We start from the raw sequence: 144,179 nt of genomic DNA on the forward strand, positions 1-144,179 counted from the left end.
AGATAGATAGATAGATAGATAGATAGATAGATAGATAGATAGATAGGTAGATAGACAGACAGATAGACAGACAGGTAGATAGACAGGCAGACAAACAGATGGATAGAGAGATAGGTAGGTAAATAGAAACATAGAAAGAAATAATGGCAGATTTCTCAGGTCAAAATTATTTTCTGTTGTACTTAATAAATAACAAATCAATTTTATTCTCATCTTTGAGGTCCTTGGACTACATGTATTATCTGGTGATAAGTTTCCTCTGTTTGAAAGTCTAAGCTCTGGAGTAAGTTTGAGAAAACTTGCTCTGTTTGGATCTGTTAGAAAGGTCTTTGCTTCAAAACTAACTGGACAAATGCAAGCAGATATGGTAGAATATGCTTTCAGTCATTATACAGACCAGTATGTGGTGTAATAGTGCACCTTCTACATTATATAGGAAGAGTAGGAAAATGTATTATACTTGACTATTATCTATTAGTTTTAAGGTAATTAAATAATTTGCCTGTGTGTTTCAGTTCTGCGCCAAAGTGGAAAGAAATAAAAACCACCTGAACAGTTCTTCAGAATACAAATCGAGAATGGTAACAATAAAAAATAGCTACCACATGTCAATATAGCAGAGCCATGGCAGACTTCTCTTTTAATTGAAAAGCACTGCAACCATTGCTAGATGTGTGTAGTAAAAGGGGAAGGAAAACATTAGTCATCTAGAATATGTAAACTAGGGAATATGCTGTATTTAGAGCTGCTGCTTCTCAGAGGAAATACCTAACTCAAACATCAAAAGAATCACAATATTATGGTGAAAGATGTATGTGTCCCATTGACCTTTGATCTGAAGTAGAAATTTTAGATTGTAAATAAGGCTCACTGATGCTTAATATTGGAAAGAAATTGTATGGTTCTGAACATACCTAAAATCCACTGTGCTCTACAAAAGTTGCCTTTTGAATTTGCTGATGTCTTAAAAGTAATTTGTTACATATTTAAGAAGTGTGCGATGACAAAAAAAGCATGGCCTAGCCATGTTGTCATTTGTATTAACTGACCAATGAGATCATGGCTATAGACTAACATCGTTCTTAGTGATAGTAAAGAAGAAAATTATACAAAGTCTCTGATGTGTTCGAGGGGAAGAATATTTATTAATTACCCTCACAACAATAAATAATAAACGACATGGCAAACGGGTATTAATAAAAATAATAACCCTTTATTAATATGAAATGTGCCAAAACTAGTTAAAAGGATCATTGTATGGTTGGAAGATATATTTACAATGGGAATTATGCAGTTTTAGGGAAAAATACAAACTATTCTATGCAAATTAGGAGGCAACAACTTGGAAAGTCCCTGAGAGCAGGTAGCACTCAGTTACAGTGGGGAGAGACTCGGTATAAGAACCTTTAAACCCATAGGGCAATGAATTGATTACTCATAGCTAGTTTCACCCACATAGGGATGCTGCTGCTGCTGCTGCTGTTGTGTTAGCTTTGGGGCACTCTCGTAAGGCACAGCATAGCAGATTGATGGCAAGAAAGGTTTACTGTGTGGTCCCAGGCTGATCTGGCTTCATTGAATGACGGGCAGTTAAAGACACTTCTTGCGAAGGGCGTTTGCTTGATTTCTGGATAAACTGAGGCACGGCACAATTCTGGTGGCAAGGGGAAGCAGGCTAGGCGGATCTGGCTTCTAGACTTGTGGCTTCTCCAGTTTGCATGTGTATGGCTTGTGACTTTATCCCAGGGTCTGGACCAGGCACTTGAGGCAGGGCAGTGCAACTCGAGGCAGCTTCTATAAGATGGGTCCAAGTACGCGTGAAGCGAGGTTTGAAGCAAGGCAAGGCAAGGGTGACTACCAAGTCACTTGTACGTATACAAAATGCCAGAAGTCAGTTAGTCCAATGGGGCAATGAAACTAACGATAGTTGCCCAATGGAAAGGCATTCTGCCAGGCTGTAATCATTAAAGGCAGAAGCAAAGCCCTTGTATCTGGGGGAGCAGTGGTCAGCTTATGTGCTCTCACCCCAGATAAACATCTTGTTTACCGGACAGGCAGGAGTCCTGTCCCCTTTGTTCCTTTTCCCGCGTTGCCCTGTTTTTCTGCAGGAAGGAGAGAAAGGGACTGTCTAGATATCTTAAGGCTGGGTTTGTACTGGGCCATGTCATGACCCTACCAGGACAATCTCCAGCCCAAAGAGACTGAGGTTTTTTAAACAACATGCACATATACAGGGTTAAGAGCTTTCCTTCATTATCTCATTAATATCATATCTTTTTCCTACCCTTAAAAACAAACTGCCAAGCAATAACCTTGGAATAATACTTGTTTAACATAGAGCAGAAACTTTACAGAATTCCATATGAATACTTTCCAAACATTTAATTTCTGTAGTACTGCAGTAAACTCTTACAAGAACGGAATGCAAGGTAATTCAACAGCATACAATATAAACCCCACATTAATCTTTTTCTTCATATTTGTATGTCTCCAAGAACACCCCCAAACACAACCCTAATATTTATACAAAATAATCATAAGTATCTGAAAGTAGTGAGAAGGGTCATTTTCTCTCAGGTTATCAGGAAGTTTGTTCTGTCAAAGATTGATATTTCTCTTGTGAGCCCTTGATTCAAAGACTTGAATTTACTGAAATGTGCATGTGGTATTTCACCAAAGCTCCCTTCTTCTGGCTGTTTCCAAGTTTCATAATAGAATATAATTTGAACAATGAAACCTTTATTTCAACAGACTCAAGCTTCTTATTCAAGGACTTTAGAGATTTGTGTTACAACGTCTTCCGGTTAAAAAACTGTGTAATTTGCTAAAATTATGTGGGGCTTTTGTTGGTTTTGTGTTTGTTTGTTTGTTTTAGATTTTTGTTTGTTTTTCATTTAAAAAGAACATATTTTTTAATTGGCTATCTCTTGGAGAGTTTGTCTACACTCCATCTTGCACTTTATGTCCACAGGAGCCTTGTCTGTGATATAGTGATGATGTTGCTTGGACTGTTTAGGTTAAGGATTTCACTGTGCTGCATTGAGTATTTTGAAACTGCATGCATAATTATTTATTCAGTGTGAGAAGAACAGTTTCTAAAATCAACAGAATGAATTTGTCCATTGAAAACAAGTAGTGCAAGCCATAACAGAAACTGTTAGCCTACATTCAAAATATACATACCATACTGGTAAGTTATTAACAGTAATATGGAAATTAACTATATTTATTTTTCTGGAATAGAATATATAAGTCTCTGATGAACAAGTGAACTCAATATTGAAGGGATGTTTAACAACATTCATTAGCACTATTTGCATGGACAAATACAATAAATCATTGTGTCTTCAGTTAACACAGCCTGATCTTGTAAGTCCCCCTAACACCACAGAGATGGAAGCGAAAGTAACACACAAAAAACTTCTGGGTAGAGATAATGAATTTACTAAGATAATACAATACACCTTATCCTATTTGTAGTGTAGGAACATGCAGAAGCTGTAGCAGAAGCCTGCAATAAAACGGTTCTCCCCATGCAAGCATGTAGAAGCCAGTCCAGCAGAAAAGACCAGCACCTGAAAACCAGAAACCAGAAGCAGCAATCAGAACAGGAAGGTTCTCATATTGCAATCTAAACTTTAAGCCCTATGATACCTTACTCCAGCCAGCACTTTCATTTTGACGCTTGCATTACACAACATGGTATTAAATCCAATCCATTAAAGCAGCAATTAACATCAAAAAATACACATCATATATCAGTCACTGTCCTTTTTCACTCAAAATGAGATTGCTTGGTGGTACACAGAAGACTTCATACTGCAGATGCTCTGGAGCTCCACTCAGTTCTGGTACACACCATTGGATCTACACAGTCCAATAAATCCAGTTGCTCTCTCTTTCATCTGGTTGGAGGCAGGGCCTCTCTAATTCTGGCTTTTGAAGATGCTTTGGAAGTCTGTTCAGCAGAATCAGAAGCACTATCAGTTCTGCTTATTTTGGGTGACTTGGCAGTGGAAACTGGTACAGCATGCTTCTGGGCATAATTTCCTTGTAATTCACATACTCATGCAGCTAGGAACTGAAGTGGGTTTTCCACTCCACTTCCTCATGTACTCCCCATGGTCATGCAAGTAAAACCACAAGGTGCACCATGGTATGTAGCTCCCAGATTCTCTTTCCCTTGGACAGTGAAGCACCTGCTCTTCATGGCTGAAACACGAGACCATACCAGTGGAAAACAGAACATGTTTTCTTGGATTTGCTTGACCTTCCAGCACAGTTCCTTCACAGCTGAAACACAGGCCTGTACAGAGCAAGAGAGACTTCCCTTGCATTGCTAGGGCCTGCAAATAATTTCATCCAATGTTTGTCCTTGGTCATCTTCCAAGGCCAGAGATAAAGACCAAGTGGTTACTCCTGGCTCTTCCTCATGTCCCCGTGATGGCCCTGGTTTGTCCTTATCTTTTACAGGATGAGCTGCTTTCCTTGTATGCCTCTTTTTCCATATGGGGGCAGCAGATACTGCCACAGGTTGATTCTGTGGTGAGGCTGTGTTCCTGCTGTTGGCATCTCAGTAGCCACAATGCCTGCCAGTCTGCCTGTAGGTCCAGAGACCATTTCTTGCCCCTGCTTGCGCTGAATAGTAATGAAAAGGGCTCAATAGGCATGAGCCAGGCCCCAACACATCACAGTGATTTCTGTCTCTCAGGAACTTCCTGGCAGACAACAGACTTTTCCCAAATATTTTACCAGCTTGTCAAGATTTTGCACTTGCTCAGGGGTTAAATTCCAAAACTCTAGAGGTGATCACAGGCCTAAGAATTTGCTCATACCCTCCCACACACCCTGCTACTTACAATTATCCAGCCTCAGTGCAGATATCCGGGTGGCATTCTTGGGAGAGGCCCACATTGCTCTCAACAAAACCTGGCTTATCAGTTGGGTGAGATTACATTTTAACCAAGTGACTAGCGGAATAATCATGTAATAACAGGCTAGTAACCAGCACAGTGACGGCACATGTTTAGGCCATTTCCCTGAGGTGACACACAACACCACAGAGAGAACATACAGGACCCCAGCACATCAGCCCCATCTGTCCCGAGAAAGCAAATACATCAACAGAATGGAGATATCACAAAGAAAAAAAAAAGCACCTTTATATAAAGCTTTCTTAACAAGCCTCAAGCCTTAATTGCATCTTCTCATTATCTCACTTGTTATCTCAACCCTTTCATCTTCTACCAAAATCAATTGTCTTGGTTAAGACAGCCTACTTTTCATGCCCCAACATTGTATGCCAAACTGTCCTGGGTATACACAGTCTGTTCTCACAAGCCCCTTTCCCCCACAAATGCTGGAGAGAAAGTATCACATAGAAAACTCCTCTGGGTTGAGATAACAAATTTACTGAGATAATGCAATGAACAACAGCACAGCAAAAGCAGAAGCACTACAAGCCAGTGATAAAACAGTTCCTCCCACCCAAGTATGCAGCAGCCAGCCCATTGGAAAAGATCAACAGCCCAAAACTGAAAAAGAGAAGCAGCAACTGGAACAGGAAACCTCTCATGTTACAATCTGAACTTCAAACCCCATGATACTTTGCTCCAGCTGGCACTTTCATTTTGAAGCTGGCATGACAGAAGCATGGTATTGAGTATGCATCATCAGATTCAACTCAACCCGTGACACACTAAAAAATGAAAAATAAAAGTTAACTTTTACAGATATGTTAATGCAATTAAATTGTAATTTGTTAAGACTACTTGACGTATTTATTGTTTCAAAATATGACAGAAAATGAATCAAGATACTTCTCATGTCTAAACTAAATCTGCCTCAGGAACTTTCATTAACCAGTGCAAGTGTGTGATTGATAAGTTGGTAACTTTTGATTCTGTCTCCTGAGCATGTATTTTCACACTAATTTCCTTCAGATTTCATCAGAAGATGAACTTATTGTGTTCTCTCATCCTGTCAGTGTTGGGATTCACAAAAGTAGATCACTTTATTTAGCACAGTGAACTTAGATGCTCACCCAATATATTTGTACATTTGGGCACTCTATCTATACTTCTTAAAATCAACAGGATATAAGATCTCAGACTATAAAAAAAACTTTCAGGTACTGAGTTTCTAAACCAATTTTGACAGGATAATTGTAAATTTTATTGCCACAGATATTGGGATATAACAAAAACTAGAAGCCCGAGGCATTACCTGGAATATGGTGATTATCACAGTATTGAAAATTTCCTTGGGGTTTATGTGATTTATGTTTGGAATTTCATTGCAATAAATCAGTTGTGTCTTGCATTTATCTGCATCATGGTGTAAGGACACCTAGGGTTAATCACACTTTGCAACTTAGTTTGCTTAGTTCCTGAATGTCTCAACCTACTATCCTCTGCCAATAGGAATTTGATCTGAGCAATGTTTTAGGCAGATAGCTGTACTTCAGCCAAAAAACGTTTCTGAAGCTTCTTCATAATGTCTCATTCATGTGAAGTCTCTCAGTTTTGCATTTAAAACTTCCTTCACAGTATAGGAAACAGCAAGCAACACTTTAAGGTGGTAGGCTGGAAACACACAAAAAGGATGACCCTTTCTGACAGGAAGCATGCTATAGACTTCATTATAGACTTCACTGTCCAAGCGTATTGTGTCAGTGTGAGCTGAAATTCACCCCCCACCGAGAATAACCAGGCTAGCTCAGTCTGGAAGCGAATGAAAGCTGTATTTACAAAGCAGAATCTACAACCTATGATGAAATGCAATGAATATGTACAAATATACAAAATTCACAACATTTAAAAATATATACAATCAACAGAAAAGCACAACTGATCTCCCTTTGCTTCCCCCTAAAGGGGACCCTTCCCAAAGGGGCCTCCCTCTCCCAGGAGCTTCCCCCCCAGACCCTCCTTGGACAGAGAGCAGAGTTAGTTAAGCAGAAAGTGGTCAACTTAGCTGCCAAGGTCAGTGTGTGTTATCTTCAGCCAGAAGAGAAGAAGAAGAAAACAGCAGCCAGACAGCCCAGCAACTGCCCTGACTACAGAATGCAGAATGTGCAGAGTGCCCCTCTTTGTTTTGGGCAATAGTTCTTAAACATTTCTATCTATCCAATGGAAGTGTTTAAAACAATCAGTATTTTGCTTTCTTACACCCTATAGTATAGACTTATTTACACTCTTTCACTTTCTCTGTTCTGAACTTTGGAGGAAAAATTAAAAAGACAGTTTCAAACCATCACAGTCCACCCCTTCTAAACAATTCCATTGGCTGCTGCTACCATTTATCTAATCTAAAATAATATCTACAACAATGAGTCAATAAAGATCATAGTCCATTCTGGCTATCTCAGATGTAGATGATTCAAAAGAGTCAAATCACAGGAAAAACAGCAAACAGCTTGTTTCCTCACAGATGGAGCGAAGAAAGGAACTGGGACTCTCAGGTGACTCAGGGCTCTCAGGGTTCATGCACTGTAGATCTCATGGACTCTCCTCTTGGGCACGATGCTATATCTGTGCAACACTCTGAATTTAACCTCTCTCAGCCAAAGTTAGATTTCTTTGTGGAATACACTGAACTTCACCATTTTCTTGCATCACCCAATAGGTGTGACCAGGACCTTCAGCAGAAACCAAACTTCAGACAAATTTGGCCTCTCCTGAAGGAGAAAATACCCAAACAGTTTTGCCTAATGGATTCTTTTCTCTGATAACAGGATCTTCCTCCTTTTGCAACAAATCTGATTGGGCAGGCCCAGCTCGATTCACTGAACCTCTACTTTTCACTAACCAGGTTGCTTGTGCTAAATGTTTCTCCCAGTTTTTCAAAGATAAACCCCCCATGGCTTTGAGAGTGGTTTTCAGTAAACCGTTGTAGCGTTTGATCTTCCCTGCAGCTGGTGCATAGTAGGGAATGTGGAATATCCACTCGATGCCGTGCTCTTTGGCCCAGTTTTTCACAAGATTGTTCTTGAAATGAGTTCCATTGTCTGACTCAATCCTCTCTGGATTTCCGTGTCTCCACAGGATTTGTCTTTCCAGACCAAGAATGGTGTTACGTGCAGTTGCATGAGGAACTGGATAAGTTTCCAGCCATCCAATGCTTGCCTCTACCATAGTCAGCACATACTGCTTACCAGATGGAGAACGAGGTAGAGTGATGTAGTCAATGTGCCAGGCTTCACCATACTTGTACTTGGACCATCGGTCATCTTACCACAAGGGCTTGATCCGCTTTTCCTGCTTAATAGCAGCACAAATGTCACAGTCATGGATGACTTGTGTGATAGCATCCATGGAAATGTCAATGGATCTGTCATGAGCCCATCGGTAGGTTGCATCTCTGCCTTGATGTCCTGACGAGTCATGGGCCCACCAAGCTAAGAACAGTTCACCTCGGTGTTTCCAGTCAAGATCAGGATCAGGATCAGAGTTTGTGCCCACCTGGGAAACTCTTGCAGCTAGATCTGCCTGATGGTTGTGTTGTTGTTCCTCAGTAGCTTTGCTCTTAGGAATGTGAACATCGATGTGTCTCACTTTCACTGGGATTCTCTCAATACAAGCAGCAATGTCTTGCCACAGATCTGCAGCCCAGATTGGCTTTCCTTTCCTCTGCCAGCCATTCTTTTTCCAGTCTTTCAGCCAACCCCACAAGGCATTGGCCGCCATCCACGAGTCAGTGTAGAGATAAAGCTTTGGCCATTTCTCACGTTCAGCTACGTTAAGAGCTAGCTGGACAGCTTTTACCTCTGCAAATTGACTGGATTCTCCTTCTCCATCTCTCGCTTCTCCAACTCTGCTCGTTGGACTCCACACTGCAGATTTCCACCTTCACTTGTTTCCAACTAGACAACAGGAACCGTCTGTGAACAAAGCATATCTCTTTCCATCATCAGACAGATCACTGTAAGGAGGAGCTTCCTCAGCACGAGTTACTCTCTCCTCTGGAGGTTTTGCACAGCTTGTGCCTTCTGGCCAGTTTGTGATCACCTCCACCAAACCAGACCTTTCAAGATTTCCCATTCGAACTCTCTGTGTTATCAGAACCATCCACTTAGACCATGTATTATCTGTTGCATGATGTGGTGAAGAACCTTTACCTTTGAACATCCAATTCAGAACTGGCAATCTAGGAGCTAGAAGAAGTTGTGACTCAGTTCCAATCACTTCAGAAGCAGCTTTCACTCCTTCATAAGCAGCTAAAATCTCTTTCTCTGTTGGAGTGTAGTTTGCCTCTGAGCCTCTGTAGCCACGATCCCAGAAACCAAGAGGACGTCCTCATGTCTCCCCTGGAGCTCTTTGCCATAAGCACCAGGTTGGACCATTGTCACTCGCTGCTGTGTACAGAATGTTCTTAATGTCTGGACCAGTTTGGACAGGTCCCAGACCCATCGCTTGGACTACCTCTCGCTTGATCTGGTCAAAGGCTGCTTGTTGCTCAGGACCCCATTGGAAACTGTTTCTCTTTCGAGTCACATCATAGAGAGGTTTCACAATCTGACTGTATCCAGGAATGTGCAGTCTCCAAAATCCCACTATGCCTAAGAAACACAGAGTTTCTTTCTTGTTGATGGGATTTGCGATGGTGGAGACTCTGTTTATCACATCCATTGGGATGTGACGGCGACCATCTTGCCACCGCACTCCCAGAAACTGGATTTCTCTGGCAGGTCCTTCCACCTTGTCTCGCTTGATAGCGAAACCAGCTTGCAAGAGAATGTCAATGATTTTGTTACCTTTCTCGAAGACTTCTTCAGCAGTCTCACCCCAGACGATGATGTCATCGATGAACTGAATATGTTCTGGAGCTCCACCTTTCTCCAAAGCATCATGGATCACTGCATGGCAGATGGTTAAACTGTGAATCCACCCCTGGGGCAAACGATTGAATGTGTACTGAATGCCTCTCCAGGTGAAAGCAAGCTGAGGCCTGCATTCCTCTGCTATGGGAATAGAGAAGAAAGCATTAGCAATGTCTATGGTAGCATACCATTTGGCCTGCTTGGATTCCAGCTCATATTGGAGTTCCACCATGTCTGGTACAGCTGCACTCATGGGTGGAGTTACTTCATTCAAGGCACGGAAATCAACTGTCAGATGCCACTCTCCATTCTGCTTTCTCACAGGCCAGATTGGACTGTTGAAAGGTGAATGAGTTTTGCTGATGGCCTTCTGACTCTCCAACTGATGAATCAAGTTTTGGATGGGCACCAAAGAGTCACGGTTGGTTCTGTATTGTCTGTGATGCACAGTTTGAGAAGCAACCGGCAGCTTTACATCCTCTATCTCATGTTGTCCCACAACTGCAGATTCATCTGAAAGCTCAGGTCTAATGGACAACTTCAATTTTCCTCCATCAATTTCTACAGTTGCTATTCCAAAAGCCCATTTGTAACCCTTAGGGTCTTTAAAATGCCCTTCTCTCAGAAAATCAATTCCCAAAATACAAGGTGCATTAGGACCTGTTACAATAGTATGTTTCTTCCACTGCTTCCCAGTTAAATTTATATCAACCTCTATCTTAAACAACTCTTGAGATCCACCAGTGACTCCCTGAATAGTTATAGATTCTCCCCCTTGATAATTTGATGGTATTATGGTGCACTGAGCTCCTGTGTCAACCAAGGCCCTGTACTTCTGAAATTATGAAGTGCCAGGCCACTGGATGTACACATCCCAATAGATTCTGTTATCCCCATTATCCCTTACCTCCCCCTGGTGGAAGGCAGGGCACACCTAGTTGTTGGGATTACCTCCATATGTACAGGTGGCACAATGTCCAGCACCAGAATTAGGATCACTGTTGGAGCTACTGGAGTTGTTCTGGGAAACTGAGGAAGTGATAGCTACCCTTCGGGTATTGCTACTTCAGGATCTGCCTTTCTGCAGCTCCCGTAACCTCTTGAAAAGATCAGAAGTTGGTTGGCCATCCCATCTGTTCATGTCCTCACCAAAGAAATCACGTAGAGTTATCCAGATACTGCCACGTGATTGCTTCTGCTGTCTGTTTTGGTTTGACCTGTTTTGGAATGGCCGTCTTGGACAACGTGTTTTTGACAGCTGAAACTTGTATCCATCTGGAGGAAGAGGAATCAGAATCATCCCCCTTCATCAAGTTGGATATGGAGGTTTTAAGTTCCTCCTTCAGCTCTTTCATGCAATTCTTTATTTCTCCAGACAAAGTTTCAATGGCTGAAACCAAAGAAGTACGTGCAAGACTATCCTCAAATTGCCTCATTTGGTCAGTGAAATGGCCAACAGTAGGAGGCACTCCACCATAATTTCTTGCCACAATCCTGCTTGCCAGAATAGTAGCATAATTAGGAGGAGCAAGCTTAATGAGCTTTTTGGCAAGGCCTGTTCCAACAGGAATTTCATTAGGATTCAGAGTCTCATGATCTCCATACATTACTTCTCTCACAGCAAATTCTCTCAGATGCTTGATTCCCTCATCTATTGTGGTCCAAGGCTTAGGGGTTTCATGGTAAATCATCTCTGCTAGGGTACGTCAGCAAGACTGCCAGTAGGAGGCGTGCCCACAGAGAAACTTTACCAATGCACTTGCCTAGGTGCCTGTCTATGCCGGTATCCTTCTAGAGAATCCCCAAATCAGAGTCCGACTTGTCACCTACCACGAATGCTGAGGGTCCCATATCAAAACACCTGGCTAGCCAAGACAGAACTGGCTCATTATCTTCTCTGATGTAATCCTTCCTCACATGTCTAATTTCTTTTCTGGGTGCATCAGCTGACTGTATGTCATCCTCATCATCATCATTATCATCATCTTAAGGTCGCTGTTCCCATACTCCTACTGTAATCCTCTGTGCAATTTCCTGAAGTTCAGAGGCACTGCCTGCAGTTGCTAATTTAGCAGGGTCTACATCTCTATCATCCATGTGGGGTCTCAAGAGGTCTGCCAGAGTTTTAAGGCTGACCTTCTCTTTCTCACCAGAAGGATCTTTCTTAACTGAGGGACCCTGAGTAGAAGGACCCTCATCTCCATCTGCACCATCTCCTGCAGCATCTGCATCTCCTCCTGTAGCTCCTCTACGCTTTCTGCTTACAGTGGCCACCAAATTTACTGGATTGGTTTTCACATTCACAGCAGAGTTGGAAGGAGTAGAGGAATTTTGTGCAGGGTTAGCAGGAGCAGAGGGAGTCTGTGCAGGGTTGGCAGGAGGTGTGCTTTGAGATCCTGCAGCCACTGCTCCATCCGTCTGGGCAGCAGAGGGAGGAGGAGGAGTCTGTGCCTCGTTAATGGCGTCTGCCTGCACAGCTATGTCTGTCTGCGCAACCATTTCTCTCTGTGTAACTATGTCTGTCTGCACAGCCATTTCTCTCTGCGCAACTGTGTCTGTTTGTGTACCCCTGTCTGCCCGTGTACCCCTGTCTGCCTGTGGAATCGAGTCTGTCTGTGTAGCCGAGTCTGTCTTTGTAACTATGTCTGCCTGCGCAGCCATTTCTGTTATCTCAGATTCTGGCAAAGGTCCTGCAGCTACTGCTGCTGGCTCTGAGTCAAGGCTGTCGGCATCTTTCTCACAAACCTGAACTGTGATTTCCTGGTCACCGTAATCAGTATCAGAAACCAATTCCGAACCTCTCTGAGCTATTCTGTATTTCCTCTTACATCTACACAGGTTGGAAGAGCAAGTAGCCTTATGTCTTTCTTGACACAGTGCTATCAGTAGCCATATGATTATTCCAAGAAACAACAAAATTAAGGCTAGCACAAGATATCTAGGGTACCACTGGTTCCAAAGACCCTCTCTAGTTATAAGAGGAGTAACAAACTCAAATGTGTCTGCTAGCAGATTCGTAGTTGAGTTACCATATCTTCTTAGCCCAATAAGACCACAACAGAATTCACCAACATTTAGTAACTTGTTCTTAACCCAAAGAAAAGATTTATATGCCACATATCTCACAATCTTGTCTATCATGCAGGAAATGGCCCAACTGTAGATAATCACACTGATAACAGAGGAAACAAAATGACTCAGAATCCAAAACAGCTTCAGTTTGCTTCCTAATCTGAGCAGAAATAAATCATACAAGCAATCGAGCCCCACGTTGGGCGCCAAAAATAAAAAGTGTGTCAGTATGAGCTGAAATTCACCCCCCACTGATAATAACCAGGCTAGCTCAGTCTTGAAGCGAATGAAAGCTGTATTTACAAAGCAGAATCTGACGACCTATTATGAAATGCAATGAATATGTACAAATATACAAAATTCACGACATTTACAAATATATACAATCAACAGAAAAGCACAACCAATCTCCCTTTGCTTCCCTCCAAAGGGGACCCTTCCCAAAGGGGCCTCCCTCTCCCAGGAGCTTCCCCCCCAGACCCCCCTTGGACAGAGAGCAGAGTTAGTTAGAGCAGAAATTTGTCAACTTAGCTGCCAAGGTCAGTGTGTGTTATCTTCAGCCAGAAGAGAAGAAGAAGAAAACAGCAGCCAGACAGCCCAGCAACTGCCCCCACTGCAGAACGCAGAATGTGCAGAGTGCCCCTCTTTGTTTTGGGTGATAGTTCTTAAACATTTCTATCTATCCAATGGAAGTGTTTAGAACAATCAGTATTTTGCTTTCTTCCACCCAGTAGTGACTTATTTACCCTCTTTCACTTTCTCTGTTCTGAACTTTGCAAGGAAAAATTAAAAAGACAGTTTCAAACCATCACAGGTATTAAGGTTGCTCAAGGATTTATAGGTGTAAAAAATCCTTTACACAAATTTCCAACTAAAAATGCCTCCATGACAAGTACCATGACCAGCACCATGACATTTCTGCCTCAAAAGACTCTCTGTTACAGTATACCAGAAGATGGGTAGTGTTACTGGGGCACAGACCCCAGCTCTCTCATTAGTCTTTAAGCGTATGCTATTACCCAGTGTCAGAAACAGAATACTTTGTTAAGACCACATCTCCTGTCCGAGATAAGCTATTTGGCTCTGGAAATTTAAAAAAGTAACTCTCACTACCTTTTTTGTTATCCTGATTTGTCCACCTCAACACAGGCACCTCTTTTGACTTGCTTTCACTTTGTCCTGAACTGGATCTTTCCTAGCCAGGTCTTCATAGTATTTGTCTTCAAAAGTAGTTTTATTTTTCTTTATCATAAAACTACTAGTACATTTCATTAATGCACAAAGTTTTATCCCACTGATTTGCAGCTCACATATTAGTGGTGATTTTAATGTCAACGCATGCAATATTCCATTACAAGCAAGTGGATTGCTGTTGATAAGACACTGCAGTCGTTTCAGACTTCCTTCATTTTCAGAGGATATTCACTGGGAAAACAAATTAGAATGAATCTGTGATTAGAGATGATAAATATGTCTCTGCTGGGCCTTTTTTTCACTTTAGGTACTTGTCAAGCATTCAGTCTGGGCCAGTCACTAAATGGATGACAGATGCTCTCTATTAACCCCTCTTCCATTACAAATGGAGAGAGGACTAGAATAAGGTAGAAAGAATTATCTATTGGAAAAGAAAATTAAACCGGATTTAATGAAAATAATATAAAACCAATATGGAATCCACCCCTGTCAACACTGATGCTGTGGCAAGCACTGGGAAAGTCCCAGACTGGACTTGGAAGTAGACAGGAACTAGATTCAGGATCTGGACTCTGGAACTACATTCAGGAATTCATGGATTGAGATCAAAGGCAGAACACCAGCCATTGAAGAAGAAAGCTTGACTCTTGTGATCCCTCAGCATTACACTGAACCTGATGCTGTAGTGGTTCGAACCACATGATACTCCTCACTATCAGAATCATGAATTTATGACTACTGCATTTATGACCGTACTGCATTATGACATTAAAAAAAACGAGTCTCAACCTCTCTCTTATCTCTCCAGTCCCACCTGGAGACACAAGGCTAACCTCTGGGATTTTGGAGTTGGAGCTACAAGGGAGCTGAGGCTAACTACACTCCAACTGGAAAAGAGATACTAGCAGCGTATGAGGGAGTTCAAGCTGCCTTGGAGGCAATCGATACTAAACCAGCTTCTCCTGGCACCTTGGCTACCAGTGTTGGGCTGGATGTTCAAAGGGAAAGTCTCCTCCACCTATCATGCAACTGATGCCACATGGAGCAAATGGATCACATTAATAATGCAACAGGCTCAAATAGAGAGCCCGAATTACCCAGGAATCTTAGAAGTCATCACAAACTGTCCAGTAGGCAGAGATTTTGGGATGTCACCAGAAGAGATTGAAGTGACACGTGCAGAAGAGGCTCCACCATACAATAAACTGCCAGATAATGAAAAGTGATACGTCCTGTTCACTGACGGGTCATGTCTTGTTGTGGGAAAACACCGAAAGTGGAAGGCTGCTGTATGGACTCCCACCCAGCACGCTGCAGAGGCTGCTGTGGGGGGCAGTGAATAAAATCAGTTCACAGAGGTGAAAGCCATGCAACTGGTTTTGGATACTGCTGAGAAAAACAGCCAGTGCTTTATATCTATACAGACTCCTGGATGGCGGCAAATGCTTTAAGGGGTTCGCTGCAGCAGTGGAAGAGAAACAACTGGAAGTGCAGAGGTAAACCCATGTGGGCAGCTGAATAGTGGCATGATATTGCCTCTTGGGCGGAGAACTTGGTGGTCAAAGCATGTCATGTGGATGCATATATGCCCAAGAGTCAAGCCACTGAAGAACATCAGAACAACCATCATGTAGATCAAGCTGCTAAGATTAAAGCGGCTTGAATAGATCTGGACTGTCAACAAGAAGGTGAATTATTTCCAGCCCAATTGCCCACAATGACACAGGCCATCAAGGAAGAGGTGCAATACAGAGATGGTATTGAGATCAAGGGGTGTGCTTAACTGTGGACACTAACACAGGTTTTCCATGAATATGAAATGTGTGCTGTAATCAAACAGGCCAAGCAGATAGAGACTTTATGGTATGGCTGAATTATAAATATGGGAAACCTGGCAAACTGATTACATCACACTACCACAAACCTATTTCTACCACACTCTGGTAGAAATGATGGTAGAAACAACCACTGGATGGCTGGAGACATATTCAATGCCCCATGCCACCACTCAAAACACCATCCTAGGCCTTGAAAAACAAGTGTTGTGGTGACATGGCACCCCAGAAATAATTGAATTGGGTAATAGAACTAATTTTTGAAACAGCATCATAGACACTTGGGCCAAGGAGCATGGCATCAAGTGGGTGTATCACATCCCTTACCATGATCCAGCTGCAAGGAAAGTTGAATGTCACAATGGTCTGCTAAAACTCATTCTGAAAGCAATGGGAGAAGGGACCTTCAAAAACTGGGATGCACATTGAGCACAGGATACTTGGCTGGTCAACACCAAAGGATCTACTAACCAGACCGATCCTGCCCGATACAAGCTGCCATGTGCTGTAGAAGGTGATAAAGTTCCTGTGATATGCATAAAGAATATCTTAAGGAAGAAGGTTTGTGTTAGTCCTGCCCCAGGTAAAAGCAAACCCATTCATAGAATTGCCTTTGCCCAAGGGCCAGTGTTATAAATAAACTAGCCAAAAAAATCTGTTTTAAAATTGTATTGAGAATAAAAGCAAGCAAACAGCATGCTAGGCTGAGGGGACAAATCACAGCAGCAGCTACAATAGCTTCTCCAATTTTATATAGCTACCTTATCTACATATCAAACTTATGTTAAATGGAAGGCATGGATATGATAATGAGTTCTCGGAATGGGGTGCTCATGCGAATTCTGCTTGGCAGGGGTCTTCTGGGGGGGTGTTGAAGGATGAAGTAAGAAATCTTCCTCACAGTGTCTGCTGAATAACCTCCCCCTTAAGCATGTGCCATTCCACAGGTTTCTTATCTGAAATCCTCACATTCCAAGACAAAGCTGGCAAAGATGGTACAGCTTTTATCTCTGGTCTGATACCTCTGGAGCTCGATTTGTCTGGTTTAAAAGTCTTTGTCTGAGCTTTTCGAAAACAGCTTCTTGCAATCTTTCAAAACAAGCTCCTTGAACTTTACTCCTAACTCACCGTTTAACACAGCCAGGATGCACCTGGTGGGCAATTGTCTCAGTACGAAAGTGTGGTGGTAGGACCAATCGAGCCCAGCACAAACCCAGACAGGTCCTGATGTGTCTAGACATGGTCTTCCTCTCCCCCTTTCCTCCTGCAGGAGTTGGGGTAATGTGGGAAAAGGGACAAAAGGATAAGCCCCAACAGTCTCACCTCTGTGCCTGGTAAGATCAGGGAGCAGATCCTCCTGCAGACACTGCTGAGACAGAAGAATAGTGAAGAGGTGATTTGGTACAGTCAGCATGGGTTTACCAAGGGCAAATCCTGCCTGACAAACTTGGTGGCCTTCTACAACAAGGTCACAACATTAATAGATGAAGGTCGAGCAATCAATATCGTTTACCTGGACCTGAGCAAAGCCTTTGACACTGTCCCGCATGACATTCTGGTCTTCAGTTTGGTAAAGTCTAGGTTTGATGGATAGACCATTCAATGGATAAAGAACTGACTTGATGGCTGCACCCAAAGAGTGGCTGTCAATGGGTCCATGTCCAAGTGGAGGCCAGTGACAAGTGGAGTTCCACAGGGATCAGTACTGGGATGTTGCTCAGTCTTGTTCCAAATCTTTGTTGACAACATGGACAGTGGCATTGAGTGCACCCTCAGCAAATTTGCTGATGACACCAAGCTGTGTGGTGCAGCAGACATGCTGGAGGGAAGGGATGGCATCCAGAGGGACCTTGACAGGCTGAGAAGGTGGGCCCAAGCCAACCTCATGAAGTTCAACAAGACCAAATGCAAGGTCCTACATATGGGTCAGTATAATTCCAAGCAGTGATATAGGCTGGGAAGTGACTGGTTTGAGAACAGCCCTGAAGAAGAGGCTTTGGGGTTGCTGGTGGATGAGAAAATCAACATGAGCCACCAGTGTGCGCTTGCAGCCCAGAAAGCAAATCACATCCTGGGCTACATCAAGAGGAGCATAGCCAGCAGGTCAAGTGAGGTGATTCTCTCTCTCTACTCTGCTCTGGTGAAACCCCACCTAGAGTATTGCATCCAGTTCTGGAGTCCCTGTTACAAGAAGGATCTGGATGTACTGGAACATGTCCAGAGAAGGACCATGAGGAGGATCAGAAGGATGAAGCACCTCTTCTATGAGAACAGACTGATAGAGTTGAGGCTGTTCAGTCTGGAGAAGAAAAGGCTCCAAGGAGACCTTATTGTGACCTTCCAGTATCTGAAGGAGGTCTACAAGAAAGCTGGTGAGGGACTTTTTAGGATGTCAGGTAGTGATAGGACTAGGGGGAATGGAACAAAACTAGGAGTGTGTAGATTTAGATTGGATGTTAGGAAGAAGTTTTTCACCATGAGGATGGTGAGACATTGGAACAGGTTGCCCAAGGAGGTGGTAGAAGCCCCATCCCTGGAGGTTTTTGCAGCCAGGCCGGATGTGGCTCTGAGCAACCTGATGTAGTGTGAGGTGTCCCTCTCCATGGCAGGGGACTTGGAACTAGATGATCTTTGAGGTCCCTTGCAACCCTAACAATTCTATGTTTCTACAATTCTATGAAACAAGTCTCTTTTTGGGGTAAGAGCATGTGTACTGGCCACTGCTTCTCCCAGACCAGGCCTATGTTTCTACCTTTTACGGCCACAGCCTGACAGAGTCCCATTTCACTGGGTAACTGTTTGCTAGCTTCAGTTGCCCTATTGGCCCAACTGAATCTTGGGAAAGTAATAAATACAGGCTGATTTGTATTTGCCTTGCCTTTCTTGTTTGGACCTGCCTTGCTTGAATCTGCCTTGCATGGAATGCCTTGCCTCAAGTTGCCTTGCCTCGAGTTGCGTGGTCCAAGACCTGGGATAGAAGCCCTACTCACTGCAAGCTAGAGAAGCCACAAGCCTTAGGATCCACACCTCACTTGTAAGTAGAATTCTACTTGTAAGTAGAATTTGTGCTGTGCCTCAGTTTACCCTGGAAGATGCAAAAGCACTTCGTGAAATCCACTGTAAAACAGCCCACTGTCTGGCTGAAGCCAGATCAGCCCTGAGATTGCGTTGCCACCCTTACAGCATCAACAACCGTAACATACAGCAGCACCACCCCCCTATTTGGTGGAACTCTTTGTGAGTAATCAATTCATTGCCTCCTTGGCTTAACAGTTCTTGTTGAGTCTCCCCCTCCACTGTGGTTGAGCACCATTTTGTGCCAGAGGATTCTCTCTTTCTCTGTTATTCATTCTGGTATGCTTAAAATAGTTAAAATAGTCATATTGCCTGAATATTGTACATTCTCACTGTAAATATATATTCCAGCTGTACATCAAACCTATTTGATAAGTTTTGGGCAATTTTCCATATTAATAAGAAGTTATTAATATTTTTATTAATGTTCATAAATCCATACATTCTATAACAGAAAGTTAGGAAGGAGATACAGCTCTTTTAAATATTCCTGTGAGTGAAATTAAGGCACAAATGAGGACAGATATCAAGATGAGGTTATTTATTAAAGAATAGAGTAAATGAAAGAGAGACAGGGACAAAAGGGAGAGAGAGAGAGGAAGAAAGAGAGGGAGAGAAAAAGAGAGGGCATGAGAGGTGGAGAGAAATAATTACCACCCCAGGGTTCCTTTCTGTATTCTCTGGGAGGAGGGAAGAGACGTCTGAGGATGCTACCAAGTCCCTTCAACTTGTGATGTCTCCCAGGTGTAGTGTTTTCAGTGATGCTCTTCTGTCTTCAAGCAGGCATAACTTGGGACTTTTTATACAGTTCATTTTCTGCAGCTCCACCTGGCTCACATTAGTATAAGTGGATTTTCAGGGGGTCTTCCATGTGCCTGCAGGGTCTGGCACTAGAACAGCCTCCACCCCTCTTTGTCTCCCACTGTCCACTACACCCCCTTGACAGTTGCTGACATTGCTCTCAGTAATGCAGGAAGATGGAAAAAATTATTGTATGTCACAGAATAATCTCACTTTAGGTGAGAATGCACAGTAAATTGTATATATATTATGTTAACTGATGTTGAGAATGATACAGAATAGTGTGGAATAAGGGGTAGGGAATGTACTGGTTTGAACAACGTAATATTCTCTACTATCAGAATCATGAATTTATGACTAGTGCATTTATGGCTGTACTGTGTTATGACCCTGTAAAGGAGAGTCTTGCTCTCTTGTTTTTCCATTCCTTCAGCAGGCAGCTGAGTTTTTTCCTGGTTTGGGATTTGAATGGGTATTTCTTTCCCTTTTCCTTCTGTTCTTTCTCTTTACTGATGTAATCTGCTGTATTTGTAGCAGCGGAGTGAAATATTCTGTGTAAATCAACTGAAAAGTCTCTCTCTGCTTTTTATTTTCCTCCCTGTCTTACCTCCTGTTAAGGAGAGAGAGGAAAGAGCAGACAGTGATGGTGGGGGGGAGCGGGGGAAGTGGGAAAATTTAGCCCTCACACTAAAACCATTACAGATGCACATGTATATGTTAATGAGAAAAGGAAAGTTAAATAAAACATTCTTCAGTCTTCACTGACAACCTCTATCCTCGTACCTCCTGAGATGAAGGGCCACAAGCTGAGGACAGAAGAACAAAGTCCCTCTCTCTGTGAGTGAAGACAAGGTTTGGGACTACCTGAGCAAGCTGAGCATACACAAGTCTAGCAGACCTGATGAGATGCATCCCAGAGTCCCAAAGGAATTGTCTGGGAAAGAAACCACAGCAGAGTCTCACAGAATTATGGAGGCTGGAAAAGAGCTCTGAGATCATGAAATCCAACCTATGACCTAATTCCACAGCATCAGCTAAACCATGCCACCAGGTGCCACATCCAATCTTTTCTTAAAGACCTCCAGAGATGGCAACTACACCACTTCCCTGGGCAGTCCATCCCAGTGCCTAATAACCCATTCTGTGAGGAAGTGCTTCCCAATATCTAACCTAAACCTCCCCTGGTGCAGCTTCATACCATGCCCTCTTGTCCTGTCACTAGTTGCCTGGGAAAAGAGCCCAATCCCCACCTGACTACAACTTCCTTTAAAGTAGTTGTAGAGAGTATAAGGTCCCATCTAAGTCTCCTCTTCTCCAGGCTGAACAAGCCTAGCTCCCTCAGCCTTTCCTCATATGACTTTCCCTCCAGCCCCCATCACCAGTCTCATCAACCTCCTCTGGGCCTACTCCAGCACCTCAATATCCTTCCTGAAGTGAGGGGCCCAGAGCTGCACACAGTACGCCAGGTGAAGCCTCACTAGTGCTGAGTACAAGGGTAGAATTACATCCCTAGTCCTGCTGGCCACACTGTTCCTGAAACAAGCCACAATGACATTGGCTTTCCGTGCCACCTGTAGATTTGCATACACCTAACTGGGTGGGAGTTTTGATCTGCTTGATAAGAAGGCTCTGCAGAGGATTATGGACAGGCTGGTTCAGTGGGTTGACGTCAAATGTATGTGGTTTTACAAGGCTAAGTGCCAGGTCTTGCACTTGGGTCACAACAACCTCATACAATGATGAAGACTTGGGGGAGAGTGGCTGGAAAGCTGCCCAGCAGAAAAGAACCTAGGGCTGTTGGTTGACAGCCATCTGAACATGAGGTAGCAGTGTGATCAGGAGGCCAGAAAGGCCAACAGCATCCTGGCCTGTAACAAGAATAGCTTGAACACTCAGGAAGGGAAGCCATGGGAAAAAGAGGAGCTTTTATCTGAGGATAAAATGAACACTACATTTATTTACACCTGGTTAGGCAGAAGGAATGGATATGCTTTGAAAATAGTGAAACTAAAGAGTAATTCTTAATAGGACAGTCCTGTACAAAGCCCATTCACATCTATCAGTATGATAAATTCAGCCCCAACCAGCACTAAGGATTTAGGGAAGTCAGTCCTAACCCTGATACTCCTGAACTCATGCATTGCTTCAGGCTTGCAGTCAGGCTTCCATGTGGTGTGGGGCACCACGGATCTGTTACCCTGCACCACTGTCTTCCATAATTTTTTTCTTTCTAATTTAGTTAATCTGCATGAGTCACCAAAGGCCACAGAGATTACATCATACTGGGCCAACCTCTTTGATTTTCTGCATTACTAAAGTGAATTAGAGCTTGTTAATTTCATCATTAATTGTTCCAATGATGTCAGTTCTTGCATAAATGTAAAGCTGTTAATATCAAACTGTACTTTTTTGCTTCTCCTCATATCATATCTAACCACTACAGTAGGGCAAGTGGAATTCAGAGCTTTTAGGTAACCCTTCCCCATGACAGTTTGTCTTCTGTTGTTTTTGTCGTGCATATCAAAACCTTATAAAGTGAGAACTAGCAGACGCTAGCAAAGTCTCACTTTATCTAAGCAGAGCTTTTGGGTAGACTTCTCTTAGGGACAGTTACGTACAACCTCTTCAAAACTGTCATCATGCCCATCTATAAATACCTCACATTACGAGCTCCTCATCTTCTAAGATTATTTCATCATTCTAGTAGTGATTCAGATTACTCAGTATTTGGAGGGATGGTGAACTGGCAGTTGGCAATTGCCCATAGAGCGCTGGCCCAGACTCAATTTTCCATATCTGAGAGAGACAAGATGGTATCTGATTGAAACTGCAGGCACTCAGTCAAGATTGAGTGCTGCACCCATGACACAAGATGATGTGTAAGGGTAAACCTGTAGAGTAATTAAAGCATAAATCCATCTAAGAAGTGTCTTTAGAGCTAGATAGACATCCAGTTTGAACTAACAAAGTATTGGAGAGCAAAAGGATCAGATTGCTTAGTGTGTGTATGCAATGAAAGCACCAGTTCAACACTCTCAATTCTTTCTACCCTGGATAGATGTCTCTACTTCTTCTAAAAAAATGTTTGGTGTACCCCTATTTATCAACCAAAGCAGCAGAACTTCAGCTTTCAGTCTTCACCAGCACTGTAACTGAAGCATTGCTGTATACACACTTAGAGACCAACTCCTTAGGTCTCAGAAATCGGGCATTTAGAATTGTTCTTCATTTGTAAAACATGTTCTTTCTCTTCAGACTAAGACATTTCAGGACTTTAGAATGGCTGCAGATGTGTGGGTTCTCTGGGATTGTAAAAGACACTGAAAGATTGGTGCTCATCTCATAACTTCCTTTCTTTGGCAGTTTGTTCTTGTGATCTGACCTACTTAGGAAGTTTCATTGCAATGTTTAAATATAGATCTTACTGACAAATGCTTGAAGAGCCTTTATCCAAATGGATCATAATGCACTTGTCAACATACAACCACTAGGGAAGAAGTGAAACTTTAGTTTCTCAGTTCTGGCATCTGCTCTTGCCAAGGACACATTTAAGCATCAGGTGCAAAAGGTAGCATTGTTTTCTGATGTATTGCATAGCCACAAGTGGTGTTCTGGTTTGAGTTAGAATAGAAATGACTCAGTTCAGTGATTTTGCTTTTCAGCTCAGTTTCTTCTAAGTAACTGCACTTTCTGAAATTGATGGCATGTTTGTGCAGTGTCTGCTTCTAGAAGTGATGATGCTTGATGTTTGTAGTTACTACCAAGGATTGGTATGTAGACCAAGGTCCCTGCTAAATTTTTGTGTACTATATCGAGGGTGCAGAAAATAAAAGGCCACACTTCTGTGGAGGAGCAGACAAGACAGGTAACCTTAACCTGAAAAACACTGGCACAAGTCCAGAAAAGAGCAAGAAAGCTGGAGAAGGGTCTAGAGAGCAAGTCTTACAATGAATGGCCAAGGGAACTTGTGGGAAACTGCAGCAGGTCTGCAAGTTCCTTGCCTTCTGGGAAAGAAGAACTTAACTTTAGGCAGATTATTGTGTGTCAATAAAGATATGGAAGGTCCCAGAGATGCAGGTGGTTTGTAAGGACAAAGTGTGCCTGGGAAACTGTGAGATAGAAGGTTTGAATCCTCCCATGTGTAACATAAATACCTATGACCATAGTGAGATGGCAATAACCAATAAGAATATTAAAAACAGCCTGTTTACCAATTAGAAGTAGCCACAATACTATAGAAAACATATAAATGTGTGTTGTTAAAAATAATAAAGGCTCTACTCTCTTGATGACTACAAGTGTGTATGTGTCACTCTGTCCACCACAACAGCGACAGGAACTTGGATTATTTGCTTTGGAGAAGAGGAGGTTGAGAGGAGACCTTATTGCTCTCTACGATAACCTCAAAGAAGGTTGTAGTGAGGTGGGAGTCGGTCTCTTCTCCCTAGTATCAGGTGATAGCATGAGAGGAAATGGCCTGACACTGTGCCAGGCGAGATTTAGATTAGATATTAGGAAAAATTTCTTTACACAAGGAGTGGTCAGGCATTGGACTAGGTTGCCCAGGAAGGTGGTAGAATCCTGGAGGTATCCAAGAAACGAGTGGACATGGCACTTCAGGACATGATCTTAAAAATCTCTTCCAACTGAAACAATTCTATTATTCTAAGACAGGCATTTAGTATTCAAGCATCACCTCCTCCAAGCTCAAGATTATTACATCCCCATGAGTAAGAAATCATGCCACTTGGGAGGAATGCAGGAACATTGCCAGAGTATGCAGGGACGCCTTTCTTGGAAATAAAACTGGAAAAGGATGTAAAAAATAACAAGAAGCTCTTTGTCAAATATATTATCAGGAAAAAGAACACCAGGAAGAATGTGGGCCCACTGCTGAATGATGTGTGACCTGGTGACAGAGGATACAGAGAAGGCAAAGTAAGTGAATGCCGCCTTTGCTTTGTTCAGTATCTTTGGGTCTATACCACCCAGCCTATAGACTTGTGCATGTCTAACCTGTGCAGAAAGTCTCTAATCATCTCCTCTTGAAGATTACAGGGGCTTCATTGGGCTCCCCATCCTCCTTATCTTCCAGTTCAGGTTACTGGTTCTGTTAATAAGACTGAGGCAAAGAAGATACTAAGTACCTCAGCCTTTTCCTCACCCTTGACCACTGTGTTTCCTCCTGTATCCCGTAAAGAATGGAGGTTCTCCTTAGTCTTCCTTTTGTTTTTAGTGTATTTGTAGAACTGTTTCTTGTTGAAGACAAGGCAGCTGAAACCAGATTAAATAACATCTGAAGCCACATTAATCTGTAGTTGGGCTTTGGCCCTTCCAATCTTCTCCCTGCATATTCTCACAATTGCTTCATAGTCCTCCTAAGTGGTCTGTCCCTTCTTCCAAGAACAATGAACTGGGTTTTTTTCCTGTGTTGCAACTAAATCTCTCGCTTGCTGACTTGTCTTTCAATACATGGGGATGTCCTGCTCCTTTAATACTTCCTTCTCCAAGAATGTGCAACTTTCCTGGATTTCTTGGCCCTTCAGGACTGCCTCCCAAGGGACTCTGTCCACCTGTCTTTGAACTAGGCCTAAGCCTGTCCACTGGAACTGGAAGGTGGGGCAGTTCTCTTGGCTCTCTTCTTTGATTCTGTAACACTTATAACTCCATCATTTCATGGCTTCACAAAGATCAAGCTGTACCTAATGGATCTGGTCACCTTATTCATCAGAGTTACAATTCTGGTGGATCTTCTCTTTCCAAAGATGATTTTCTTGCTTTACTTGCTGACTCTGCCTTTTGACCATCTACTATCTACTTTTAGCCTGAGGAGAGCTGTAATTACACCAAATTTTGTAAATGTAGGTGGTGAAAAAAATCGCTTGCACAAAATGTCAAACGGTTCATACACTGCTGCAGGACAGTAATTTTGAATTCTGATGTAAAAAATACTGCCATATTTATAGTTAATCTAATTGAAACATGAAGTAAAATAAAAGTTTTAGAGATAACAAAGATTTCTAGGGAAATCAAAAGTGAGCAGCAGTAGAAGAAAATATTTAGAACATAAAAACTTACACATCAGCAGTTAAAATATGTGATGTAACATGTAAGAAAGTAGAAAACAGTCCATGAAACACGATTGAATCCCATCCTTGTGAGAGATGTCCTTTCCAGATCTTGTGAACCTTCAACTTTATTTTCTTAAGAAAAGGACAGGAGGAATGACACCTTTTTCCAAGCAGTCATACTGAAAGCATTCTATACCACATAAAGCAGCAATTCATTTTTGCTACTACTCTCATATTCCCTTTTTTTATGTCTTATTGCCTTGCTTAAACTTGAAGAAAGAGGAAAGTTCACCTATGTGGTTTGCTGGCAGCTGAAATTCTTTCTCACTTTCTTAATGGAGGAGAGAATATCTCCCAGGATTAAGCACTAGGTGTCCTGATGCTTTCTTGGTTAGTAAAAGGAGATGACAAGACTGGAATGTATTAAATCTGCTGCTGTCTCTTGGGCATCATTTATAGATTCTCTGTCAACCCATAAGATCCTCTATTGCTATAAATGGTATACTTAGTTTATAATTAGAAGTTAATCACAAATCTATAGAAGAAGCTTCCAAATATTGACAATGGTTAAGAAAGGGAAATTACCATATATAGCTAATTAATTGCTGGTTTGAAATTTGTGAAAGAAAATTAATTCCTAAAGCATTTTATAATTCCAGTAGCAGAAATTGCTCTTTCACTTGTGAAGTGCTAAGTAGTGGTATGGCCTGCCATACAATTATTCAGAGGGCTTTCTAGAAAGCTGGTCAAAATTAGGAAATGAAAGTTAGTCCTTTTATTCCAGTAAGCAATGTAGCAAAGAAATTCTGAAACTGTTTGAACATGAATGCAACTTGGTAAGTAGCTCTGCACATTGCCTTTTCATTGCAATTCCAGATGTTGTACCAGGTTAGGCACATCTACCTAAGAAAGCAATTGTTAAAAAACTAGGCAGAGGATAACATCCAAATGAGGGCCCCCACATTCTCTGTGGGAATAGGTGTTCACCAGATGACATCAAATCTGATCTCTGGATGTTAGAGAAGGTCCTGCTGAAAGACTATACGTCTTCCAAGGAATCCAGTGTGGTGGCTTTGTCTACTGTAACATGGGAGGCAGAAACAAATCCTCAGTTCACTGTAGGCCCACGAGGCCTAATTGAACATGAGCATAAACTCTTCTATAAGCACTCCAGGGCCCAGACAAGGAGTGCAATCCTTCATCTATCTTCCTGGGATTTCTGAAAGAAGACTGGAATTTACCTTGATTGGACCTAAAGCAATTTAGTTAAGTCATGAATCTTAATCACATCTGATCAATGCGACTTCCAAGAAGATGTTAGTAGCAATAGGAAATAAGAAAATTGTCAGTGCCAATATTTGGAGCTCATTAACTGCTTGTCCAAAGTTAATTCTAGGTCTGCTTGATGTCTAATAATTAGTTTAGGGGTTTTATTTTGTAGGCTGAAATAGTCATAGCTAAGCCACTCTCCATAATATCAAAAGATATGTCAGTCTGAGGAAGTCCCCAATAACTGGGAAATGGCATTTCATACCTACTTAAAAATATATATATAAATGGAGAGCCCTGTGAATTATGAACTACCCAGCCTCCCCTCAGTGTCTGGTACAATTACAGAACAAATCCTACTGGAAGCTATGTCAAAGCACATGTCAGCTAAAAAGATGATTAGAGACAACCAGTGTTGCTTCACCAAGGACAAATTGTGCCTGACTAATCTAGTGGCCTTGTATATGATGGATTGAATACATCAGTGGGAAGGGAAGGGCAACTAATGTCTTCTACCTGGAATTCAGTAAGGCCTTTGATATGGTTCTGCAAAGCGCTCTTCCCTCTCAACTGAAAATAGATGGTTTTAATGAACAGACTATTAGATGGATGAGGAATTTTCTGGATGACCACATTTAAAGAGTTGGCTCAATGTCCAAGAGGAAACTGGTAACAAATAGTGTCCCTGAAGGGTCTATACTGCAACTGATACTGTTTAATATCTTCATTAATGACATAGATAGTGACATTGAGTGCACCCTCAACAAGTTTATGTATGACACCAAGCTCAATGTTGTAGCTGATATGCTTAAGGGACGCAACATTATGCAGAGGGATCTTTACAGGCTTGAGCAATAAGTTGATGTGAATCCCATGAAGTTCAACAAGAACAAGTGTAAGGTCTTGTATCTGGGTGGGGACAGTCTCTAATATCAGTGAAGACTAGGGAATGAATAGATTTAGAATAGCCCTTCAGCAAAGGCCTTGGGGTTACCAGTAGACAAAAAAACAGACATGAGTTGGCACTGTGCTTGTAGCCTGGAAAGCCAACTGTATTCTGGGTTGCATATAACGAAGTGTGGCCAGGAGTTTGAGTTCTCCCCTTCAACAAAGCCAAGTGCAAAGTCCTACACCTGGGTTGGGACAATCCCAAACACAAATACAGGCTGGAGTCTTGAGAAGAAGGACTTGGGGGTGTCAGCTGACGAAAAACTCAGCATGATCTGGCAACGCACGCTTGCAACCCATAAGACCAACTGTATCCTGGGCTGCATCTAAAGAAGTGTAACCAGATAGATGAGGAAGGTGATTCTTCCCCTCAACTCTGCTTTCATGACACCCCACCTTCAGTACTGTGTCCAGTTCTGGTGCACTCAGCATAAGAGAGGCATTGAACTGCTGGAGTGGCTCCAGAGGAGAGCCACCAATACAACGAGAAGGCTGGAGCACCTCCTCTGTGGTGACAGGCTGTGAGTTGGGGCTGTTCATCCTGGAGAAAAGAAGGTTCCAGGGAGACCTTATAGTAGTTTTCCATTCCCTGAAGAGGGCCTACGAGAAAGCTGGGAAGGAAACTTTTTGCAAGTGCTTGTAGTGGACAAAAGGGAATGGACTGAAGCTTAAGGAGGGCAGATTTAGACTCGATATTGGGAATAAATTCTGTGCAGCGACAGTGGTGAGACACTTGAACAGATTGCCCAGAGAGGTCATGGATGTCACCTCCCTGGAGGTGTTAATAGCAAGGTTGTATGAAGCGTTGAGCAGCTTGGTCTAGTGGAAGGTGTCCCTGCCCATGGTTGGGGTTTATTAGAACAAGGTGATCTTTAAGGTTCCTTCCAACCCAAACTATTGTATGAATCTATGAATCTCTGGTATCCCTGTTACAAGGCAGACATGAAACTGCTACAGCAAGTCTAGAGGATGGCCATTAAAAAGATCAAAGGGTTGGATCACCTCTCCTGTGAATAAAAGCTGAGAGAGCTGAGGAGTTGCTTAGATTGGAGAAGACAAGGATCCAAGGAGATCTTATTGTGGCCTTTCAATACTTAAAGGGGGCTTATAAGAAAGAAGCAAAATGACAAGGGATTGTGGTGACAGGACAAGGGACAGCAGTTTTAAACTGAAATAGGGTAATTTAGAGTAGATAAAAGGAAGGAATGTTTTTTATGGTGATGTGTGGTGGCTTGGCCCTGGCTGAGGGCCAGATGTCTAATAAAGCTCTGCTCTATCTCTTCCCTTCTTATGTGGACAGGGGAGAGGAAAAATATCACAAGAGGTCAAGAAAGGAGAAGTTTATACAGCAAAAGTAAACACAAAGGCTGCACAGGGAATCAAAAGCAAACAGAAATATTATTTTGTACTTTGTGTCAGCAGACAATGTCTGGCTGCTCCCCAGGAAACAGGGCTTTGATATGTGTAGTGGTTGCTTTGGAGGATGAACACTGTAAATGAATGCCCCCCACTTCTTTCTTTCCCTTAGTTTTTATGTCTGAGCTGACTTCCTATGGTATGGAACACCTTTTTGGTCAGTTTGGGTCAGCCGGCCCAGCCACGTCCCCTCCCAAGACCTTGTCCATCTCTCAGCCTACCGTTGGTGGGTAGTGAGAGAATGATGGAAAAACAGTCTTGGTGCTGAGCAAGCATTGCTCAACAGTAGCCAAAACACTGGTGTGTTATCAACACTCTTCCACCTACCACTACAAAACACAGTACTATGGAAGATGCTGTGGGGAGAACTAACACCATCTCAGCCAAACTCAATATGTGAGGGTGGTAAGACAAAGGAACTGGTTGTCCAGAGAAGCTGAGTATGCCTCATACCTGGAAGGTCACATTGGATAAAGTTTTGAGCAAGCTGATCCAGTGAAAGATATTTCTGTCCATGGCAGAAGGTGGGTCCAAACCAAAATATTCTGATTCTGTCATTAACATAGCAGGATATATTCAGTGCCTCACAGCAAGGCCAGCTCCCTAGTAGTGTACTTCTGTCCAATGAGTACAGGTTTTTATGTTAGCGTATTAGGTGCCAAGATTTAGCTGAGGTATCTAAATTGGCTGTACAGAGTATTCTTTCTCTCACTCTTGCTTATATCTCTTCCTCCGTTCATCACTTTTCCTTAACTTTTGAGGATTCTCACTAGGCTCAGTTTATTGGCATGGATGTACTAACTCCCTGTGGCTCTTTATAGTCAAATTTCACTAATACATCTTTAGCCCTCCTTGCTTTTGGGAAGCTAAAGGGTTGCTAGAGGGCTAAATATGTAAGTGACCATCTTCACGAATCTAATAGGTACTAGGAAGGACATGCCTGTTTTGATAGATCAGGCCAAATATTCTTACTAAGCCAGCCTAATTCACTCCCTCCTGCCCAGGCTTACACAGTGAATTTACTGCCTCTTAAGTCCTAAGAAAAATCTATTCAACCATTCTGCCTTACTATACATTCCTGCTTCCTTCAAACAAAGTTTCCTGACCCAAATGGCAGATGAAGGCAGACTGCCTCTTCAATCACTGATGTAGATATATAGCTACAATAATACGCATGAGAAATGTTTTCTTTCCACCTTCCCAATAATTCTTTCTCAAAGCTTTTCTGCAGAGCAGGGAACTAGGCTGATTTTGAAACTGGCTTAGTATAACGCATTTTTAAAATGGATTAAAACATTCTTCACCCTTTCCCCAGTACCATGCAGATTGGGCATGACATTCCATAATTCAGATTTCTCTCTACAGTAGTAGCACGGATGAAGCCAGAATCACACAAAATGGTAGGGGCTAGAAGGGACTTCTGGGGATCTAGTTCAACCCCTGCTAAAGTATGTTTGCCTAGAGCAGATTGCAAAGGAATGCGTCCACGGGGGTTTTGAAAGTCTCCAGAAAAGGACTACTAGATTCGCCAAAAATGAAGGTTTTAATAAAGGATTTAATGGGTGAAGGAAGTGAGAAGCTTGAGGGAGAGAGTTTTCTCTGTGCTTGCTTTTCCCCAGAAGGTGCCCTGGATTTGCCCTTGTTTTGACTGATAATGTCTTCCTCCAGCAGTACAACCCACCCTTCTGTTTCTCTTCATCACACAGCTGCACATTTTGCTGATGGCTTGGGGACCTTTCCTCATATTATTGCAAAAGGGCTTTTGTTCAGTATGCTGAAGATTGTCTCCATTTGACAAATATTTCTTCCTTTTATCCTTTCCCCTAAAATACACTGTGCTATTTATCAGCATTAAACTGCATGTGCTTTCTCGGGTTTGCTGTGCCTGACTGCTCTGCTACTTTATTTATGCTAGTACTGATTAGTCAAATTGGAAGGCTAGAGCTTTGTTTTAAGGCCTTTGCTAATAAAGCTTTGTTTTAAGGCCTTTGGTAATAACATTTTCTAAGTCTGAAATAAGTGTTTAGGTAGATGTGGAAGGAAGACAAATCATCACTAGCATGTTCTTCCTCTGCTTGCAGATGTGCTGGCTTGCTGTCGTCTGATCTCATATACAGAGAATGATTGCACCCGGTAATAAGTTGGACAGGAAATGGCATTATGCATGAAAATTCAGGAAGTGAAAGCAATGTTAGAATCTGGTGATATGCTTGATCGCCTGAACCTTTACTGAACAGGTGCTTCAGCATTGTCTCAGGGTCCTGAGGGAAGTGTTAAATTTAATTCAGGAATAAAACCAAGCTCCCAGCTGCTTGAGATGATTAAAAATCCCAAGACTCTTTTTGTAAGAATACAAGCATGACCCTGATATCTTGGCCAAATTCCAGACAGTGAAATTGCATTCTGCCAATGTGAAATATACCTGTCATTTGAATTGCAAAGCTATTCCGAATTCCTGCTGAGAATTCCTGTTGAGTTTTGCATGCTCTATATGGTTGCCATGTCCACCACTTAGATATAGCATTTTTGGAGTGGGACCTTTAAGTATGTCTCTTTCCAAAGCACATTGGAAGAGAAGAAACAAATTAAAGACAAAATACTTTTGTATGTATGGTAGCACTTACATTTTCTCAAAATCTGTCAAGACAAAGATTAATGCTTATTATTCTTCTTAGTGCTGTTGGATTTAGATGACTTATAGGAAAGGACACAATTGAAAGGTAGATTTAAAAAAAAGCAAGAATTTGGGATGTAACTTGACCAGAATATGGCATGCATGTTAGGCATGGCATGCTGGCACTTTAAAAGATTGGTCTCACAAAGAAGATGGGTATTGAATAAGAAATTCTTTTTTTTTGAACGGATTCTTTTTAATGAGCTAAAATAATGAAACAGGCACAAGCAACCACACCGAAATATTTATGACAACTTTACTACTGTTGAGTGTGAATTGGAAAGAAAGATTCATCTGAATCTGTGGTGCCGCATTTCAGCTGTCCAAGTCCACTAGGTGTGTTTTTGCAGCCTCTTCAGGAACCTATGGAACAAGAAACTTCTAGGTGGAGTTAAACCCAAAATGACAGTTAATATAGTCTGAACTAACCAAGAAAAATGTAATTTTTCTACCATGGCAGGGGTGTTATTTACACAGCCTAGGGAAAAAATACAGCATTCACATTGTCCAATCTATTAAACAAATGACCCTTTTCAAGAGAATTGGAGCTTAAGACTTTTATATTCTACTGCTAAAGATGATTATGGAATCAATGATTTTGCCTCCTTTCTTTCTAGTCTTAAATCCTAACTAGACTTCAGATATTGTTTGAGGGTCTTCACTGTAGTAGATTACCATTTACCAGACCCTTCACATGCTGCTGAAACCATATAAATGGGCAAGTATCATTAAAACCGTAGTCTAAGGAACCTTGGGTTTAAGTACTTTGTTGGGAGCACACAGAGGAACTGCTAAGCCCTAAATTAATAAATATTTCATATGCTCTCTCCTTCCAGCAGTGTTTTGGTCACTACCGTCTGTTACTAGCAGACTTTCTGCCTTTGGGCTCATTTCTGGCAGCTGCTGTCTTCTCATTTCTTCTCATTCAAGCCCAAGTTTTTTATTTCCTTCTTCCTTCTTTTATGCTAGGGGCTGAAAGCCTCCTTGCTCTATGATGGAGTGCCATAGGGACAATATTCTTAATCTTCTGCTCCTCTTCTTCCTTAGAAACTGTGAAAATGAGCAGATCCCCAGGGCTTCAGAAAACAAACCCATATGGCCTTACTCTACTTTTCTTCTGTGTGTGGATTCAAGGCTAAAGACAACACTGGGTTTAGGCATTAACTTGCCTGAGAGACAACAGGGCTAGTATGGGCACAAGAAATAGTAGGTAAGTGCCAGCTATATTGCAACTCATCTACCGTGCCTATGTGTGTACTAAATAGTCTAACTGCTTCCGGAGCCAGAGCTGCCATATTGGGAACACAGCACTTTGAGGAACGTGCTGTGCTTAACTCTGCATGTATTCCTTTCGACTGGAGGCTGCACCATCCTGAGAGTCTTTTCTGAGAGATAGCTATTGTTATTCAGTCTCCTAAATCTGCTTTTGTAATGCCTCTAACAACTGCTCTTTAAAAAGACCTCTGTGGGCCTGCTGAAATTGGGAGAAAAGGAAAATGAGCTTATTTCACACAACTGTTGAAAGACAGGGGTTGGAAGGGGCCTCTGGGATTCATCTAGTCCAACCCCTTCTGCTAAAGCAGTTATGCCTAGATCAGGCTGCACAGGAACACATGCATGCAGGCTTTAAAGTCTTTCAGAGAAGGAGATTCCACAACCTGAGTAGCCTTTTTCAGTATTGTGTCACCCTCAAAATAAAGATTTTTTTTCCTTACATTTAGGAATTTTCTCCTGTGTTCCAGTTTGAGCCTGTTGTCCCTTGTCCTGTTGCTGCAAGCACTGAACAGAAATTGGTCTCATCCTCTGGATACTTGTTTAGATATTTACAAACATTGATAAGATCCTCTCTAAGTCTTTTCTTCTCACAGATTCACAAGGTGCATCAGGTTGGGGTGGACCCTCCAAGGTCGTCTTGACTAACTGCCTGTCAGTAAACTGGGACACCTCCAATTAGATCAGACTGTCCAGGGCCACATCACATCTGATCTAGAATGTCTCCAGGGATTGGGCCTCAACCACATCCCTGGGTAACCTGTTCCAGTATTTTACCCCTCTTTACCTACTGACCATGCTTCTTTTGATGCAGCCCAGGATGTGATTATCCTTCTCAGCTGCAAGTGTGCATTGTTGACTCATGCCCAGCTTCTCATCCACCAGTAGCCCTAAGTTCTTTTCTGCAAGGCTGCTCTCAATTTCATCATCCCCCAGCCTGTATTGATACTGAGGATTGCACCAACCTAGGTGCATGTCTTTCCACTTTGCCTTATTGAACCTTATGAGATTCTTCTCTGCCTGCCTCTCCAGCTTACCCAAGTCCTTCTGGATGGTATCCCATACTTAGTCTTATCAACCACACCACTCAGCTTGGTATCATCTACAAGCTTCCTGAAAGTGCACTCAGTCTTGCTCTTTGTATTGTTGACGAAGATATTGAATGGCATTGGTCCCAACACAGACCCTTGAGGGACACCACTTGTCACTCGCCTCCGTCTGGATATTGAGCTGTTGACCACTACTATTCATATGTGATCACCCAACCTGTTCCTTCTGTTGGACAGCCCACCCATTAAATCTGGATCTTTCCAGTTTAGAGAGAAGGATGCTCTGGGGAACCATGTCAAAAGCTTTACAAAAGTCCATATAGATGACCTCTGTTGGTTTTCCCTTGTCCACTGATGTAGTTACATTACCACAGAAAGCCACCAGGTTGATGAGCCATGCTGGCTGCCTCAAATCACCTCCCTGTCCTGCATGTGTTCCAGGAGCTTTCAGGAGGATCTGTTCCATGATCTTCCCAGGCACAGAGGTGAGACTGACAGGTTGGCAATTTCCAGAGTCCTCTTACCTATTTTAAAAATGGGTACCATGTTTTCCTTCTTCCAGATTCCAGGGACTTCTCCTGATTGCCAGAAATTTATCAAATATTATGGAGAGTGGCATTACAGCTACATCAGACAATTCCTTCAGAACTCTGGGATGCATCTCATCAGGTCCATAGATTTATGTATGTTCACGTTCCTCAGATGGCCCTGATCTTGATCTTCCCTTATGGTGGGAGGGACTTTAACCAGCTGGTCCCAGTGGTCCATCAACTCTCTACAGGAATGGAGCAAGATTGCCCGTAAAGATGAAGGAAAAGTATTACCTCAGCCTTCTCCTTGTCTGTTGACACCAGCTCTTCATTCTCATTTCTCAGAGGAGGAACACTTTCTTTAACTCTTTTTTGCTGGTTAACATACCTGTAGAAGCCCTTCTTGTTATTCTTTGTGTCCTTTGGCTAAAGAGTCCCAGGTTTCTTAGTCTTTCCTTTTTAAGAGAGATGATCCAGTTCTCTATCATCTTTGTAGTCCTCCTTTAACCCTATAGTTCTTCCTTTGAAATTAATGTGACTTTTTGATTGGGCCAGCTTAAAGTGTTAGCCTGGTAAAGAATAAAGAGTTTTGAATTATGGGGACCCACTCTTGTACAGAATCTACAGAAGTTCATTGCTTTAGACAATGACTTGCAAAAAGCTGTATTATTTTTTTTTTTTTGAGATTTACAAAGCATTCATTTTAAATGCAATCCTAATTTTTCTCTGTAAACCTAGCTCCCTTGCCTGCTTTGTCTTCCATTCTCAGTCTCTGCTGATAATTTTTTTAAAAGCTGGGCTACCACCACAATTATTTAATGTAATATGAAGTACATGTAGGACTAGACACGGTAAAATTGATTGTGTTCATAATTTAATCTGAATGATGTGGTTGGAATCACACCTCGAAGGCATAACGTGATTTTGTCTTCTGATTACACGTATTTGGGAAGGGAAATTGATAGTAAGTGTTTAGAACTCATGGGTTCTTCACAGTCAGTGAAGCTCTGTATTTCTTCCTAGTGCAGTAGCTACATTCAATGCAGTATGTTTTATGTGAATATTCATTCCTTCTGAATGAAGATATTTAAACCTGGAGAATTCTTGGTGTTTTTTAAGCTAACTTAACATGAAACTATTCTTTCAGTTACATGTAAAGAGATGGCGTCAGTCATTTCACTAGTTTGATTTCCCACATCAGAAGAGACACTGTTTTCCCCAGCACACAGACCAGAAAATGGAAACAAGCAATATGAAATGCAACATAATGCAACAGGCAGGGAATTTAGGAGGGGAAGCAGTCTTTTTATGTCACTTGAAAACTCTAGAAACAAATGTCATGTTGTCATCTGAGACTTGCATTTATAGAGAAAAAGGAGCTTTGACAAATGGTTTAACAGTTATCCTACATTTTTGGTGCAAATAAACCCGTGGGTCAAAAATTGGTTGTGCAGCAGTGAAACCTTGCTGACAAGATGTTTTCGTGGTTGTTTTTTGTTTGTTTGTTTTTTCGTGTTTTATTTTTGGGGGGGAATGTGTTGTTTTTATTTTTGTTTGGTTTGGGGGTGGGGATTGTTTTTTTTTGTTGTTGGTTCGGTTGGTTGTTTTTTTTTTCTTAATGACCAGAAGACCCTCTCTGAGGATGGGATCATTCTAATCAATCAGAACAGAAATAATCTTTGCCAGCATAGGATGCATCCCTGAATGAAGAAGTCTTCAGAAGAGCTGATTGATTTTGAAGGATCTCCTTCTCCAAGCTCAAGAAAGGTCCATTCTGACAAGCAGTTTGCCTTCATGAATGAACAACAAGCTTCTAACAGAACTCAGACATGAAGGAGTTATGCAAGAGGTAGAAGCAGAGAGAAAAGGGCCTGGGAGGAATGAAGAGACATTGTATGTGCACGCAGGGATGAAGTTAGGAAAGCCAAAGCACTTCTGGAGCTAAATCTGGTAAAACATGGGAAAGGCAATAAAGAAGGTTTCTAAAGACAAGTAAGTAGAAGAAGGAAGTTGAGGGAAAATACAGGCTTGTTACTGAATGGAACAGGGAATCTGATCACAAAGGCCATAGAAAAGGACAGGGTACTCTTTGCCAGTTTCTCTTTGGTCTTTACTGGTACTGCCTTCAGGAATCCCAGGACGTGGAACATTGGTTAATGAACATTTAAACAAACTAGAAAAATGTAAACTGCTTGGACCTGATGGATCTCACCCACAAGTAGAGCTGACCCGTACCATTGCAAGAACAATCTTGATCAGATTTAAAAGTCTGTGGCAATTGAAGGAGGAAGTACTGGAAGAAAGCAATTGCCACTCCTGTCTTGACAAAGGCCAGGAAAAAGAATCCTAGGAGACACAAGACAGTCAGCCTCACCTTTATTATGTGGAGAGAGATATGGATGGAATTCTCTTGGAAAAAAGCATTTCCAAACACATGAAGGACAAGAAAGTAATTTGAAGTATTCATCAAAGCTTTGAGAAGGGGAAAGCATGCCTGACAAACCTCATAGACTTCCATGATGAGGCAACTGTCATGGTGGATGAAGGGAGAGCAGTGGATGTTGTTCAACTTACCTTTTAGTAAGGTTTTCAACTCCATCTCTCACAACATTCTCACTATATATGGACAGTGTGCTGGATTGAAAACTGGCTATGGGCCAGGCTTATATGTTTGGGATGAGGACTAAAGGTTCATCTAGAGGCCAAATACTAGTGATGTATGACAAGGACAAAATTTGGGGTCAATACAGCTTAACATTTTCACAGAACGTTCTCTTTCTCAAGAAGTGAGAGGAGTAGCTGACAGACCAGAAGCATGTGTTGCCACTCAGAGGGGCCTGGACAAGCTGTAGAAATGGGCTAGAAGCAACCTCGTGAAGTTCAGCAAAGGTAAGTCAAAAGATTAGTATTTGGGCAAGATTAATCCAATACATCAAAGCAGGCTGGGAGATGACCAACTGGACAGTAGTGTAGAAGGAAAGGATCTTGTCCTGGTGGACACTAAGTTCACCATGTGCCAACAATATGCTTTTGTTACAAAAAAAACCAAGGTCATTGAGAACCATGTGGGCCAGAGCATGGACAGAAGGTTGAGGGAGGCCATACTCCCCTTGTACTTACCTGGAGCACTGTGCCCTATGCTGAGCTTCCCAGAACAAGAGAAACATCAAAAGACTGGAACAATTCCAGCAAAGGACCACAGAGATAATGAAGGGATGGGAGTAGAAGAAGAGGTAATTAGAATAGGTTATGAAAAAAAAAAAATTAAACATAACAAAAAAGTGGAGTTTTATTTGCTTGTTTGTATGGTTTTTGTTGTTTTGGTAGGTTGGATTATTTTGTTTTGTGTGGGTTTTTTTCGTAGTTTTATTTGGTTTGGTTTGGTTTGGTTTGGTTCGGTTTGGTTTGGTTTGGTTTGGTTTGGTTTGGTTTAGACTGTTGCAAAATAAGAGGTTGCACCTGTGGGAGAAGCAAACAGGACAGGTGACCATCATGGTATTCCATTCCATGTACATCATAGATTGTAAAAAGCTGAAGAATCACAAGAGTTAAACTCTCTTCTTCAGTGGCCAGCTTGTGAACTCCCTGTTTTGCCTTCAATCTCAGTCCGAGTACTACTGAACCCAGTTACAGAATCCAGCTCCTGAATCCAGTTCCCATCTGCTGCTGAGCTCTGAGAATTTCCCAGTGCCTGCTCACAGCATCAGTGGTGATAGTGAGATAATTGCCACTGGAAGAGGGGCTTGATATATTATATCAATGATGTATATAGTTAATTTTATTGCCATTGTTTCTTATCGGTGAATGGAGGTAAATCCAGCTGGCATCCAGTCATGAGTGGTTGTTCCCCAGGGCTCAGTTAGTGAGGCTGGTTCTGTTTAATATTTTTATTAATGACCTGGATGAGGGGATTGAGTGCACCCTTAGTAAGTATGGGGATATCATCAGGATGGGTGGAACTGTTGATCTGCTGAGGGCAGAGAGAGTCTGCCAAGGCATCGATGAGCTAAGATGGACTAAGACTGTGTGAGTTTCAACAAGACCAAATGCTGGGTTCTACACTTTGGCCACAACAACCCCTTCAATATCAGAGTCTGGGGAGGAGTGGATGGAAAGCTGCCCAGCAGAGAGGAACCTGAGGATGTTGAATGATAGCTGGCTGAACTTGAGCCAGCAGTGTGCCCAGATGGCCAAGAGGCCAAGATAGCATCCTGTACCGGGAATGCTGTGCCCAGCAAGAGTAGGGATGTGATCTTACCCCTGTGCTCAGCACTGGTGAGGCCACACCTCAGATACTGCTCTCAGTTTTAAGTCACTCACTGTGGTGAATGATGTTTGTGCCCAAGACTACATCCCAAACAGCAGCAGGACATGTCCCTACATGTTCATCTTGAACCCCCTCTTCCCTCTCCCTTCTGGAGTGGGGGGGGAAGTCTTGGCGCCACTTAGTCTGGGTAAACAATCTCCCTGGGCCCATTGGGGTAAACAAAGCTCAGGCACAATGATCATGATGGCTTTGTTTAAGGGTCGTGCTCACACTACATTTGGTGAAACATCATTTCATTGATTAATTGCTCTCTTTACCAAGGATACACACTGGACCAATATTCATGTGGCAAATGTTAAATAGGGATTGCTTTGAGTTCCGTGTTCCGTGCTCTCTGCTTGTACCTGTGCCTATTCCCATGTGCGTGCCCGTGTTTGCCTCGTGCCTTGCACTGCAGAGAGATTCGCTTTTGCCTGGGACTCGAACTGGCGTGCCCGAGTGCATTGCTGCAGATCGCCACCGTGGCCTGACTGACCACCAAGCACACCGCCCATCCTGGATCTCTACAGCCACCCTGAGGTGGGGACATCACTTCGGCAGGACTGGCACCCTCACTGGCTGATCCCCACAAATCGCAGAAAAGGTCGTCCCAGCCTTGCAGAGAAGCCGCTTTTGCTGTGCCCTGCAACCACAGTGACAAGGCTTTTCCCCTGGAGCGGCAAGCTTGTTTTACACAGCGCACCCCATGAACTGACTTGCAAAAGCCTCTGAAGCTCATTGGCAAACTTCCAGGACCCTTTTGTTCCAAGAGATGCTACAACCACGTGGCACAGCGCCATGTGGTCAGTGCCATTTCAATTTCTTTATTACGGTACATCTGTGCTACAATTTCTGGAAATACAAAACAGTATTAAGAAAAGACCTCTCGAAGTTCTTCAGTTAGTGAGTAAGCTAAATATTTCTTCATAGAGTTTCTGTAGTAGTTTCTGCAAACTGCCTGTTCGTAGGCTTGCCGATCTGTGACAAGCACTCACCCCCACTCTCTATCTCTTTCTGAATTAGTTTCACTTTCTAAACTTCTAGGTTTCCTCAAACTGTTTAAAGTGCACATGTGTATATACATTCTGCAGAACTGATTCTTTCCAACTGACTATTAGGACCTGTAAATATCAATTGTAAATAAGTTGTAATATAGTGTAAATAAATATTTATAAAACCTCTATAAATATCCCCGCCTCTTATTTTCTGCGAGAATTTAGATTTTCACATCACTCGCTACAAGGTGATGGACCATGTCCAAAGAACAACAACAAAGCTGGTGAAGAGCATAAGGATCTTATGAGGAATGGCTGAGAGAGATGGCATTGTTTAGTGGAGAAATAGAGGCCCAGGGGAGATGTCTTATCACTTTTTTCAACTACCTGAAAGAAGGTTGTTGAGAGGTGGGCTTGGTCTGTTCACCCAAGTAACAAGTGATAGGACAAGAGAAAATGTCCTCAAGATGTGCCAGGGGAAGTTTAAGCTGGATATTAGAAAGAATTTCTTCACTGAAAACGTTATCACACATTGGAACAGCTTGCCCAGGGAGATGGTGGATTCCTTATCTCTGGGAGTATTCAAGAGTAGCATAGATGTAGTGCTTAGGGATATGGTGGAGTCAAGGACGTGTCAGAGTTAGGCTAATGATTTGGCCTGATGATCTTGAAGGTCTTTTCCAGTCTAGGCAATTCTATGATTCTGTGATTTTTGTTAAAATTATTTTATTTTTCTTTTCCTGTCTATAACTCTCTCTTATTCCCTTTCCCTTCTGTTTTGGGAAAAGAGGGGGGTTAATAGAGAGTGTCTGTCATTTGTCTAGTTGTCAGCTGAGTCCCAACCCTTGACACTTTGTGGAAAGGTAATTTTAAATAAACTGCAGGATTTCTCATCAAAATATTTGTCATGTGAAATAGGAAAAAATTGAGGCTGGGACTAATATATTAGGCAGGGCTGATACCTGTTTGAAATCTGGCAGTTTCATTCTAAACAGACTGCTCCAAATAGAGCTGACTTCATTAAGCCTTGGAAGTCAAATTAGTTACAATATTTACAATAGTTACAATAGTTACAATCTGTGAAATAAACATGAATGCCAGGATTTCCATATCTCATCTTGTCCCCCCTTCATTTTTACCTGCTCCTTCCCTTTGGGACATTCAATCAGCTGCAGTTTTTAACCCGCCAAGAATTTGTAAACGATAAAATGGAACTTTGTCAAAAATAATATCGGGGCAGTAGTACTTTGGCACTCACAGTACATTAAAATGAAATAAAAGCAACATTAAATGAAAGTGCCTGCAGGGAAGGGAGTGGATTTGTAACGATGCAACATAGAAAAGGACCTTCAATTTAATGAGATTTAATTTCATAAAAGTGTCAATCATTAAATGGGAATTTCATTGAAGCAATCAGACAGTCCTGCAACTTCCATCCTATTGTTGCAGGAGACAGCTAATTAAGTGTTTGATTCTATCCCAAATAGTAATGGAAAGCACAACCTAATCTGATCATGATCAAAACTCGCCCTAGTACTGAGCCATAAGTCTATTGCTCTGCTTGCTGCTGAACACACAGAGCAATGTTTATACGGTCATACTGAACACAGGTCTGTGCTTATTGCTAAAAGCTGTGAAGTAAAACTTGCTGTTGATACTTGTTTTGAATTATAGATGATTCTTGTAACATAGATGAAGTTTTTGACTAGAGTAGGAATGAGACAATTAATATACACCATCCATATAAGTCATACTAAAACTAATAATTTGTGCCTTTCCTCTTATTTAAAGACCTGCCATTCTCTGAAACTTGCTTTAATTTCTTCATCTCTGTTAGCACTAAAACACAGGAAAAAAGTTAAATGCCTTTTCTGTCCCTACATGACAAATGGAACAGTGAGATGAAGAAAATTAGTAAAGGGGAAAGAATCCTTTGCAAAAGGCTCCTTTTTGACAGTGGCATCAAGGAAAATGACTGAAAGGGAAGTGTAGTTGTTGCAGGTTTCTAAATAGCAAGTGAAAGGTAGAAGATGCTGGTAGGACTGTGTAATGCACAGCCCTGTGCAGCAAGGATGTTTCAGGAAGAAAATTAAGAAGCTACTGCTGCACTGACTGACTGTCTGGCATAGAGGATGTTTTCATGCACTGAAACTTCTTCCCCACATACAGTTGGCTCAAGCAATTTTAGCTCCTAGTGTTATTTGAAGTCAAGGTATTTCTGTAAAGTGCAGTTAGCATGTCTTTTCCTCAATTCTCTGTCCTTCTTACGTTTTCCAAAATTATATAAGGGATTTTGGAACCTATATACAGTTTCTTCCACAGCCTTTTCTCTCAAAAATCTGCTTATTAAATGCTTACTTTCTAAACATCCAAGATGTATCTTGTTTCTCAGTAAACTTTTTTCCATGTCATTTAATTTCAAGCAAAAGCAAGGCCCAGGAAACAGATTTTCCTACAACTCCAGAGCATTGAACAACCAGTAGGTGAATGCCTCCTCAAAATGTGACTAAATTCAGCAGGATTTTCCTTGAGGAAAAATGTGCCTTTTTTGACTTTTTGGATGTTACATAGAACTTCTTTCTCGTGATGATGAGTTTTGAGTTTGTTGGTTTGAATTAGACAGCTTTTCAACACTGATTTACACGAATTTCTTTATAATGGTTCCAAAGCTCCCTGAAGTCAGTGAGGACGAAATCACTATCAGAAGAGTTTGTGTTTTGGCATTTATTCTTAGCCAAATCTAAGTGTAGACACACAAAAACCACAAAACAAAACCCAACAATCAACAACAAAAAAAAACAACAACCACCAAACCAAATCAATCAAACAAAAAACCCCAAACAAAACTAAAGTTAACCTTGCATAAACTGGCTTGCATAACGAAGTGCTAAATCCACCATGTGGTCTTATCGTATATCCTATAATATTCAGAGTTGATTTTACAGGGGAAAAAAAAAACACGGAAAAGGAAAGTAATTTGTTCATTGTTCAAGAGGGAGACAGTGGAATATCTATGAAGAGCAACCTGGTTTTGAATTGCTGTCCAACTCTGTAACTACAAAGCTATGCTTTCAAAATAGAAATAATAGCCATTGTTGTGGGATGAAGAGGGATGTAACATTTTCATCAGCTGGGTCTCTACATAGATCTGAGCAGCCCCTGAGGTGAACAAGTCAGGACTTTTTCCTTGAATTCAGAAGTTTTATTGTGTTCTGCTCTGCTCAAAAGTGTGCATACTGTGTAAACCCCTTCACAAATTACATTAGGTTTTCATGGGTGATCTGTTAGTGACTAAGATTCTTGCATGTGATTGTTGCAAATGACTAAGCTCTTATGTAGTTTAAGTAAAACATGATTAATAAGAATATATAAGGAGCAAAGTTTAAGTGTCTTTCATTTGTGTCATGACTTTCCTGCTGGATATAGAGAGTTTTCTGATAAAAACTCGTATTTTGCTTGGCAATGCAACTTCTTGGTGTGACCAAAGTGTGACAAAAAAGACAATGAGGTGAGTTTGAGAAGCTGTTGAAAGGAGAGCAGGATTTTCACTTGTGATGGAAAGATTGTTGAAATAATTTTTGCGAAAATTCTGACAATAGTTGCACTAAGAAGTCAGTAAAGGTTTTCTAAGGAAAGAACTCATTTTTGCTACACCTGGCTGTGGTGGGATAGCTTATTTGGTCAAGTAAAAGAACAAATGGGGTTTAGTAAGACAGTGTGAATGCCCAATGGATAGGAGGCAGCAGTGGGATCAGCATTGAGAAGAATTACTGCAAAACCTGGAGGGTTGTAAAAACAAATCTAAAACGTAGGAGTAGAAGACAGTAATGAAGCCTGTGTCAGAACCTCTTTTACATAAATTAGGGAAGAACAGGAAAAAGTGTGAATAAAAGAAATTTAAAACTAGTATGAGAGGAGATCATAGGGCATCATAGGGCAAAAAATGTAATATCAAGAGGAAGATTCTTTTCACTGAAAGACAGCCCACACTCTTGCAGTGATACCAAGACAAATTCTACTCAGTGCAATTGGTGCAAAACCTGACTAATTCCATCTGTCACTTAGAGTGGTACAAATCCAAAGCAACTTGAAGAAAACACTGAAATTAATTGGGATTTACTTGGATCTATCTAAAAAGCACGACTTCACTCTATTGTATATCTGGAATTCTCTTCTCTTTTACCTTCCATTTTAGAGCAGTAAACTGCCATTAACTGCATTTATTTCATTTTCTTTGCTTTGTTTTTACTTCCATACCCCAATTTTTCTTTTTCTGTGTTGCAGTGGCAGCTTACTGAAGCTTGAGGAAAAGAAACCAGGCTCCTCCCTCATCTAGACTCTCTCTTTAAAACTTCATGTGAAATTTTCCTGCAGCACTCTCCTAAGATCCTGATAGCTGTTGTTTATGTTGTTTTATCTACCCTGTAATAGGAGTTTAATACAAGAGCGCCCTTATGTTATGCTTCAAATCACACAGGTTTCAATTCATGCTCCCCCAAAACCCAAATATTAGATTAGCATCCAAATTGAAATTGAAGCTAAAGAAATCTGGAAAAAGAAGTCTAAGAGAAGACCTAAATATTAGTTCCAAGTTTCTTTTTACTCTGTATCTTGACTATTCCCCAGAAAATAATCTCTTAGTAATAATTACTATGTGTCTGGACGTCTCTATGTCTCTATGGTGTCTGGACGTGCACAGGTCTGTTCGGAGATGAAAAAGGAAGTTTAACCTGTTGTAGTTAATGCCATTAACTTCAATTAGTATGTCTATCGTGGTTTACTCCCAGCTGGCAACTGAGCATTGCACAGCCACTTGGTTACAAGTGAGAAAACATGAGCACTGAGATAAAGACAGTTTAATAGATAAAGCAAAAGTCATGCATGGGCAAGAAAACCAAACCAAAGAATTCATTCACCAATACCCATTGACAGACAGGTGTTCAGCCATATTGATGAAAGGAGGGCTCCATTACATGTAATAGTGCATTGAGAAGACAAATGCCATCATTTGATTTCAAACATCTTTCCTTCCTCCTTCGCCCATATTTTGCTGCAGAGTATGACATATGATATGAGATACTCACTGTCAAGGAGATGTGAGGAACAGAAAAGGTCTTGAAGCTGTGTAAACACTGCTCAGCAATAACATTTATTATCAACACCTTTCAACCCAAATCCAAAAGACAGCCCCATACCAGCTATTAATTCTATGTCAGCCAAAATCAGTGCAATATGTCTCCACCAAGAAAAACTCAACTCAGCCTAAGAGAGGATGTGAGAGCTGCATCTACACCAGCTTTCCCTAGCTGGAGGTGCAGGCAAAATTTAATCCTTGGGCAGACACTCTTTTCATGGTCAGTGGTAGACCCCTCCATGTTTCTCAGACCTTCAGAAGCAATTTGGATATTCAGATGTTTTCTTTCATCACTCTACTACCTTGGGAGTCTGCTGACACAGCAATGGCAAGCAATTTGAAGAAAGGGGAACTCTTTTGAAGTATAGTTGTGTATTCTTAATTTACCACTAGTTCTCAGGTATATTCTTAAGACAGTGTTCAGAGTAAAGCCAAAGGAAAAAAACCATAACATGCTACACCACCTACTAATTAAGGAGTCAGTTAGAATACATGTGAGAAATTCTAGTCTAATGGCTGTCGTGGAGAGGGGGAATAGGGATGGAGGATGGTGATTATTAATTATGGATTATGAAAATATGAGTTATGAATTATTGTTTATTATTATTATTAATATTAGATTAATCACTTTATATATATGGATTCAGATGCACGGTTGTAATAATATAGACCATACCTGATTTAGTATTTACAATCATACCCAATTATAATATTTACAGTCAATTTCTAATTAAGGGAAAGGAAGGGTGCAGTTCCGCCGCTTGTCCATTAGATGGAGACTCGACGAGGCGCTTGCGGCTGCTAACTATGTATAGAGATACTTATAATGTTGTCACGAGGCAGGTTAAGCTGGAAATATCACGCGGCTATGCGTGGGCGCTTTGAATAGAACATTACTAAATGTTATACACATGAAAGACACATGCAGCGAGACAAATTGCCGGATCATGCGGGCTCGCTGGGTATCTGCTTCTGCCCGAGATTGGCCCCGTTTGGGCGGCACTTTCTTTCTCCCTCCCGGCTCTGGGCAGGGGGGTGGGGGGAAGGTTGGCTTTCTCCTCCCGCGGTCTGCGGGAAAGGCAGTTCGCTTCTTTGTTCTCCTGCGGTCTACGGGGAGGGGCTGGCTTCCTGACGGGAGGACGGCTCAGGAGGGCCAGGTCTTTTTGGTGCTCGGCCCTATGATCAAGGACGGTTTTCCCATAGGCAGGTCTCCGGTGGGGGGTGCGGTGACGCGATGCTTCCCCCCCTCGGCTTGGCTCAAGGTGAGCTGACTGCCACTTTTCTGGGCGACTGCTTCCATTTAAATTATAATGGTACAGTCATTGCCTTGACTTCAATGGAGAGGCTAATCTTTTGCTTTCTCTTTTCCCTCAGGGAAAAATCCTGGGTGTTTCGCCCTGATACGGGCTGCGGAGCGGCTACAGGAGGTGGCTCCCTTTCTCTCCCATGGTCTGCGGGGGCCACGCAAGATGCGTTTCTGCTTATTTGGCTTGCAGCGTTTCTGGACAGCCAGGCTTGGGCTAGTCCTTCCCCCTTTGGGGCTTCCCTCAGTCCCTTTCAACTGGGTCTATGGCGCCCCTGGCGACGGGGTCATCCTTTGAGGGTCCTTGATGCACACTCCATGGGCTGGCTTCCATGTTCTCAGAGGTTTCCAAGTATGCTTGCGTGGAAAGTCTTATAGCTTACACAATCGTGAGTTGCATGATGGGTGAAAGCAAAAGAGAGAGCAACGTGGCACCAAAATGGAGCAATACTTATAGACATTCAAGGCTGGACTTAACCAATGGGCACACTTGCCAACAACCTGCTTCCACCTATAGAAAGGCAAACTAGAATTATGCCCTTAGATGGACAGAGTATAGGCATCCCATTGAGATGGGTGCCCACAGTTGTTTGTTCCCTTAGGAGACAGGCTGGCGCCTGAACGTTTTGTTCCTCCTTTCCTGAAAGGAGGGTGGGACGGGGGGCTTCCCAGAACATGTTAGGACAAGTTAGCTGGTATCTGGGGGCATAATTCTGGGCATGTGATGCCTTCACGACAATGGCCAAAAAAGGAATGAAAATAAAAGATGGTGAAAGGAAAGGAGATTGGGATGAGGAATTATAATGGCGTCATCACTTTTTTTCACAATTTTGAGCACAGGCATCCTGTGGTAGGAATTTCAGCATTGCATAGTAATTCATTTTAACATCAATGGGACTATTTCCAATGTACTCTAATGTCTTTCTAAGGAATAATGCATGGTACTTGAAAGCAAACTCAGCATGAGAATGAGGAAGGGAAGAGACACACTCTGCTTTGGTAGCCCCTCACATACTTCTAATTGAGAAACAACTTGAGCATTTCAAAGAGCTGTTGTTTATTTCATTCATGACAAATAGTTAGCTATTGTGTTTCTGGATGGTCAGGAACTGTTAATGAGACATTGATCTTTGTAACAGCATAGCAAAACCCAAGCAGTATGCAAAAAACCAACCAACAAACCTCTAGATTCTTGAACGATGTTGATTCAGCCACTTCCTCCACATAGTCCAGCCATCATTGAGCCAAATTCACATTAATTTCTTCAGGGTTTCACTTGGACAGAAATGAAATAAGTAATATCATCAGGATCTGGTCCAGGAATCTATAAATCTGCTATTTTCGGATTTAGTTACTGTTTTCAATTTAAACCAGCAGATTAACTGAGACAATTTGGGGAACCTGATCCCGCCCTTCTTGTCTAAAATATCATGATAGACCTTTACAGGCAGGACAAAATAAGTTTGAAGTTTGAATTCCCATGAGCTGCAATTGCTGCAGATCAAGTATATTTTAATTTCACTTACAAAGGACCAGATTTTCATAAATCTGTGAATATATTTTACAGATAGCATGACTTTATACCAAATCACAGCAACTGCACTAGCAGAATTTTAAAACGTACATTTATATCAGCTTATTAAATTCTGGGTGGACAACTTGATGGATAAGAGATTGTATGGATGATCACATCACAAATGTAGTGGCCAATGGCTCAATGTCGAGATGAAGATCACTGACAAGTGATAACCCTCAGGGATTGATATTGGAACCAGTGCTGTTTAACATCTTTGTCAACGACACAGATAATGGAATCAAGAGGACTCTCAGCAATTTGCAGACAACACCTAGATGAGTGAAGTGGCTGATATATCAGAGAAATGGGATGCTATCCAGAGGGACCCATCCAAGCCCAAGAAGTAGTTCTGTGTGAGCTTCATGAAATTCAACAAGGTCAGGTACAAGATCTTTCACTTGGACAGGGCAACCCCTGGTACCATTACAAGCTTAGCAGATGAAGGGATTGACAGCAGCTCTGTATAGAAGGACTTCAGGGCACGGGTGGGTGAAAAGCTGGACATGACCCAGCAACACGTGCTTGTAGGCCAGAAGGCCAGCTGTATCCTGTGCCAGAACAAATTAAGCATGGCCAGCAGGCAGAGGGAGGTAATTCTGAAACTCTGCTCCACTTTTGTGAGAACTCCCATCTTGAGTACTGTGCCCAGCTCTGGATGCCTCAGCACAAAATTTGCATGAACCTGATAGAGTAGATCCAGAGAAGGGCCACAAAAGGTCAGAAGTCTGGAACACCTTTCCTATTAAGAAAGGCTAAGAGATTTGAAATGGTTCCACCTGGGAAAAAGAGGGCTCCAGAAGACCTTATTGAAGTGTTTCAATACTTAAAAGGGGGCTGATAAGAGGGATGAGGATAATTACTTAAACAAGACCTGTTGTGACAGGTTTAAACAAGGGTTTTTTGCAATAAGAATGGTGAAATGCTGGGACAAGTTGCCCAGAGAAGTGGTAGATCCCTAAAAATATTCAAGATCAGGGCCCTGAGCCACTTGACCTAGTTAAAGATGTCCTTTCTCACTGAAGAGGGGTTGGGCTAGATGGTCTTTAAAGTTCCTTTCCAACCCAAAGCACTCAATGATTTTTATGGTTCTATGATTCTATGACAGTTCTGTACTCTATGGCAGTGACATGCCATTTAATTCACTTTTTAATTCACTCTTCAAGAGCCAGCATATGCTTGTACCTGTATACAGTCAAGTCTTCTAGGCTAAGAAGTGTAGAGTAGTGTAACAGTGTGACAGCTGAAATCCCACCCCCCACACACCAGCAATGACCAGGCTAGCTCAGTCTGGAAGAAAATGAAAGCTGTATTTGCAAACAAACCTACAATCTATGATGAAATGCAATGAATATGTACAAATATACACTATTCACAACATTTACAAACATGTACAATCAACAGAAAAGCACAACCAAGCCCCCTTTGTTTCCCCCAAGGGGCCTCCACCCACCAGCCAGAAGGACTCCCCCCAGACCCCTCTGGCAGAAGGCAGTCAAGAAGCAGAGAGGCTGTTAAACTTAGCTTGTCAAGGTCAGTATGTTATCTCCAGCCAGAAAAGAAGAAGCAGACAGACAAAAGCCAAGCAAGCTGAGACTGCCCAACAACCCAACCTTGTTTTGAGTAGAGATTCTTAAACATTTCTACCTCTCCAATGGAAGTGTTTAGAATAATCATTATTTTGCTTTCTTATACCCAATAGTGATTTATTTACACTCTTTCACTTTTTCTGCTCGAACGTTGTGAAGAAAAATTAAAAAGACAGTCTTAAAACCATCACAAGTAGCCATTCTTAAGCTATTCTTATGCTAAACAAGGGTTAGAGTATAAAAGCTTTTGTTATTTAATCTGCTCACACGTGTTCAGTTGGCATTTTTCTTGAAGCATTTATGGTAGTTCATATTTAACGTGGTGTAAGGAAGAAAATATATTTCTCACCTAATCCACAAACCTTTAGACTTGAATACTGAATAAAAAGCATGTCTTTTATTCAAAGCAAACTCAGTATACTGAATATGTATGTCCCAAACATATTTTTTTCTATCCATGTGTAATTCCTGTCTTCCTGATTCTCCAGCTTGTCCAGGTTCCTCTGAATCAGAATAATTTTCCAATATTCTAGATATATAGATTTAACTGAAAAGCCCATCTATCAAACTTTCAACTTAGACATGTCAAACTCACATTGTCGTATTGCCATGAAGAAAGTCTGCACCTTTCATAAAGCTAGATAAAAGTAGCTAAAGATGAACCACTGTCAAATTTCTCAAAACATCCCTAGGATTTATTTTAGCTACTCCTCTAAAACCAATTTTCTTCGTTTGCTTAGAAATAAAAAAATATTTCTTCTGCCCTGTAACACTTGTATTAGAAGTAACCTAAATTAACGTTGTCAAAGAAGATGGATGTGTATATTTAGACTCACTGATATTTTCAAACAATTTGCCAAAAAATATACACAGAAAATTCATTTAAATAAACAATTATGTGGAAAATATGATCTGGTAAATGTTTTAATACACCATAAATAAAAAAGAAATGTTTTATAGTCTAAAGTACTCACTCAACTCAGAAATTTAATTGGCCAGCTGCCTTCAATAAATGTCTACAAGGCAGTATCTGACATGGAAGAGCTATGAAGGAGAAAAGACATTTTTAACAAGAAGCTGAAGAACGAAACAAGGTGAACAAAAAACACATGTACAGTTTATTTTGCATCTCTTTGAATGTGAATCATATGACTAAATGATGGTGTTTGATTTGAGTTAGGATATCCTGTCTAATCTACGAAAATCTAATCAAAATAGCTCGTGGTGTCCAGAACATGATTAGTCTCATCTGAAAGTAGATGTCTAAAATAAACCAGATCAATCAAGCTTGAAAATTGCCTATGAAGCCACTTCTAAGTGAAGAGAACTTCACTAATTGAAAAACGAATTTCCAAGAGTAGCTCAGATATCTATGTCTAGAATGTAGATGAGATTAATCCTGTCATTGAGCTCTTTATTTTCTGCTCACCAGCAATTTGCAGCTGGATTTGTAGATCACTGGATCACATTCTGCCAGTGGAAATCAGAAGAGAGCAGAAAGGAAAATCAGGTGACTCCTTCGTAAATGTAAGAAACATGGAAAAGTTCCCAAAACATTACTGTTCTTTGATTCAGTAGTTTTTAAAGTTCTGTTATTAATTTTATAACTAATGCCATACAAATACCGCATTTTTAGAAAGTGGCTTTATCAATAATCCTAGAACACTGAGACGCAGTCACTTTCAGCTAATTTTTTGTGCATTGTTTATTAGTTAAAGCAACTGAGATGGGTTTTCAGATTTTCCATTTTTTTAATCATGCATCTGTAAAGTATCAGCTTCTGTTAAAATAGAAAAGTCATCCAGTATGGTAAGCAGAAGATAGAATAGGGGGAAAAAATTACAAAGTTGACTATCAGTTTGGATGAAAGTCTGCCTCTTGGCAGTTCAAATTCTAAAAATCATATGTTCACAGCTCAGAGGGTGTTTAGAAGACTAGATGAATTTTACACAGGTAATCTGATAAAGCAAAATAAAAATAAAGACAATGAGCTAAGGAGAACTGATGGGTGATCAGTAAACAAAATTGTACACTCAAAAACATTTCAAAAAGTTTTGGAGAGCACAGATCTGCTTTGGAAGTTACAGTGCACCTTCATAGTAGATTACATTATCTGTAGTCTAATTTACAGTAGAGATTCTTTAAAGCTAGCCCAAATAGCAGAGGTAATATGGCTTTAGCATTTACAAGGGTCTGTAACGCCAAACCCCAGTGCCATTGTTTGGAAACATCTATTTATGGCTTACACGTCTGTATGCTACGAGGTAACTCCTTAGAAATCAATTGTGTGACTTCTAATTTTGTTACCTTTATGTCAGGAGTCAGAGGGATATGCAAACTGCTACAGTTATCTCAGATATCTCAAAATTTAAATGCCATCAGTATCCTAAATTCCTCCCACAATATTCACATCAGCTTGTACCATGTAGTGCTTTTGCATTTACATTTTGCTACCTTCTCTCTGTAATTCTCCAGGGCAAAATCACAATGGTAAATCTGAGCAGATTATCTCACTGACATTTGGTGCATGGTAGTGGCATAGCCAGAGCTCTGGGAAATTCTAGGGGAATTAAAGGAACTAAGTAACCCATGGAAAATTAGGCAGCATGATGGATAAATAAATTGGTTAGGAAGCTTGTTTTAAATTGGGCTTCACTCAGATGATGTGAACCTCTAGATGCTTGAATGGATGCAAGATTTGTGGCACCTTCTATTGGACCATGAAATGAATTACACTAACTGCTCATAAAAAGATATCCTCTCTGCTACATTTTTTGATTTGCTGCTTCATGTTCACTAAGCCCTTTATGTTGTGCCTAAAAAGAAATATAAATGAGAATATATACATATGCACACATATTTATGGATATGTGCATATGTGTACATGTATCCCTCCATTTAGTTAGGTATTTTTACACAGCATTTTTTTTTCACCAGCAGCTAACAGAAAAGAAATTTCATTTGTTCTAAAGAAGTCCCTTGTATCTGCATAGTAAGATTTGTAATTATCTTGCACGGAAAGTTAGTAATGATAACTATTTCATCAAAGTTCACAATTTTCAAGTGGGGAAGAAAGTGAATAAGGTGAATAAGATGACTGAAGAATAAGGTATTGTCGTAATATGTAAAAAAATTCCTTGAAACACGGTGAATTTATTTTTTAAAGTCGTTCTGTGCAAGAACCTAAGTTACCAAATTATAAATTAACATTAGTAAATTTTGCTTTCAGTTGTGAGAACTTGAGGAATGTTTGCTATACTTTTATAAACCTACCATTTAAGTTTGATTTTATGCAGCCTGGTTTTTAGGAAGCTGAAATATACATGTATTGCAGGCATTACTCAACAGAAGTAACTTCTTACAAAGAATAAACTTTGGCTACTTTATTTTTTGACTGTTAAAGTTGTTTTAAGTATGTAACCCACCCTAGAAATAATAGAGACATTCCCAGTTTGAGTTAGAATCGCCTTAAACTTTAATTAATGAAAAACCCCTGGAATTATAAAAAAGACCCTTTGGGTTGTCGTGGAGAGGGGGATTAGGGATGGAGGATGGTGATTATTAATTATGAATTGTGAAATGTGAAATATGAAAATTATTATTTATTAATTATAATCACTAATATTTGATTAATCACCTTATATATATTGATTCAGATGCACGGTGGTAACAATATAGTCCATAATTGGTTCAGTATTTACAATGATACCCAATTAGAATATTTACAGTCAATTTCTAACTAAGGGAAAGAAAGGGTGTAGTTCCGCTGCTTGTCCATTAGATGGATACTTGACAAGACGCTTGCGGCTTGCAACTATGTACAGAGATATTTATAATGTTATCACGAGGCAAGCTAAGCTAGAAATATCACGCGGCTATGCGTGGGTGCTTTGAATAGACTATTACTGAATGTTGTACACGTGGATGGATACATCTGTCTCTGTAGTGAGACAAGTTGCTGGGTTATGTTGGCTGCTTGCTGCTGCCAGATTTCTGCCCAGGGCTGCTCCCATCTGGGCTGCGACTTTCTTTCTCCCTCCCGCCTCTGCGGGTGGGGGCAAGGCTTGCTATCTCCTCCTGCGGTCTGCGGGGAGGGGTGGCTTGCTTCCTTCTCCCACGGTCGCGGGGAGGTGGCTTTCCTTAGCAGGGTTGGAGCGGCTCCCTGAATGGAGGATTGGCTGTCTGTGTGGCAGGGCCGGGTTCTGTTGGGGGGTGCAGTGGCTCGGCTCGAAGTGAGCTGACTCTGCCAAATCTCAGCGACTGCTTTCCATTTAAATTACAATGCTGCAGTGTTTGCCTTTGACTTCAAAGGAAAGACTATCTTTTGCTCTCTCTTTCCCTCAGAGAAATCCCAGGTGCTTTGCTCTGACAACACAGAGCTTGCAGAACGGCGACAGTGGGCAGCTCCCTTTTCTCTCTCGCAAGTGGCAGGGGCTATGCAAGATGCGTTTCTGCTTTGGCTGCTTATTGCTGCAGGAGATCTGGACTGCCTGGCTTGGGCTTGGTCCTTTCCCTTCTGGGTTTACGCTTACCCTCTCTCGGGGCTTCCCTCAGTCCTTTCGACTGGGTCTACGATGCCTCTTGGTGAAGGGATCATCCTTTGTGGGTTCCTCAAGTGGCTCAGTAGGCTGGCTTCCATATTCGCAGAGGCTTCCTGTATGCTTGCGTGTGAGAAGGCTTACAGCTTACGCAGTGCGAGCTACGTGGCGAGTGAAGGCAAAAGGAGAGAGCAAAGTAGCAAACAAATGGAGTAATACTTACAGATTCTTGAGGCTGGATCTGGCCAATGGGCACACTTGTCAACAACCTGCTTCACCCTATAGAAAAGGTGAAGCTAGAATTATGCCCTTAGATGGAAAGAGCATGCAGTTGTTTACCTCTTAGGAGATGGGTTGGCGTCTGCTGCCTTTGTCCTCCTCTCCTGAAAAGATGGTGGAAGGGGGGGACTTACCAAAACATGTTGGGACAAGTTGGCTGGTATCTGGGGGCATAATTCTGGGCATATGATGTCTTCACTCATGGGTCTACAGTGCCAACCATTTTAGAGATCAATGTATGTCAGTCTTTACTGCTGAATTTGGTTTTCTTCTCAGATTCTTAATAGAGAGGAGAAAAGCACACAGGTGAAGTGGATTCTATGACAAAGTAACTTGCTAGGCTGATGTGGTCCAAGCTGCGACACTGTCTACCTGGATTTCTCCTAGGCTTTCAACATGGTTCCCCAGATCCTCCTTTTGGAGAAACTGGTACATTACACGTAGACAAGTGGTTTGTGTGGTGGGAGGGGAGCTGGGTGACAAGTGACACTCAGAGGGTGGTGGTGAATAGCTTCTTTTCAAACTAGCAACCTGCCACAAGTAAGATCCCCCAGAGGTTGATACTGAGCCCAATGATGCTTAATAAATTCTTAACTCGTTTGGATGATGGGATCAAGTCTACTCAATGTTTTTGGTAATATCAAACTGAGTAGGGACATGGACACTTCAGATAGGAGAGCCACCCTGCAGGTTGACCTGGATAGGCTGGAGGACGATCTTATAAAGTTCAACAAGGACAAATGTAAGTTCTTGCACCTGAGAAAAATAATCCAGGAGTGCAGCACAGACTGGGTTCTATGTGACTGGAAAACAGCTCTGTGGACAGCTCTGGTGTCCAGGTGGACAACAGGCTCCACATGAGTAAACATGGTGCTGCAGCAGCAAAGAAGGCCAACAGGATACTGAGTTGCATCAACAAGGACATCTCCAGCAGAGATAAAGAAGTCATTATCCCAGTCTACTCAGTTCTTGTCAGGCTATACCTAGAGTACTGTATTCAGTTTTGGTTCCTGCCACACAAAAAAGCTGTGAACAGGCTGGAGAGGGTCCAGAGAAGGGCCATGAGAATGATCAGAGGACTGGAAGACCTGCCATATGAGGAAAGGATGAGACAGCTGGGTTTGTTCAACATTGAGAAGGCTCATCATGTTACAGTATTTAAAGGGTGGCTACAAAATGAAGACTTCCTTTTTACAAGGAGTCACAATGAAAAGATGAGGGGTAACAGCTATAAGTTTCTGCTGAGGAAAATTCTGAGTGGACACAAGAGGAAGTTTTTTTCACAATGGCAGTAGTCAGCCATTGAAAAAAATCTCCCAGAGGAAGTGGTGAGTTCCCCAACATTAGACGCTACTAAGGTTCAGCTGGACGAGAGTGATGGCCTTATTGTCTAGTAATGTCTCAAAAACACAGCACCCATAGATAAGTATAGAACCCTGTCAAGAAAATGGAGGACATTTACTCACACTGTTTTTCTTTTAAGGGCAGTTAAATCAAGGTAACATGATCTGTATAAGAGAATACTCCTGACAGTTCTTTGGTGGAATGATGTGAGGGTTTCTGACTCTTTCTGGTCTGTGGAAAAATAGGAAGAAGGGCAGCAGAAGTGAAGGCAAGGAGGAAATAAAGAGAAGCAAACTGGACCAAAAGAACCTGGCAATGAAAGACTGACTCTTCAGGAAGGAGGCTATGTACTCTCCATGGAAGGACCTCAGGCATGGATGAACGTTTACCAAGAATAGACAATACTCAGGGTTGGAAAGCCTTGCAAGCAAAAAAAAAATTTTTTTTAATGATATTAAAGAATTTGGAATAGTCTGGGTTGGAAGGGACCTCCAAGGATCATCTAGTCCAACTCCCTCTGCAGTCTTCAATTAAATCAGGCTGCCCAGAGCCCTGTTGAGCTTCAATTTTAATACCTTCAGGGATGGGGCCCAAACCACTTCCCGGAGCAAGCTGTTCCAGTGTTCCACCACCCTCGTAGTAAAGAACTTGTCCCTAACATCTAATCTAAATCTGCTCTTCTCTGGTTTGAAGCCATTGCCCCTTGTCCTATCACTACAGGTCTTTGTAAGCAGTCTCTCTCCATCCCTCTTGTAAGCCCCCTTACAAGAAGGCTGCTATTAGGTCTCCCCAGAGCCTCCTCTTCTCCAGACTGAACAACCCCAGCTCCCTCAGCCTGTCCTTGTAGCAGACGTGGTCCAACCCCCTGATCATTTTTGTGGCACTCCTCTGTACCGGCTCCATCAGGTCCATGTCCTTCCTATATTAAGGGCTCCAGACCTGGATGCACTCCTCCAGGTGTGGCCTCACCAGAGCAAAATGGCAGAATCACCTCTCTGTATCTGCTGGCAATGCATCTTTTGATGCAGCCCAAGATGTGATTAGCTTCCTGGCTACAAGTCCACACTGTCTGCTCATGTTCAGCTTCTTGTCCATCAGCATCCCCAAGTCTTTTTTCACAGGGCTGCTTTCTATCACCTCATCCCCCAGTCTGTATTTATAATGAGGATTGTTCCAGTCCAGGTGTAGAATCTTGCACCTGTGAATTTGGATGATCAATTTAAAGTTTCATGAGAATTGTTCAGCTGACTCTAGAATCTACTTAAGAATGATGTCCTGAATCTTTTGTAATCAGCGAAAGATCTACCACTGGCTTTTTTGCACCCAAATTTCTTTGCAGCTGTTAGAGTATGAACCTGGAACTGCTATATTACTTCAGTGTGTTTTATGTAGAACCAAAAGGATTTGAGGCTGAGAGAGGTAGTACTTGCATTAATTTACAACCCAAAATAGATTTGTGTTTGGTTGCTGACATTTACTGTTGCTTTTCTTTCTATTTTCTGTACATATAAGATTCCATTTCTATTCTTCCCTCTTCTGGCTTTGCTGCAAGGCTCTTCTGCCTAGAGGGAGGAAGAGGAACAGATGGCATTCAGCTAGGCAAATAAATAACACACTAAAAACATTAAAGTTCCACATTTAATTTCTCAGGCTATCTCCTCCAGCCATTCCTTTTGTGTCTATGATGCAAAGTTAGTGATTATAAAATTATCTCCATATATCTACGGATATTAAAGCAATCAAAGCAATTTTGATTGACATTTGCTAAGGCTCATAAACTAGTTAATTCTGATCAATCATAATTGCCCATACTGCTACAAACATTATGTACCTCAGCCAGCAAAATGGACCATTCATGAGCTCCCAAATGTGAACTACTAAATGTTCTGGCCTCAGAAGCCTGGAAAGCTAGTAACAAAGCAGTGTGGGCAGAACTCAAAAGAGAAAAATAAAAGAGAAGAGGATTAGCAGGAACAAATACAGTGCTCAAATTAAAAATAATCAAGCTGCATTCATTGTAAGTGAAACACCCTCTGAAACCTCACTGCAGCTTCATTTGTGCCTGCCCTACAAAATGAAATAAAGGAAATATGTTGAATTTCCAGAATAAACAGTTATGCATTGCATTAGTGCTAGAGACCAGATTGAAGAAATTATAATTAGCCCAAATAATTTTAAGTGTGCGACAATATACAGCATGGATTTAAATGACTTGGTAATTTGACACAACCCAGGGAATCATTTCTTCAGCTGAATTTATTTTGTGTGCTTTCAAAAAGCAGCCAAAATCCAGGACATAGTGAGGTGAGTTGAAGTAACATCCCTTCACCGGAAAAGACTGTTAGGTTGCTTCAGTTTTAAAGGGAGAAATTACCAGTTCCAGTTAGATGTTTGCTAATTCTAAAGTGTGTAAGGCTTAATCTCAGTTTTACAGCTGGTTCTGAAGAACATAATACATCACCTTCTAAAGGTGTGTAAAAAAGATAGCCAGCTGTGTTATTAAAAACATCTATTTGAGCAGAACAGCTCTAGTTTTACTTAGTAATTCTTGCCTTTAAAAAATTAATTAAAGGATGCCATTCATAGGGATATCAGAAAAAGGTTTTTACTTTTTCTTTCTTTTTTTTCAGTGGGCAGGTTCAAATTCATACAAAGGCTCACATGTTAATGTCATACCCTGAAATGATCTAGGTAAATGCCAAATACTGTATCTGAGTTTGCACTGTGGGTTCTATCAACAGTTCTGGTAGCCTTTGAGAGACTCATGCCTTTACATTTTCAGACTGTGTTCTGTATGACATTTTATAGCTGAAACCCAGGTGGGGGTCACAGAATGAAATGATGAATGTGTTTTGTTTTCAGGACTTTAGAAGCTGCAGTGGATTTCTGAGCCTTTCATCAGTTCAGCTATGCAATGGAGGCATTTAGCCTGCTACAGGAGAACAAGAGTTCAGTCAACCTCAGGCCTGTTAGCCGCATGTCTTATTCTCATTTGCATTCACAGAGCCTTTTTTAGATGGTAAGACTTAAAGGGCAGAAAGGACACAACAACAGTCTAATCTGATCTCCTATAGTGTGAGATTTTTCTGGAAGATGTATTTTCCAGAAAGCTGGCCAAAGTAGAATCCATGTAAGTGTGTTTGCTGGTTTGAGGCCAGCCAGAACATCTCTTGCCCCGAAAGAGACAAAAGAATGACACATGCAAACGGATTGGAGAGTGATGGAAAAAGTTTAAATGGAAAAGCGATTGGTGAAAATACAGAAAAAAACTACAAAGCATAGTGGAAAAGAACATCCCAAAGCATAGAGTCCCCCACACAGTACCCAGAGGTTTCCCAATCCTTCCCTCCTCCCACCTGAGGGTCTACCCAATCCCTCAGGGCTCTTCTTTCCCCCCCCCCCCCCCCCCCCCCACTGCTAGGCAAGTCTCAGGCTGGCCAGGTCTGAGACTGCCCCCCCCTTCCATTCTCCTCCTGGCATTAGGCCTAGTCAGGCCTAAGAGGCCTGAGATACCCCCCCCCCCCCCGGCATTACCCGATAAGAGAGGACATCGCCCATGGGAGCAGAGAGGGAAGAAAGAGGAAGAGGATGACTCTGCAGATGGCTTTATAGGGCGCAGGATTTATGGGTAGAAATACGCTGTTTCCTGTGTCCACCCCTAGTGGGCGAGTACCTGGGACACCAGAGGTGTATCTCATGCAGCAGTGGCAGGGGGCACCCAGCCTAAACTGCCACAGTGTGCATTTACCTCATCCACTGTTACCTGTTATACTCACTGTTACCTCATTACTAAGAAGCTGGGACTCCTTTTCTAAATGACGAATTTCTAACATTCTCTTCCCTTTCTTATATTTCTTTTTCCTGTATATACTTTTGGAGTTATTTTTTCGTAGTCAGGTATATGAACAAGATTCCATTACAGCATTATCTGCATGACCAGCATTTAGCCAGGAGGATCAGGTATTTACCAACAGCCTATTCCCATTCTTTACTACTTTACTTTTTTGTTTCCTTTTAATATGTAAGCCTAAGTGGCAAAGACTTTATATTGCCAACATACAAATGCAATGTTCAAACATCTAAAAATTGAAAAACACCCCAAAACATTGAAACATTTGCTTCAAAACCTGTAGAGAACATCTGCCATTACAAAAGAGACACTGCTGAAAGCATATAGTATTAAGCCCACTGAAGAGTAAGCTAACTTCTTTTCACTAAGGAAGTTTTGAGTTCACCATGAGCCAGAAGATGTGATGGGATATAAAGGAATTCAAGGAGAAATTACATTGATTTGCAGTCAATGAAGGTATTTGCAGACAGCCTGAGCAAAGATGAATCATCTCAGTCAGAAGCCCAAGTTATTTGAATATTACGACTAAAAGACAAGAATGCAAGTAATCTGAGAGTAAAACAGAGACCAGTGTGAAGAAATTTTGGAAACAGACTCCTTACTTGTTCTTGTGGTATGAAGAGTATGATTTTGTCATCCATAGAACTCCATTTTTCCTGGATTAGACTGTTTGTAAAAAACATTGGGCTTCTTTTGCCATGATTCTGGTCCTATAATCAAAAATAAATAACCATAATAGAAGCATCTACAAACCACAGAGTGTTGTTTGGGGAACACTGACTAGAAGAATGATGTTAAAAGTATGGGTGTTTGGCAGTGCATTTGTAGCAAAGGTTGCAGTCCGAATGTCCTACTTCATTGTTGTCACATCACAAAACATAACTAAGCAGTAACAGAAATAAAGATCCTTCTGTGAGAGGCCAGCATTCTCACCACTGAAGGAAATGTTTTATAGCTACCAAAGAGGCAACAGAAATAGACACAGAGCAGCCTCCTCCTTCTCATGACATGTGGAACAACGATTTCATTCTTTCCACTAGCAATTGTGTTGGACCAAGTTCAAGGTTATAAAATAATGAACATAATAGGAACAAACATTATAAGTTGCCTTTCCTCCTACCCTTCTATGTATAAATTTAAGCCAAATAATAATAAAACAAACTGGCAGCTGATGTTGTAAGCTGCCAGGTCCAAATGTCTCAAAAAAGAAAACTTTATTTCTTTTCCTGAGTAGTTATTAATTTTCATTTTTTGTATTTTTCAGCTACATGTTCTTGTTAGTAGACCAATGGAAAGCAAAACTATCAGTGAATAGATCTGGGCAGCAACTGACAACACACCTGGAGTTACAAAGACTTTAATTTTCCAAGCTCTTTTTTCTCTCCTCGTCTTGTCAATATCCTCATGCAATGGATGATATGGCAAACAAAACAAAATAAACCAAGGTAAATAAAAAAACCTCAAAGAGATAGTAAAGCAAAACAATAATTGGTGCTAAACACACAAAAGAGTATGTTCATCATATGAAAAGTGCCATTATCGCAACCAGATTGCAGATTAGTGTAGATCTTTACAATTCAGAATACAGACACAGAAAAATCAGGAATCTTGGAAAAGCATCAAAACACACCTTGCCCAATCTACTGGCCAGTGAATCCAAATACGTAAGGTCAAAAAATGGGTGAAAAAATACATTGTCGTATTTCCCAAATCATAAACACAAGAAAGGGTGGCAGGGGAACAATTTTCAGAATGACTAACTGGTAATTGGATGCTGAATAATTGTTTGTAAAATTGAAAAAATCTCCTATAGGAGTATGTCTGGTTTGCTCTTTTGTATGTGCAGTTATACGATACTTCAGTTTTGGCAGGAAAACTGACTCAGATGCACCAGCTAAAAGGGAGGTTATTGTTAACTGGAATCATTTTGTTGTTCTGATCACTAACACATCTTAACAAGCAAATGTATTGGCATGACTGATAGACTAACCACTTTTATTCGTGGTACAAAAGGAAAAAAAGAGAAAAAAAGGAAAGAACATTTATAGCCAGCTTTGCTGGAAAGAACAAATGCATTATGTAACTTCATGACAAGTCTCTCAACCTCCAAATCATCCATTCTCTGTCTGATCCTTCCTGGTTTATCTGCTTTAAGTTTTATTAATGCTGCTTGAAATAAAACTGGCCATTTAAGAATGTACTGCTCAAAAGAAAAAAAAAATAAAATCAGCAACCACCTCACTCTGTGAAAGCCCTTGTTTATCTGCAGCTATGCAGAACTGGAATCTGGAGAGTCTGACACAAGCCAGCATGTGTGATTAAGTCTTGATGTGTGCATGACATAGTGATAACAGTATAAAAGTAGTTGGAATGAAAAGGGTCTGCATGAAACCCATCTAGCTGACACCCCGTTGCAACATCAGTCTATTTTATGTGTAAAGCCTTTTATAATATCTTGCTGGTTCAGTTAATGAAATGCTGAAAACTGCTGTAAACAACATCCTTCCCTAAAGTCCTCCAGTTCTTCCCTTGTCATAATTTTGAGTGCCATTTACGTTCCCCTGTCACACTTATTCAGTAGTACAAAATGCCTACTTTGAGTCTCAAGAAAATAATCTTTACTCAGTAAATTAAGACACATTTATTTCCCAAACAAACCTGTGCATGTTGATATTGTATTACATGTATGCAATATTATAAAAAGCACAATGTGATTTCTCTGCTTACTCCAACATCACGTAAAACCAGATTTGAGATCAATTATAATAACTTTATATTTTCTTCTGAAAGATAACTTAATTATGCTTTGGTTAACTGACTTTGCTAACAATTACTTTAAAAGTACATCAAGTGTCAATGTCTAAATATATTCAGTTCTTGAGATTCAACATAACAGCATGTATTTTTCTACTTATATAATAAATAATAATAATAGTAATAACAATAATAATATGCTAGTAAGTGTGTTACAAATTATTTGAACCTAAGTGATTGTGAAAAGTTTACGAGGTTGTCTGTAAATCTGAATTCTCTGTAAATCAAAATAGGGTACTACATTTTACTATATAGACTACTTAATATGCACATATGTAGATAACATATGCTGTTAAGAGGATTAAACTATCATATTTCCCAACTTAAAGAATGTGTTTGCTATTGCTATTTTGCTTTCATTGTACAGAAAATGTGTCACAGAGTAATTATTTTTTAGGTTCTATTCCAGATAATGCTTGCTTAATCTAAAATGATGCTGTAGTTTGTAATAATCAGAAAACAGTGTATTGAACTAGCTGTAACAGAAATTTGAAACAAAGGAAAAATTAATAAGATAGATCATAAAATCAGTTTTTACTTTAAATAAGATTGGATGGGCACAAAAATATATACTACATGTTATAATAGTCTTTCTAACCCATAATGACATGAATCCCCACCTCAGTTTTCCTGTTATCAATGCAATGGCTCTAACTGTGCTACCACCATCCTACCTCCATTTTAAGAAGTAACTTTTACACAACTTCCTTTCATACACACTTCTCCTTCCATACTATGACACTGTTCACTACAAAAGTTTTCTGAAATTATCATGACATTTTGACATTCTAACTATTAAAAAACACCATGTAACACATGCACACATGCGTATATATTTATATATATGAGCACCTCCCCCGTGAAGAGACACTGAGAGACCTGGGGCTGGTCTTGAGAAGACTGAGAGGGCATCTAATCAATGTCTATAACTATCTGGGTGGGTGTCAAGTGAGGTGGCTGATCTCTTTTCAGTGGTGTGCGTTAAGACAATGAATAACCGGTACAAGCTTGAACATCAAAGATTTCACCTCAACATGAGGAGAAACTTCTTTACAGTGAGGGTGATGAGGCACTACAACAGACTGCCTAGAGAGGTTGTGAAGTCTCCTTCTCTGGACACATTCAAAACCTGTCAGGAAGCATTCCTTTGTGGACTATCCTAGGTGATCCTGCTTTGGCAGGGGAGTTGGACTCAATGATTTCTGGAGGTCCCTTCCAACCTCTGATGTACTGCGATACTGTGATATACTGCACCACACCGCTTATATATATGAAAATATACATCTCCCTCATATTAAGCAATAGAACAAGAGGAAATGGCTTCAGGTTTAGTTTGGATATTAGGAAAAAATTCTCCAATGAAAGAGTGGTCGGCATTGAAATAGGCTGCCCAGAGAGGTGGCGGAACCATGATCCCTGGAGGTGCTAAGAAACCATGTAGACAAGTCACTTCAGGACGTGGTTTAATTGCCATGGTGGTGTTAGGTGGATGTTTGAACTCAATGATCTTAGAATTCTGTTCCAACAATTCTATGATTCTCTGTGTTTAGACATGCATATCTGTGTATATAAGTATCCATATATACAGAATATCACTATCGATTCATAGAATCATAGGATCATAGAATGCTATAGGTTGGACGGACCTTTAAAGGTCACCTGGTCTAACCCTCCCACAGTGGTCAGGGGCATCTTTAATACTATATTCAGGTTGCTCAAAGCCCCAACCTGATCTTGAATGTTTCCAACAATGGGGCTTCTATCACCTCTCTGGGCAACCTGTTCCACTGTTTCATCAACTTCATTGTAAAAAATACTATTCCTTGTATCTAGTCTAAATCTACTCCCCTTTGCTTCAAAACTATTAAACCTTGTCCTGTCTATTGGTAGACTCATCAGTAGATTCTCTCTGTTGTGAAATAAATCAGTATACTGCCTAAATTTAAATTCCTAATCGATTTAGACATTCTCAAAAGAACTTTTCTGAATTACACCTTTTGACTGAGTCATACATAAAAAGGTAAACAAGAGGTCACCAATAGGCCTAAAAAGTGGAACTTGATCATTAGAAGGCACAATTTTTCTTTGTTTTTCCAAGCAAGAAACAAAATGGATGTTCTTCAAATAGATGCTAAACATGTCAAGCTTCAAATACTAGAAAAGCCATATCTTTTTCTTTAATTTCCCGTTTTTCATTATGAGTTTCACAATGTAATTATTATATTTTTTTAATATGTGTCTTCCACACATTCACCTACTAGATAGGTGCATTCTACATGCTTTGATTCTAGCTTCCAAGGAAGTGGGAAGACATATTTTCTGTCTAAAAAGTGAGGTTCAGAATACTACAGAAATCTAAACAAATACTCTATCATTTGTTTTACATCATTGGCACATATCAGTTATTACTAGGTAATTCAGAAAGGTTCCCCTCAGTTCTGTCACAGTTATATGACCCCAGATGCTATTTGTAATGACACTGATGTGTTTAACTGTCATGGGTTGAATTGAAAATTTGCTAAAGTTAAGGTAATTGTGCATTATGCTATCTCATTCAGATTAAACTCTATTTATCTCAACCCATAACTCTTTGTGTTACTTCTGTGTTGTACGGGAAAAAGCTGTGTTAAATCAGCAGTCTACAAATCTAGCGCCTAACGTGGGGCTTGAAAGCATCTGGTTGTCTCAATTAAGACAGTCGAGTTTTGGCAAGAGATAAAAATATTGATATAACAAGACCCAAGAGAACAAGAGGATTCATTTAAGGCTGGAGACTCATTCAAAGAGTTTTGTATAAAGTATCACAGTATAACAGTATATCAGAGGTTGGAAGGGACCTCAAGATATCACCCGGTCCAACCCCCCTGCCAGAGCAGGATCACCTAGGATAGTCCTCACAAGAAAGCATCCAGGTGGGCTTTGAAAGTCTCTAGAGAAGGAGACTCCACAACCTCCCTGGGCAGCCTGTTCCAGTGCTCTGTAACCCTCATTGTAAAGAAGTTTCTCTTCATGTTGAGGTGAAATCTTCTATGTTCTAGTTGGAACCCATTGCTCCATGTCATATCACTGTGTACCACTGAAAAGAGTCTGGCCACCTCCTCCTGACACCCGCCCCTCACATATTGACAGACAATAATCAGATCCCCTCTCAGTCTTCTCTTCTCCAGACTAAATAGCCCCAGGGTCTCTCAGTCTCTCTTCATAGGGCACATGCTCAAGTCCTCTAATCATTCTCGTTGCTCTCTGCTGGATTCTCTCCAGCAGGTCTCTGTCTGTCTTGAACTGGAGAGCCCAAAACTGGACACACTATCCCAGCTGTGGTTTCACCAGGGCAGAGCAGAGAGGTAGAAGAATTTCCCTTGACCTGCTGGACACACCTTTCTTGATACATCCTAGGATCCCAATGGCTCTCTTGGCCACAAGAGCACATTGTTGTTCCATGGAGAACTTGCTGTCCACCAGCACTTCAAGATCTTTCTCTGTGGAGCTGCTTTCCAGCAGGGCAGCCCCTAACCTGTACTGGCACCTGTTCTTATTTCTCCCCAGCTGTAGAACCCTGCGCTTGTCCTTATTAAACTTCATGAGGTTTGCCTGCACCCAGCTCTCCAGCCTGTCCAGGTCACGTTGGATGGCTGCACAGCCTGACAGGTGTCAGCCAACCCCCCCAGTTTTGTATCATCATCAAACTTGCTGAGGGTACTCTCAATGCCCTCATCCAGGTCATTGATAAAGATATTGAACAAAACTGGACCCAGTACCGATCCCTGGGGGATCCACTTGCCACAGGCCTCCAAGTTGACTCTGTGCTATTGATGACAACCCTCTGAACTCTGTTGTGGAGCCAGTTTGCAATCCACCTCACTGACCAACCATCTATGCCACATCTCCTGAGCTTTTCTATGAGGATGTTATGGGAGACAGTATCAAAAGCTTTACTGAAGTCAAGATATATGACATCCACTGCTCTTCCCTCATCTACCCGCTTAGTCATAACTTCATAAAAGGCTATCAGGTTAGTTAGACAAGATTTCCCCTTGGTAAATCCATGCTGGCTACTCCTGATAACCTTGTTTTCCATGTGGTTAGAGATGACCTCCAGGATGAGCTGCTCCATCATGTTTCCAGGGATGGAGGTGACGCTGACTGCTCTGTAGTTGCCTGGGTCCTCCTTGCCTTTTTTGAAGACTGGAGTGACATTTGTTTTCTTCCAGTCGTCAGGCACCTCTCCTGCTCTCCATGACTTTTCAAAGATGATGGAGAGTGGTTCAGCAACAACACTGTCAGCCAGCTCTCTCAGCACTCCTGGATGCATGCCATCACGTTCCATGGATCTGTGTGTGTTCAGATGGTAAAAGAGATCTCCAATCCTGTCCTGACTGACCAGTGGAATGTCCACATCTCTCCAGTTCTGCTCCCTTGCTTCTAGAGACTGAGGTTCCTGGGGGCTGGTCTTAGAACTGAAGACTGAGGCAAAGAAGGCATTCAGCAACTCTACCATCTCTGCATCATCAGTTACTGTATCTCCCTTCTCATTCAGCAGTGGGCTCACCTTTTGCCTGCTTTTCCTTTTATCATTGATACATTTGAAAAAAACTCTTGTTGTTCTCCTTCACCCCTCTGGGGAGACTCAGTTCCAGGAGGGCCTTGGCTTTCCTTGTTGCATCTCTACATTCTCTGGCTACATCTCTATAATCCTCCCAATTGACCAGTCCTTTTTTCCACATATTCTAAACCTCCTTTTTGTTTTTGAGTTTAACTCAGAGTCCCTTGCTTATCCATGCAGGTCTTTTATTTGCCTTACTTGATTTTTTTTGTTCAAGGGAATACATTTCTCTTGAGCTTGGAGGAGGTAATGTTTGAACATCAACCAACTCTCTTTGGCCCGCCTTCCTTCCAGAGCCCTAGTTCACTGGATATTTATGAGTAGAATACTGAAGAAGGAAAAAGTGGCCCTTTTGAAATCCAGGGTTGAAATTTTACTTATCACCCTGCTTCTCTGTCTGTTGATATTAAACTCTAACATGCCATGGTTGCTGCAACCAAGACTACCCCCAACCTTGACATCTACAACCAGTCCTTCTTTGTTTGTTAATATCAGGTCCAGCATTGTACTTCTCCTCGTTGGTTCTTCAACTACTTGCAGGAGAAAGTTGTCATCAATGCGCTGCAGGAACCTTTTGGAGTGTTTGTGCTTGGCTGTGTGAACTTTCCGACTAATATCCAAGTGGTTGAAGTCACCCACAAGCACCAGGGCACTTGATCTTGAGGCTACTTCCAGATGTCTGTAGAAGACTTCATCAGTAGTTTCTTTCTGGTTGGGTGGTCTGTAGTAAACCCCCACAACCATATCATCCATGTTTGTGTGTCCCTTCACTCTTACCCACACGTTTTCAACACTTTGATCGTCTCCCCCTGGGTTGACCTCAATATGTTCCAGTTGCTTATTCACATAGAGAGCAACTCTACCACCTCCCCTTGTCAGCCTGTCCTTCCTGAAAGGAACATAGCCATCCATGACCACATTCCAGTCATGGGAGCTGTCCTACCATGGCTCTGTAATTGCAACAAGATCATAACCCTGCGACCACACAGATTTCCAGTTCATCCTGCTTATTCCCCATGCTTCTTGTATTGGTATACAGACACTTCAGAGACTTAGCAGAGGAGTATCTGTTACCATTGTGGGTGTTGCATAGTCCACTATCCCCTACAGCCCCTGGGATAGCAGAGGAGCTGGTACCCTGCCTCACAATTGTCCCAGGAATGTCCTCAGTGAGGCTCGTTTTTCCCTCTTTCCCTTTCAAAATTAGTTTAAAGACCTATCAATTAGCCCTGCCAGTTCTTGTCCCAGGATTCTTTTTCCTCTCAGAAATAAGCATTGTTTTTTTATAGTCAGCAGGCCTGGAGTCTTGTAGAGTAGCCTGTGATTAAAGAATCCAAAAACCTGCTGTTGACACCAGTCCTGCAGCCAGGCATTAATCTGCTGGATTTTCATGTTTAGTCCGTCATTAGCCATAGCTAGTGGTTGGAGAGAAGCAAATACTACTTGTGCTCCTGACCCCTTAACCATTTGTCCCAGGGCTCTGAAGTCCTTCTTCATTGATCTCAAACTTCTTTTTGAAATTTCATGATAGCCTACTTGGAAAACCAACAATGGGTAGTAGTCAGCTGGGCAGATCAGGGTAGGAAGTTTTCTTACTACGTCCTTGACCCTGGTCCCAGGTAGGCAATAGACTTCCCTAAAGAGTGGATCAGGTCTGCATACAGGACCCTCAACGCCCTTCAGAAGCGAGTCCCCGATGACAAACACACAGCATTTCTTCTTGACTGCAGATATTTTGACAGTAGGTTTACTCACCCCTAGAATCTCTGAATGATGTAGCCTAGATAAGCTTTCATAGCTGCTGGTAGATGGGTCTACTTGCTGAACATTGGTTTTGGTGGAAACAGGTTCACTAAGAACAGCATATCTATTATGCAGGGGCACCTCAGGGGGTTCAGTGGTTTGTGGAGTTCCGCAAGTTGCAGGATGCCGTAAGTTTTTTTTTTTTTTGTAGTGTGTTCACTATATTGATGTATTTCCTATACAGGGGTGAGTGGTGCTGATGTGCTGGCATTCTGTGTATATTCCTTCCAGTGAGGAGCATTATCTCAGGGGAATTGTTTAGAGCTGTGCTGTTACTGTGCTGGTTACTGGCAGGCCAGGTTTTGTTCAGAGTAATATGGGACTCTCTCAAGAATATCTCTGAGAGATCCTCCCCAATCTTCCCCAGCTTGATAATGACGAGTGGCAGGATGGATGGCAATGTATGAGTAAATTCTTAGGGCAGTGGTCCGCTTTGGTGTTTTGGATTTTCATCCCTGAGCAAGTGCATCTTGACAAGGCACAAGTGATTCCAGTCAGAATTAGAGAGGCCCTGCCTCCAATCAGATGGAGGATAGGGACAACTGGGTTTCTTGGACTATATAGAACTGATGGCTGTGCAAGTTGAACCCACGAGTATAAAGCTTAAGTAGATACTAGTTCCCAGTGTAACCTGAGGCCACTAAACTACAAGGGGTGGAACCTATCTGTGTTTCTGGTGTGACAGGGGGATCTTCACACTTGGAGGTGTTGGAAGCTGAGCAAAGGAATGCAAGCCACAGTTTGCTTTCTATTGGGGAAGTGGAAGGAGTCACTGGAATTGACTGCCCCAGGGGTGGAAATACAGCCCCACCATTTGGACTGGTAATGGACTGATCTAGACTGTACTTGAACTGGGTGAAGTTCCAGAGCATCTGCAGTGCGAAGTCTTCTGTGTACTGCCAAGCAATCTCGTTTTGAGTAAGAATGGATAGTGAATTATGTGTGAGGTATATTGTTTGATGCTAATTGCTGCTGGGACTGACACAGATGGTATAGAATAAGGGGTGAAGAATGCCATGGGTTGCATTGAAAATTTGCTGCTGTTATTCATTCAAAACCATCCTGCCTCATGCCAGTGCTGGCTGAAGAAATGTTATGGGGCTTGAAGTTCAGATTGTAACAGGACAGGATACCTGTCCTTGTTGCTGCTTTTGGGTTCCAGGTTTGGGGCATTGGCTCTTTACAGCTGGGATGGTGATGTGATGGGGAGGATTGTAGTGTGTTAGCTCATTGGCTTTCTGTTTGCTGCTGCTTTCTGCATTTTTCTGTGCTTTTTCTGCAAATAGGCTTTGGTAATTGTACATTATGTTATCTCATTTATATTAAGCTCTTTTTATCTCAACTCTTTATCTCAATCTAGAGGGTTTTTGTGTGTGTGTGTGTGTGATTTTCCCTAAATTCTGTGGTGTAGGGGAAAAGATTGTGTTAAACCATCACATTAATCTTTTTCCTCTTCTCCCCCTTAGCCTGCTCTTCCTGCTCTGGGAGTGGATTTAAACACTTGTCATCACAAGTTTGCACATTAAAAGAGAACTGGATCTTCCTTAACAGCATCACATTTATTGGAGTGCTCTTTGTTCTGGCCCTTACACCAACTCTCATTGCTATACACGAAGTTAAAAGGGAAGTAATATTCCCTAGCTCTTCTTTTTTCATCCTTTTCCAGCTTCATATACAGTTGTTTCTATGCATTGGGAGGAATGTGAAAATCTGTCAACCACCTAGTTTCATTTCAGCACTTTTTTCTTCATATGACTGTATTTTTTCACCTGCATGAGTAATAAGAAGGGTAAATGATGAATTTTCCTATTACCTAAATATTATATTCAAACATACACATCAGGCAGTTCAAAACAGATTTGGAGCATGACTCTCTACAAGAGCAGAGTTTTCTTTAGGTCTGTCTGGAATATTACATTAAAAAATCCCAACATACCCTGTTCTTCTACAAGTGACTTGACGGTCAGAGGCTTATACACAAGAAAGGTTTATGCATTGTGAAAGTGGAAGTTTATGACATGTTTTGCCACAGGCTGCTAACCTGAGAGAAAAATAATTTTTAAAAAATTAAATGCTAATTACTAACACAAATATCGAATGAAGATGAAAGCTTTAAGTTACAGGAACTGCATATACAGATAAGTATTGTTGAAATGCTGCATGCCCTTCTGTTGCTTGTTGATCCATTGACTTACTGGCATTAACGTACTGTTGCCAAGCTGACTTGCAGAATGCTAATGTTGCCTCTCCTGCTGCTCTCTCCATCTGTTGACTGTCCACTGTTGCCCTTATATTTCATAATCTACACTTTAATAAATGTTACCGTAATGAGTTATATATGACTGAAACATACTGTAAATATTCACTTGCTTTCAACAGCTTGTTTGGTACAATAGAGCTTTGCATTTATGGTTATTCTAATAGATAGTTATTCTAATAGATTTTAAAACTGTTTAGAATAAAAAAAATGAAAGACATTGCATACTTCCATAAGCATACAGTTTTTTGAAGAACTGGGAAAAGAAGGAAGGAATTCAGGAAGGAAGGAAAGAATTCAGAAAAGAAAGAATTCAGGAAGGAAGGAGTTCAGGAAGGAAGGGGATTAAACAGTTCAACAGCCCAAAAATCAAAATAGCAAGCCAATTTCTAAACATGAAACCTGCATTCAAAGACAGTTACCTAAAACCGCTGTAATAGTTTGAACAGATTGACACATACAGTAGAATTTCCCTGTGGCTCACAAATCAGTGCTGTTTCACACTGGGAATTTATTCTGCACCTGAGGGTCGCTCCTGTATCTCTAAAGGTACTTGAAAGCTCTCTTTTGCTATGACTAAGGAACCACAGCATGAAGAAAGAAACCTTCTGCTGACAAGAAAGATCTCTGACTACTTCAATTTTGAAGGAAAAATTGCCCTTACTCTTTAAGGTATTGGGTTTGATTCATAAAGAACTGTTATGTCCTTTAGGACTGAACCTAAACTTCACAAAAACAAACAAACCAACTGGTTGATCAGTAGCCTCAGGTCCTTTTCTGATCTACAACTTTCCAACCACTCAGTCCCAAGCCTGTAGCATTTTCATGAGGTTCTTGTGACCCAAACGCAGAACTCAGCACTTGGCTTTGTTGAATCCTATATGACTGGCCTCAGCCCACTGATCCAGGCTGTCAAAGTCCTCTGAAGAGCCTTTCTACTCTCAAGCAGATCAACACTACCACTCAACTTGGTATCATCCACAAACTTACTGAGGGCACAACTTACCTCCTCATCAAGATCATTGATACAGATATTAAAAGTGGTCTCAACACCAGGCCCTAGGGAACACCACTTGTGATCAGCTGACAGCTGTATTTAACTTTGTTCACTGCTGTGACAGAGAGACGGGACACTGCTTGATGCAAGCAAGATGTCGATTTATTGTACAAAGCTTTTTCTTTATATAGGTTAACATAATATCAGAAGGCAGCTTGTAATTGGTCATTGGTATGTCCAAGCTACAGTTGTAAATTCGTGATTGGCTACAGAGAGAAAGAATCACACGAACACATATATTTTTTCCAAGGCTTAAGCAAGCATCAGGCAAGAGATAAAATGATTCCATAATTCTGCATCTACGATGTTACAACTTTTACTGAGTTCCTGTTATCAGGTCCCTGCATAACTCCCTTAGGTCACAGTGACTACTGGGGGTCAATCTATCTATGTTTTCCTTTCTAGCTGCACTCTGTTCCCAGGGTTTGCTGCCCATCAGAGTTAAAGCATCTCCTTCTATTAGTAAGGCAGTGTCTGGAGTTCTGGTCCCTAAATCAATTCCTTCAGTTCACCACCATGATTTGGGCCCAGTCATCCACCCAATATTTTACTCAGAAGATCTTATGCCCATCCAGGCCATGAGCAGCCAGTTTTTCCATTCAAATGCTGTGGGGAAACAGTGCCAAAGGCTATACTGAAGTCCAGCTAAACCACATGCACAGCCTTTCCCTAACCCACCAAGTGAGTCGCTTTGTTCATAGAAGGACATGAGATTCGTTAAGCAGGATCTGCCCTTCATGAACCCATGTTGTCTGGGCTTGTTCACTCAGTTGTCCTTTAAATGGTGTGTAATTGCACTCAAAATGATTTGTTACATGACTTTCCCTGTCACCAAGGTCAGTCTGATGGGTCTGTATTTCCCCAGATCCTCCATCCAGCTCTTGTAGATGGGTGTCACATTTGCTACTCTCCAGTCTGTTGGAACCTCCCCTGTTAGCCAGGACTGCTGCTCATGAAGAATGGGCTGGTGTCATGGACTGAGTTGAACCTTCAGGTGTTATTCATACCATGCTGCAGTCATGCCAGCTGCAAAAATGAAAGTATTATGAAGCTTGAAGTTTGAATTGCAACATGAGAGGCTTCCTGTTCTGGTTGTTGTTTCTGGGTTCTGGGATCTAGAGTGTTGTTTTTTTTTTCTTCCACTGGGATGGTGGTAGGACAAGGAGGGATGGGGGAGTAGTTTTCTGGCTTGGGTTTTTGGCTCACTTGCTTCTGTTTGCTGCTGCTTTGCACCGTGCCTTTTCTGCAAATAGGCTAAGGTAACTGTGCATTTTGTACCATGTTTATCTGATTTTGATCAGTAAACTTTTTTTTTTTGTCTCAGTCTCAAGATTTATGTGTTACTTTTCCCTCACTTCTGTTTTGGGAAAAATAGCCAGGTTAACCCTCTGGTTCAGTTTGACCTGTTTTGTCTTGATTCCAACCATCACAGTTGGTATGCACATCTGCCAACTCCTTCAACTCCTTTAACATTCTTGGCTGTAACCCATCTGGCCCCATAGACTTGTGTATGCCCAGGTAATTCAGCAGGTCACTCACCATTTCCTCTTGGATTATGGAAGTCTCCTTCTGTTCCTCATCCCTGTCTTCCAGCTCAAGGGGCTGGCTACCCAACAAACTAGGCCTGCCATTAAAGGCTGAGGCAAAGATGGCATTGAACACTTCAGTCTTTTCCGGATCCTTAGTCACTGTTTCTCCTTGCATCCAATAAAGGATGAAAATTCTCCCCAGTCCTCCATTTGTTGTTAACGTATTTACTGAGGCATTTTTTAATTACGTTTTAATGCAATAGCTACACTGAGTTCTAGCTGCAGTTTGGCCCTTCTAGTTTTCTCCTTGCATAGATTCACCCCATCTTTGTAGTCCCCCTGCACTGCCTGGTGGCCCACATGGGGAACAAATCTGTGATTCTGGGATTATCAGCACTAAGGTCATGGGTTCTTTTGGGATAAAATGTTAATTTCCAGTTATTTGTATTTGCAAATCACTCATACAGGCTTGTTATGAATATCAAGTTTAGAGAAGTAATAAGTATTTTAAATACTGTGTGGGTTTTTTGTTGGATAATTTCTTGTGACAAAATACACTGTCCATATGTAATTGCTACACCCACGACTGCATAGCATCTATTCAGTAATTCTTGCATATGACTGTGTCTCATAGCCGTCCACCTGGCACAACTCCATTTATAAATGTTGATACTTCCACCACTCTTGTACAGTCCCAAATACCTGAATGGCACCACATGCATCTAAAAAATTGTTAATGAAAGTAATATAATTTTAAAGGCCTGTAGCCAGGAGACAAGTGGAAAATAGTTTTTCTTTCTTCTTTTCTTTTTGGAACTCTAATAGGATACTAATATCTTCCTGCAATGTCCAAAGAACAATGATGTCCCAACCATTTATAATCACATGTGGATGCATCAGTGCCAACAATTTCAGCATTCTCCTTTGTGTTTCGCAGTCTGAACTGACAGAAGATTTTGGAAATAAACAATTGAAAAAGACATTCCCTAAAGGTAACTATCAAGTCCAATAAGGCTCAAATAAAATAGCCCAGCTGTCAGAGTAAAATACAGTACATCCACTTAGCTCTTGAAAAGAAAAGGTAATGCTAACCAGTTGTTGGAGGCAGCCCATAGAGGTAGTGTCACAGTGACAGCTGCACAAAAGGATGCACTGCATAGCAGTGTTCAGATGAATGAGTGTCAAACAATGTATAATAGATACATAAATAATTATTTTCAAAGGACAAAAGAAAGAGCAGAAACATACTTTGTTTAAAAGTTATTACTGATACTAAAACACACACATAAATAGAAAAAGCATAATTTTAAAGCCAAATAAACCATATTTGAAACACAAGCTTTGAAAATAATTCTAGTTTGAAATTATGATTATCTTTCCAGAAAACATTTTAATAAAAACAAGGTCAGAATATTTGTAAGGATTAGTGTGTGTCTAGCCTTGAGCAAACATTAAAAAAAAAAAAAAAAACAAGAGGTAGAAGATAGAATGGGAATGCTTGGAGCTGAAGGGCAAATTTAGATCATTTAAACTACAAATGGAGAGTACACAAGCTTTAGAATAACAAGAAAAAAAGTGACCATTCTTCAACTGCCAGATCCTGAGGTCTGGGTGGGTCATGCTTCATAATGAAATGGTTGTCAGGTCATTTTTGATGGGAGAGATAGGCCACTATCAGTTGCATAGCTTTCTTGTGCTGTGTTTGGTCACAGTGGTTCCTATAATAGAAAGATGTTAAAAGTTTATGTAGGAGTGATTAATTGGATTGTTTCATTTGAAGTGGCACTGAAATATAGTGCTTTTGTTGCTAAAGAAAAGACTTGCAGTAAGAGCAATAACTTGACGTCAAAGCAAACTCAGTGCATTTAAGTTTCAACATGCATTACATGACCTTGGAAATCAGACCACAATTATTATCAGTCAGTTGCTCATTGTTGTGTAATCTACTGGAAGACAATATTTAGTGCTGAGGGATTCTATCTCCTCAGTCCTGCCTATCATCACCTCTTAGGGTGTTACAGCTATGTGACACAAATTTGTTTTGTGTGTTCAACCCAGAGTTTTGTTTGTTGGGTTTTGTTTGTTGAGGTGTGTTTGGTTGGTTTTGGGTGGTTTTGGGGTTTTTTTTTTTGTTTGGTTGGGGTTTTTTTTTGTTTTGTTTTGTTTTGTTCTGTTTTGTTTTGGTTTTTTTGATAGCAATGAGACTGCAGATATCCAGTCTTTAGCTTGACCAAAAGGAAAGAACTCTTCCAGGACTGTATCAAACATTGGCTAATCTGCACATCTCAGTCACTTTTCTTACTCTGTGCAAGGGGAATTTTGTTAAAACCATGAAAATCAGCTGAAATAAGAGAGAAACGGAGGTACACTCAGTATGCTGCAGGCCAGTGGAGAAGATAAGCTTTAAGTACCTTCTTGAAATCAGACAAAGCAAGGATGTGAAACTCAGAAACTTTGTGGTTGTAAAGCACTGTATTTTTCTTACTCTTCCTGATTTTGTGCTTTGTGTGAGCTAACAGTTATCTGCTGATCCACCAACTTTGATTCATCCACTCATGTCATAACACCATCATCTACTGTGAAGGACTCACCATGAGAAGTTCCTGTGACTAATACTTTTTGATGGAGAGAAAGGGAGGATGCACCAGACAGATGAGAACATTGTAGTTCAAAGGCTATGGTAGGATAACCATTGCAGGTCTGGCATGCTTCTCTGTGCATTAAAACTCAGTATGTACTCCTGACTCCAGCTGATAACCTGAAGAATTATGAATTCAGCAACTTGTTTTGATCATGGGATGCTAATCATGGCTTGAGGGATTTTCATTACCCCACTGTTTTTCTGTAGCATATATTCAAATCACAAGCTAAGTTTAGGATTTTTTGTTATGCTCCTACTCATCTACTAATTGTTGAAAAGCCATTCACTGACAAGTTGGCAGGACACATGCCTAATACTAAGCTGAGAAGCCACAATTGTTACCTTTACTCTATCTGATTAGACACCTTACTAAGAGTGACCAAGGTAATATGCTTTGGCATGTAACTGAGAGGTAGGGTCTTCCTCTGAGATCATTTTTTGGACACAAAGCATTACTTGGGAGATATTAGACCCTTGTCTCTTAGGCAGTAGCTAAGTGCAGCTGGTGCATAGTAGGGAATGTGGAATATCCACTCGATGCCATGCTCTTTAGCCCAGTTTCTTACAAGATTGTTCTTGAAATGAGTTCCAATGTCTGACTCAATCCTCTCTGGAGTTCTGTGTCTCCACAGGATTTGTCTTTCCAGACCAAGAATGGCGTTACGTGCAGTTGCATGAGGAACTGGATAAGTTTCCAGCCATCCAGTGCTTGCCTCTACCATAGTCAGCACATACTGCTTACCAGATGGAGAACAAGGTAGAGTGATGTAGTCAATCTGCCAGGCTTCACCATACTTGTACTTGGACCATCGGTCACCATACCACAAGGGCTTGATCCGCTTTGCCTGCTTAATAGCAGCACAAATGTCACAGTCATGGATGACTTGTGTGATAGCATCCATGGAAATGTCAATGGATCTGTCACGAGCCCATCGGTAGGTTGCATCTCTGCCTTGATGTCCTGACGAGTCATGGGCCCACCGAGCTAAGAACAGTTCACCTCGGTGTTTCCAGTCAAGATCAGGATCAGGATCAGAGTTTGTGTCCACTTGGGAAACTCTTGCAGCTGGATCTGCCTGATGGTTGTGTTGTTGTTCCTCTGTAGCTTTGCTCTTAGGAATGTGAGCATCGATGTGTCTCACTTTCACTGGGATTCTCTCAAAGAGAGCAGCAATGTCTTGCCACAGATCTGCAGCCCAGATAGGCTTTCCTTTCCTCTGCCAGCCATTCTTCTTCCAGTCTTTCAGCCAACCCCACAAGGCATTGGCTACCATCCATGAGTCGGTGTAGAGATAAAGCTTTGGCTATCTCTCACGTTCAGCTACGTTAAGAGCTAGCTGGACAGCTTTCACCTCTGCAAATTGACTGGATTCTCCTTCTCCATCTCTCGCTTCTGCAACTCTGCGCGTTGGGCTCCACACTGCACATTTCCATCTCCGCTTGTTCCCAACAAGACGACAGGAACCGTCTGTGAACAAAGCATATCTCTTTTCATTATCAGACAGATCACTGTAAGGAGGAGCTTCCTCAGCACGAGTTACTCTCTCCTCTGGAGGTTTTGCACAGCTTGTGCCTTCTGGCCAGTTTGTGATCACCTCCACCAAACCAGACCTTTCAAGATTTCCCATTCGAGCTCTCTGTGTTATCAGAGCCATCCACTTAGACCAGGTAGCATCTGTTGCATGATGTGGTGAAGAACCTTTACCTTTAAACATCCAATTCAGAACTGGCAATCTAGGAGCTAGAAGAAGTTGTTAATTTAGCAGGGTCCACATCCTGACCTACATCTCCATCATCCATGTGTAGTCTCAAGAGGTCTGCCAGAGTTTTAAGGCTAACCTTCTCTTCCTCACCAGAAGGATCTTTCTTAACTGAGGGACCCTGAGTAGAAGGACCCTCATCTCCATCTGCACCATCTCCTGCAGCATCTGCATCTCCTCCTGCAGCTCCTTTGCGCTTTCTGCTTACAGTTGCCACCAAATTTACTGGACTGGTTTTCACATTCACAGCAGAGTTGGAAGAGCAAGTAGTCTTACATCTTTCTTGACACAGTGCTATCAGTAGCCATGTGATTATCCCAAGAAGCAACAAAATTAAGATTAGCGCAAGATGTCTAAGGTACCAAAGAACCTCTGTAGCTGAAAGAGGAGTAACAAACTCAAATGTGTCTGCTAGCAGATCCATAGTGGAGTTACCATATCTTCTTAGCCCAATAAGACCACAACAGAATTCACCAACATTCAGTAACTTGTTCTTAAGCCAAAGAAACGATTTATATGCCACATATCTTACAATCTTTTCTATCATGCAGGAAACAGCCCATCTGTAGACAACTGCACCAATAATAGATGAAATAGAATGACTCAGAATCCAAAACAGCTTCATTTCGCTTCCTAATCTGAGCAGAAATAAATCATACAAGCAATTGAGCCCTGAGTTGGAGCGCCAAAAATAAAAAGTGTGTCGGTGTGAGCTGAAATTCCCCCCCACTGACAATAACCAGGCTAGCCCAGTCTGAAAGCAAATGAAGGCTGCATTTACAAGCAGAGTCTAAAATCTATTATGAAATGCAATGAATATGTACAAATATTAAAAAATTCACAACATTCACAAATATATACAATCAACAGAAAAGCACAACCAAGCTCCCTTTGCTTCCCCCCAAGGGGACCCTCCCAAAGGGGCCTCTCTCTCTCCCAGGAGCTTCCCCCCAGACCCCACTGGACAGAGAAGCAGAGTTAGTTAGAGCAGAAAGTTGTTAACTTAGCTGCCAAGGTCAGTACGTGTTATCTTCAGCCAGAAGAGAAGAAGAAACAGCAGCCAGACAGCCCAGCAACTGCCCCCACTGCAGAATGCAGAATGTGCAGAGTGCCCATTTTGTTTTGGGTAATAGTTCTTAAACATTTCTATCTATCCAATGGAAGTGTTTAGAACAATCGTTATTTTGCTTTCTTCTACCCAGTAGTGACTTATTTACACTCTTTCACTTTCTCTGTTTTGAACTTTGCAAGGAAAAAATTAAAAAGACAGTTTCAAACCATCACACTAAGCAAGAGACTTGATAAGTTATAGAGAAGATGAAAGTCAACCACAGTGTTTGAACAAAGGATCTTTATCTGGACAGCCAAAAGATAGCTGAAGGAAAATGATTGTTTTCAAAAGCGGGATATACTGCCAAAGGGCATCTTTCACCACAGTGAGAATGCTTGGCTCATATAAGTGTCCTTACTTAAGACTGATTCAGACCAGAGTCCTCTATATCCCTGCCATACTCCTGATCAGATGGAGAAAGTTACCAAACACATGACACGTTTCTCCTGCAGCTGTTCTTCTTTGTATTAAAAACTCTTCCACTCTTTGGAAGTGCAAATCCTTGGATTTTCTCTTTAAGAATTAGAGCATAGAAACTGTGTGAACAGACCAACAAATATCCAACAGGCCTTCTTATCCACAGAAGTGCTACATCCTTCAATTTTCAACTTCAAGAACTAATAACCCAATTAAAAATGGAGCCACTACCTTTATATTTAGCTGATCTTTTTATTTTCTCTGCCCTCTGATTCATTTGGTTATCCATATTCACTGCACAGTCCTTTGAGAGCTACCAGTCTACAGCAGTAAAAATATATTAGTTCAGACTTTGAATATGTGTATTTATTGCCTGCTATAAGTAGAATACTGTATTTCTAATATTATTGGAAGGGATGTTTGGATTTTGTTAGCAAATCAAAGTAAAAAAATTATCTGTAATAAACACAAAGAAAATGTGGTCAACTCTGTTAAATCTATGCAACATCACATTTCCCTATCACGGATCTTAGTATGAGAGAATAAAAATTCTATAACTATTTGTAAGTCCCTCAAAACACCTATTTCATTAATAAGTATGTCCTTCTTTTCCTCTGTGCACCTTTCAGTGGCAAGGAAAAAACCTCCTGTGCTCCTCCCAAGTCTGTTGAGTCTATCAAATGTGAACATCTGGGAATCATCATATTTTCTGCTGACCACTGAATCAGCATAAAAGGAGGCCATGATGAGCTCCAGCTGTTAAGCCTCCTGCTCAGAGGATTAGAGAAATTATCCCACAGGATATTTTTCTGCAGTACAAGGATCTGTATTAAAGGCGCATGGGGCATCTTCTCCACAAGGATCAGAGAAGGGAGCTAAGAGAGAGTAAGCAGAGGTGAACTGTGAGAAGGTCATCAGCACCCCGAGACTATATAACAGCAGAAGGACTTTTACCTTCAGACCTTACTCGAAGAATATAAACCTTCTACCTGTTTTGCTGTATACAAACCAGGGGAACATAGACTGAACTAATAGCAACTGAAATATATAGCAAAACCCTTTGAGAATAATGTGCTCTGGTTTGCGTCCTTACCTCATCTAGGGCATTTATATCTTGTCAAATTGCTATTACCTACTTAGGCTTTAATGCATCAGAACAGAAAAAAATGAGTTATCGCTTAAAAATAATACTTGACAGGCAGCCACTTTAATTCATTTCCAAGTCTGTAGCCCTAACAGTAAACACACTCATTTGTTAAATATATTACAAAAAAAAGGTTACCAAAAATAAAGAAAAGAAAAAAAAAGAAAAGCGAAACTGCAAGTTGCATTCATGATCATGCTTATTGCCATTTTTAATGGTGTTAACAGCTTTATAAACCTGGAAAGAAAGAGTTCAAATGGTTCAAAATTCTGTAAAAACCACTTACCTACTTAGCTATGAAGTGGTACATTTAGATCATCCTGTCTTCAGACCAAGATGAAATTAGAAATGAATGTACAGCTATTTTGAGGTGCACTCCATGGGTTTCTGCAGTACTTATGATCAAGTAAAAAAGAATAGTAATAAAAAGTGATCTCATTATTGCCATTGTTGCAGTGGGATTTCCCCCAGGATTCTTTTGCCACAAAGTATTTGGAATAGTAAGCAGCTTTAGCTGAAGACAGAGTTGCGCCTTTTCTTAGGGGCATGCTTGTCACAGGTGTGATCGAGTATGCAGCCACGGAGTAAAGAAAGTAGTCATCTCAGCAATATCATGTCAGCCAGCTCCTTTTGGCTGGAGAGAGATAAAACTCCTTCTCGCTGTAGATAACTGGGGCTCAAATCAATCAGTGAACAGTATGCTCCACCACTGACTACCCAGTGTCCATTTCTGAGCAATGAGGAGGGGATACACTGTACATTTGCTAACACTATGATGCATCTCCAGAAGGTGCCACTTCTAAGAGGTCTTCTTCCTGATTACCCAGTACTTCAAATGGTGGCAACGTACTTGCAACATGCGCTGTATTTTTGGCATCCACTTGTCTAAAAAATTATTTTTGTATTTCTGCATCAACTATTATGATGTATACATGCTTCTTTTATGCAAAAGCCTCTTAACACGTTTGATAATATAAAGGATTTTACAAAAGAAAAGATTCCAAGGACCATGTAAGCTTAGAGAGTGTAATTTGTAACACTTGTTGGTATAACAGGCTTCTCCATGAGTTAGAATCAGGTCCCCTATCTAATGGGAGAGCCTACTTGGTGGTGTTTTATGTGTGTAAGATCAGAAAAGCAAAATGCCTATACACAAGAGGCAGCTCATTTTGATCCTGGGTGTGGGGTGCATTCATATTTGCAATAACCTTTTCCAGTTTCACTCACTTTCATCATGATTCTCATGCTAACATGTTTCTTTCAGAGCTGTGGCTTTTACCCAAGCAATTAATTTTTTTTTTTAAACTGTGTTTATCACTTTGTTATTTTCCAGCTTGGTGAACAATGTTTCACAACATTTCTTCTTAATCTAGAGTACAGTAATTCTGCTCCTGGCTGGTCCAAGGGCGTACTTGATGTTTCTTAAATCATAACCTGATTTTTGCGTCAATTAAGATAGAAATTATTATTTTCCTATTGCACATGTTTTCATTTTTAGATGCCTAGATGCAAATAGAGGAGGAGTACTTGCAATCCAGTGTTTTGGAAATACCTCAAAACAGTGAGTGAATTAATCAAAATCAACACACTAACACATCTTTGAAGATCCTGTTTTTTTCTTTCAGACATTTGTCATCTATGTGTTCAGCTGACATCAAGTCTGAAAGGAAGATGGTGGACGATGTTATATCAAACAGTGATACATTCCTTATCTGGGAGGTGCTGCAGGATGCTGACTACCTGAATTAGTTTTGAATTAGACTTGGGTACCTTAGTGCAATGCAAAAGAGACAGCTTTTCTGAAAGTGACACACAGATTATGTACAGAAACTTGTAACTGTGACTGCCTTTGCTGTGTATTTGTATTGCTAGGCATCTGAGACACAGAGCTGAATAGGACTAGCAATGTGTTTAATATCAGCTAAGTTAAGGTAGATATTAAATATAGTAAATGGACAATCAGTCATGTTTTCTTGACTACTCCCAGATATCATAAAACTATTCAGTCATGAACAATACAGAATCTGAAATCTGTACAGCTTTTCTTGGAAGTCTTACACATAAATGTCAAAGTATTCTGCCTATGAGATACAAGGTCCTAATTTTACTTCTTAATCTATGCTTAAGATTTCCATTCTTAGACAGTGTGATTCAAATAAATATTCTCCAAAAGTGTATTTGTTCTCAGCTTCACTTGGCAGCATATCTTATTTTTGGTTTTCCCTTCTTTTTTTTTTTTTTTTCTTTTTTTTTCCTTTTTTTTTTCCCTTTTTCCCCACAAAGGAGTAAAAAGTGGGTGGAAAAGTGCAATTCAGTGTTTTTATTGACTTTTTTTTTCTTTTTTTTAAAGCCAGAGAAAATGTGCACTTCTATTTTTTCTTTGGAATCAAAACTTGCATTGTCAATATATTTATGACTATATATAACTAATTCCAACAACTTTCACATGAATTAACAAAATTCTCTATTAATATTATCCAAATATTATGCAACTTATATTGTATAGAAAGAGATCTGTTTCAAGGCATTCAGTAAAGATAGGACATAGGAAAGAAATTGTTTTATCTGCAGGATTTCCTAGATGAGAAATTCTAAGGAAGTTTTCTTCAATTTCATTAAGTCAATCTTTTGATTCGAACAGTTGTAGGAAAAGCAATAAAGTGCCATTAAGACTGTTTTCAAACACGTCCCAGAAAAGGATTTTTTTGCGCATTGTATTTCAAAGATATAGTTCACTACTCACGGACAACAAATATTTGCCTTCTGGCAGGTAATGTGCTTATATTAACATTTTCATTAAAACACTGCTAAAGTCAAAGTAAAGCTAAATGAGATAGAAAAGAGAAAAAAATATTAGAAAGAGAAACAAACAAATGGAATTTCAGATAATATATATAATTGTCTTGGTTAAAAGAGCAAGACAGAATCTTATTTACACACACCCCCAAGGAGTAAAATTAAGTGCTCTCAACAGAATTGGAGAGAAAGACATATTCAAAAAAAAAAAATAACCAAACCAACAAAACAACAGAATACATCAATCCATAATCCATAATACATAATATAGAAATACACATGGATGTGCCCCCTACATCCATGCCTAAATACTCAGGTCTTAGTGCTCTTTTCTCCCCCCACATATGCCCCCCTATATTAGGCCCAAATAGGCCAAGGTTCCGTATGAAGAAATTATTCAGTCCTTCAAAGGCCACAGTGAGACCCAAAATCCTCCCCATGCCTGATAAGAACTCATGCCTTCCCAGGAGGAGAGAGAAAAGAGAAAGAGCCGTACAGCCTGCTTATAAAGAGATAGCAGACTTATGGGATAGAATAAACTATTTACACTTTTCCAGTCCATCCCTAGAACTTTCTGGATCTGATGGTGGTCTTTCACTCTGTGGTTCTGCATTAGTTTTGGGTTAAACTAACAAGAAGGGAATTATAAAATATAGTTATTTTATTTTCCCAAAACCCCACCCCAAAACTATGTACAAAACTGATAAAATTATTTACAGGTTCTATTCGGTCGTGAATTCTTCCAGGATGCTTGTGGCAATTTTTGATACAATTTAGAGAGTTCAGAGACTGGAAAAAGCTTCACCCACTTATAAACCAAAGGCCAACCAATAGTCCTTAGGAAGATATGAGCAGCCCAGGGTTTACTGACGAGGATTAGAGTGGGAATTTGGAGATGGTCCCTAGCTTGCCCTCTTTGCTGACAGGCTCCAGAAACTGTCGGTTTGTAATCCAGTTCGAGGCTCAGGCTTTATCCCAGGGCTCTGGACCAGGCACTCGAAGCAAGGCAGGACACTTGAGACGACAAGGCTTGAAGTGAGGCGAGGATTCAGCAGATGTGAGCAAGGCTTGAGCAAGGCAGATTCAAGCAAGGTGGATCTGAGCAAGGTGGACCAGAGCAAAAGCCCCTACGCTACCCAGCCACTTGTATATATACAAAATGCCAGAGGTCACTTAGTCCAATGGGGCACTAAAGCTAACATGTAGCCGCCCAGTGGAAAAGTGTTCTGCCAGGTTATGACCGTAAAAGGCAGAGGCCAGGACCTTGTATCTGGGGAAGCTTACGTGCTCTGAGCCCAGATAGGCATCTTGTTTACCAGACAGGCAAGGTCCTGTCCCCTTTGTTCCTTTTCCTGCGTTGGCCTTTTATTGTGGCAGGAAGGAGGGGAGAGAAAGGACCTGTCTAGACATCTTGAGGTCTGTCTGGATTTGTACTGGGCCATGTGTCATGGCCTACCACCGCAGGTTCTTAAAGTCATACAGCTTCAAACCGTAGCAATAATCATACAGAGTCATCTGTTTTGTAGAATCTAAATAGAGAGTATCTAGTCCCAGCTTTTACATAAGTTTTCTTTGTAAGGTACTGTGCTAGTAAATGTGGTTTGGGAAAATATATGTAGTAAATTTTAGAGTTTCTTTTCTCTTTTTCACAGACTCGTGCTCCCTATTGTTTTTCCTCCTGCTTCACCAAATATAACAGAAAATATTCTGGGAAATCATTTGAGCAGGGAAATCATTCTGCCCCTGTACTCAGCACTGGTTAGGCCACACCATAAGTACTGTGTCCAGTTCTGGGCCCCTCAGTTCAAGAAAGACGTTGAGATGCTTGAACGTGTCCAGAGAAGGGCAACAAAGCTGGTGAAGGGTCTGGAGCACAAGCCCTGTGAGGAGACGCTGAGGGAGCTGGGGTTATTTATCCTGGAGAAGAGGAGGCTCAGGGGAGACCTTATTGCTGTCTACAACTGCCTGAAGGGAGGCTGTAGCCAGGTGGGGGTTGGTCTCTTCTCCCAGGCAACCAGCAACAGAATGAAAGGACACAGTCTTAAGCTGTGCCAGGGGAGGTTTAGGGTGGATACTAGGAAGAAATTCTTCACAGGAAGAGTGATTGGCCATTGAAACAGGCTGCCTAGGGAGGTGGTGGAGTCACCATCCCTGGAAGTGTTTAAGAAAAGACTGGATGAGTTACTTAGTGCCATGGTTTTGTTGATTAGATGATGTTGGGTGACAGGTTGGATTAGATGATCTTGAAGGTCTTTTCCAACCTAGTTAACTCTGTGATTCTGTGATTAGTAGAACCATGAATATGAAAAGAAATATCAGAAGACAAACAACAGTTTTAAAAGAATGGATATACAGGCAAATTGCATTAAAGGCCTGGACATTAAAAGGACTGGACATCAAGAAAAAGTTTTTCACAGAGTTGTCAGGCTTTGGAATGTGCTGCCCAGGGAGGTGGTTGAGTCACCAACCCTGGATGTGATTAAAGGTTGTTTGGATGTGGTGCTTGGGAATATGGTTTAGGGCTGAACCTTGTAGAGTAGGACTATTGGTTGGACTTGATGATCCTGAGGGTCTTTTCCAACCTGAATGTTTCTGTGTTTCTGTGTAACCATACTCGCTCTATGAAACAGAGGGTCAGGAAAAACTTACACCACATGCTGGTGCTTGGAACCTTCACAAAAACAAAGATACAGTCTGTAGGTTATACAACAATTGGAGAACTGCTCATTCACAGTGCTCTTCCCAGACCTAGAGAGAACAGGAGAAAACATGTAAAATTTCCACTAGATCACCCTATAGATATGTTCTTAGATGCTTTATTTATTGCAGTTTGGAGAGAAGGCATCTGTGGGATTTCTTCTCATGCTTTGCAAGCAGCATCTCATGAGTACAGAGGAGTTTTGTATTTTTATTTCACTAATAGTGCCTTAAAAAAAGTGGTCTTTTCATTCAAAGCATTTAATCCAAAAGTAAAAGTTTCTGTCACTTATCTGCCAGTTGCAGCCTTCCCTCCTCAGTGAAATGATGTGGTTATTACTGCTGCTTTTACACTGATATTGCTGTTGTCAGCCATGGACTGCCTGGGTAATAGTGTTGCCTAATCACCACTACTAGAGCTGAATCCTTGTTGCAGAAAGTATGTCCTTCCTCAGATGGGAGAAAAAAATACTTGTTTATTTACCTTTTATCTACCAGCAGTTATTATATGCAAGTCTTGGGCTGACAAACTTGGGTGCAATCAGTTTAATTTAATGAAATAAAAAGCAATTTCATGCAATTTAGGAATTATTTGTCCAGGCTTTTGAGTAGATACCAGTTTGTGAAGCATTGATGGCAAGATAAGTGCACACATTTGTGTGTCCAATTTGTTTAACTATATTAAGATTTGCAAAGCATACAGACTTTTGTTCAGTCTGAAAAATATGAGAACCTGATAATTCATTTTTATGGATAGAAGACTGTGAGGGTAGGCCATGACACATGGCCAGTACAAATCCAGACAGGCCTCAAGACGTCTAGACAGGTCCTTTCTCTCCCCTCCTTCCTGCCACCACAACAGGGCAAGGCGGGAAAAGGAACAAAGGGGACAGGACCTTGCCTGTCTGGTAAACAAGATGCCTATCTGGGCTCAGGGCACGTAAGCTTCCCCAGATACGAGGTCCTGGCCTCTGCCTTTTATGGTCATAACCTGGCAGAAGGCTGTTCCATTGCATGACTACATGTTAGCTTTAGTGCCCCATTGGACCAAGTGACCTCTGGCATTTTGTATATATACTAGTGGCTGGGTAGCCTGGGGGCTCCTGCTCAAATGAGCTCCTGCTCAAATCGGCTCTTGCTCAGATCCACCTTGCTCAGATCCTCCTCAGTCACATCTGCTGAATCCTCGCCTCGCTTCAAGACTCGTTGTCTCGAGTGTCCTGCCTTGCTTCGAGTGCCTGGTCCAGAGCCCTGGGATGAAGCCTGAGCCTCGAACTAGATTACAAACTGACAGTTTCTGGAGCCTGTCAGCAGAGAGAGTGAGCTAGGGACCATCTCCAAATTCCCACTTTAATCCTCATGAGTAAATCCTGACGTGATCATGTTTTCCTAAGTGTTATTGGTTGGTCTTTGGTTTATTAGTGGGTGAAGCTATTGGTGTCATAGTTTTTTCCAGTCTCTGAACTCTCTAAATTGTATCAAAATCACCATTAAACATCCTGGAAGAATTCATGACCGAATAGAACCTGTAAATAATTTTATCAGTTTTGTACATAGTTTTGGGGTGGGGTTTTGGGAAAATAAAATAACTATATTTTATAATTCCCACCTCGTTAATTTAACTCAAAACTAATACAAAGTCTTGTAGCAAATGAGCAAGTATCGAACCAAATATTGATATATAATTTCATCCAGCCTTGGAGTAATTCTTGTCTAAGAAAAGCCCTTATGAAACTTCAACAAAAAGTTCAAGATTTAACTGTATTAACTGGCAACTTTATGAAAAAAATATTAAAAAACCAAGAATTTTTTCTTCAGTAACATTCAGATACTTGCTCAAATATATTCTTCAGTGCCTTTTAAATACTTGCTCAAATATTTGATACATCACAGAAATAGACTTAATATTTGTTAGCTTCTTTGAACTTAATCATAGTTATTAATTACATCAGAAAAGATATTACAACAGAATTTCTATATCAGTTTTCCAAAGATGTCATAAGATCAGGAACATGAATAATAATTTTGTGCTCATTTTTAGAATAAATTATCTAAGCTCTGCTTAAATGTGTCTGCAAGTCTTGTACTTTAGACCTGTATATATCCAGAACTGGATAGTTTTCCTTGAAGTACCTTTAAATTCAGTTAATTGTCTATATTTATGACAAAAGACAACAACCATGTGGGAGGACATCAACTTTGTAGGCAAGCTCAGGAAGTGTGGGTTAGAAGACTGTGTGTTGGGACATGGATTGTGACCTGGCTAAACAACAAAGCATTGTGATCAATGGTTCAGAGTTCAGCTGGAGACCTGTAACTATTGGCACTCCCCAGGGGTCAGAACTGCATCCAGTCTTATTAAACATCTTCATCAATGACCTGGATGAGGGGATAGAGTGTACCCTCAGCAAGTTTGCTGATGACACAAAACTGGGAAGACTCTCTGATACGCCATGAGTCTGTGTGGCCATTCAGTGAGACCTGGACAGCCTGGAGAGCTGGGAAAAGAGGGACCTAATGGGGTTCAACAAGAATAAGTGTAGAGTCCTACACCTGGGGAGGGACAACCCCATGCACCCATACAGGTAAGGGATTGGCCTGCTGGAAAACATCTCCATGGAGAGGGACCTTGGAGTCCTAGAGGACAATAAGTTATCCATGGGACAGCAATGTGCCCTTGTGGCCATGAAGGCCTGGGGTGCATTAGGAAGATTGTGTCCAGCAGGTTGAGGGACACTCAACACTCAACACCCTTCCACTCTGCCACATCCAGAGTACTGTGTCCATTTCTGGTCTTCCCAGTTCAAGAGGGAGAGAGAGACACCAGAGGATGTCCTATGAAGAGCTACAAGGATGACTGAGGGACTGGAACATGGGCATGTGTATTATGAGTAAAGGCTGAGACACCTGGGGCTGTTTGGTCTGAAAAAGAGAAGACAGAGTAGATCTTATTAATGTTTATTAATTATAATTTTAACATTTTACAAATATTTAGGAAGAAATTCTTTGTAATGAGGGTGGTGAGACACTGAAACAGGTTGCCTGGGAAAGCTGTGGATGCCTCTCTCTGGAAGTGCTCAAGGCCAGGATGAACAGTGCTTTGAGCAACCTGATAGAGTGTCCCTTCCCGTGGCAGAGAGGTTGTAACTAGATGATCTTAAAGTCCATTTGAACAAAAATCATTCTATGAACTGAGGGCGGGTGTCAAAAAGAACATGACAGCCTCATTTCCATGATATTTTGTGATTGGATGAGGTACAATAGATGCAAACTGGAACACAGGAAGTTCCACCTCAACATGAGGAAAAACTTTACTCTGAAGGTGATGGAGCACTCAACAGGCTGACCAGAGCGGTTGTGGGGGGTTTCCATCTCTAGAGACTTTCAAAACCCGTCTGGATATGTTCCTGTGTGGCCTGCCCCAGGTGATCCTGCAGGGGGATTGGGCTCAATGATATTCATCAGTCCTTCCCAACCCCTACCATTTTATGATTCTATGCCTTTTTTTTTTTTTTCTTTTTTTGTCAGTCAGGAAGCTGCTGAGAAGTGCTCATACCTGTTTTGATTCATTTTCCCAAATGTTAATACAAAATGCATTGAGATGAATTCAGAAATTATCAATAGTTAGGCACCAATTGACTTGAAATATTTGGAGGTCTGCAAATAGGTTATGGGTGCAGGTACCCAAGATAAAAAATATCATCAAGCTGCTGTATGTTTGTATACCCAAACTCTATGATTACTGTGTTGCTGTTCCTGGTCTTGACCAGTCAAGTCCTACAGAAGAGGTCAGACATTAGCCAGAGATCTGACTGCAAGTTTTGTGGCAGGACCATGCAAAGCCTTCCACAGCTGCTTAACATTATGGAAGCAACAAGTCTAGTAGTGATGTATCACATTGAGCAATGTCTGCTTCAAGTCACTGAAAAGAGATTTAATAAGCCCTAAAAATTTCTTAATACTCCATGTCTAGATATTTATAGCCTTATGAATGACTTCTTTTGACTCCCTGAAAGACTCAAAGACCCTTGGAGCTCAGTTATGGTCAATACTTCATTACAGTTAATCTCATCTTAAGCAGGGAATAAAAGAAATAGCATTTGATTAAGGAAACTGGTAATACAAAATTAATAACAACAAATACCCACCATAACTGCAATTCCCAGGGAAAGAATATGATGTAATCTGAATGCAAAAAGGTTTTGTTTAAGGATAGACAGGAAACAAAGTAAGTAACAAACAATTATAGAGAATATTTGTTTAATACAAATACCATTGTCAAATGTTTGCTTTTTAAAATTAATATTTAGACACTTGAATGCATTTATGACTCTGTTTATCAAGACTATTGAGCTCCTAGGATTTTTTGAGGTTAAGTACAAGCCATTCCATTGAGACATTTTTGTTCACCTAGGGTAAAACTTGGCCCTACAGTTATGCAAAACATTTACATAGATGAAGAGAACCAGTCCTAGGAAAAGAAATTACAAAAGAGACTGACTTAGGGTGCTCATATTCATTGAAATTAATATCATTAGCAGCAGCATACACAGAGGAATGTTTCATTACTGAAGTCTGTTTTTTCTCTGGCATTCTTAGGATCCTTAGAGTTTCTTTAAAGAAACATTTTACTGAGGTGTGGAGCCTTGACCTTTCATGGACTGATCAATGATCACATATTAATAAAAGGAGGCCATATTCAGATTACAAAATAATGAAATTGAGTACTCAAGAGTGTAGTGAAGGCACCATATGCCCAGAATTATGTCCCTAAGTACTGGCAAACTTGTCCCAACATGTTTGGGCAAGTTCCCCTCTTTCAGCCTCCTTTCCAGAGTGGGGAACAAAGGCCCAGGCGCCAACCTGTCTCCTAAGGGATAAACAAATACATGCACCCATTGCATGGCATGTTCATGCTCCTTCCATTTAAGGGCATAATTCTAGCTTCATGCTTTCTATAGGGTAAAGCAGGTTGTTTACAAGTGTGCCCATTGGCCAGATCCAGCCTCAAGAAACTTATGAGTATTACCCAACTTGTTTACAAATTGCTCTCTCCTTTTGCTCTCTTGCTTTGCTCGAGCTTGTAAGCTCATAGTGCTTAAGCCATCACCTGAAAGTCTTCTCACTCCCACATACACATATACTAAGTGGCCTCTGCAACACAGAGAAGCAGCCAGCATCCCAGGAAGGCTGCTGTGCCTCAGATTGCCCAAGGAACCATCAAAGAAGATCCCTTTGCTGAAGCTACAAAAGCCAGCATTGTAAGACCAGTCACATCTTAAGGAGGACTGGACTCCCCATGGTAAACTTTAGCCCAGAGCGGGAGTGACTAGCCCAAGTCCAGCAGTCCAACATCTGCTACAGCTATAAGCAGCAGACCGAACTGCCACGATTTCATGTGTACTGGTCCAGAAAGCAGGACAGCATTCAGACACACCCTGCATGACCCCGCTGTTCGCAGGAGATAAGTGGAGCTGCCTGCTTCGCCACTCCGCAGCCCTGCGCTGTCAGGGTGATATTACCCAACACTTCCTGAGAGAGAGAGAGAGAGTCCTGTTCACTCTCTTTGGAGTTCAAGCTAAGGACTGCATTGTAACCTTAAACAGGGAAGCAGTCGCTGATTTGAGTCAAGTAAGGGGAAACTGCCACTCAGTGTAGCCTCAACCCTTCCCCAATGCCCATCGGCGGGGTTGGAGACACCCAATCCTGCCTACTGGGAATCATCAACCCTGTGAGGGCCAACCCCGAATGACCCGGCCCCACCGCACAGGACCACTCCCCGTATCGGCCCTGCCATCCCCCAGCCCCTGTAGTTGCGCCATGGGTCTGCCCTGCTAAGGGAAATTGCCGACTGGCAGAAAGTTTCGCCCCTCTCGCAGAAGCAGGAGGAGAAAGTCAGTCACCATCCGGAGGAAAGGCCCCCTGCAGCCCGCCAGCGACTCAGCCTCAGCCCCAGGAGCCTTCCCCCACCTGGAATGGACCAACCCTGGGCAGACAGTGACTAGCCAGCATAACCCAGCAACTTGCTTCGCTACGAAGACACAGTCTATCTTTTCACACACACCACACTCAGTAACATTCAAATCAAAGCACCCGTGCCTAGCTGCGTGATATTCCAGCTTGAATTGCTTCTTGATAAGCATTGTAAATTTCTCTGTACATAGTTAAAGCTGCCAAGTGTCTTGTCAAGTCACCATGTGGTGGACAAGTGGTGGAACTGCACACATTCTTTAATTAGAAATTAATTCTCTAAATTGCTAGTTGGGTCAAATTATATATACTAAACCAGTTATGGGATATGTTTTCACAACTGTGCATTAGAATCAATAAATAAAACAGTGATTAATTGGTTATTAATAATTTTTAATAATTAATAAAAATATTTTTCATAACTCATATTTCATAATTCATAAATTAATATCCTCTTCGTTACAAAGATGCACAGAGGGTATCAGCAGATACTATATAAGATGAACTTAATCAGCAGTAGAATTACCTCACATATCAGCATTTTCCCACATAAATTAAAGACCCAGATGGTAAAATTACTTTGTATCTCCCAGCTAGATTCACTTGCTAAGGTCTCTGATTTCGTGTCAAAAGACAGAAGGTGAGTTTCAGTGCACAAGTACCTCTCACTAACACTGCTTGGAATTACCTATTGCAGTGGTGCTGGTACTGCTGAGGAGCAGAGAAGATGTACTCCCCTTATATACAGACATAGTTTTATCTTCTTGTCACACATTTTTTTGCCTCTTCTACTATTCCCACCGAATTCTGGTTGAATGGTACAGAGAGTAGTTTTGAGAAGGCTCATCTGTCCACTTTCTTATCAGATATGTCCAGGTACAGGAGACAAAATGTGTAACAGTGTGTGGCTGTCTGGAAGATGTTCAAACTTTCTAAACAGAGTGCCCAAGCAAAGCTATTGCTATTGTCTTTCTGTGTTTTCATGTGAACAAAAGAAGGGTCATAAACAGTAGCTCACGTAAAGTGGTCTTGCACCATCTCTCCTTATGAGAGAGGGTGAGTAAATGTGTGCTTTGTATATCAAAGACTGCACTTTATATACTTTATAGAAAGGTCAGGATGCTGTGTTCCCATGAAGTGACCCTGAAGACTGTTAGTCAGGTGAATGGACAAGCTTGAGCAGAATTCTTCTATTGAATAAACCAGTGCAAGCTATGAAATTCCATGATGGTAGGTACTCCCACCAAAGAAAACCAGAAATGTTTTAAAGATAAACTTCTACAGTTGATGATGCTGTGGATCTTCATTAACTAGTTAGTCCACAGAAAAATATTTTCCTTTAGAAACAAAACAAAACAAAGCAAAGAACCAAGCTAAACTTCATCTCTTTCTTTGTCTAATATGTTAGATTAAAACAAAATATTTACAAAATAGTACATGTATGCTGTTCATTTGTGTTAGACTGGTTTTGCTAGCTACTACTGCTATTTATAATAATGCCTTCCTCAGCTAAACTGGTTTCCTATCTCTTTCAGCATTCATCATTTTCTTGATTTTTTCTTGGCTTCGGTTTGAAAATTGTTTGTAGGTTCTTAATTGCAAACCCTACCAGAGGGAGAGATCAGAGGAACACTGGATTTGCCAAATGTGATGAATTACTTGCCTCAGGGAACAGTCAATACCTGATTTGTAAAAGGAAGGCCAAAAAAGCCACAGAACACAGTCAGTCATGTAGGAGATCCCAACAGACTGATGTCTGGAAGCCTTGCTCTAAGTACATGACCTTACCAGAGTACAATTCTACAAATGTTATCGCATCCCTGCACTATCCTCTCATCCTTTACCCACCAGTCAAATGCATTCATTTCTCTGTAGATGAGTGGGAAGTGTGAACCTCAGACTTCATCCTACCTTAGGACCTGATCCAAATGTCAGAGCAGAAGAGTAAAATTTCTCTTGCAGCAAATGAAGATGGATGTGCTCTGCCTTCATTACTGAGCTGAGCAGAACTCAGGAGGAGGCATGGATATCAGTCTGCTGTTGTGACTGTGCCCTCAGTCAAGGTGAGACAGTGCTCTTCCCTTCAGCTCCTCACCTAAATCATTATTTATATTCACACTGTTGTACACAATTGCACAGCCCACAGTGTGTCATATTTCATACCAACCCCTCAACAGTAGCTGCTCATCATCAAATGCCTCTGCCTCTGCTATTGCTACAGACTAATGTACTTGCTGATGTATTAAAGGGCTGTCTCTTTTGTGACATAACTCAGTTCTTGACATTTTTTCCCTATCTGTAAAATCAAGCTAATAATATCTTCATCAACACCTTCTTGTGTATTTAAATTGCTTAATGTCTGAGAATGCATTAAGTTTCTGGAGTACAGAATATATGATAAAGTTTACTTTATTTCTGTTGTTCTGATGCTTCAATGACATCCCCATAACTGACTTAGTCATCTTAGTCTGGAAGCCAAATAGCTAGAATGCAATCGTGGAAAATTCTTTTTCCTGATAGGTGTACTGTTTATATCACAAGTAATCAATTCTGTGGATTGGCTGAAGGAACTCAAGAAGACAATTAAAATGTCAAACAAATTTGAAATGAATTTAGAAATAATCACTCATCATTTAGAGTTCATCATCTTAAAGTGTTATTTTATATGATAGGTTTAGGTCATTATAAAGAATGTGCTCCTTCTTGCATCTGAACACTATGTGAAAAGGAACTGTAGTTTTTGGCTATTATATGCTTGATTAGACATTTAAGTTTTGGGAGAAGAAGATGGAGGGGAGGGTGTGCTCAACTTCTTTTTTTTTCTTATTCTTTCTTTTCTCATTTTATTTTATTATTTATTTTTTCTTTTATAGCTTGATTTATGTGTCTGTGTGTGCTTTGTACATAATTAACTTAGACAATATTATGGAAGATACAGTTAATTGATTTCTAACCTTCAGTTCACATTGCCCTCTGTGTAAAATGTTACCAGGGAAGATGATAAGCTGTGTATCTTTTCACACGTATCTCTCACCTATGTTTTCTTTTCCAGGACAAGTATCCTCCTTGGAAAAATCCTTCACACTCTGCTGAGATAAGACTTGACGCTACAGTAAAGCTCTAGAAGTCAGCTCTTCCCTTCTTTACTTCTCTTTCCCTCTTCTTTTCTCTTGACCACCTTTCCTCTTTTCCCCTTTTTCCTTCTTCCCCTCATCCCCTTTCCTCCACTTCCCCAATTCTTTACCTTCACCAATTGTGAACAAACTGTGGTTACCTTTCAGCTGTCATTGGTTTTAAATACTGCAATAAAATAATAAAATAAACTCTTATGAGCCAGCAAGCAGCACACTTTTCAACTTGTCATTTCTTGTGAATGTCATTCAGGTGTTTCCTTAATGTGTAACTCCCAAGCGAACTACTTCTATCACAATTACATAGGGTAATGGTGTCAGAAAAGATTATTAGGTTTCTTTTAGTTTAAAATTCTTAGGGTTATGTTTTCTAAGTATTTTGTGACTTCAGATTTGAAGCCTATATTTGAAATTAATTGGATTTTCCCTGTTGGAAAATAATGCGTTACTCTTTTTTTTTTTTGGTCACTTTATGACTTTTCGGGGCGTTTTTTCTCCCTCAATGGATTTTCCCTGTTAGCACTCTATCAGTGTCTCTTTATGAAGCTTTTGAAGTGATGGAAACTGTTGTTTTAGGAAGACTTCATGGAGAAATAGAATTAAAATATTTTAAAAAGTGCATATTTTTGAAACACATCCAGAATCCTAAGAACAAGTTATGATTCTGCTACATTCTACAGGATGGACTTCCAGAGACTCTTGGATGTGTTTATTCCTTTATTAAGGCTTTTGGTCCGGTTCCCTCATAGGCAATGCAGTCAAGTCCTGGAGTTTACTTTGAAGTTTAGTTATGAACTTGGGAAACATTTATTTGAGTTTTGTTTTTGCAGCCAAAGATTTGATTGTCCATCAAAATGAAATTCAGAGGAGCTGTGGAAAAGTATTTTCTCACAACCATCTGAAAACACATCTGGTTCTTCCTTCATAAAAGAATTGCCTAAACTGATTTTAACAATAGCTGTGGATGGTCTTGGGTAAGGCCAGAGCTTGCGCTTCTAGCAATCATATAATTGGAGGGTTTTCACCAAAGGTATCCTAGGTAATCTTTTCTGAGGATTAGGTGCCTGACTGTAACATCCCTGCTTAAATCTGTACTCTATTTTTCTATTTCTCTATTTCTGTTTCTCCTCAGCCCAGTTATGAAGCACATTTTCTTTCAGAAGCTTGTCTAACATTTTCCTGTGGTTTTCTGAAGTTTAACTACTGGTACCATTAAAAAGTGTAATCATTCTTCCCCTGTTGATGACAACAATTTTATGATCTTCCTAAGTCCTATCTCTAAACTTTAAGTAAGTTCAGGATGATGTTCTGCAACATGAGGAAAGCAAACCATGTCATTCTTACCTGTGGTTTTCCACTGGTTTCCTCTGGTTATCTGAACCTATTTTTAAGTCACCTTCCCTGTATTACCCTTAACCTGCACAACTACCTATTTTCTCCTTGAAAATCAGTGAATTGTTTTTCCTAAAGGGCAATGAATCTGTGCTAGTAAGGATATTTCTTGTGTAAGCCTACTGGGCTAAGAAAGCACTTTGAAATACAGACCAGGCTTAATTGCTTCCAGATACTATAACAAATGGCTTCACAGAGAATACAACAGGCTGAAAATAGTTTTTGTTCTGACACACCATCTTCTTTTTGTCCATCTTCATGCAATATTTTGGCTGATATATTAGTCTGGCAGTTTGCAGCTTTTGTTTATGTCATCATATCTTTTGAAGCTTCTTGGCACCTTGCTCTTCCTTCATACTTCCTTTCATACACCTATGTCTCAATCTCTGTTGATCTTCACAGACATTTTTCTGCTTCAAATTTTGTGGAAATTATCAAAAAGATTGCCTTGTCTACTTCTTGGATGGATTCCAAACTTAATATGTCCCAGATTCTATCAGATTCTGCAACTAAATTTTGAGGAGCTTTTTAGCCAGACCCTGATCAAAAAAAAAAAAAAAAAAAAAAAAAAAAAAAAAAAGGCAAATTTATTGAACAAATTTTCCTTGGACTTTCTCTTGTGCCCACTTAAAACTAGATGTGTTCAAAATTTTGCATCCAAGAATTCCCAGAGCATTAGCTCCTGCTGGTGTGTACAAATAGGGGAGCAGAAGAAAGATGGAAGACTCTTAGATGGAATAAGGGCATACACAAAATTCAGCTTTTTATTATTAAAAAAAGAGAATCCCACAAGAAATGAGAAAAAACACCTTTTCAGAGTACTGTTATGCTATTGGGAATTTCCCCTAAATTAATTTTTAAAATGTACTTTCTTCTTTAGTTTATGATTGCCAAAGAAGTTTTCCTTATTCAGCACGGATATTACCTATTTAAGTGACATTACTTATTAGGAAGCTGAAGAACCAACCCCATAGAGTCACACTTAGGTAAATACTGACTAAACTCAATAAAAATTCCAGATGTGACATTCCCTATTAATAGTTTCTATTAATTAAGGAATATATAACATTTCAATTCACTCTGAATGAATTTTAGAAGATTATGTCACAGATAGATGAAGGTTAAAAAATAAGTTCATCACTGCACAGTATAAGTTATCATTTCCTGCATAGCAAAGTACACAAAATATTTGAAAAAAAAAAGGTGTACTAAAAATTATTGTTTGCTAACACAAGCGGGTTTTCCTAATATTCTAAACCCAAAAATACAGGGGGCTCCAGTTACTGCCAGCATAAGGATAAATTTTGTTAGTAACTCTAGTTAAACTGACCTAACCAAGGAAATGAGTAATTCTTAAAATGCCTCAGTCTTTTAACTCACATTTCAGAGACAGTTATTGTGTGCAATTATAAGTTAATTAAATATTGATTATTACAAGACTCTCTTTGATTTAAAAAAATAAAGCTATAAGATAAACCTTGTTACTTCATTATTTAAAATTACAGTGATAGTAAATGTGTAATTACCCTCCATTGTTATTAAGCAGAATTTGTCTCATTATTCAGCTCTAATTGGTATTAAACATTAAACAAGTTAGATATTGTTGTTAAATATTGGAAAAAATGTTCTGGGTATCAAATATAGCTAGCAATAGTAATAATCCTGAACATTCAAAACATTTCTTTCAGGGTTGATGATGGTGTGATGTTTATTACCAACAGATTAATTGCATCATAATAACAACCCTAACCTATTTTAATTTCACAGGCCTAACAGTTTGATTTATCCTGAATATTCCCACTGGAGCTTGAAGTCAGAAGGTTTTCTTCCTCACAATTAATCGATAGTAAATTATTATCCAGCAAGTAGATATATAGGGGTTAGTAAATAGCACCCCATGGGAAACAGCCCTCAGGGACAGGGGAGTGGAACAGAGCTGGCTGATCTTTAAGGATGCTCTCTATATATCACTGAATATCTCAATCCCCATATGTAAGAATGTGGGATAGGGGGGGGGGGGGGAAAAGGGGGGGGGGGGTGGGGGGGGGTGGGGTGGGGGGGGGTGGGGGGGGGGGGGGGGGGGTGGTGGGGTTGGGGGGTGGGGTGGGGGGGGTTGGGTTGTGTTGGGTGGGTGGGTGTGTTTTTGGGTGGGGGTTTTTTTTTTTTTTTTTGTGTGTGGTTTTTGTTTTTTGGGGGGGTGTTTTTTTTTTTAGTAAGTGGTGATGTAAGAATGATTTATTTTGTTTAGGAGATATTTTGGTTGTGGTATTATGATTTGTGTTGGGAGTAAATGGTTTATTGGTTTTAATTTTAATATTAGTAGAGTGTGTTTTTTTTTATTTTTAGGATATGTATGGTTAAGGTTTTTGTTTGTTTGTTTGATTTGAGAATAGAATAAGAAAGATTGTTTGGTGATAGGTGTTTGATGGGGGAATAAAGGGGGGGAAGGTGGGGATAGATTGAAGAAGCCGATGGAGAGTTGGGTTTAATATTGGTGATAAAGGTTACTTCCTCAATGGATTGAGGACTTGTGTGAGGGACAAGAGTATAGGTTGATAAAATGGGTAAATGAGAACGGAAAGTCACAAGTTCATGGGGCCTGATGAAATGTATCCCAGAGCCCTGAGGGAATTGGCTGATGTGGTTGCCATGCCACTCCCCATGATATTTGAGAAGTCCTGGCAGTCAGGTGAGGTCCCTGGGGACCGGAAGAAAGGAAACATTGCACCCATTTTTAAAAAGGGTAGAAAAGAGGACCCTGGGAACTACTGACCTGTCAGCCTCACCTCTATGCCTGGGAATATCATGGAACAGATCCTCCTAGATGCCATGTTGAGGCACATGGAGGAGAGGGAGGTAATTCAAGACAGCCAGGCCGGCTGAACTAGGGGCAGGTCCTGCCTGACCAATCTAGTGGCTTTCTATGACAAAGTGACTATGTCAGTAGATAAGGGATGATCTATGGATGTGATCCATGTGGACTTCTGCAAGGCGTTTGACACTATCCCCCACAACATCCTGCTTTCCAAGTTGGAGAGATATGGATTTGATGGATGGACTGTTCAGTGGATAAGGAATTGGCTGGATGGTCACATCCAGAGGATGCTGCTTAATGACTTGAAGTCCAGTTGATGAGCAGTGACCAGTGATGTCCCTCAGGGATCCATAATGTGACCTGTGCTGTTCCATATTTTTTATCAATGATATAGACAGTGAGATTGAATGCAGCATTAGCAAGTTTGCAGTTGACACCAAGCTTAGTAATGTTATTCATACACCAAAGGGACAGGATATTATCCAGAGGGACCTGGACAAGCTGGAGAGGTGGGCCCAGGCGAACCTCATGAAGTTTAACAACAGCAAGTGCAGGGTTCTGCACCTGGGTCGGAACAATCCTCACTATCAATACAGACAGAGGATGAGGTGCTAGAAAGTGGTCCTGTGCAGATGGATTTTGGGGTGCTGATGGATGAGAAGCTGGGCATGAGCAGTGTGTGCTTGCAGCCCAGAAGGCAAATCACATCCTGGGCTGCATCAAAAGAAGCACTGTCAGCAGATCCAGAGAGGTGATTCTACCACTTTACTCTGCTTTGGTGAGACCTCACATGGAGTACTGTGTGTAAGTCTGGAGCTCTCAATATAGGAAGGACATGGACCTGATGGAGCAGATCCTGAGGGGGGCCAGGAGAATGATCAGGGGGTTGGAGCACCTCTGCTCCAGGACAGGCTGAGGGAGCTGGGGTTGTTCAGCCTGGAGAAAAGGAGGCTCTGGAGAGACATGATAGCAGCCTTCCAGTACCTGAAGGGGGTCTGCAGGAAGGATGGGGAGAGACTGTTTAAAATGGCCTGTGGTGACAGGATGAGGGGCAATGGTTTCCAACTAGAGAAGGGAAGATTTAGATTGGATATCAGGAAGAATTTCTTCACTACGAGGGCGGTGGAACACTGGAATAGGTTGCCCAGGTAGGTAGTTGAGGCCCCTTCCCTAGAGATATTCAAGGTAAGACTTGAAAAGGTCTTGGTCAGCCTGACCGAACCTGATGTTGGGGATGTCCCTGCTGACTACAGGGAAGTCGGACTAGATGACCTTTGGAGGTCCCTTCTGGCCTAGACTATTCTATGATTCTATGATTAAAAAAACAAGCTCATTGGAGAAGAGCCTAAGGATGTCCTTCAATCTGCTGTCCCATGTGAGGTGGATAATGTTGGCATATGAGACAAAAAACCCAAAGGGCTCACTAATAGGACAGTAACCATGGAAGTGGCCAGGAGTGGTCATATAGCAAGAGTGAAAATTAATGGCTTACATCCCTCTCTGAAATGCTTATATATCAATGTAGGGAGTATGGGGAATAAGCAGGAGGAATTAGAAACTGTTGTACACCAGGGGAACCATGATATAATTTCCATCATGGAAATGTGGTGGGATGACTTGCCTGGTTTGAGTGTTGCAACGAATGGCTATCACACAGAATCACAGAATCAACCGGGCTGGAAAAGACCTCAGAGATCATCAAGTCCAACCTATTAGCTAATACCTAACACTTCACAACAACTAAACCATGGCTCCAGGTGCCACATCTAATCTTTGTTTTGAACACCTCCAGGGACAGTAACTCCACCACCTCCCTGGGCAGCACATTCCACTGGTCAATTACTCTTTCGGTGAAGAATTTTCTCCTCACATTGAGCCTAAACTTCCACTGGTGGATCTTGAGACTATGTCCTCTTGTTTTGCCACTGGTTGCCTGGGAGAAGAGAGCAACTCCCACCTGTCTACAACCTCCTTTCAGGTAGTTGTAGAGAATAATGTACTGTTAGTAAATTCACAGTTCACACCAAGCTGGGGAGGAGTGTGAATCTGCTGGAAAGTAGAAAGACACTTCAGAGAGACCTGGACACCTTGGATTAATGGGCTGAGGCCAACAGGATGAAGTTTAACAAGGCCAAGTGCAGGGTCCCAGACTTTGGCCACAATAGCCCCATGCAGTGCTACAGACTAGGAGATGAGTGACTGAACAGCAGCCTGGCAGGGAGAGGCCTGGGAGTGCTGGTTGACAACAGCTGAACATGAGCCAGCAGTGTGCCCAGGTGGCATGGACAGTCAATGGCATCTTGGCTTGTATCAGGAATAGAGTGGCCAGAAGGGTTAGCAGTGTAATTCTGCCCCGGTACTCAGCAACTGGTGAGGTCTCACCTTGAGTGCCATGTGCAGTTCTGGGCCCATCACTTCAAGAAAGATATTGAGGTGCTAGAGAGTGATAAGACTGGTGAAGGAACTGAGGAGTAAGTCTATTTATGAGGGAAGGCTGAGGGAGCTGGGATTGTTTAGGCTGGAGAAGAGAAGAATCAGGGGTGACCTTACCACACTTAACAACTACCTGAAGGGAAATTGTAGTAAGGTGTGGGTCAGGCTCTTCTCCCAAGTAACTTGTGACAAGACCAGAGGGCACAGCATGAGGCTGGGCCAGGAGAGGTTTAGGTTGGGTATTAGGAACCACTTCCTCCTGGAAAGGGTAATTAGACACTAGAATGGACTGCCCAGGAAGGTGGTGGAGTAGCCATCCTGGAGGTGTTTGAGTAAAATTGGATGTGATATTTAGTGACATGGTCTAGTTGATATGGTGGTGTTAGGTCATAGGCTGAACTCAATGATCTCAGAGGTCTATTCCAACCTCAATAATTCTGTGATTCTGTGACTAGAATCATAGAATCATAGAATCAAGAAGGCTGGAAGAGACCTCAAAGATCATCGAGTCCAACCTGTCACCCTAAACCTCATGACTATCTAAACCATGGCACCAAGTGCCACGTCCAATCCCCTTGTGAACGCCTCCAGGCATGGTGACTCCCTGGGCAGCACATTCCAATGGCCAACCACTCTTTCTGTGAAGAACTTTCTCCTCACCTCCAGCCTAAACCTCCCCTGGCGCAGCTTGAGACTGTGTCCTCTTGTTCTGGTGCTGGTTGCCTGGGAGAAGAGACCAAACCCCTCCTGGCTACAACCTCCCTTCAGGTAGTTGTAGATAGCAATGAGGTCACCCCTGAGCCTCCTCTTCTCCAGGCTAAACAATCCCAGCTCCCTCAGCCTCTCCTCACAGGGCTTGTGCTCAAGGCCTCTCACCAGCCTCGTTGCCCTTCTCTGGACATGCCCAGAACTGGACACACTACTCAAGGTGTGGCCTAACCAGTGCTGTGTACAGGGGTACAATGACTTCCCTGCTCCTGCTGGCCACACTATTCCTGATGCAGGCCAGGATGCCATTGGCTCTCTTGGCCACCTGGGCACACTGATGGCTCATGTTCAGGCGGCTGTCAACCAGTACCCCCAGGTCCCTTTCCACCTGGCTGCTCTCCAGCCACTCTGACCTCAGCCTGTAGCTCTGCATGGGGTTGTTGTGGCCAAAGTGGAGCACCCGGCACTTGGATTTGTTGAATGCCATCATGTTGGACTCTGCCCATCTGTCCAGCCTGTCAAGATCCCTCTGCAGAGCCCTTCTACCTTCCAACAGATCAACACCTGCTCCCAGCTTGGTGTCATCTGCAAATTTACTGATGATGGACTCAATCCCCTCATCCAGATCATCAATAAAGATATTGAACAGGATGGGGCCCAGCACTGATCCCTGGGGGACACCACTAGTGACTGGCTGCCAGCTGGATGGGGCACCATTCACCACCACTCTCTGGGCTCGGCCCTCCAGCCAGTTCCTAACCCAGCGCAGAGTGCTGCTGTCCAAGCCACAGGCTGACAGCTTGGCCAGGAGTTTGCTGTGGGGGACAGTGTTAAAGGCCTTGCTGAAGTCCAGGGAGACTACATCCACAGCCTTTCCTACGTCCACCAGGCTGGTCACCTGATCATAGAAGGAGATCAGGTTGGTGAGGCAGGACCTGCCCTTCCTAAATCCATGTTGGCTGGGCCTGATTCCTTGGCCATCCTTCAGGTGCACAGTGATTGCCCCCAAGACAATCTGCTCCCTGGCACTGAGGTCAGGCTGACAGGCCTGTAGTTCCCAGGTTCTTCTGTCCGTCCCTTCTTGTGGATGGGTGTCACATTGGCCAGTTTCCAGTCTTCTGGGACCTCTCCAGTGAGCCAGGACTGGTGGAAAATGATGGAGAGAGGCTTGGCCAGCTCATCTGCCAGCTCTTTCAGCACCCTAGGATGAATCCCATCAGGTCCCATGGACTTGTGAATATCCAAGTGACTCAACAAGTCTCGAACTAATTCCACATGGATTTCAGGAGTACAACACTGCTCCTTGACCCCATCGACCAGCTCAGGAGGCCAGTTATCCTGAAGTCCTCCTGCCTTACTGTTGAAAATGGAGGCAAAGAAGGTATCTAGAATCTCAGCCTTCTCCTCATCCTTAGTTACAATGTTACCCTCCACGTCCAATAAAGAGTGGAGGCTCCTCTTGCCCCTCTTTTTAGCATTAATATATTTATAAAAATGCTTTTTGTTGTCCTTCACGGAAGCGGCTAGTTTAATTTCTAATTGTGCTTTTGCCTCTCTAATTTTTCTTCTACATGATCTAGCAACATCCTTAAACATATCACTAGTTGCCTCCCCCCCTTTCCAAAGGCGATAAACCCTCTTTTTTTCCCTTAAATCCTTCAGGAGCTGCTTGCTCATCCAGGCCGGTCGTCTTCCCCGCCGGCTCATCTTACAGCATGTGGGAACTGCCAGTTCCTGTGCCTTTAGGAGCTCCTGTTTGAAGTAGGTCCAACCATCCTGGACCCCTTTGTTCTTAAGGGATGTTACCCAGGGAACTTTCCGAATAAGTTGCCTGAACAACCTGAAGTTTGCCCTCCGAAAGTCCAAAGTGAGGGTTCTGTTACTGCTCCTCCCTATTTCCCTGCATATTGAAAACTCCACTATCTCATGGTCGCTGCACCCTAGACAGCCTCCAACCATCACATCTCCCACCAGCCCTTCTCTATTTGAGAACAGCAGATCAAGCAGAGCCTTACCCCTGGTAGGTTCACCTAACAGCTGCATCAGGAAGTTGTCATCCATGCACTCTAGGAACCTTTTCAGTGTTGCAAGTCAGGTTTTAGAGTCAAGGAGTGAAGTGGCAAATTTCCTACCATTCCTTCACCTGCCAATCAGGGGAAACAATTTAAAAGCTATAGATTAAGCTACTGGATATTTTTTACATTTTCTGATTTTGTGCAGTCTATATATACTTAAAACGAAAATATCCAGTTTCCTTAATGCTCCACAACACAACGTTCCATGTCTTTTGATTGTGCTACATTCCTATATCACTTCTTTTGCTGTCTGGATCCATATGTCATCAATAAACTCCAAAGGTAGTTTAAGATACTAAACTATATATTTGTCTTGGTAAAATGGGAAAATCAAGGTATGTAAGTATGGAATCTCAAAATATTCATACCTTTCTTAAGGAGTAAACACAAAGGAAAAAAAGAGACAGGCAGAAGAAACAAAATACAGTTTTCCTAAGCTAGAAACAGTCCTCATTATCAATACAGGCTGGAGGATAATGTGATATCATCCCTGTGGAAAAGGACTTGTGAGTTCTGGTGGATGAGAAGCTGGACACGAGCAGGCAGTGTGCATTCTGGGCTGCATCAAAAGAATCATGACCAGTAGATTGAGTCTGCAACTTTACTCTGCTCTCGTAAGACCTCACCTGGAGTACTGTGTCCCGCTCTGATACCCTCAACACAAGAAGGACACAGATGTGGTTAAGTGGGTCCAGAGGAGGGCCATGAAAAAGATCAAGGGGTTGTAACACCTCTCCTACCAGGACAGGCTGAGGGATCTGGGGTTGTTCAGCTTGGAGAAGACTCCAAGGAGACCTAAAAGTGGCCTTCCAGTACTTGAAAGGGGCCTACAAGAAGGCTGGAAAGGGACTGTTTACAAAGGCCTAGTACTACAGGACAAGGAGCAATGGTTTAAAATTGGTGAAGATTAGATTTAAGTTGGATGTTAATAACAAATTTGTTACCATGAGGGTAGTGGAACACTGGAACATGTTGCCCAGGGAGGTAGTTGGGGCCCTGTCCTTGAAGATAGTAAAGGTCAGGCTCAATGGGACTCTGGGCAACCTGATTCAATGGAAGGATGTCCCACTCATTTCTACTGCCAAAAGCATGGGAAGCACAGCCATGACATTGAGAGGGCATGAAGAGAGAGGGATGTTTCCTTCAGACTGTTAAATAAAGGGCTGGATATTTCTCAAAAACACCACTGGGTGTTTTTGAAGTTTCAGGTACAGAAATGACAAATGTCAGATTCAGTACAATATTCCAATACCTTTTTTAGAATCAAGAATGGCCAAAGAAAATAACATAGGAAAGGTATGAAGGAAAGGATACTTTTCAGCATCTGGAGGAGTTTCAGATTTTTTTTCTTTTTTTTAGGAGAAGGAAGGTGAGATCAGAGTTTATTTCAGCTGTAATTACTTTGACCTAATTAGAGCTGAGAGACAAGACAACACTGGCCTGATTTTGAAACTTCAGTGTTTCTAATTAAGAACCTGAAGGGAATAGTAGGTAGGTAGGTAGGCTATATGATATGTGAAATTAAGAAAACAATGTGAAGTGCTCTTCCTCAGAGAGTAAGCAGAAATGTCAAGGTAAAGCCCCACAAGTCCCCAGACCAGAAAAAGAGTGGAATTTCCTTTGCATCTTATTGAAGAAAGGATTTTACCTTGTTGCCTGTGAAATAAAATGTTGGAGAATGGCTCGAATCTAAGGGACATGGTTCTATGGAACAACTGTTTGAGCAAAATGTGTAGGCCGTACTCCATCTTTTTGCTTATTGATCACAGATAGCTTTTAGGCTGATGTGTTGCAGCTGTGTTATCGAACTACAGGATGTGCCAAGGTTACTATGGCCTTGTGGTTGTCCTTGCAGCTGTGTTTAACAGGATGAAAACAAGTACCTAATGAGAGAGAAGTTTGTGGAACTGCACATAGGATTAATTGCAAGTAGGCGTGACATTATAATCAAGCTTTTTACCTTAAACCAATTGAATGATGACACTTGGTATATTCAGTTAAGATGTACCAATAGAATTATGCCATTTGTGCATATTTAGCCAAAGATGCTATATAAGCTGTGCTTTTGAACAATAAAGTTGAGACTTGCTTATCAATCATCTTGATTGTGCGGGTCTTCCCTCACCACCCTCGCCATGGGTTCTCCCTGACAAGTTCCTGACAAGCAAGCTCCCCAACAATAAAAGATTGTAGACAAGCTGCCTTTATGGTCAGCTTCCTCTAGGTGTCTTCTCTAAGGACCGACTGTATTGCATCACTTTAGCTTTGGTTGTGTGGAGGTTTGTTCTGCACTCCTCAGGAGCAGAAGTGAGGTCATCATTGTAGACACACTCCTGGACACCCTCCCCTACTCCAGCAAGAGTCAGTGCATCTGTTGAAACCATGACTGGGTTTTCAGTGTGCTGTTGTTCCTGCCACCATTTGCAAAGCCTGGCAGGAAACAACTGGTAAACAAATGTAGCTGTAGGTTACTCCTATACATCTCTTTCACATCCTGGGGCAAACTGGCAGTCTGCAGGATCCTGATCTCCCCTCAGCAGTGTCTAACTGTGGAGAAAAAAAAGAGTATAGGTTAGAAAAGAGGAGCTGCCCTTGTCCAATTGAGCCTAGTAGCATACAGATGCTGGCAGTTGTCCATATATTGTTCCTTTGTGCAGGTGCATGTCATAGCTCATGCCTCTGCTAGAGCAAGTGGTACGTGAACATACATAGAAGTATATATATATACACACAAGAAATAGATAGCCCTAAGGGGTGTGGTCAGCTACTGGGTTTATCAAAAACCTTAGTTTGTCCAGGAGCAAAGCACCTTTCAAGTATGGAATTTTTCATATTGGCATATTAAATACTCCTTTTCAAAGCACATTAACCTCTGTAAGCTTTTCTTTTATTAATATGCTATAAGCTACAAAGTATTGTTTATCCCTAACATAGTTTCAAATACCGCAAATTACATTAAATTCAATGTCCATTCTTGCCACTTATAAATATGGATCACAAATATATATATTTCTTAATGGCATAATAATTAGACCTTCTCCTGGAGTACCAGGAGTCTGACAGGAGCTGTCTGTACTAGAAGGTGACATGAGCCTAGCATGGAACAAGTCGGAAAAGCATCCCATTGTGACTGGCCCAGAGGCCTGTTGTATTCTTCATATAGATTACCTCAAAAGAGGGTACTTCAAGGACCCAAACGGCTATCAATAGACTTTTGGAGTGGCCATGGTAAACACAGAGAAGACTGGACAGCTGTGTACCCTGCCTGGTCTTTCAGAGAATCCCTTCATTGTGGAATTGCTGCAGGTTGAAGAACAACAAGCCCCAATTGCTACCAGGACAGTGCACCAGCAACAACACTGCACAAACTGAGACTCTTTAGCTCCCATCCAGGAGCTGATTCATCAGCTGGAGATCCAGGGAGTGATCAGCAAGACACACTCACCTTTTAATAGTCCCATCTGGCCAGTGAAGAAATCTGATGGAGGACAGAGACTACAGTAGACTATCATAGCCTGAATGAAGTGATGCCACCACTGAGTGCTGCTGTACCAGACACACTCTAGCTCCAGTATGAGATGAAGACAAAGGCAGCCAAGTGGTATGCTATGATTGACATTGCCAATGCATTCTTGATTCTTTTGGCAGCAGAGTGCCGGCCACAGTTTGCTTTCACCTGGAGGGGTGTGCACCTGGAATCGACTGCCCTAGGGGTGGAAACATAGCTCCACCATTTGTCATGGACTAATGCAGACTGCACTGGAAAAGGGTGATGCCCCTGAACATTTACAGTACATCGATGGCATCACTGTGTGTTGGGGCAACAAGGCAGAAGAAGTGTTTGAGAAGGGAGAAAGAATCATTTAGATTCTTCTGAAGGCTGGATTTGCCACAAAGAAAAGCAAGGTCAAAGGACCAGCACAGGAAATTCAGTTCTTGGGAATCAAATGGCAGGATGGATGCTGTCATGTACCTATGGACATGGTCAACAAGATAGCAACCATGTCTCTACCATCTAACAAGAAAGAGACACAGTCTCTCCTAGGTCTTGTGGGATTCTGGAGAATGCATGTTCCAGGCTACAGTCATCTTATGAGTCTTCTCTATTGAGTAACCCTAAAGAATCATTTTGAGTGAAGCAGTGAGACACAACAAGCCTTCAAACAGATCAAACAAGAGATAGCTCATGCAGTATCACAGTATCACAGTATATTAGGTTGGAAGGGACCTCAAGAGATCATCACTTCCAAACCCCCTGCCAGAGCAGGATCACTTAGTGTAGTCTGCACAGGAATGCATCCAGGTGGGTTTTGAAAGTCTCCAGAGAAGGAGACTCCACAACCCCCCTGGGCAGCCTGTTCCAGTTCTCCGTCACCTTCACTGTAAAGAAGTTTCTCTTCATGTTGAGGTGAAATCTTCTATGTTCAAGTTTGAACCCATTGTTCCTTGTCTTACCACTGTGAACCACTGAAAAAAGCCTGGCCCCCTCCACTTGATACCCACCCCTCAGATATTTATAGACATTGATCAGACCCCCTCTCAGTCTTCTCTTCTCAAGATTACATATCCCCGGGACCTCAGTCTCTCTTCATAGGGGAGATGCTCAAGTCCGCTAATCATCCTTGTGGCCTTGGATTCTCTCCAGCAGTTCTCTGTCTCTCTTGCACTGGGGATCCCAAAACTGGATGTAGTATTTCAGGTTTGGTCTCACCACGGCAGAATAGACAGGGAGAAGAACTTTCCTAGACCTGCTGGAGCCCAGTAGCACTTGGGCCTATCTGAATGGGACCACTGGTGCAAAATATCCTCTACACTGCAGCCAGGGAACATGGTCTCACTTGGAGTCTCTGGCAGAAGACATCAGGTGAAACCCAAGGTTGGCCATTGGGATTTTGGAGTAGAGGATGTCAAGGATCAAAGCCCACTATATACCATCTGAGAAGGAGATCTTAAATCTTAGTAGCCTATGAAGGACTTTGATCTGCTTCAGTAGTGGGTGCAGAAGCACCTCTCCTCTTAACACCCAGACTGCCTGTGCTACACTGGATGTTCAGAGGGAACATCCCTTCTACACATCATGCAACCAGTGCTAGATGATGTAAGTGGGTAGCACTGACTATGCAACGAGCTTAACTGAGGAAACCCAACCACCCAGGGATTTTGGAAGAGGTTATGGACTAGCCAGGAGACAGAGATTTCAGAGTATTGCCTGAGGAAGTGGTTTGTGCCCAGGAGGCAACACCATACAATGAGTTATCTGAAGATGAAAGGTCTTAAGCTCTGTTTACTGATGGATCCTGTTGTGGGGTAGGAAACCATTGCAAGTGGAAAACTGATGTCTGGAGTCCTATACAACAAGTTGCTGAGGCTACTAAAGGAGAATGTGAATCAAGTCAATATGTGGAAGTGAAAGCCATCCAAATAACTCTAAAGATTATTGAGAAAGAAAAATGGCCAGTACTTTATATAGACTCCTAAACAGTGGCTAATGCCCTATGGGAGTGGCTACAACAGTGGAAGAAGATAAATTGACAATGCACGGCTGCTTCACTGGGGCAGGACATTGCTGCTTGAGTAGAAAACATGGCTCTGAAGGTATGTCATGTTGATGCTCACATACCTAAGAGCCATACTAATGAAGAACTTCAAAAGAATGATCATGTAGACAGAGTTGCCAGAAATGATGTAGCTCAAGAGAATCTGGGTGGGGAGGGTAAATGTGAGTTTAGTGGGCCCATGAAACATCTAGGGAGAGATGCTACATGTAGATGGGCTTGTGACCAAGGGGTGGACTTAACCACAGAACAAGACTGTGAAACCTGTGCTGCAATCAAGTGAGCCACCAGAGCTAAGCCTCCCTGGAACAGAGGGCAGTGGCTGGGTTTTCGCTATGGTGAAGCCTGGCAGATTGACTATATTGGACAACTGTTGCGAACACACCAGGGCAAGTGCTACATCCTCACCATAGGAGAGACAACTATAGGCTGGCTAGAGACACACCCTGTAAACCATGCCACTGCCTGGAATGCCATCTTAGGCCTTGAAAGGCAAATACTGTGGCAACGTGGAACCCCTGAATGAATTGCATCTGACAATGGGACTTTTTCCAGGAATAATGCCATCAGTTCCTGGGCCAAGAAATGGCATTGAATGGGTGTATCACACTCCCTATCATCCACAGCCTCTGGGAAAACTGAGAAATACAATGGACTGTTAAAGACCATGTTGAAAGCATTTGGTAATGGGAAAAGGAAGCACTGGGATGCAAATTTAACAGAAGCCACTTGGATGGTTAATTTCAGAGGATCTGCTAACCATCCTGGTTCTGCCCAAAAGAGAACCCTTACACACTGTGGGGGGAGATAAAGTCCCTATAGTGCATATTTGTAATGAATGGAGGTTATTAATTTACGAATATGAAAATCTGAAATATGAAAACTTATTTTTTATTAATATTAATAACTGTTTATCATTATTTATATGCAGATTCTCGTGCATGATTGTGGATATATCCCATAAACTGGTACTGTATAATAATTTGAATAATTAGAAAAATTACAAAACAGTTATTCAATTAAGAACTGAGGGAGCAATTCCAAAGCTTGTCCACCAGATGGCGACTCACAGCAATACAACTTAAAGGAACCTTTCAGAGACTTCAATTAATTAAGATCACGAGTTATGACTCCAGGCATTGACAGGGTACTGCTTGTAAGGCATAGGTTGCAATTCCACATGAGCTAAAGGCGTGGAGATTTAAACTGAACCATATCTGGTGCTGAACATGTGCACACTGACAAGATACAGTGTATTGCTTGTAGCTGAGCTAATTGCCTAGCTATGGCAACCTGGCTGCTGACACTGATTGACACCAGGGTCCTGGCTGTGGCTGTGGCTGCTATGGTCGTTTGCTGCTGGAGCTCCCAGGGATGGTCCCTTCTGAGGACTGGGGCTTACAGGGCCAGCACAGCTCCCAGTGTGATCTCTCCGGATGTGGTGGTGGGGGCAACTTTCTCCTCCCGCAACTGCTGGGGGGATGAAACGTAGACTTCTGCTGATCAGCAGGTTCCCTTGGCAGGGCTTGGACATCTCCTGTGGAGTATGGTTCCTCCTAGAGCTGCTAGAGAGGGTGCAGGGGGGCAGTGCGGAACAACTTTTCCCCCCTGGCTCATCTCGAAATAAGCAAGCAGCTGATTCTTGGTGGTGTTCCTGTTTCTAAGGTTATGGGCAGTCCTTTGTAAAGGATGCCCACAAGTAGTCCCAGCTTTGGATTACAGGCACGGACAGTGCAATAAATTTCCCTGGCATATACAGGGCTGCGGAGCGGCATGGGCAGCCTGCTCTTCTTCTCCCATGACTTGTGGGATGCATCTGGATGCTGCTCCTGCTTTTGTGAGCTGGCACACAAAGGGCTGTGGCTCACCAGTCTGCAGCTCCTGGCAGTAGCAGATGTTTGGACTTGCTAAAATTTAAGCTAGGTCTCCCCACTTGACTGGGTTAAAGCTTACCCTCAGGGGTTCAGTCCCTTTGAAGACTGTGGTGAAGGCACCATGTGCCCAGAATTATGCCCCCAAATACCAGCAAACTTGTCCTAACATGTTTGGTCAAGTCCCCCCTTCCACCCTCCTTCCTGGAGTGGGGAAAAAAGGTCCAGGTGCCAACCTGTCTCTTAAGGGGTAAACAAATACATGCAACCATTGCATGGCACGCTTATGCTCTTTCCATTTAAAGGCATAATTCTAACTTCACGCTTTCTATAGGGTAAAACATGTTGTTGACAAGTATGCCCATTGGCCACATCCAGTGTCGAGAAATTTATAAGTATTAACCCCCTTGTTTACAAGTTGCTCTCTCCTTTTCTCCCTCGCTTTGCTTGAGCTTGTAAGCTCTCAGTGCGTAAGCTCATTGTCTGTAAGCCTTTTCACTCCCACATGCAAGCATGTTAGCGGTCTCTGCAACACAGAGAAGACAGCACCCCGGCTTGGCCAAGGAACCAACAAAGGAGATCCCTTCTTTGAAGCCACGAAAGCCAGTGTCGTAAGCCCAGTAGCATCATAAGGAGGACTGGACTCCCCAGGGTAAGCTTTAGCCCAGAGGGGGAGGGATTAGCCTAAGCCCGGCATTCCAACATCTGCAACAGCTATAAGCAGCTGACCAAGCATCCACACACCCTGTGTGACCCCGCTGTTCGTGGGAGAGAAGTGGAGCCTACCGCTTTGCCATTCTACAGCCCTGTGCCCTCATGGTAATGTAATACAGGATTTCCCGACAGAAAGAGAGAAAGACAACCTCTCCTTTGAGTCAAGCCAAGGACTGCATTGTAACCTTAAATGGGAAGCAGTCGCCGAGATCAGCACAGACAGCTCACTTCAAGCCAAGCAAAGGGAAGTCTCCACTCTGCCGCACCCCTTCCCCAAAGCCTGTCTCTGGAATCTGAGATGGCCGACCCCGCCTACCGGGAATCATCATCCCCACCATGAGGGTCAATCCCGAAGGACCCAGCCCTGATGCACAGGACCACTTCCCATCACCGGTCCTGCCAGTCCCCAGTCACCACAGTTGTGCCATGGGACCACCCTGCCGAGGGAAGCCGCCGATTGGCAGAAAGTCGCTCCTACCGTGGAGGCGGGAGGAGAAAGAAAGTCATCATCCAGAGGAAGGGCCCCTGCAGCCTACCAGCAACTCAGCTTCAGCCTCGGGCAGACAGTAAGCCAGTGAGCAGCCAGCATAACCCAACAACTTGCTCCGCTATGAACAAAGACACAGTGTATCTTTTCACATGTGCCACACTCAATAGCATTCAGTTCAAAGCACCTGCCCCTACCTGCACGATATTCCAGCTTGAATTGCCTCTTGATAAGTGTGTCAGTGTGAGCTGAAATTCACACCCCACCCCCCCACCCCACCCCTGACAATAACAAGGCTAGACCAGTCTGGAAGCAAATTGTGATGGTTTGAAACTGTCTTTTTAATTTTTCCTTGCAAAGTTCAGAACAGAGAAAGTGAAAGAATGTAAATAAGTCACTATTGGGTGTAAGAAAGCAAAATAACGATTGTTCTAAACACTTCCATTGGATAGATAGAAATGTTTAAGAACTATTACCCAAAACAAAGTAGGGCACTCTGCACATTCTGCGTTCGGCAGTGGGGGCAGTTGCTGGGCTGTCTGGCTGCTGTTTCTTCTTCTCTTCTGGCTGAAGATAACACACTGACCTTGGCAGCTAAGTTAACAATTTTCTGCTTAACTAACTCTGCTTCTCTGTCCAGGGGGGTCTGGGGGGGAAGCTCCTGGGAGAGGGAGGCCCCTTTGGGAGGGTCCCCTTGGGGGGAAGCAAAGGGAGATCGGTTGTGCTTTTTCTGTTGATTGTATATATTTGTGAATGTTGTGAATTTTGTATATTTGTACATATTCATTGCATTTCATTGTAGATTTTAGACTCTGCTTGTAAATACAGCTTTTCATTTGCTTCCAGACTGAGCTAGCCTGGTTATTGTCGGTGGGGGGGGAATTTCAGCTCACACCGACACACTTTTTATTTTTGGCGCTCCAACTCGGGGCTCGATTGCTTGTTTGATTTATTTCTGCTCAGATTAGGAAGCAAAATGAAGCTGTTTTGGATTTTGAGTAATTTTATTTCCTCTGTTATCAGTGTGATTGTCTACAGATGGGCTGTTTCCTGCATGATAGACAAGATTGTGAGATATGTGGCATATAAGTCGTTTCTTTGGGTTAAGAACAAGTTACTGAATGTTGGTGAATTCTGTTATGGTCTTATTGGGCTAAGAAGCTATGGTAACTCAACTATGGATCTGCTAGCAGACACATATGAGTTTGTTACTCCTCTTACAACTACAGAGGGTCCTTGGAACCAGTGGTACCCTAGATATCTTGTACTAGCCTTAATCTTAATTTGTTGCTTCTTGGAATAATCATATGGCTACTGATAGCACTGTATCAAGAAAGACATAAGGCTACTTGCTCTTCCAACTCTGCTGTGAATGTGAAAACCAAGCCAGTAAATTTGGTGCCACTGTAACCAGAAAGCGTAAAGGAGATGCAGATGCTGCAGGAGATGGTGCAGATGGAGATGAGGGTCCTTCTACTCAGGGTCCCTCTGTTAAGAAAGATCCTTCTGATGAGGAAGAGAGGGTTAGCCTTAAAACTCTGGTAGACCTCTTGAGACCCCACATGGATGATGGAGATGTAGGTCAGGATGTAGACCCTAGTAGATTAGCAACTGCTGGTAGTGCCTCTGAACTCAAAGAAATTCAACGGAGGATTAAAATAGGATTATGGGGACAGCGACCTCAGGATGATGATGATGATGATGAGGATGACATACAGTCAGCTAATGCACCCAGACAGGAAATTAGACATGTGAGGAAGGATTACATCAGAGGAGATAATGAGCCAGTCCTGTCTTGGCTAGCCAGGTGTTTTGATATGGGAGCCCCAGCATTGGTGGTAGGTGACAAGTCGGCCTCTCAGTTGGGGATGCTCTCAAAGGATACAGGCATAGACAGGCACCTAGGCAAGTGCATTGGTAAAGTTTCTCTGTGGGCACGCCTCCTACTGGCAGTCTCGCTGAGGTACCCCAGCAGAGATGATTTACCATGGAACCCTAAGCCTTGGACCACAATAGCTGAGGGAATCAAGCGTCTGAGAGAGTTTGCTGTGAGAGAAGTAATGTATGGAGATCATAAGACTCTGAATCCTGATGAAATTCCTGTTGGAACAGGCCTTGCCAAAAAGCTCATTAAGCTTGCTCCTCCTAATTATGCTACTATTCTGGCAAGCAGGATTGTGGCAAGAAATTATGGTGGAGCACCTCCTACTGTTGGCCATTTCACTGACCAAATGAGGCAGTTGGAGGATAGTCTTGCACGTACTTCTTTGGTTTCAGCCATTGAAACTTTGTCTGGAGAAATGAAGAATTGCATGAAAGAGCTGAAGGAGGAACTTAAAACCTCCATATCCAACTTGATGAAGGGGGATGATTCTAATTCCTCTTCCTCCAGATGGATACAAGTTTCAGCTGTCAGAAACAGACGTGCTCCAAGAAGGCCATTCCAGAATAGGTCAAACCAAAACAGACAGCAGAGGCAATCACGTGGCAGTATCTGGATAACTCTGCGTGATCAGTTTGGTGAGAACATGAACAGATGGGATGGTCAACCAACTTCTGATCTTTTCAAGAGGTTACGGGAGCTGCAGAGGGGCAGATCCCGAGGTAGCAATACCAGGAGGGTAGCTGTCGCTTCCTCAGTTTCCCAGAACAACTCTGATAGCTCCAACAGTGATCCTAATTCTGGTGCTGGACATTGTGCCAGCTGTACATGTGGAGGTAATCCCCACCATTAGGGGTGCCCTGCCTTCCGCCAGGGGGAGGTAAGGGATAATGGAGATAACAGAATCTATTGGGATGTGTACATCCAGTGGCCTGGCACTTCAAAATTTCAGAAGTACAGGGCCTTGGTTGACACAGGAGCTCAGTGCACCATAATACCATCAAATTATCAAGGGGGAGAATCTATAACTATTCAGGGAGTCACTGGTGGATCTCAAGAGTTGTTTAAGATAGAGGTTGATATAAGTTTAACTGGGAAGCAGTGGAAGAAACATACTATTGTAACAGGTCCTAATGCACCTTGTATTTTGGGAATTGACTTTCTGAGAGAAGGGCGTTTTAAAGACCCTAAGGGTTACAAATGGGCTTTTGGAATAGCAACTGTAGAAATTGATGGAGGAAAATTGAAGTTGTCCATTAGACCTGAGCTTTCAGATGAATCTGCAGTTGTGGGACAACATGAGATAGAGGATGTAAAGCTGCCGGTTGCTTCTCAAACTGTGCATCACAGACAATACAGAACCAACCGTGACTCTTTGGTGCCCATTCAAAACTTGATTCGTCAGTTGGAGAGTCAGAAGGTCATCAGCAAAACTCATTCACCTTTCAACAGTCCAATCTGGCCTGTGAGAAAGCAGAATGGAGAGTGGCGTCTGACAGTTGATTTCCGTGCCTTGAATGAAGTAACTCCACCCATGAGTGCAGCTGTACCAGACATGATGGAACTCCAATATGAGCTGGAATCCAAGCAGGCCAAATGGTATGCTACCATAGACATTGCTAATGCTTTCTTCTCTATTCCCATAGCAGAGGAATGCAGGCCTCAGTTTGCTTTCACCTGGAGAGGCATTCAGTACACATTCAATCGTTTGCCCCAGGGGTGGATTCACAGTTCAACCATCTGCCATGCAGTGATCCATGATGCTTTGGAGAAAGGTGGAGCTCCAGAACACATTCAGTTCATCGATGACATCATCGTCTGGGGTGAGACTGCTGAAGAAGTCTTCGAGAAAGGTAACAAAATCATTGACATTCTCTTGCAAGCTGGTTTCGCTATCAAGCGAGACAAGGTGAAAGGACCTGCCAGAGAAATCCAGTTTCTGGGAGTGCGGTGGCAAGATGGTCGCCGTCACATCCCAATGGATGTGATAAACAGAGTCTCCACCATGGCAAATCCCATCAACAAGAAAGAAACTCTGCGTTTCTTAGGCATAGTGGGATTTTGGAGACTGCACATTCCTGGATACAGTCAGATTGTGAAACCTCTCTATGATGTGACTCGAAAGAGAAACAGTTTCCAATGGGGTCCTGAGCAACAAGCAGCCTTTGACCAGATCAAGCGAGAGGTAGTCCAAGCGATGGGTCTGGGACCTGTCCGAACTGGTCCAGACATTAAGAACATTCTGTACACGGCCGCGAGTGACAATGGTCCAACCTGGTGCTTATGGCAAAGAGCTCCAGGGGAGACACGAGGACGTCCTCTTGGTTTCTGGGGTCGTGGCTACAGAGGCTCAGAGGCAAACTACACTCCAACAGAGAAAGAGATTTTAGCTGCTTATGAAGGAGTGAAAGCTGCTTCTGAAGTGATTGGAACTGAGTCACAACTTCTTCTAGCTCCTAGATTGCCAGTTCTGAATTGGATGTTCAAAGGCAAAGGTTCTTCACCACATCATGCAACAGATGCTACCTGGTCTAAGTGGATGGCTCTGATAACACAGAGAGCTCGAATGGGAAATCTCGAAAGGCCTGGTTTGGTGGAGGTGATCACAAACTGGCCAGAAGGCACAAGCTGTGCAAAACCTCCAGAGGAGAGAGTAACTCGTGCTGAGGAAGCTCCTCCTTACAGTGATCTGTCTGATGATGAAAAGAGATATGCTTTGTTCACAGACGGTTCCTGTCGTCTTGTTGGGAACAAGCGGAGATGGAAATCTGCAGTGTGGAGCCCAACGCGCAGAGTTGCAGAAGCGAGAGATGGAGAAGGAGAATCCAGTCAATTTGCAGAGGTAAAAGCTGTCCAGCTAGCTCTTAACATAGCTGAACGTGAGAGATGGCCAAAGCTTTATCTCTACACCGACTCGTGGATGGTAGCCAATGCCTTGTGGGGTTGGCTGAAAGACTGGAAGAAGAATGGCTGGCAGAGGAAAGGAAAGCCTATCTGGGCTGCAGATCTGTGGCAAGACATTGCTGCTCGCATTGAGAGAATCCCAGTGAAAGTGAGACACATCGATGCTCACATTCCTAAGAGCAAAGCTACAGAGGAACAACAACACAACCATCAGGCAGATCTAGCTGCAAGAGTTTCCCAGGTGGACACAAACTCTGATCCTGATCCTGATCTTGACTGGAAACACCGAGGTGAGCTGTTCTTAGCTCGGTGGGCCCATGACTCGTCAGGACATCAAGGCAGAGATGCAACCTACCGATGGGCTCGTGACAGATCCATTGACATTTCCATGGATGCTATCACACAAGTCATCCATGACTGTGACATTTGTGCTGCTATTAAGCAGGCAAAGCGGATCAAGCCCTTGTGGTACGGTGACCGATGGTCCAAGTACAAGTATGGTGAAGCCTGGCAGATTGACTACATCACTCTACCTCGTTCTCGATCTGGTAAGCAGTATGTGCTGACTATGGTAGAGGCAAGCACTGGATGGCTGGAAACTTATCCAGTTCCTCATGCAACTGCACGTAACACCATTCTTGGCCTGGAGAGACAAATCCTGTGGAGACACGGAACTCCAGAGAGGATTGAGTCAGACAATGGAACTCATTTCAAGAACAATCTTGTAAAAAACTGGGCCAAAGAGCACGGCATCGAGTGGATATTCCACATTCCCTACTATGCACCAGCTGCAGGGAAGATCGAACGCTACAATGGTTTGCTGAAAACCACTCTCAAAGCCATGGGGGGTGGATCTTTGAAAAACTGGGAGAAACATTTAGCACAAGCAACCTGGTTGGTGAATAGTAGAGGTTCAGTGAATCGAGCTGGACCTGCCCAATCAGATTTGTTGCGAAAGGAAGAAGGTGATAGAGTTCCTGTTATCAGAGAAAAGAATCTGTTAGGCAAAACTGTTTGGGTATTTTCTCCTTCAGGAGAGGCCAAACCTGTCCGAGGGGTGGTTTCTGCTGAAGGTCCTGGTCACACCTATTGGGTGATGCAAGAAAATGGTGAAATTCAGTGTATTCCACAAAGAAATCTAACTTTGGCTGAGAGAGGTTAAATTCAGAGTGTTGCGCAGATACAGCATCGCGCCCAAGAGGAGAGTTCATGAGATCTACGGTGCACGAACCCTGAGAGCCCTGAGTCACCTGAGAGTCCCTGTTCCTTTCTTCGCTCCATCTGCGAGGAAACAAGCTGTTTGCTGTTTTTCCTGTGATTTGACTCTTTTGAATCATCTACATCTGAGATAGCCGGAATGGACTATGGTCTTTATTCACCTATTGTTGTAGATATTATTTTAGATTAGATAAATGATAGTAGCAGCCAATGGAATTGTTTAGAAGGGGTGGACTGTGATGGTTTGAAACTGTCTTTTTAATTTTTCCTTGCAAAGTTCAGAACAGAGAAAGTGAAAGAATGTAAATAAGTCACTATTGGGTGTAAGAAAGCAAAATAACGATTGTTCTAAACACTTCCATTGGATAGATAGAAATGTTTAAGAACTATTACCCAAAACAAAGTAGGCACTCTGCACATTCTGCGTTCGGCAGTGGGGGCAGTTGCTGGGCTGTCTGGCTGCTGTTTCTTCTTCTCTTCTGGCTGAAGATAACACACTGACCTTGGCAGCTAAGTTAACAATTTTCTGCTTAACTAACTCTGCTTCTCTGTCCAGGGGGGTCTGGGGGGGAAGCTCCTGGGAGAGGGAGGCCCCTTTGGGAGGGTCCCCTTGGGGGGAAGCAAAGGGAGATCGGTTGTGCTTTTTCTGTTGATTGTATATATTTGTGAATGTTGTGAATTTTGTATATTTGTACATATTCATTGCATTTCATTGTAGATTTTAGACTCTGCTTGTAAATACAGCTTTTCATTTGCTTCCAGACTGAGCTAGCCTGGTTATTGTCGGTGGGGGGGGAATTTCAGCTCACACCGACACACAAATGAAAGCTGTATTTACAAGCAGAATCTACAATCTACGATGAAATGCAATGAATATGTACAAATATATAAAATTCACAACGTTTACAAATATTTACAATCAACAGAAAAGCACAACCAATCTCCCTTTGCTTCTCCCCAGAGGGAACCTTTCCCAAAGGGGCCTCTCTCCCAGGAGCTTCCCCCCCAGATTCCCCTGGTAGAAAGCAGAGTTAGTTAAAGCAGAAAGTTGTTAACTTAGCTCGCCAAGGTCAGTGTGTTATCTTCCACCAGAAGAAAAGAAGAAACAGCAGCCAAACAGCTCAGCAACTGCCCCGACTGCAGAATGCAGAGTGCCCACTTTGTTTTGGGTAATAGTTCTTAAACATTTCTATCTATCTGTGCTAGTTTGAGGCCAGACAGAACGTCTCTTGCCCCGAAAGGGACAAAAGAATGACACACACAAACGGATTGGAGAGTGATGGAAAGTTTAAATGGAAAAGCAATTGGTGAAACTACAGAAAACTACAAAGCATAGTGGCAAAGAACATCCTAAAGCATAGAGAGTCCCTTACATAATTCCCAGAGGCTTTCCAATCCTTCCTTCTCCCACTTGAGGGTATATCCAAACCCTCAGGGCTCTTTCTTCCCACCTCCCGCTGCTAGGCAAGTCTCAGGCTGGCAGGTCTGAGACTGCCTCCCCTCCATTCTCCTCCTGGCATTAGGCCTAGACAGGCCCAAGAGGCCTGAGATACTCCCCCACCATTACCCGATAAGAGATATCTCCCACGGGGTAGAGAGGGAAGAAAGAGAAAAAAAATGACTTTGCTGATGGATTTATAGGGTGCAGGATTTATGGGTAGAAATATGCCGTTTCCTGTGTCCACCCCTATCGGGTGGGAACCTGGGACACCAGAGATGTATCCCATGTAGCAGTGGCAGGGGGCACCCAGGCTAAACTGCACACTATCCAATGGAAGTGTTTAGAACAATCATTATTTTGATTTTCTTACACCCAATAGTGACTTATTTACATTCTTTTGCTCTCTCTGCTTGAACTTTGCAAAGAAAAAAAATTAAAGACAGTTTCAAACCATCACAATATGCATGTAAATTTCTCTGTATATAGTTAAAGCCACCGAGCGTCTTGTCAAGTCACCATCTGGTGCACAAGTGGCAGAACTGCACCCATTCTTTCCCTTAATTAGAAATTAATTCTGTAAATGTGCTAATTGGGTCAAATTGTATACACTAAGCCAGTTATGGGATATGTTTTCACAACCGTGCATTAGAATCAATATATATATATAATGATGATTAATAGCTTATCAATAATTTTAATAATACTAATTATTTTTCATAATTCATATTTCATAATTCATAAATTAATAACCTAATCATCACAAAGATGCAGTGGCTCTTTTCCAACTGGTGGGATTGGCAGATTATGACACTAGGCTGTGTTGAAGCAAGGTAAAGGACTGTTTTAGGGCTTCCGGGTAAACACAGGCACAGTGGCTTTTCCCTGGTTGCTAGCTTCTCTCTGAACTGCAAAGGCCAGTAGTAAGCATGCAAGTGAATGGAGCTTAATAGAAGCAATAACTTAACAGCAAAAGCAGAGAGCAAAGAGCTCAGGGAAAGAGCGACTTGTTTACAATTTAGGGTATACGTATATGTTACTCCATCTTTGAACTGGCCCATAGTCAACCGCAATTAATACCTTTCAAGCTATGACCAAGTTTATGGCTAGAATTATACCCTAACTCAGAAGGAGCCCAGGTTAAGCATAAGCATCCCATGCGGTGGGTGCACGGCATTTTTTACTGCAAAAAAGGCAGGTTGGGTTGTTTACAGCATCTGACTGGTGTCCTGCTCCTTTGTTTCCTGGCTCTGGGCTGAGCACCCACAGAAAGGAAGGGGAAAGGGGGAGACGTGACCGAAACATGTTAGGACAGTTTTGGCAATATCTGTGGCATAATTCTGGGCATAGGATGCCTTCACGACAACATGGGAAAGTGGGTGGGAAAGACAGTGTGAGTTGCTCCTCCCATGGGGAAAGGCAAACCCATTCATGGCATTATCTTTGCTCAAGGGCCTTGATGTACTTGGTGCGTAATGAGAAAAGGTGGGGAAACCCAGTGTGTGCCTCAGGGAGATTTAATGCTGGGGGAACAATTGGAATGTGAGATGTACATTGCAGGAAGTGATGCTCTAAGAGGGACCTAGACTGATAGAGTTTCACAAGAAACAAGAGCAACACAGTGGCTGAAACCAACCTGGTGTTGGTATCCAACAGGAGAATGTCCAGTTTCTCTTGTCTTGAACAGTCCCAAGTAACCTCTGGAGGAGAAGAAGAACATCTCTCTATTAAGGGGCTGGGGTACTGATACAAAATCTGTGTATGTTGGGTATTGAGATGATTTAAGTATGTAGTCTAAGTTGTAAGTGTAAGCAACAGGGGATTTAAGTATGAGAAACAAATGAGATGGTAAAATGTATTGAACTCTGTGGAACTTGAGAGTGATGCAAATGGTATGGAATAAGGGTTGGAGATTATATTGGGTTTGGGCTGAACTGCAGTTAATTCTCCCCAAAAAATCTTTCTAGTGCTGTGATTTGCAGTGCTGTAGCTGTGTGGATAACACACCAGTTGTCTTGGAGAGGGGGATTAGGGATGGAGGATGATGGTTATTAATTATGAATTATGAAATATGACTTATGAAAAAGTATTACTTATTAATTATTATAATTATGAATATTCGATTAATCACCTTATATATATTGATTCGAATGTACGGTTGTAAAACTATAGTCCATAACTGGTTCAGTATATACAATTATACCCAATTAGAATATTTACAAAGTCAATTTCTAATTAAGGGAACGAAAGGTGCAGTTCCACTGCTTGTCCACTAGATGGAGACTCAACAAGACGCTTTGCGGCTGCGGCTATGTACAGAGATATTTATAATGTTATCACGAGGCAAGTCAGTCTGGAAATATCACGCAGCTACGCGCTGGCACTTTGAATAGAATGTTACTGAATGTTGCACACATGGAAACATACATTCTGTCTTTCTTTGTAGCGAGGCAAGTTGCTAGGTTATGCTGGCTCACTGCTTGTCTGCCTGGGTCTGGTCCCATCCGGGCGGTACTCTTCTTTGTCCTCCCGCCTCCATGGGTGGCGTGAGGCTTTCCTTCTCCCACGGTCACGGGGAGGTGACGGTTCCTGGTAGGCAGGGCCAGTCGTCCCTGATCTCGGAGATGGGTTTCAGGGAGGAGTGCAGTGAAGCAGAGCTTCCCCCTTGGCTCGGCTTGAGATGAGCTGACTATGTCGGATCTCAGCGACTGCTTTCCGTTAAGGTTACAATGCAGTCTTGGGCTTTGACTTCAAAGGAGGAGATGTTTTCACTCCCTCTTTCTCTTGGGAAAATCCCGGGTGCTTTGCCCTGATGACGCAGAGCTGTGGAGAGGCCACGTCTCCTTTTCTCTCCTGCAAACAGCAGGGGTCACGCAAGATGCGTTTCTGCTTTTGGCTGTTTAATTAGCTTGCAGCAGATCTGGACTGCCAAGCTTAGGCTTGGTCTTTCCCCTTCTGGGCTAGAGCTTACCCTGGGGCTTTCCCCAGTCCTTTCGACTGGGCTGAAGATGCCTGCTCAGCAAAGGCATCATCCTGTTTGCTGGCTTCTGTCCCTGGTGCAGATGCTTGTAGTACGCTTGCGTGTGGGAGTGAGAAGACTTAGGGTTTGCAAGCCTCTGTGGCTCAGCCAAAGTGAGAGAAAGCAAAAGGTGAGAGCAAGGTAGTAAACAAAAGGAGTAGTACTTACAGATTTCTCGAGGCTGGATCTGGCCAATGGGCACACTTGTCAACAACCTGCTTCCACCTATAGAAAGGGTTAAACTAGAATTATGCCCTTAGATGGAAAGAGCATGAGCATGCCATGCAATGGGTGTATGCAGTTGTTTACCCCCTAGGAGACAGGTTGGTGCCTGGGCCTTTGTCCTCCTCTCCTGAAAGGAGGGTGGAAAGGGGGCTTACCAAATGTTGGGACAAGTTGGCTGGTATCTGGGGGCATAATGCTGGGCATGTGATGCCTTCACTACACCAGTGTATTGGGTACTGCTGAGCTGAGCACCCATACTGTGCTTTTCCAACTTTTCCCCTCCCCAAGAATACGCTAAGGGGACACAGCCGAGCCAGCTGACCCAAACTGGCCAAAGGGGTATTCCGTGCCATATGACATCAGCTCAGATATAAGAACGAAGTGAAAGCAGGAAGTGGGGATTCATCCATGGTGTCTGTCCTCCAGAGGAACCACCAAGAGCAGAAAGCCCTGCTTCCCGAGACCAACTATTGTCCTGCTGATGGGAAGTAGAGACTAACATCTCTCTCTGCTTTTTTGCTTCTTTGTGGTCAATTGCTTTTGCTTGTCATTATTATTAAATTGCTTCTATCTTATAGCTAACTAGTGTTATGTTTTCCCTTCTCTCCTGTCCATCTAAGGGGGGGTGATATAGCAGCTTTGATGGGCATTTGGCCCCTAGCCAGGGCCAAACCTCCACAATAGCAAACACAAAGTTGTGCTAGCAATGTAACTCTAAGTAACCAGAATTTAAATTTGGTTCTAAGTGACATTGAGTAATTTTGCACTACCGTGCATTTTAAAATATGAAATAAGATGTGAAATCAGTTCAGTATTGTTACAGGCTATAATTATTTTTCATTTCAGTTTTGCTACCACCTTCTTGAACTATACACACTTCTTTTTCTAAATTTTGCACTGAAAATATTTTCCACATGTTCTTAAAAAGATATTTTCACACCTATACTGCCTCCTGGACTTCTATATTTTAAAAAAGCTTTGCAATTAGGGAGAGTAGAATTGCAATAAGCAATTTAGTTTTAAATTCCTACAAAATCGCCACATTTCCCAGAAACTAGATAGCTTCATTTCTCAGGATATTTTTTTTTTACCTATTCCCAAACATGTCATTTCAAAGCCATGATATACATAGAAAGCTTGCTGAGTTTTATTTGCAAAAGCATATCTGTATCTTAAGGGAAATTCTTTCCTTTTCTGATACTCTTAGTCTTCAGGTTTTGCTGAAGTTATAATTTTTGTCACCCGTCTCATTTTTTATCCCACTGAAAGTTTTGGTGTTGCAATATCATATTTCCACTAGCCAATAGTCATTTCTTCTGCCAGAGCCTAATCCTTAAAAGTGATAAGTACTTCATCTCTCTGTAAACAAACTCAAAGAGCAAAAAGGTCTTACAGTCAGCCTGTGGTTTCCAATTCTCTTCTGACACTATAAAGTGATTAAAGAGTCTGGCCTATTTGGCCTGGGTACTGCAAAACTTTGGTATTTTCAAATTACAGTAGTTAGGGTTATTAGCTTGGAATCATGCTGACTCTTTATGTACTCCAAGTTGCATAGGCTTTGATGTGTTTTATTGATTCTCTCTGAAGACATTCAGCACTTCCCTGGATTAAGTCCTGTACTGTTAGTCTGCCTAGGATGCTCTCAACTCTGTCATCATCATGAGCATTTTGCTTATTGAGTTTACTTTCAGAATTTTAGCTGGAGTAGAAAAAACATAATGATAGGCTGCACAACAAAAAGTGCATGTTAAAGGCAAATGTATAAACTCCCTAAACCCAACTTTCAGGAATATGTTCTGAGATTTGTAGATTATGAGTCATCACAGGATCACAGGATCACAGGATATCAGGGGTTGGAAGGGACCCAAATAGATCATCGAGTCCAACCCCCCTGCCAGAGCAGGACCATGCAATCTAGCTCAGATCACACAGGAACGCATCCAGATAGGCCTTGAAAGTCTCCAGAGACTCCACAACCACTCTGGGCAGCCTGTTACAGTGCTCTGTGACCCTTACAGTAAGGCAGTTCCCCCTTGTGTTGAGGTGGAACCTCCTGTGCTATAGCTTACATCTTTTGCTCCTTGTCCTATCACAGGGAGCAAGTGAGAAGAGCCTGTCCCCTCCCTCCTGACACCCAGCCCTCAGATATTTATAAACATTTATTAAATCCCCTCTAAGTCTTCTCCTCTCCAGACTAAAAAGCCCTAGATCCCTCAGCCTCTCCTCATAAGGCTATGTTCCAGTCCCCTAACCAACCTCATAACCCTCCACTGAACCCTCTCCAGCAGTCCCTGTTCCTCCTAAACTGAGGAGCCCAAAACTGAATGCAGTACTCAAGATGAGGTCTCACCAGGGCAGAGTAGAGGAGGAGGAGAACCTGCCTCAATCTGCTGGATCTGCTGGAACACTCCTCTTAATACACCCCAGGATCCCATTGGCCTTCTTGGGCACAAGGGCACATTGCTGTCCCATGGATAACTTGTCCACCAGGACTCCTAGGTCCTTCTCCACAGGGCTGCTCTCCAGCAGATCACCTCCCAGCCTGTACTGGTGTAGTTTATTATTTCTCCCCAGATGCAGTGCTGTGCACTTGTCCTTGTTGAACCTCATTTGGTTCCTCTGTTGCCAGCTCTCCATTCTGTCCAGGCCTCACTGAATGGCCACACAGCCTTCAGGTGTATCAGCCAAGCCTCTCAGTTTGGTGTCATCATCAGCAAACTTGCTGAGCAGTCACTCTGTCCCCTCATCAATGTAATTTATGAAGATATTGAACAGCACCCGACCCAACACTGACCCCTGGGGGACTCCACTAGTTACAGCTGTCCAGCTGAACCTGGCACCACTGATCATCACTCTTTGAACTCTATTTTGTAACCAGTTCCTAATCTACCTCACTGTCTGCTCTTTCATCTCACACTTCCTGAGCTTGCTCACTAGGATGTCATGGGAAACAGAGTCAAAGGCCTTGCTAAGGTCAAGGTAGACTATATCCACTGGTCTCCCTGAATCTACCTGTTCAGTTGTGGCATCATAGAATGCTATCAGATCAGTCAAGCATGATTTCCCCTTGGTAAATCCATGCTGACTACTCCTGATAACCTTCTTCTCTTCCACATGCCTTGAGATGCCCTCCAGAATGAGCTGCTCCATCATTTTTCCAGGGATGGAAGTGAGGCTGACTGTTCAATAGTTCCCTGGAACCTCTTTCTTGCCCATCTTGAAGACTGGAGTGACATTGGCTCTCCTCCTGTCTTCAGGCACCGCTCATGTCTGCACGATTTGGCAAAAATGATGAAGAGTGGCAGAGTGACGACATCATCCAGTTCTCTCAGCTCTCTTGGGTGCATCTCATCAGGCCCCATGGACTTGTGAATATTCAATTTGTGTAACTGATCCTTAATCCAGTCTTCACTGACCAGTGGGGACCATCCTTCCTCCAGGCTTCTTCTCCTTTATCCAGGGTCTGAAGTACACAGGGGAGTTCAGTCTTAGGTGTACAGACTGAAGCAAAGAAGGCATTTATCACCTCTGCTTTCTTTGCATCCTCAGTTATCAGGGCTGCCTCCTCATCCAGCAGTGGGCCCACACCTTCCCTATTCTTCCTTTTCCACTGATATAGTTGAAGAAGCCCTCGTGTTCTCTTTTACTTCCTTTGCCAGTTTCAGTTCCAAGAGGACTTTGGCTTCCTTGTTGCCTTCCTAGATGTCCTAGCAACTACTCTATAGTTCTCCCAAGTGACAAATCCCTTCTTCCTTGAATTGTAAATTTCTTTCTTCCCTGAAATCTCCTTCAGGAGCTCCTTGCTCAGCCATGCAGGTCTCTCCTAGCACATCTACCCGATTTTATACTCAAGGGAACACACCTAGATTGGGCTTGGAGGAAGCAGTCTTTAAAAATTAACCAACTTTCTTGGGTTCCTTTACCCTCCAGGGTCTCAGCCCATGGGATTTCTGCAAGTATATCTTTGAGGAGTACAAAGTTAGCCCTGCAGAAGTCCAGGACTGCAATTCTACTTGTTGGTCTGTTTCAACCGTGTATAATACTAAACTCCACCATGTCATGATCACTGTCACCAAGGCTGTTCCCAACCTTAATGTCCTCAATCAGTCCTTCTTTATTAGTTAATACAAGGTCCAGCAGTGCACCTCTCTTTGTTGGGTCCTCCACTACCTGCATCAAGAAGTTATCATCGATGCACTGCAAGAGTCTTTTGGAATGACTGTGCTTGCCTATCTGAGCTCCCCAGTAAATATCAGGGTGATTGAAGTCACCCATGAGTACCAAGGAGTTTGCTCTAGAGGATACCTCCAGTTCACTGCGAAGGCCTCATCAACATCTTCCTCTTGGTCTTCCTGGTCTATAGTAGACACTTATAACAATTTCAGCTCCTTTCCCACATCCCTTAATTCTTACCCACCAGCTTTCAACGTGTTCTCCCTGCCCCCCTCAGATAGAACTCAGCACATTTCAGTTGCTCTTGCCCATAGAGAGCAACTCCCCCACCTTGTCTTGATGGTCTATCCTTCCTGAACAGTACACAGCCATCCATGACTACATTCCAGTCGTGAGAGCTGTCCCACCATGTTTCAGTAATGGTAATTATATCATAGTCATTCAGCCTAACATAGAACTCCAGCTCCTCCTGCTTATTCCCCATGCTCCGTGCATTGGTATATAAGCATTTCAGGGAGCGAGTTAATCTTTTGGCTTTCACTCTTGCAGTCTTACCATTCCCAGCCACTTCCATGGCCACCAGCCTAGCAGTGAGTTCTGCATGTGTTGATTCCTTATTACTTGATCCCCATGGTACATCTCTGTAAGACTTTAAGAGTTCTTGTGTGTCCCCAGCATGCTGCAAGGTAACAGGCTGAAGGCTCTTATTAGCCTCCCACCCTGGTATGCTGTCCCTCAGCTTGTGCACATTGCTAGCCCTTGCATCTTCTCCAACACACAACTCATTGTTATCTACCTCCTCTGAGGTAGCAGTGGAGCTGACACATTGCCCCACAGTTGTCTCAGGCTTGCTTACGGTAAGCCTGGTTTTTTCCCTGTCCCCCTTCCAACCTAGTGTAAAGCACAATTATTGAGCCCCGCCAACCCCTTGTTGGAGGGTGCTCCAAATCGCCCCCACCTTCCCTCATTGTTTATCAGCAGAGGTCTGAATATAGGAGACAAGGTGTGAAATGCTCTTCCCCTGTCCTGATGACAGTAATAACCACCTATTGTATTTACCAGTGTGAGGAGAAGCCCCCTGGGATTTGGTAACATGGTAAGGGGGATATTTCACATTTTGGCTTGAACAGATTGTCTAGGAACATATAAAGGGGTGAGCAGAGAGAAGTCGGGGCTCTCACTTTCTGCCGCTCTCAGTTTCACACAGCTCACCCGTGTTTGGGGACCCGCTCATTTCATCTATGCCATTTTGGATGCTCATCTCTCGCTGTTCTTGCTCACTTCTCCCCGGACCGGCCCAGCCGTGGGACCTGCCTGCCACCACCAGCCTAGGACTGATCCTGCTCGGGAGCCGTGACCCTGACTGCTTGGGGACCTGCCTGCTGTTTCGCTTGTCCCTGGGACCGATTGCGGAAAGCCCGAGCCTTGAAATGGATCACAAATCCTCAGTTTCTGGAGCCTGTCAGAGAGTGAGCTAGGGACCATCTCCAAATTCCTACTCTGATTCTCATCAGTAAACCCAGCCTGCTCATATCTCCCTAAGGGTTGTTGGTTGGCCTTTGGTTTATGAGTGGGTGAAGCTATTTGTGTCATAGCCTTTTCCAGTCTCTGAACTCTCTAGATTGTGTCAAAATTGCTGTAAGCATCCTGGAAGAATTTGCGACCAAATCAAACCTGTAAATAATTTTTATCATTTTTGTACATAGTTTTGGGGTGGGGTTTTGGGAAAATAAAAATAATTATATTTTTATAATTCCCACCTTGTTAATTTAACCCCAAACTAATACACCCCTGCAATATAAACCTTCTTCCACTTTGGGAGAGATGCATTCCATCTGCTGCCAGCAGAACTTGTATCATGTGGGGTGACCCATGGTCAAAAAAGCCACAGTCCTGCTGGAGGCACCAGTCTTGAAGCCAAGAGTTAAGCAGATGAGTCCTCCTCATTCTTTTTGGGTTAGTCCTTTCAACAGGGAGGATAGAAGAAAACACTACCTGTGCTCCCACTCCCTTGATCAGTTGACCCAAGGCCCTGAAGTCTCTCTTGATACCCTTCAATATATAGATGTTATAGTCTTACATGTGGACTTACTAGATGAAAGATGAACAGTAGACCCCCATCCACAATGAAAACCAATTTCAGTGTCATGGGGTAGCACAGAGAGCTGTCCGTATCAACACCAGTAGATATCATCAGCAGTAAGGAAAATTGTATCTGTGGGTTAATTCTATAAATGGCCTCTGTACAGAAAATGTGTTCATTGGTGCTCATGATGCACATATTAGTAAGTCTTTAGCACATCTTGGAGTAGAAAAGAATTTTTAACATCAAAGATATTGATTACAATGTTGAAAAACTGGTAGAGTCTTGAAATCAACATGATCCCCGCTGGTTAACTGGCTGTCTTGTTTGGCAGCCCAGTTTCTGCTTTGTTATTGTGTATTCAAACACAAGGACCTTGAATTTCAGAGCCTGGAAAACAGGAGAGTTGGGAACAATGAGCTCTGCAATTTTTGCTTGGTCATGTAGAGAACTCCAATTGTGACCATAAAAATCCTAACTGGAATGACACAAAATAGCATCTATTAACTTTTTCAATTATTAAAATTCCCTCTGCATCAGTAAGTGGTGTTTGTTTTCATTGTGCAGTACTATTCCTTGTCACCCTCACCCCTCATCACCCCACCATTTTGTTGCTCATAGCCTTGGAGATTATTCATGCTTCTCCTGATAAGTGTGTGTAGGTAATTTCTTTTGCACCTGTAAATATGAACTAATAAAGAAAGTCTTTAACCAATATTCTGATATAAGCTTTTCAGAGCAACACTGATGATCTTAAGAAACCTTACAATGTTCATATTTTCTCTGTTGTTAATTTTAACCGCTTTCCACCTGAGAGATGAATTAGTTTTAACAGGTCTGTTTATGCTGCCATGAAGAAATCATAGAATCATAGAATGGTTGATGCTGGAAGGGACCTTCAAAGGTCATCTAGTCCAACCTCCCTCCAGTCAGCAGGGACACCCCCAACTAGACCAGGTTGCCCAGGGCCTCATCGAGCTTCACCTTGAATATCTCTAGGGAAGGGGCCTCAACCACCTCCCTGGGCAACCTCTTCCAGTGTTCCACCACCCTCATAGTGAAGAACTTCTTCAAATGTAGATTTGTAATCCATATTTATAAGTGGCAAGAATGAACATCAAATTTAACATAATTTGATTACAGTATTTGAGACTATGTTAAGGATAAACAATACTTTGTAGCTTATAGCATATTAATAAAGGAAAAGCTTACAGAGGTTAATGTGGGGAAACATTGGAAAAGCACATCTTGGGTGCTTGGCTCAGCAGTAGCCAAAACACAGGTGTGTTATCCATGCCCATCTACAGCACTGCAAAGCACATCACTAGAAAGATGCTTTGAGGAAAATTAACTGCAGCTTAGCCCAAACCCAATACACTTATCCAAAAGTTGGTTTTACTTTCAGCTGGTGGAATATTTGAGACTGACAATTCTTACAATGCAATTTGCAGACATACCACTATGTAAAATACCTTGAAGATGATTATTGCATGCCATTAAGTTTAAATACATTAGTCTGGGTGTTATTAATAGAATAACATAACTAAGTATAACTTGTATTCTGAAGATTTTTTCCCTGGAAAATTCAATTTTAAGCATCTAACATCTATTGATGCAGCCTGCTCTTTGCTTATCAGACAAATACTGTGTTTCTGGACTCAGTTATTTTTTTCAAATCAACAGCATGCCTTTTTTGTGACACTTCAGTCAATATTAGGGGCTTGCTATGAACTTGAGAGTTCTGAGTGACATAAAAATCACCCTTATGAACCATGCATGAATAAGAACAAAGATATAGTGACCCCACTTGAAAAAAAATATATTTCAAAAGTATTTCCCTTTTGTATTGTCCTTGCTATGTTCTATTTATAAAAATATTCCAACGTGTTGAATTCTTTCTTTATTTTTTTAGGGGAGGGTTTTGTTGGGTTTTGGGGGGGTTGTTTGTTTGTCTGTTTGTTTGTTTTGGTTTGGGTCTCCCAGTAGATTCACCACAAATTGCTTTGGGACTATGAATCATTGTATTTGTGACAGTTTCAAACATCCTGAAACCACCTTTCACTTCTTTCTCTCCACAAATTGGGGAACTATTCTTCTTGTCATTTTCCTTCTTTTCCCACCATATTGCACTAAACTGGAAAGCTGCCTCATTTGTAATTCCACAAAGTGTGCAGAGTCAGAGTATTTCCAGTGGTGGTTGATGACTTGATGAAAATTTCCCAGTGAGTCTGAAGCCAGTCTAGATAGAGCTCCATGTTCTTTAAGCTGTCTTGTCCTCCTTCTGACTCTCTAGTCCTAAATTCAAGTGCAAGAAAATTTTCCTCCTCATCCCTTGCCCCATTGCTTTTAGGTCCCTTCTAATGATTTCTTATGTAAACTATTTCACCTTTTCCCTATTGGGCAGCAAGGGATACTTCCAGGAATACTTCCCTTCTGGGCAGCTTCATGGATCAGGAGGGTTCTCTTACTGCTCTCTTACTGCTCTGTGCTATTATATTCACTGACTTCAGTCTACTAGAAACAGAAGTCCTGGGTTGACTTGCCCTCACATGCTATATTTCTAGAAATTGATTCATTAGCTGTAAATGGATGTAATGTTTATATTCTCCATTTTTAAGAGCAAATAAACATATCAAATGTTATTTTCTTTAGAATTTGCCAAAAGAGACAAGCAACAGGTCTCCAATTTGTAATTCTTGTCCAGTTTTTTGTTGTTCATTCAAGCTTGATGGGCTGTGTAACTAGCAGAAAACTGGAGGTTCTTAGCTGGAGATGAGGCAGACAGAGTTATCTCACACTGTGACTCCAGCAGATCTCACAAAGAGCAGTGTCCCATTGGTCTGACAACAGGACAGTAAAGTGTGGCTGAAGCACATGCTATAGCAGCTACTAGAAAAGGTGCCTCACAGGAGCTTTTCTCCCTCTTTCCTACAAAAGCAGTAGCTTCCAACTCCTTGGTGAGGCAAACAACATTCTCCCAAATGTAGCATTCTGCACATTCTTCCATGTAAATACAATCAGTAAGAGGACAAAATAGAGACAATGAGAGAAGAAAGAACAGGTCTTTCAGTCAGTTAAAATATATGCAGACATAAAGATAAAAAGTCCAGCATGATGGCTGTCGATGCACAGCCAGCTTCTGTCAGTACTGTCCAGCATAGCTGAAGGCAACCAACAGGTGTCCTTCATCCTGGCAAAGGGAATCTCTTCAGACAAAGGACTGGCTAAAGCGCAGCTTCATGTGCTTAGTTTTTATTCTGTGTTGTGCTCCATTGCTCCAGATCAAAGTGCTGCCTTTCCTAAGCCAAGCACGTTTCAATCATGGCCCAAAGCCACAGTATGATTTTTTTTTTTAAAAGCTTGAGATGCCCAGGCATCGTCTTAGAAACACATATGAAAAAGCTGTCAAAATTGAAAGAAGTCATAGGTTCTCACTGAAAGTCAGAATTTGCCCCCATGTGGAGTTTTGGGGCCCTGTTGAGAGTCTGTTGCATCTCCTTTGCCCACAAAGATGATCAGACAGAATTCTGGCAGGCTTACCTCAAAATCTCCCTCTTTTGTGGGTTTATGTCCAAACGTAATGTTATTTGAACACATTTAATTAACTACTGTAGTTGTTCAAACTCTCTGACATTGTTATTTTTATAGTATTAGAGCTTCATACTACTGCTTACTGGTCAGTAAAGCAGCTTCCAAGATCAGTGCAATTCATTCTGGACTCAAAGTTAATCTCACAGAAAAAACAATCACTACATTGGTTAGATGCTAAATTACATTTGTTGCAGAAGTTCTCTACTCTTTCCCTTATAGTACAAAATTTGGCTTTTTGGTTGCTTCTGTCCTTCCCTCACCCCTTTTCCTCCTTTATCTCTCTTCCATTTCTATTACTGTAACTCTGCTGTCAAATTCACTGTTACGGCAGAGGTTACCAATGGATTTTATGTTACTACTCTCTTCTTAAAAAACAAACAAAAAACCCCAATAAACAAACAAATAAAACCAAAACTGTTGTAGTGTGGTGGGCTGAAATTGCCCTCCCACATTAACAACTCTAGACTAACTCAGTTCAGAAGCAAATTAAGCTGTATTTACAGGCAATACTACAATCTTGTGATGGTTTGAAACTGTCTTTTTAATTTTTCTTTGCAAAGTTCAAGCAGAGAAAGCTAAAGAATGTAAATAAGTCACTAATGGGTGTAAGAAAGCAAATTAATGATTGTTCTAAACATTTCCATTGGATAGATAGAAATATTTAAGAACTACTACTCAAAATAGAGTTTGGGCAGTCAGGGTCTGAGCTCTCGGCTTACTTGCTGGGCTGTCTAGGTGCTGCTGCTTCTTTTCTGGCTGAAGATAACACACTGACCTTGGCAAGCTAAGTTAACAGCCTCTCTGCTTCTTAACTTCTCTGCTTTCTGGGAGGAGGAGGCCCCTGAGAGAGAGGCCCCTTGGGAAAGTCCCCTTTGGGGGGAAGCAAAGGGAGCTTGGTTGTACTTTTCTGTTGATTGCATATATTTGTAAATGTTGTGAATTTTGTATATTTGTACATATTCATTGCATTTCATCATAGATTGTAGATCTGCTTGTAAATACAACTTTCATTTGCTTTTCAGACTGAGCTAGTCTGGTTATTGTCAGTAGGGGGGGATTTCAGCTCTCACACTGATACAAATCTATAATGAAATGCAATGTCTACAACTGCCAGAAGGGTGGTTGTAGACAGGTAGGGGTTGGTCTCTTCTCCTAGGAAACCAGCAGCAGAATGAAGGGACACAGTCTCAAGTTGTGCCAGGGGAGGTCTAGGCTGGATATTAAGAGGAAGTTCTTCACAGAGAGAGTGATTGCCCATTGAAATGAGCTGCCCAGGGAGGTGGTGGAGTCTCCATCCCTGGAGATGTTCAAGAGAAGACTGGATGAGGCACTTAGTGCCATGTTCTAGTTGACTGGATAGGGCTGGGTGATAGGTTGGACTGGATGATCTTGGAGGTCTCTTCCAACCTGGTTGATTCTATGATTCTATTAATATGGACAAATATATACTATTCACAACATTTATAAATATGTATAATTAACAGAAAAACACAACTGGGCCCCCAGGTCCTAGAGGGGCCCTGCCTCTTTCCCCAGACCCCCCTGGCAGAAGGAAGAAAACTAAGAAGCAGAGAGGTTGTTAAACTTAGCTTTTCAAGGTCAGCATGCAGGTGTGTGTGTTATCTTCGGAAAAAAGCAAAAGGCCAGAAGAGAAACGCAGACTGCTCAGCAGAGAAACACCAGACAGACAGATTGAGAGACTGCCTGTACTTTGAGTACTGGCTCTTAAACATTTCTCTCTCTCCAATGGAAGTGTTTAGAATAATCATTATTTTGCTTTCTTACACACAACTGTGCTTTATTTACATTCCTTTACCTTTCTGCTCAAACTCTGTGAGAAGAAATTAAAGGTATAGCCTTAAAACCATCACAATAAAACAGACAAAACCTAAGTAATTGGTTAGGTGAAGCCAGAAATTAAAAAAAAAAAAACTAAAAAAAAAATATAAAACCACATCTGATCCCAAGATATCTTAGAAATGTTCTTTTGATGGTTTTTCAGTGGTCGCTGTCTAAAACATGCTTCTAACGTTAACATCTGTAGAAAATATTGTTGACATTAACGTTTACTGTGGCAGTAAGCCACTCTGAGCTGATTGCCACTGTATTTGTAAATGTTTTCTTTAACATAGGCAGTTCCTAGTGGAAGACTTTGGATAAAAAGTGATTTTTTATGAGGGTATTTGGAATTTTTTTCCATGAAAACCCTTTCTGACAAAAAAAATATCAACTACACTGAATCCAGCAATCAGTGGAAGTTGCACTCCGTCAGGACCAAATGTGATATGTTGAACAGAAATTCTGGAAGGCATATTAAAGAGACTGAGCTAAGATCAGGTTGTTTCTGCCTGCATTTGCCAGATAGCCTACAGAAACATGCCTGTGATCATGATGAGGCAGGAGATTAGCTGTGATTCCCGTGATTGCTAATAGCTCTTGCATACTGTGTAGGAAGTCTGCTACTGCGTTCAGTATGGTCAGCATTTTATCCTTGTAAATTTGTTAGCCTTCCTTACAACTGTTTGCCTCACATATGTGTTTTACCTGCTACTTCAGCCTTCAATTTCTATAGCCTAAGTTTTATACTATGCATATTTTTGTAAAGCACTGAACAGCAACTGAAGTCTTAAAACAGCCACATATGAACACATCACATAGTGGTTACTACTTGCTTCAACAGGATTCCAACAACTGTTTTGAAAAACCGGTCCCGTGCTTTTGGTTTGTGCTTCTTTAGTATTGTTCAATGTAATTTTCAACTGTTAGTCCAAGAGCCTTGAAACCTCAACGCAAAATTGAACCACTGTTTCTAATTTTGATACACTTTTTGATACACTATCTGAACACATAACACTAGAGTAGGAATGAGTGCCTCTCTATCATATCAAAACTACCTCTCACTTCAGCTGCTCAGCAGATTTCAGTATTCCTCATTTTTAATCCCATAACATTCAACTTTACCTCTCCTTTCCTGAAAATGATGCAGCCCCCCAGTTCTTCTTGTCTCAATGAATGTGTGATTTTAAATTGCTCACTGATTTCTCAAAATCAGAGTGATTGAAACTCATCGTCTGTTGTTTTCTTCTGAATGCTCCCTTCTCTGTTTTGGTGTTAAAAGCTGTGCTATCTTCTATAGAAGTTTCCAGCCTTGGAGACATTTCTGAGCCTGTTTTCTCTCTTCATCCTAAGTCACAGCAAAGATCTCCTGCTGCAGTTCTCCTTATCACTGGATGGGAGGGAGCCTATCTTTCTGTAGGATGCATTTGCTCAGTTCACTTTGACAACTGCATCTTCCCTCCTGGGCACTTTGATGCTCAACACTTCTGCCATTTTTTCTTTTCTCCCTTTTGATCACATAGACATTCAAGTCATCCCCTCATACAGTTCTCCCATTGTCTTTTTCCTCAGCTTTTAATTCCTTGAACTGTGTCCCCAAACCAATTTTCCAAGGTCTCACATTCATCTCAGTCAAATTCATCCTGAAGTCTCATCCTGTAGCCTGCCCTGAAGACTGCAAAAGAACGCAACAGTTACATCAAGCTTTGCCCTTTTTTTTCTTTGCCTTGTCACAGCATGTTGTGTGGTGCTGTGTCCATTCTCCTGTCTGTTCTTTCCTTTATATTTTTTTTGCTGTGTCTAGATCCTAGACTTCAAGACTTCCGACGGTAAAAGCTGTATATTTATTTTGTGAGGCACTTAAATAAGTTATGGGTAGGATGCAAATATCAAAAAATATTTATTGTTTCAATGATGAATTTAGTAACACACAAAGAGGTATGAAATGATGTTTCCCATTTCTGCCCTTTTTTACTAAGGAGATGGCTGCCTGAGAGGCTCCCAGTAAAATACAGGATCAGGATCTGTACATGAGAAGTTTGACATGCTTATGAGTAAGAGCCCTCATCAAAATGAAAGGGATAAATCCCTGATGCAGAGTTATTTACTGCTCTGTATGTCTGCTAGATCAGAACCTTAGGTTGCAATGTGATAAGCCAAATCTTCCCTACCAGAGGACTTTCCAGATCACCTGACACAGCACAAACCCCATTTACTGTCAGTCATTAAGCAGAGCTGTCAAATCTGGTGGGAAGGATTAAAAAAAAAAAAAAAAAAATCAATCCAGCACCAGTCACTGGACTCTAACAATAATCTCCTACATGTTATTGATCACTTTCTCAGAGATGAAAGAGGTTACTGATTCCTTTTAAATCACTACAGCATGGATCTCTGAACATGGAGCCATATTTCTTCACAGATACGTGTTTCAGTGAGTCCCAAATATAAACCTGAAAAGAAAACTAATCCAGTATTTAATTCACTCCTATAAAGAGAACAAATTGGTGATTCTGGCCTTGGCTATTTATTTAACACTTCTTTACTAGATAGCAAAAATTGTTGCTATAGATTCTTGTTAGACATTAACTGAGAGAAAGGAACTAGTAGCATATTGATTATCTACAACCTGGATGCTGTGATAATATTATAGCCAATTGCTTGTTTCTTTGATCTTCCCAGTTGTTCAGATAAAACTTAAAATCTTAAAATATGACAAATAACTATTTCATAATAAAGTGAGTATGATAACATAACAAAAAAGTGATATAACAAAAAACCCCATAACTCACCTTATTATTTGAGATAGATACAACGAGATTTCACTACCACTCATAAAAAACATTCCAGATTTAGTTTAAATATCAGGATTAATGCTACACCAATATCAATGCATAATTCAAACTATGTCATTTATTGTAGTCATTAACTGGCACCAGTTGCTGCAAATTTCATACCCTGAGACCAAACCTTGTTTCCAGGCTGTGCTGAGTTACAAAAATAGAATGTCAAGAGGACGAATAAAAAAATGTTATCTTGTTTTCTTGTGCTATCCACAGGAAAAGTGTTGTGTTTTATTTACAATCCTCAATATGAGGTCAGATTTTTAGAGTTCAGTCTTTAGAATCTTTTGATTCTGGTGCCTGTAGCAAAGTCAGAGATTTCTCAAATAATATGTCTCATGGCTGTGCATGTTGCTGTATCTGGGTAATTCTCCGCTGGGTATTGCAGTGGAAGGCTGAGAAGTGCTAGACAAAGGACAGTTCTACAGAATAATGTATTTATTTGCAGTTGCTAAAAACATTCTTTGCACAAAATCACCCTTTCTATTCTGCCACGTGCTTGTAGCACAAATCCCAACATAATAATATTAGCACATAGCAAAACCTGTTAGTAGCTTCAGATCCAAATCTCTGTCTTCCCTGCAATTCTAGGATAAGTTTTAGGATACCGCAGCCAAAACCAGCTAAGAGTTCTGTCACAGTTCCTCAGATTCAGGCATTCATGTGAACCTTGCTTCATTTATCTGTCCCAACTATTTGTAAAGGTTTTCAAACACCATTGAATAAGATTTTGCTCTTTCCTGATGCATTTTTATACTTAGATCTTTGTACCAAGCCGATTGATAGCACTGGGGGAAAGGTATTTTAAATCCAGCCTGCTTCTCCTTTTTTATTTTTTTTAACTGCAGTGCAAAGTTTATTTTGCTCACTCAACTATAGGCTAAATGGGACCTTTGAGATAAATTTTACATTGTTTTTTCTCTCCACTTGAATATTACATGATTCTGTATTTAATTTCACAGTGTTAGCTGTTACCCATGCATCTGTCAAGATATTTCCACTACCCTGGTGTTAAGATTCAAAATTAGTGATTAATAAAGTGAAGTGAAAGGGAAGCTGTGAGTTCTGAAAGTGATGGGCATGGATATCATTAGCTTTTCCTTAAAGAAAATTTATGTGATTATATGAATGCAAAAAGGCAATGCAGTATTTTAGTTGTTTTCTAGTCACTCTGAAACAGATGGACTGTGTGACTGATGATTCAATAATTGCACTCATTAAAAATGTTCACGCTTTTAATTTTTCCCTCCTCACATTCTGTGAAGAGCTGAGGAATGAAACGGTTTTGTCATTGTCAGCAGATAGATAATTGAGTTTGCTTTGATTTCCTGGGGTGTCTCTTCCCCACCCCCATGCTGTTGGATTGACACCTCCAGAAGCGTTGCAGAACATTTGAGTCAGACCCAACTGTCTTAAAGGAGAAAAACACTATGGAAAGACTCCTGTCTCCTTCTCATCATTCACTTGTATGCACTGAGCCAGCAAACTGCCTTGGTGGGTGACAGCACAATTTTGCTTTTTTGCCGTATTACCTCCCCTGATGATACAGTTGCCTACTTGTGCAGCTTAAGGAAAGGAAAAGTAATTTTACCTTAAACTTATGCACAGCATGCCCTTTCTGTTTATTGCTGCCAGACAGAATCAGCCTAAAGGTGATAGAAGGGTGAGAGCGTCCAGCTGTGTAAGTGCCTAATGCCTGTTATTGAAAGAACATGAAATCAAAGTAATCTTACAAAGACCAAGGGAAAATGATAGTGGGAAGAACAGTGGGGAAAAAAAAAAAAAAAGAAAGAAAAAAAGAAGTCATCCTGCTTTCTCCAAAAGTATCTCCCAAAGAAGGGACGCTTCTTTTTTGTTTCTGCCATTAGAATATTGATTTAGAATTTCCATTTAAATTTAAACTGCATAACAGCAAAAGAATTCTCCAAATGAGGCATTATGTTCATTCGTTCTACCTACCCTGTTTTTGGGCACCCATTTTCCAGATGCTACTCTGGGAACAAATATAGTAGAAGTTATGTAATCCATGGCTTTCTGACAGTCTCCAGCAGTTCCAGAAGGCTCTGATACTATCCATCATTTGTATTTTGTAAACATCTAGCTGAGATTAGAGAATGACAGAGATCAGTTGTGTTCAAACACAACAGACAGAGTCCTTTGCAGCTCTGGTTAAGGTCTCTCAGGTGGACTTTCACTACTCCCATGCTTAGAATTCACTATTCTGTATCTGTCAGGGGAAAAAAAATCTGCAAGGATATTCTTTTTTTGACAAATTAAGCACAGTTTCTAGGCTTTGGTGCTACATAACCTAATTTCATTACCACAGCTGGGGTTAGTAGGCACACAATTACTTAGATGCTTCTACAGACTTCCCTCTGTGTATACCTTCTCTTAGATCCCTGCCAGCTGAAGCATGCAGTACACAGATTATGACACAAAATATACAGATCTAAGAAAAAGTTGGTAGATCCTCGTATTAGCTTTTGTCTCAAATTCATGGCACCCTGTTATTCTTTGTGCCTGTTGTTTACAAAGATTGTTTACCAATTTGTGATGCAAGGATCCTCTTCATGTGTTGTTTCAACAGCTGATAAGGATGTCCCTGTTAGAAAAAATAGGCCCTTTTGTTCCTTGTTTGCCAACTGCCTTTTATCTTTCTGGATTCCCTGGGCTGTTCACCCAGTTCTGATGCCTTGGAGAAGGCTGCGAGAGTGGATACTTATACAGGGAAGTGACACGACTTGCACACAGTGCAGTAGCACTGTGCCTTAACTGATCAATTAACATTCACAGAAGCCTATTTTAAGTTTCATGCCCAATAACATAACCATCAATGCTTGGGGAATTGAGTTTGTTTGTAGCATTCTCAGAAACAAGCAGTCCAGTGAATGTGCAAGTTTCTAAGTGGATGTCACAGTGCATAATAGGGCAGCATGAAACCCTCAGGATGCAAACTGGGGATTTAGGAAGATACTAAAACCCATCTTGAGACATTTAGCATTTGAAATATTTAGCTATTTTATAATGGCATTAGGAGATGACCATCACTAAAGCATGTACAGCTCTGCTTGAAAAGAGAGGTCTGGTTAGAAATGAGGCTCAGTGGCAGATACATTATACAGAACACTTCCTAGGTAAATAGCCACAATACACAACTTCGGACTTTTTATCTGGAGCTAAGCATTATGGGCAAACTTTTTCCTCACTAGAATGCATGGACCCAAATTCATGCACTCTGCCACGCCTAAACATTGGAAAACTTCAGACACAGACCCAGAGCAAGAGTAGTTCAGGCATACCTCTTATTCAAAGAGTGTCAGAAACACATTCCAAGCAAAATATTACTCTGTCAAAGTAGGGTATTACCTTTTAGGAACCAAGCACAATATGCAGCAGGTCTGTATTTAATTTTGAATGTCTGTCTGAGCCCTCACTAACTCAAATACTACTTACACATGCACTGACTGGCTTTATCCTGCAGCATAGGCTCAGGACCATATCCCCCTGCCATATGTCTGCCATATGCTTTGCAGAATCATTATTACATAGCCAGTTACATGTCCCAAAAGTAAACTGGCACCATAGGCCAGGTCTGTGACTGCCTTTGCAACTGTATAATTATGATTACTAACCCAACAGCCTCACATATTTGGGAATCTGAGTACACAGCTTGTGGCCAGAGAGGTGGACATGTTTTCATCCATTTCTTCAGGATGCAGATCAACCTTCTTACCTCACAAACTTTTCAAAGTCTGTCACTTCATATTTGCCTGCTTTTCTTATCTTCCTTCTTTTCACAGCAAATAGCAAGACACTACTTTACTCACAGCAATCCATAAACACACTGGGAACAAAATAACTGCAGGGGCATGAAAGGAAGCAACAGATGGGTAAGATAAAACTTGGCCACTTTTCACTTTAAAGGAAAATGCTAAGATGGTGCACAAAAGAAAAAAATAAACATGGATGTAGTCATCAGGCATGAAGTACTTAAAGGCACAGTTCAAGCACTGGAAACACTTCTCAAAATGTTGGTGACTTATTTTTTATAATTGGTATATATCATCAAAATTATTTTTGTGTATCATTGCCCTGTGTGAGAAACGTTGTTGTACTTTACATGCAAATGCCACTACTTTGAAGAAAATGGACTGAAGTAAAAAGAAAACAAAAAGAGAGAAAGTGAAACTTTGTCAAAGCAAGGAAAAGCAAAGAAAAAAAAAAGTAGTTGTATTACAGCTGGTTCAGTATGTGCCAGATTGATACCTATTGCATACTGCAGTGCTCATGTACAGTGTGAATAAGGTGGGTAGCTTTCACAGGGTTCTGAGATGTCAATTTCAACAGGTTATTTGTAATATAGAATCACAGAATACTAGGGGATGGAATGGACTGATCTGGAGATCAATGAGTCAAATCCCTCAGCTAAAGAAGGATCACTTAGGGTGGGCCAGACAGGAATGTGTTCTAATAGGTTTTGAAAGTGTCTAGAGAAGAAGACTCCACAGCCTCTCTGGGCACCCTGTTCTGGTGCTTTATCACCTTCACAGTAAAGAAGTTTTTCCTATGTTAAGGTGGAACCTCCTGTGTTCCTGTCTGTGTCAATTGCCCCTCATCCTATCACAGGACACTATTAAAAAGAGACTGGCCCCTTCTTCCTGACACCCACCCTTCAGATATTTATAAACATTAATATGATGTCCTCTCAGTTTTCTCCAAGCTAAACAGCTGCAGGGGTCTCTCAGCCTTTCCTCGTAAGAGATACATTCCAGTCCCTTAATCATCCTTGTAACTTTCCATTGGACACTCTCTAGTATTTCTCTGTCCCTCTTGAACTGGGGAGCACAGAACTGGATACAATATGCCACACGTGGTCTTACCAAAACAGAGTAGAGAAGAAGGCAAATCTGCCTTAACCAGCTGGACCCACTCTTCTTAATGCCCCCCAGGAGACCATTGGCCTTCTTGGCCACAAGGGCACATTTCTGTTCCATGGATAACATTGTCCACCAACACTCCATGGTCCATCTTCCTGGAGCTGCTTTCCAGAAGATCAATTCCTCAGGTACTGAAAATCAAAGCGTCTTTATCTTCCTAGAAACTACATTTTCTCGGACAAATAAAGAGGTATGTCTTTCAAAGGGCTGTGCTTTACCCTGAAAGACCCAAACACAGCTTACCTACTCAGCCTCCAAGGGCCATCAGTCAAATAAACATTTCTCTTCTTGGTTGTCTTTCCATAGGATTCAGCTC

The sequence above is a fragment of the Indicator indicator genome, chromosome Z, assembly GCF_027791375.1.
Source record: "Indicator indicator isolate 239-I01 chromosome Z, UM_Iind_1.1, whole genome shotgun sequence".
NCBI classification, from domain to species: Eukaryota; Metazoa; Chordata; class Aves; order Piciformes; family Indicatoridae; genus Indicator; species Indicator indicator.